Raw genomic sequence first — 121,896 nt, 5'->3', positions numbered from 1 at the left:
ATTGAGATTATCTAAAAAGAAAAAAAAAAAGGTATCACATACCAAAATGCTACACCATTTTTTCTTCTCGACCCCTTCACCCACCTCTGACGCAGTAACGATGCATTAGCGCACATTTGCACTTAATCAGCGTCTGATTACCCGAGTGCCACACGCACGCAGGTTCACCACACGCCAGCCCTTTGATATTTTTTTTTTGCGGTGAGCGAGGTTCTGCACTTCTTGTTTGCATGCTCGTAACCCCCTCCCCCGTGCGTGGGTGGCTTGTGTGTTTGCGTGAGTGGTCCGCACAGGAGGTGGAGGTTTGTAAATGAGTCAGAGGACTCACTTTTGCTCAGGGATGTTGTGCATGATAGGTTTATGTGCAGGTGTAAGGATTGAGAAGCTTATCTGTTGTGGATCTGTGGATCTGGAAGTTCTTCTGGAAGGACTAGAGTCTGTGTTTGGCTCCAGCTGTGAGATGCAGCTGTAGGTCTGGGGCTTGGCGTGTCAGAAGATCTTTAAGCGAGTCAACCCGGCGTGTGCCAGACCGTGGCGCTTAATCACACTGTGTTATTACACACTCAAAATGCTGACTCTCTGTCCTGATCAGACACCTGGGACTCACAGCGGAGAATAGGAAATAACTCACACTCTACCAGGAGAATAAAAGTCTGCCCAGACTGCATGTCTGTGTTATGTAACTGAGTCTAACCCATCTGATAACTGGCCTGTGTGTGCAACGAGAGACCTCGTAAGAGTCTAGCCTCGCAAAGTTAGTCACCGTTTGTGAGTCCGAGCATGAAGTGGACCGTTTGTTCTGTCTGTCAGTAAAGCCAACAATAGCCACAGCAGGGGAGATGCAGATGCTGACAAAAACATCGACAGTTGAATTTATTATAATAGCATTTACTCACTTTGCATGACTGATTCATGCTGCATCATGGGTTGGTCAGCAAATTACTCTTATCAAACAAGAAATGACCATTTCCTTTGGATGCAATTGACCAAAACTAAAAGAACTTAGTGTGAAGAAGATCTTAGTGTGACACACAAGTTTCTGATGCTAAAGAGGATGCTTTCTGAGACACTTAAGAGACTTTCAAGTGGGACATTTTGTCATCAGTCAAGAGTAGCTGAACTGCTTCGAGCGTCATCATTCAAAAATTTTGAAAACTCGCTTCTTTTTCACCTCCAGCATGTCTGCAAATCTTTCTCTTCTGCTTTCTCTACTGCTCCACTCCGCTCCTCTCCTCTCTCCCCGGAGATAAGGACGACTCATATTTCCTGTCAAGGACAGCCGATACAGAACCGTGGGTGAGGCCGGTGATTCAAAAACCACATCAAACCTCCGGTGCCGGTCACTCCGCGGCCCGGCGGAGGGAGGTCGCCCTACATCTGCAGCGGTTGTTTCTCTGTGTTCCCGATACAGCTGTGGCCTCGGCGTTAGCCTCACTTTCTCTGTGGCCAAAGAAACATGAAAGGAACATGAAAGGGCAACGCTACCAGACTGCAGCAATTACAACAAAGTGAGTGCATTAATGACCAGCAGATGAGTCACAAAGTAACAGGACTCCCAACAGGGATCCGAAACAGCGCAGAGACAACGGAGCAGGTGGGGGACATTTGGAATTCAAGCTGTTTTGGAAATACGACAGAAAGGCTTTGACTTTCCCCTGCCAATTGTGTAAACTCACAGCTTATTTCCGAGCTTCCAGGAGGCTCGGGTTGCACACAGTCATGTCAATAATTAGCACATCGTTTTTGAGGAATTGCATCACTGTTTTTTGTTGTTTTTACGTAGAAGAATTACAAACAAGTTGATTACGCCTGACAGTTTTGTTTACTTGGAAAATTTAAGACACTTTCATGTGAAGACCAGAGAGTGGGCTTCCTAGCTGCTGTAATTCTTATGAACAATAAAATTCAATCTGACATGTGATTCCCACATGTCCACTGGACCCAAGATGACCACTGCCTGACTGCACATTTGGAGACAAACAATTTTGGGGGAAAAGTTTTTCCTTCACACAATCGAAGTGATTATCCGGCATTTACATGCAATGTGGCATTCATCTAATGGTAGTCACCGTGCAATGAGAGTGTGTGTTAACTTGTGTATAAACTCATCAGAGATTAAATCTGACAAATATTTAGGATTTTCCTGCAAAATGGTTTCCTTACTTACTTACTTGTCTCACTTTTAAATGATGGACAAGAAATTACTTTGCGAATCCAAGTGCTAAACACTGTAATGATAAACCAAAACTGTGCATACACAGATGAGGCATAACATTATGACCACCTTCCTGATATTGTGTAGGTCTCCCTTGTGCCTCCAAAACAGTTGTGAATGGACATGGACACGGGCCTTCTGAGGGTGTCCTGTGGTGTCTGGTAACAGAATGTTGTTAGTGGGGGCCTTTGGGTCGTATGGGTTGAGGGGAGGGGACTCTGTGGATCATCCCACACATACTTGATCAGTTTGGGATCTAGTGAATTTGGAGGCCAGGTCAACACCTTGTGCTGTTCTTCATGTTTTTTTAAGTGTTCCTAAAGCATTTGTGTATGTGTGCCTGTGTCAGGCTGCATCCTGCTGGGGATGGGTGCTGCCATCAAAGAGTGTCATTGCTATGGGGTGGGGGTGCCTGGTCTGGTCAAGGTGGGTGAAACATGTCTAAGTAACATCCTCATGAATGAATGCCAGGTCCAAAAGTTTCCCAGCAGAACACTGAATTGTCACAAGACAGTCAATGTTATTACTCCTGTCATAATGTTATACCTGATCAATGCATTTGTGTTGTACAAAAACTGAATTAAAGGAAAGTTTTTGTAGAGTTTCCTATTTAACCTCAAACTTCCCACCAGTCTCCTAGAACTGAAGAAGCTATTCGGATGAGTGGTGAAACGTCTTCTCAAAAAAGTCCAGTTGCCTTTTTTGAACCTTTTTTGGATATACCATGACCTGGACGACTGAGAACCTTCACAGACAGATCAAAGGCACAAATATGTTAAGCATTGCTACTTTTTGTTTTTTTGGTTGCATTGGACACAAAACCTGCCACATTACCAAATGTGGTAAGGATTGCATTGACACTCATGTCTTCATCTTTGTTGCTTTCACTAGGGTATACTTTTTAGGTAAGTATACTTTCACTCTTATGTGCAGCATTCCTAGCTGCTGTAATTCTCATGCAAAGATGCACATTAGACCAGAAAGTGCTCAACGCCCAATGGCATCCACTTTGCAGTGTGTGGTCAGTTAACTTGAGGTCAACTCCAGACCACGCACCCAAGATGGCTGCACCTAGATTCCAAAACAACACATTTTTAGGGAAAAATCTTCCCCCCGGGGTGCTTCAATCAAAGAGGCTCCCTGGCATTCAGACTTAATTACTTCATTGTTCAGCCTTGGTTAAAGGATTCGAATCAAGAAAGAAGAATGTCAATGCAATGATAAACCAGAACTAGGCGTATAATGTGTCAGTGTTTTCTGAAAGATCTTGTCTTGTTCAGATACGTTTCCTTGGAAGTGGGCTCTACCAGGAGATGCCTGATGAAAGAGAAAGCCATACTTCTACTGTAATCGCTTTCATCGTAATGTAATATCTTAGCCTAAGAATGCAAGGAGTCGCATGCAGTTGACTACTGACCCTCAGGGCATAGGCTTTCTGAATAAGAACAGTTAAAAAAACAACAAGCTATGCTAAACATATCAATCTCGGCCTCGCTTAAATGAGATCCCCTTGTGCCTTGTAAAGTATCACAAGATATTTATGACAGCCGTTTTGATTGGGTTTTGAATCCGTGCCAAACAAGTGCCTTTGCGAGGTGTTTGAAATTTAAATGAAAGGGTTCAGACCCCGCTTGGGACGTCACAGAAGTCCCTCCTGACAGCCTTTAAAATTACCCAGAAGAAGTGGAAACAAAACAAAGCCTCAACAATGCCTTGGTGGTCTAATATTTGAGAAATGTTGTCAGTCAGGGATCAAAATGCTTTTTCCTCCAGCCCCCGAACCCACAAAGTTGTTCTTTCTTCCAAATAAGCATGTGCCTACTGGATCCTTTGTTGCCTGCAAAAGCAAAACTTCCTCAGTGGTGGTGGTGGTCATCTGGTTTTCTCTGCGGGCACTAAACAGGTTCCGTGTGGGGACAGTACATTCTCTGGTAATCTAAAACCAGTCGTACTCCCAGGATCGCTTCCACGGAGCAGGAAAGGAGGATGCAGAAACCATATCTTCTTCATCTAGCACGGTGAGGAATGCAAAAGAAAGCACGGCCTGGGAAGAGGGAGAGCGAAGGGGGGCGTTTGGAGAGCATGCATATAAATGAAGCGGCGAGCTACAGTACGCGACCATTCCCGGTCACATACGTACGTTTGGTGACATGTGACACCGTCCTCTATCGTCCTTGGAAAGCCCCCTTTTGGAAAAACAAACCCGCTGGTGTAATGAGAGGACTGTTGATACTTACAAATGTAATTACTTACATAATAAACTTTTCATATTTACTCTAAAGGCGGTTTACTTATGGGACTTCAGGCCAGATCTTAATCAGTGACAGAGGGACGCGAGCCTGCAGACCTAGGATAACAATCAAAAACACAACAGGAGCGACCTCTCAGTGTAAACCAACAGGGTCATCTTGTTGCCAGACGCGAAATCCAGAGCCCCTGGCAGGAAATCCACCGTGTGCTGTTGACATCGCAACTCATCCGTGGCAGACAAGGAATAACACTTTCGGAGAGGAAGAGAGGAAAAGCAAAAAAAAAAAAAAAGATGGAGTCCAAGAAAGACAGGGTGCTGTCACCGGAAAACACGGCTTTTAGCCTGATAATAAATCTTTCGTACAATGAACGAGAATGCATTTAGAAAACAGAGATTACACATGGTGAAAAATATGCGACGGCTGCAAGACATGCAGGAGAAATGCAATGTGCAAATTCATGCATCACTACTATGAGGACTATTCAGTTTATCCCTTAAATTACAATAAAATGGCAGTTTTGTTTCTCACACAAGTTTTAATGGACTCAAACAGTAAAAAAAAAAAAAAATTAAAAATAAATACTGAAGACATCGTAATTGGTCTCGTTTGAAATGTCCCCGAGCACCTAGAGGATTTGAGGCTTTCTTCGTTCTCCATGGCTTAGCTGCACACCACAGAACTAGGGTTAACATCCATAATAAAGAGTAAAATGAACCCGCGGTTCGTCTTTGGGGGGCAGTGAGGTATGGTGGCTCGGAGAATCTGGACTTGAGCACAGCTGGTTTCAGGTTCAAGCGCGAAGCGGGGCTGCGTTAACGAGAAAGTCAGTTACCATTTGATCAACGCGCGACGGGGAAAACAGGAATTACTGTAAATTTACAACCCGAGGCGCAATACGGGCCGTTGTTAATGGACGTGCCCTCGCGCCAGATTCAGTGCTGTGGAGAGATGTGGCTGGACCGACGACTCCTTTCGATTCTTTTCCTGGACCTTGTTGATCTTGGCTGGATGTCAGTTTCTGATGCTGGCTAGACACTGGGAGAGCAGACTCGGGGTGCTTCCTTCTCCTTCTCACACACATTTGGATGGGAAATGTGTGTTGGCGGCGTGACAAAAGTTAGTAACAGAAATCTGACCCAGTGTGGAAAAAAAACATTTTTGGAAGAATCAGCCAGAGCTCTAAACGCAATATAGTAATCATAAACTTTTATTCTGAATATACCTTATTTGCACATGAATAAACACATTTTCCTCCCCAGGATTATAAACAGTGTTCTTTTTTTTTCCTTTTTGTTGAGAACAACATTGGTTTTTGTACAGTTTTTTTACATCGATTCTGGAGAATCAAGTTCCACTAAAGTGTAACCATATTAAAGCACAATCGAGGGAGACTGACAAAGAAGCCCGCCCAGACCCTCCCAAAGAGCCAAGTCTGGTGGAAGCCTCCGTCAAGAGCCTGCCAGAAAACCAAAGGCAGAGAAGTTTGACTGACAGGCCTGCCAATCATCTGCCAAAGAGTGGCAGCAAGGTAAGACACACACACACAAGAAAAAAAATACACACACACACATTTAGCAATCCTCAAGATTCCACAAATTAAAAAAAAAGAAAGGCCAACCCAAACGATCCATACAGAGAGCACCAGCAGAATCAAAAACACTTCATATCACATCGAGAGTATATAATTCCTGAGGTGACAGCATCTGATTTTAGCACTTAAGAGTAGAGAGTGGAACATCTGGACGATGGTGGAGCTCGCGTTCTTTCTCCGGTGTTTTCTGTGCAGTTCTGAAAGGATAAATTTTTTGGTTGTTCTGCTTGGTTTCCGCTCATCGACTTGAAAGACCATGCCAGCATTTTAGCTAAATCACTACAGTTTATGTATTCGTTACTGCTAGGGGTTGTACCAACTAGTTGACTAGTCGACTAGTCGCCGATCACGTGACAATACGGACGCAACTGAGAAGACAGGTGAGGAGCCCAGTGGGTCGTTGCAGCAAACTAGCAGCAGTTCATAAAGTGTGTGGAATTAAAGGGGAACTACTGTTTTTTACAACCTGGACCTTATTTCTGGCATAAAACACTATTGTTTACTCACCCATATAACTTTTGTGTAATTTGTAGTCCGTCGGGAGATATTTAGATCTGCATATATCCATATAGTGGGAGTGACTGGGGCACCGAAACGCAGCCTCTAAATAACGCATTATCTGCCGCGAAACTCGCTCATTTCACCAAAACTTTGTTATTGTACGCTTATCATCATCCGGGGGCCTGTAGATTGACCTAAAGACCCCTGATGATGTCTCCTGACCTGGATGATGTAATCTCTGAGCACCACACGCATCCACAACGATCGGCTTGTTTACCTGTAATTTGCTACTGCTAGTTTTTTGCAACATGGCTGAAAGTTTTTTCCGATTCTGAGGTTGTGGACGAACCATAGTAGTTCGATAACAAAATATTAGTGAAATGAACGAGTTTCGCGGCAGATAATGCATTATTTAGAGGCTGCGTTTCGGTGCCCCAGTCACTCCCACTGTATGGATATACGCAGATCTAAATATCTCCCGAAGGACTACAAATTACACAAAAGTTATATGGGTGAGTAAATGACCGTATTTTATGCCAGAAATAAGGTCCAGGTTGTAAGAAAAAGTAGTTCCCCTTTAAGTAAGTCAGACAACAAATGTACTACTGCAATGCACATTTATCTGAAAAGGCATCCACTAACTAGTAGAGGAGCGGTCCAAATCCTCCCAGCGGTAGTCACTTAACAACTTCAACAATTTGCTGATGAATTTTATTGTCTAAAGTTATTAGATCTTTAGCTGCTAAACACGGAAAATGCTTCGGAGATATACCGCTTTTCTTTATTCTGGTTTCCAAGTACAAAATTGAATAAGATGCCTTTTCAAATTTGCTTTAGTTTTTTGTCTCACCACAGTGATAGGTACCTCTAGCCTCTTCTGATTATTATTATTCCTTTGGCACGTCAATCCAAATAAATGGAAAGGGATGGCTGCCTGAAAGGTGTGTCACTTTTGAGCATGCCAACAATGGAGTGAACCAACAGAGATGCTGTCAAGATTAACCAATCGGCATCAAGCAGTTCTTCAGGGTCACTCATAAGTACCTACGCAGGAGTGAGTACTTTTTGTCTCCACTCTAAAACAGCCGTTAAACAGTCGAATCGTTGTGACATGCACAAACACGTTGGCCGCCCTAAAACAGGCCGCAAGATTTTTGCAGTGTTTGCGAACTTGCAATAGTTGTGAAATAGATGTGTAGGCGAAGCAAGTATTGTGGAAAGTATTGGAGAAATTAAGAATTTGACACGGCGATGGTGCCAGAAGATGCCGAAAGATATTCATATTCATTTCTAGGAGGACATGAATGTACATGCCAAATTCCAGGTCAGTCAATCCAGGGAAACACTAAGTAACGAACTGGATGAAAGTCATCCACTGGAGACCGAACGGCAAACCATCTGATACTTAGAGATACTTAGAGATATTTCAGTTTACACACCAAGTCGTGGACCAATTGACTAAACACGGGTCAAATAAATCTGTCGCAATCGTGGTTTGTAGTAAATTAGCTAAATCACTGGCATGGTTGTTAAGTGTTAATGACTCACGTGTGCTTTGAGTCAATCAAACATAGTGAATAGTTCATTCAAGAATCAAACCGGCCAAATCGGGTTCCCTTTCCAGAGCCGACTCAGGGCAGAGCCAAATGCTGTCTCCCCAAGTGAACGGCAGGATTTTCGCTGATGATACCGCGAACAAATGCCTGACACCCAGAATATTACGCTTCCCAACATTACACACTAAAGCAGGAGCACAACGTATAGGTTTCTCTTTTTTGTGTAAATTATCATCCTTTACCATGCAGCACAGGGAAACAATTGACTTACATCTTGCCTTCGTAACATTGCATAAATGTTATATTACGATTATAGGTTTCTCCACAAGAGAATAAGAGTTGTACTGTGTATGGCACTTGATATTCTTGAGTGTTAGTAAATTAGGAGCATAAATACCATTGTTAGTTTCACCACATTATATTTGTTGGACGGTTATAGATAAACATTGAGAGTTAAAAAGTACTTACTAACCATGGCGGTTTTGGTTTAACCGAGGCAGTGGAGCTTTTTGACCAAAGATGCCTGATGAGTCAGCAATTCCTTGATCTGACACGGAGGAATGCTATTATACAAGAACTGTCAGTGTTCGGTGTAATTATTCAGCTAAAAGAATAATTCAGAGGAGGGTGATGACAAATTTTAGTGGGGATGGCTTAATTATGCGGTTTTATCTTCCCAGACGGAATTAAGCAATCTCCTGCAGACATCTGTCACAAAATTTACACTTACGAAAAGATGCATGTCTTACTGGTTCATGCAGCATTCCAAAAGTTTCCTTAGTGTTTTGAATGCCAGAGACAGATGATGGTTGGAACTGTTTAAATGAGACATGCGCAACATATTAACAACATCTACCATAAGTTGGAGCGATATTTGGATAGAACCACGGAGCGTACCCCAGAAGTATCACTAGCAGTGTTTGCACATCTTCATATGAATCATTTTACCCCGTGACCGTCAGTTCTTAACAGGAACCAACAGACTCCAAAATAAAGTTCAACCTGTGTGATCACTCATCGACAAGCGGTGCCAAACAGACCGTTAATTGCAGCTGGTTTAAGTAAAAATTATATTTTTACTTAATGGTTTAAAACGTGCATTTGAAAGTCATTAATTCCTTCTTTGTCAGATTATATTCTATTTATCCTCAAGACTGTGTGAAGACATAAATTAATCGTAAAAACAAGGTAAGCCGTTTCCCAAACCTGCACCTTTTTGTCCTGTAAGAGGTTTTGAATTCTTTGATGCGTAGCTGCTTTACAGTTAAGAGTCCAGTTTTGGTCCTGTAATATTTGTATTCATTATTTTGGCAGATTTTTTTACGTGGTTTGACTGAAAAAAAAATCAAAATCTAGATGACACTATTGCATTAAAATCCTCTACGGTAGCATCGGCACATTTGCTTGACTACTTAGGTAGGTTTGTATATATACGTAACTTACGTGAAAAGAAGGCACACAAAAAAGAAAAGCCAAAAGGATCATAAGCACAGACTGACTGCTGTTGTATAGTGATTTTCATTTGGTGACAGAGATCGACAAATAACAGCTGCACTTTGAACTGCAGTGCAGATAGTAGTCATTTAATTTGAAAAGTGACAACAGTGAATACAAATGTATCATTTTCTTTTTTCTCGACCAAAATGTCACACAGATTCCTCCTGCAACCCTTGTTTCTTTCGTCGTGGCAATAAAACAAACAGCAGTCCCCAACACTTAGTTCAAATAAAGAAAAAACAGTAAAATAATTAAATAATGCGTTTCTTCTTTCCACTTTCCGGCAGCTACAGTCTAAAAAAGGGTTTGTCAAACAGTCCACATGGCACTAGAGATTTCGTCCACGGAGCACGCACAGGACGCCCACCATGTTTAACCCTAATTGGATTAATTGTGCGCTAAATGGCAACGAAGTTTTTTTTTATTTTTTTTTTAAACCGGAGCAATCCAACACCAACGCAGAAAAACCCAGATTCATGTACCGCTCCCGATCGGGACGTTGGGCGACGAGCTACAAAGTTAAAATCCGTTCACTCAGAAGCAAGCGCTCTGTGGTGGCAGTTAAAATGGTTGGCTTTTGTGCATAAACATGACAATGAACATGGTTTCCACACTGCAAATACAGTATCTACATGAACAAACAGCAGAGCGAAGAAGTGAAGACGATGCCGTGTAAATGCCAGTGTGAAGAGGGTTCCGGGGACCTAAAAATCGGACTGAGATGACATGATCACCGGCAATTTAGCTGAGGCAAACGGAGGACTTGTGATGGAACAGTTTGGCATCTCTTTGCTGAAATCTTAGCCAAACTCCCAACCCAAAAACAATAAATACCTAATAACTAACCACTGCAAATCCATTCCAAATAAAGTATACTCTTGCGACTAGCCAAGGACTGACATTGACATCGTCAATAAACAGCAAGCCCCCCCCATCGTAATTTAATTCCCTCTGATACTGTAAGGCAGTCCAATCTCTTTCATCAGTGACATCAAGCCAGAGATAAAGTTCAGAAGTCGCCAATCAAAACGAATGTCTGAATTCCTCTAATCTCAGCTGGCGGGACGAAGGATAGTCATAGGTCTTTCTCATCATTTAAATCGATATCGCGTTTCATTCGCCACTTTGTGAAATCACTTTGAGAACCCCCTGAAAATAAAAGGTATCAAAGAAGAAACTGGCAGAATGAGGGGCTCACATGTTGATATTTTTTTTGTTTGTTCGTTAGAAGCACTCCTCGTTGGGGGGAGGGCATTCATCGTTTTGGTGGCAGCGCTGAACGCTGGTTGACATGTCGGAGGTGCGGAGGGAGGGAGGTTAAGGGTGCGATCGGGTCGCTCAGAGGTCATGACGGGACGGCGTGGTGTCTGGAGTCGGTCACAACCCAGAGCAGCACCAGCTGAACGGCCACCGTGAGCCAGAGCGAGGGACTCAGGCCGGACCCCCTGCCACAGTCGGGCTTATCCTCCTGGAGCCAAGCGGGAAGAAGGAAAAGAAGTCATGTTACCATTTAAAACAATCAGTGCTCTTCATCTGGCCATTTGCTAAACTCCTCCCCCAAACAGTAATTATCTAAACAAAACTTAGAGACCAATTTCAAGCTGTATGAGGCAGTTTTAGTAAGAGCTTCACAATAACTACAGAGGTTTGTAGTTACTGGCCTTTCTAAAACAATTAAGTATAAGAATCTGATTATTATGTCTGCACAGCAGATCAGGATAGCTCCTTATAGATATATGCATGTTTCATATATAGTGCAAAATATTAAAAAGTTACATTGAAGTTGTTCTAATAAAAAAAAAGCCAAAAACAAGCAATGGCGTGCTATCTTAATCTTGAGCTGAAATGACTGTGATTGCCAATACCATGCTAAACTTCAAATCCTTAACACTGTGCAAAGCTTTTAGTTTTAGTTGAGATTGATTTATCAGATGGCCAGACTGTATGTCAGTTTTCTAAATCATGTTCTGGATCTTTAAGGAAGTTTAAATGAAGGGAATTGTGAAGGCTGCCAAACAACGTACATAATCTTGTGTTGAACTTAGAAGTCCATTATAGGGGAATTACCGTTTTTTACAACTTGGACCTTATTTCTGGCATAAAACACAATCATTTACTCACCTATATACCTTTGGTGTCATTTGGAGTCGTATATTTAGATCTGCATATATCCATATAGTGGGAGTGACTGGGGCACCGAAATGCAACCTCTAAATAACGTGTTATCTGCCGCGAAACTCGTTCATTTCACAAATATTTTATTATGATACGCTAGTGCGATTCCCCGTTGAGTCCGGAGTTACCTGTCATCATCATCTGTGGTCTGTAGATTGACCTACTAACCCCTGACCTGGATGATGTCATCTCTGAGCGCCGCACGGGGTGTGCGCAACTTGTTTACCTGTGATTTGCTACTGCTAGTTTTTTGCAACATGGCTGAATATTATTCCGATTATGAGGTTGTGGACGACGACTTTGTTTATGATGGACGTCCTAACCGTTTTGAGCCAGAGTATACGGATGAGGAGCTCGTTGAAAGGAGGGTGCAGAGGCAGAGAGAGGAACAGCTGGCCAAAGAACAACAAACCACTGCAAGTCCGTGAAAGATAACAGGTAACTCCGGACTCAACGGGAATAGCACTAGTGTATCATAACAAAATATTGGTGAAATGAACGAGTTTCGAGGCAAATAATGCGTTATTTAGAGGCTGCATTTCGGTGCCCCAGTCACTCCCACTATATAGATATACGCAGATGTAAATATCTGACGAACGACTCCAAATGACACCAAAGTTATATGGGTGAGTAAACGATAAAGTCTAAAGTAAGTGTAAAATGAAAAGGGAAACAGGTATTTCCACAACATTAATCCTTTCCAACTAAGCTCATGGACCGTGGTTCATTCATGTGTGACAAAAATGGACATTTTACAGAATGTAATTAGCGAATATGTTCTTCACTAAAAGGTGCAACATATCTGTTATTGTTTAAAATATCTAGTGTTGGTCATTTAAGCTGGCGACCTTTGATTTTGCAGACTGTATCATGGTCTAAATCCCTCTAGTCCATTTAACATATAACATACATAACAGGCCAGAAGAAAGCTTAACAGAGGTAGCAATGTAGCAGCACTAACTAATTATTATTATTAGTGCACCTTATTGTTTATTCCAACTGTATGTAATAGTGTATATTTACTTCTATTTCTGTTTCTTGTAGGTTTGTACATATGCAAATCTTTTTTATTTTTTATATGTGCAACTGAACTCCTGTGACCCAGCAATTTCCCTTGTGGATCAATAAAGTCTATCTAAGTCTAAGCCTAAGGGGAGTGAGGCTTAGCAAACGAATTGGAACTGTATGAGAATAACACGGGTGGTCGGAAAATATGAAAAAGCTTCAAAATGACTTTTTTATATTTGACTGGAAAACTTTGAGCCACTGTCTATGACCAAAACTGATCCCATGCTCTCTGCATGCTTAGCATTTGGAGGTGCAATGGAAAGAATGTCTTGCCTTGATGTTTATTTTTTATTTTATTTTTTTTTTAGCAAAGGGGGAAAAACATCCCACAAAAAATCTGGATGCAAATGAGAAGTGAGTGGTCTGTTTTGACTAGCGTCTGGATGCATCAGCGATCAGCGGGGACGCTGGCGTCGGCGGGCCGGAGATGGACAATGATAGATGGGGAAAGATACAGAGAGCACGGCTTGGAGTTCAAAGTCAGGTGAGACGAAGGAAACGTTGACGAGAGACAGAAAGAGACTGGGAGGTAAGTTTGAGGGGGGGCGGTGAAGTCAGACGCTGGTAGAATATAAGAGAGAGTGACAGGTGAGGAGGATGAGTGTGGGAAAACACTGGAAAAGTAGTGGAAAACAGAAGGGGAGGTAAGGTGAGGGAAATAAACAGAGGATAGAAACATCACAGGGATTGGGGAGAAAAAAAAAAGAGTTACAAGCCAAAGACTGTTAGATTGAGCATTAGATAATGACAAAATGTTAATGAGAGAAAGAGCTAGCGTTATGGGACTGACCCGAGACAGCACATGAACAGTGGCAGCAGTAACATGAGCAGAGAAGAAGCCAATGGGGAGCCTGCGCTCCTTCGGCACATGGCCTCATCCTAACCATCAACAGCCAATCACAAGGCAGGAGACGGATAAAACAAAGAGAGAGAAAGAAAGAAAGAGAATCATGCAGCAAAAGATCCACACGGTTAGCAAGTTAGAAAGCAAACATGAGCAGAAGAGGCAGAAAAATTCAGGTTAAGCAGACAAAATACTACAAGACAGATGCGGGTCCCCTGAGGGACGAGTGCGTGGGCGTCTGCATGTGAGTGTGTGCGAGACGGCGCAGGCATACGAGTTCATTCTTAAGACCGAATCTCTGACACTCGGAAAAAGACTATAGAGTGAAAACAAACAGGGCGTTCGAGCAGAGGGGTTTCACACGCAAAGACTCATAAAAATGTTTGTTTGGCTTAGATAGTCATAAGTTGAGTAACAACCCGACTGTTTATCTTTGCATGGGAAACCTACGCGGCTTTTGAGGGATTTCAAGAAAAAAAAAAAAGGGAGAGAAATGACATGTGCTGTGTAAAGATATTAGTGATGGAAAGGTGTCATGAGTAGGATTTCTTTACTGATATATGTTTCCATATCGAGAGAGAGCAGCTTAAAGGGGAACTACCGTTTGTTAAAACTTGGACCTTATTTCTGGCATAAAATACGATCGTTTACTCACCCATATAACTTGTGTAATTTGCATTCCTTCAGAAAATAATTAGATCAGCGTATATCCATATAGTGGGAGTGAGACGCAGCCTCTTAATAACGCATTATCTGCCGCGAAACTCGTTCATTTCGCCAATTCATTTCACTTCCAAAAAACTAGCAGTAGCAAATAACAGGTAAACAAGTCAAGCCGTGGTTGCGCATGCCGGGGTCTGTAGGTCAATCTACAGACCCTGGTGATGATAACAGGTAGCTCCGGAATCAACGGGGAATAGCACCAGCGTACGATAATAAAATATTGGCGAAATTAACGAGTTTCGCGGCAGATAATGCGTTATTTAGAGGCTGCGTCTCGGTGCCCCATTCACTCCCACTATATGGATATATGCTGATCTAATTATCTCCTGAAGGAGTGCATATAACACAGAAGTTATATGGGTGAGTAAAGGATCGTATTTTATGTTAGAAATAAGGTTCAGGTTGTAAAAAACTGTAGTTCCCCTTTAAGGATTTTGGACTTTAGCCAGCAACCAGAAGGAACTAGATTTTAAACTAGAAACTGTTCATTGTTCCCTAATTTGCTGCTGCCTCTGATTTTCCAAATGTTTAATCTGAAATATGCATATAATACAGCCAAATATATTTTAAATCCTCATTTCTGACCTACTTGACCCACTCAGTCCGATAACACTGCAGGTCTGCGGGTTCTAGCATCTTCCCGCTAATTGTTTTCTCGCAAGCGCCCACAATTTCCTGCCTTGGATCGCATTGTGCGCCGGTTCCAGCAGCATCAGGCAGCTGTCTTAGCGAAATTACAAACTCATGGTACGCAACCTGGCCAGCACTAAATGATACACAGACAAGATGAGGAGAGTATCTGGTGAACGTAGCGGAGCATCTAGCAGCCAAGGAGCTGAACATTCCCCTCGGGGAGAGGGAGTATTCGGCTCCTGTTGTCCAGGTGCAAAATAAAGTACAAGCCTCCAAATTTCAAACTGTTCTCCGGTAGGTTTGACGAAAGCCACTTACCTTTTCGTTATTGTCAAAGCAAACCGCGGGCCCTTTTCTGTAGCGAGGATTGAGGGCCGTTTCACATGGGTCGGGCCCATCAGCTGAAGGGAGTAAAGTCAGGAACATGACACAACTTCTGGCACTGATTCTGCATTAGTATTAGCTGCAGCAAATTTCATTTTCAGAAGATGTAAAAACGTTGATTGCTAAGTGTCCAGATCTCGCCTCGGAACAGATTTCGAGCGCATTGCTCAATACCTCAGTGATGTGGCAGTCAGTTTTCGAAGCACCGTGTTTTCCAAGAGGCTTTATCTGTGATTGACCGCAGCCATGTGTGTTTGAGAGAACATCGTAGATTTGTTTGTAAGCTATTCGGCAGTCTTGTCCCACACGACCATCTGCCACACAGATTCAGCATCCCGAGCCAGTTTGCAAATGTCAACTGCGGCGGAAATGCTCGCTCATTGTTGCGGCTGCGGGATCTGGAAATGAGTGGAATAGCGAGAATTACGGGCGTCGGTAAACAACTCTTTTTACACAGAAGCCCAGAGAAGAGAACATTGTGTCGTTCACCGCAAGCGCCCTTTTAAAGCGCGAGCAATCTGCTAATCCGCGATTATCTCGTAAGAGGACAAACTTTCAGAACATCTGCTGGCTGAATCAAACGCGCCCGTTGCTGTGTCAGGTAGAAAAAAAAAAGGATACATTTCTGTTCGTCCTGTATTAACGGCTTTGCGTCACATGATGTGCAGGTGCCTTTTGCATCAGATATGATGAAGACCAGGTTCGTCTTGGGCAGCTTTTCAGCATGGTAGAGCCTGGAGGGGGGAGCAGACACACAAGAGACCCGAGAGCAGTTGTTGACACACGGGCTTCAGGCCAGGAAAGATACAGTTTCACTGAAACATGCTCACAAGAGATGAATATTTAACCAGAAAGCAGTGAAAAGAAGGCAAATTCTAGTGTACTTATACCTTACCGAAGTAGACGGTTATTGTTGCAACATACACCAACCAGGCATAACATTATGACCACAGACAGGAGAAGCAAATAACATTGACCATCTTGTGACAATTCAATGTTCTTCTGGGAAACGTTTGGACCTGACATTCATTGGTGTGGATGTTGCTTAGATATGTACCACCCACCTAGACCAGACCAGGCATCCCCACCCCATAGCAATGACACAGGCACACACACACAAAAACGCTTTAGAAACAACTAAAAAAAAAACATGAAAAACAGTGTTGACCTGGCCTCCAAATTCACTAGATCCCAAACTGATCACGTATCTGTGGGATGATCCAATACTAATAGGACACCACAGGATACCCTCAGAAGGCCCACGTCTATTCTCTGATGAGTCACAACTGTTTTGGAGGCACAAGGGAGACCTACACAACATTAGGAAGGTGGTCATAATGTTACGCCTAATCGGTGTACACAACCACTCTTTTATCTTTAACACAACCTCAAGCGGCAAAGCACAATGTAAAAAAAAAACACTGTGCGTCCCCCCCAACTGCTTTTTATTCCTGAGGGGGCATAAACCTGTCGTGCCACCCCGCTGTCCCCCGAGGACTTTACTGAAACCCACATGTCGCCGGTGCACAAATGATTTTCTCTGCTTTTTTTATGGCGGTCGTTAAAAAGAAACGTGTGTGCGGCTAATGTGCAGGAACGCCGCGCGGCATGCGGGCAGGCACTCCATTAGGCGGCACGAGGGGGCCTTAAACCGGCCTCGTACACACACACACACACACACCCACATCCGTGCACGAACACGCCAAGACGGTGGTCCGGGCTAGTGGCTTGACTTCACCTTTATGGTATGCGAGTTTTTACAACCTTCTCTTAGTGCCATCGCTGGGGACTTCATTTGTGTGTCAAGGATGCAAACTTATCGCGGCAACTCAAACTTTACTACACTCTCTCTGTTGCGCATAAATGCCTGCCGTTTCAGCCGGCGCCGGCGCCGGCTTGCGGACGGCTTTTACCTGGAGCAGTTCTCACAGTCGACCGAGCCTCTAAAAGACAGGTTGTTGGTCTCAAAGAAGTACTGAGTCTGCTCTGTGATGCACACATCCTTGTCCTCCTTGTCCGACACTTGATCATCCATTTCAGCTGTGGAAGGACGTGCAAGCAGATTCAGGTCAAACTATATCAACATTCACTTAAAGAAAATAACACAAAATTAACACTTAGCAATGTAAAATGTAATCGTTTCTTTTTTGAGTGTCTGCAGCTGTTTCACACTCCACCGTGTTATCACGCTAGTGGCTTTGTAGCATGCAGTGGATTATTATCATCATCATTATTTATTTTTTTTTTATAGAAGCTGCCTGCTGTTGTTGGAAACTTGCTTAATGAAAGAGTCAGACAAATTGCAGGGTGTAAAACCAACGCACTGATGAGCTAAAAGACGCTAAAATGGTAATTACATAGTACAGCAGAGAGGGGAACTGCAGAGTCAGGCGATTTATCACAAAGAGGCTACTCTACACACAGTTAATGGATTCAGGGGACATATAGAAAAATGCATTTACTTTTTGGGAAGCACACATCAATTTCCTGGAGACTAACCTAAGCATAGCACGACTGCAAAGTTCCTAACCTCAACCCTGACCTTAGCATTACCCTAAATTTAACCAGTGACCCACACACGAAATGGGTGTTTCCCTAATTGGTCAATTTTGTCCTAACCAGCTGTCCTAAGTTAACCGGTCTAGAGTCGAGTGCGTGTCCCCAAAAGTTTGCAAATGGTTTTCCACGATTGGATTTGCTTTGTGACGATCACAAGAGTGAAAGAATGACCACCTTGGAGATGTATGTCTACAACAGCCAGTGAAGCTGCAGATTACTTTGATCTTTGTCTACGTACTACGTCCATTATGATGTTGTAGCAAAGTTGATCTTCGACCTACAAAATTTTCTTATTCTATAAGATGTTCATGTGAGATTTTGTCATAATTAATGTACGAACTGTTGTGGCCAAAACGTCTTGGCTGAGCACACAGTGACATTTGACCATCAGATTGGAGCGAGTTCATCCTCGCGTCCAAGTCCAGATTTGTGCCAAATCTGAAGAAATTCCCACAAGGCAAAGCTGAGATATCACCCTGCCAAGGACTGGACGTACCAACCCAAAAAACATAATGCCTTTGGTCACGGTTTAACGCTGACACATGCACAAAAAAAAATGTAAAAAATAAACACAAGGCTTTCTTTTCATAGAGGCTGTGCCAGTTTTTCTGGATAATGAATTCACTTGTCACGTAGTAGTTTGGCGGCAGCAGAAATGTCAAGAGACAGACATGTCAGAACTCGGGTAAATTACACCCAAACTACGTCCATATGGTCAAAAGGGATTAAAGTTAAAAGGAACATCTTCATCACGTCATCAAGGCTGTAATTTTGCCTTGTTTTGAAGCTGTATTCTTCTAATGCCACATTTGTCTCCGCGCAAGATATACACAAACACAGCTCCATGTCCGGATGGTCTGGTTCACATGTGCAACGTTGGAAAATCCCCCAAAGTTGAACTCTTCTACAAATAATATTCTTACTCACTTCATAATTCAGCTGTGTGGTGACTATTGTACGTACGTTGAAGCCTGAAAATAGTGTTTAATATCTTTTAAGGCCCTTTCAAAATGGCTAAAAATGAACATTTATTGCAATTTAACCTCCATTAGGAAGACATTTGAGCTGTGCAGAAAGGGGTAAATGTGCAGAAGTGGGATTAAAACCTCAAATTTTATTTCAAATTAATGGAAGCTCACCTGCGTCCAGGAAATTGGGGAATGTGATGCTGACCATCAACTGTTGCAGTATTGACCTAAGGAGCAAGAACAAATCCCAACGATGAAAAATGTCCGGATCCATTGGAACGTAACGCGGCATAAATCATAGGCGTAAACGCTAATGCAAAACCAAACTAAACTCGCAACATGTGTGTGACTTAAAGGCCGCATTGTATCCGAGTGAATATTTAATAAATTAAAAGGAAAAAAAAAAAGAAAGCCTTAATGCACGCTTTGATACTGCTGTGAATGTATTTTATTGGACGTACTGTAAAACAAGCTGTTAATGACATCAACGCGGAGACGTTGAGCATAAATCGAGGGAAGATTCTGTGGAATGCCGACTGTCTTGGGAACAATTCAGCTATTAAACAGATGCTATTCTTTGCGTCCATTTGGAGGAACGAATCCTTGCATGCTTTCCATTAGATGCCGGGTTTAAGGACTTACAAGGCTGTCTTTTATTTTTTGCTCATAGTCATTTGAAGAAAAAAAAACACAAGATGACACTCGTACTAAAAAATGGACTCACCAGGCTGCAGCTGTCGCCCACCATCCTAAATTCAAAATGTCTGCGATGGTCGGCTAGGAGGGACGTAAAAAACATGTGAATTAATACGAGAAAATCTTTAATAAATACTTGTAAATAAATAAATCAATGCCAGTTGGACCATTGGTCTGTGTTTTTTAAACAATTGCTGCTCTTTGTCCAGTCCCGCCAGGCGCAAAGACCAAAAGGTCCAGCCAGCGAGTTTCTACTTCTTCCCCTTTCCGAGGAAATTAGAGCACAATCCTCTTCAACAGATGTGAAGATAAATATGTACACAAAAACCCGGCGAGACAACAAAGTAGCACACGGTTCGAATAAAAGGCCCGACATGTTGCTTTGATTATGCCTAGCATGCGAGGGCCTTGTTTTGGTGAATCAGTGCTGTAGTCTTTCTCCTTAGCTGATGCGGGGTTGAGTCATCAGGGATCTTAACTGACCGTGTTTGAGACATCACTAACTGTAGACGGTGTCTTTGATCAGGACATATCTGCAGCTTTCATCTCACCTTCGCCACTCAGGCATGGAGTACACATTCAAACCCAAGCCGGGAAATTGCATGGTTGTGTGTGTTGTGTTTGTGTTTCCATCTGTAAGAGGATTTCTGAAAACACCTCTGAATGCTTTTATCGTCTTTAGTAGGTATCGGCTTGTTATTGGTTACGGGTGCCAGTAATTTCAGCATCAAGGGAAAAGTTTCAGCGCAAAGACATTTTGCATCATTTCTCTGTAAAGTGACGAAAAACAGCGCCTGGTCTGCATCACTTTCTGCGTTAGCTAAGACCACCTAATCCTGTTACTGTTGCTGCAACTCCCACTCTAACGCTTTCACCATACCCTCCTGCTTCCCTTCTCATCTGCTCTATCCAGATTTACGGCTCCCCGGCGAGAGACGGTCTGCGGCCGTTTGGAAGTGTGCGAGCGAGCAGGTACGAGCGCAAGTGGCATGCATGCATGCATGCGGGGGGAATGTGTGCGCGCGGATATCAAAAGGTGTGAACATGTAAGTATGCGGGTTGTTGTTTCTGGCTTGTGTGACTCACCACGTAGACGGATCGCAGGCCTGCAGCCGCCTTGCTCTCTTTCACGGGGTCGCAGAGCGACTGGTAGTCGTAGGTGCTCTTGGAGGTGAACAGCGACGAGTTGACCAGGTTTTTCATGAGGACGGGGTCGATAACGCCGAAGAAACGGCCGATCTGAAGGCAGGAGGGAGAAGGAGGTGACTTTATTTTTTCAAAGCGCTTTTGTGGCATGGTTTAGAAGAGGTTTTAGTAGAGGAATCCAAACAATATCAAGGTATAAATAATAGAGAACAAGCCTGACAGCTCAACTTTACAGGGGAAATGATTTCAGTGCACCATGGAGTGAGCAAAAAACCTTCAAAATGCACATTGCAGATGCAAGTGATTTCCTCAATATTTCTCATTTACAGAGCGCTAAAACATTTTCTTATACCGTCCAACCCCCGATGGTTAATTCTACATACAGCATGCGCGCAAAGCAGCATGTATACATGTGCAGTAAATGTTCCCACACGCTGTAAATCACCCACAAACCAGGATGATAGGCTTCAGTATAATCTGATTAACGCAGTCCACCAGGGCGGCCGTAAATTTCCACTTAGAGGAAATCTCAGCATCTCAGAGGTGTGACACGACTGCGAGCATGGAAGTGTTTAAGTATCCAGAAGGAGCGTGTACAGTAAGTAATCTGTGTGTGCTGAAGAGTTGTGCGCGAGCGTGCGTGTGTGTATGCGCTTTAGGAAACTATCCTTTTCCTTCCACTTTGCAAGGTCACCGTTAACAAGCCATCCTCCACGTATCCATTCCTCTTTAGTCTAACAGCCAAAGGATATATAAATCGTACAGCGTATAAGGTAAAGGGAGCCTTCTCTTCTTTCCCTGTGCAATAACACAATAATGAATTAACAGTCACAGCCCTGTTGGCTTGCAGGCTCCCCGAGGATCTTTTTGGAGAACGAAAAGGAATGAACTGGAGGGAGGACATAAAGAGGGAAAGAAGGCGAGAAGCTTATAGAGAGAGGGTGAGGGAGGGAGAGAAAAACCTTGCTCCTGTAGGAAATATGATTGAGGGCATGGAGCCTTTTCCAAACAAGGTTCCTGGGTTTTAGTGCTGCTGCCAAACTTCAGAGGGCAACTGATTTATCCAGCGCACACCCAGCCCTGATTGGGAAGGAGCTGAGGCCCGTATGAAAAAACATTTACTCGGGCGACAGCGGGGGCCCGGTGTTAGCGCTCAGCTCAGGACAATGAGGAGGTAGAAATGTGCACGCTTTCTGTATTTGGGTTTCGGTGGTGTGCGTAATGATGATTGTAAATGATTGTCGGTTGGGCTGTATTGATATTTGTGAAGGGTGAAGTAAGACTGATTGAAGAATGCCAACCGGACGGCCAAACCATAATCATTTGAAGTTTGGTTTATAGTTCCTTTGTCAAATCTATGCCGATCCTACACCGATCAGGAATAACATTATGACCACCTTCCTAATATTGTGTAGGTCTCCCTTGTCCCTCTAAAACACTCATCAGAGAACGGACATGGGCCTTCTGAGGGTGTCCCGTGGTGTCTGGTAACAGGATATTGTTAGTGGAGGCCTCTGTGGATCATCCCACAAATACTTGATCAGTTTGGGATCTGGTGAATTTGGAGGCCAGGTCAACACCTTGTGCTGTTGTTTCTTAGTTGTTCCTGAAGAATTTTTGTCAGGCTGCACCCTGCTGGGGATGGTTGCTGCCATTAAGGAGTTTCATTGCTATGAAGTCGGGGTCTGGTCTGGTCTAGCTGGGTGCTACATGTCTAAGTAACATCCACACAAATGGACAAACAAAACAATAGCAAGTGGAACTGAGTGGATGATGTTGGAGTTGGAGTTAATTTGACTCAGTTCACTGCAATTCAGAAAAGAGACAACACGTTGGAGGAGACGGCGCGTACGACCTTTGAACTGACTGAAGTAGAAAGCCGTTCAATTCTCTCTGCTCGCCCAGTCCCTGACAGACGTGGACCACAGTTGAAGTGAGAAGTTCCATATCTGGGCGAGGCGCCGATCAGGTTACAGGGTAGAAGATTTAATGCAGAGGTTTAAATTAAGCCGCGGGTTTATTTATTTAAGGCCAAGCTGGGTCTTGTTTAGAATATGAAGAATGTCATGCGCATTAATCAAAAGCGTATTAGTCCCTTAAGGTAACGGAATCATTCCTTAAAAGCAAGAAGGCGTTGTGAATGTGCGGAGGTTTGAGAAGAACGAAGAGCAATAACTTTTTAATTGTATCTCGTAATTGTAGTTCACTTCAGCCGTAATTGAGATGGATCGGCTGTCGTCATGTGAACTATATATGGAACGTTGTGATTACACAACAGCAAAATGAATGCAGTGATGAAGACAGCGTGAATAAGTGGTGCAGACAAGCCCTATAAGAAGCCAATGCTTGGAGCGTGGGATCATTAATTCTTCTGTCAAAAAAATCTTTTTCTTTTACTCGCAAGAAAATTATCTAAAATTATCTTTTTTTTTTTGTTTTTTTCTGGCTTAAGAAACCAGTCACAAGAAAATCTCAAGTGACATCCCTGGCTACTAATACGGTATCATTAAATTGTCACCCCATATTAAATAAAAAAAAAAAAAAAAAAGTAATTTCCCTCCCAAAGAAAACATAATTTGTGCATGATGTCAAGGCAAACATAACTACCATCCATGCCAGCTCTGATCTTAAAATGAATGTGGGATAAATTTGTAATGAGGCGTCCTTCATAAGGAAGTTATTAGTCATGACTAATGATTAGTGTTCTGTTATTAAATCGTTAAAGAATGAGTCAGAGAACCATTCTCATCGAAAAAAAAAGTGTTAGTGAGTAATTTATTAATCATTAGCAACAACTAAGCTATTTATAAAAGCTTATATAGCATGTTTGAAGATATTTTTTATTTTTCTGACAACCTAGAATACAGTTTATCTGCCTCGTTTGCGAAGGAGAAGAAAATCCCCACCTGAGTTATGTATTCTTCCCGATTGGACATCACCAGGAAGCCACCGTCATCCAGAATGACACAGTCTATGTACTGGAAACACGCAGAGATGATTAAACTGGTGTTGCATGGTCACGATTGAGAAAAAAAAAATGCGAAGTTAAACCTCTTACCGCACTGTTTCTCTCACAGCCGCAGATCTCGTCATTGCACTGAGAACAGAACGGAGCGCATGAAAAGTTACGGCATGAATCAAGTGTGAGTCTGTGAGTGTACAGATAGGATCTACTCACATTCATCCTGTATGTGGTGTTAATGAAGCTTGTCATCCACGCACTGATGTCCAACTTCACACCGACCACTGGGGGGGGGACACACACACAAAAACCAGACATCCTAGATCATATCGGACCTTTGTGTCAACTTTACACTCTGAACTTCAAAAATGCAAACTTGGCTAAAGATCACAGGGGACCGGACAGCTTGATGTGTGGTTTGTGTACGCGGTGTTTGTGTGTATGTGTCAGAGAGAGAGGGGAAAAAATGGACAAACGATGAGTAGCGGCCATTAAGGAAGAGGCTGTGAGTGTGTCTACAGGAATGGAAGTATACGGACATGCTTTGAGGTTGCAAATGTAGGTGTGTAAATAAGATGCATGGCCGTAAGTGTGTTTACGTGGAGGTGGCCGGGTAGAAGACACAAGTTGAGGAATTGTGTGTGTGCAAAATGTGTGTGTGTGTGTCCTCACCAGCTGGTTTGAGTACGGCGTCGTCAACCTTGAGGTTTACTGCTCGGCTCACCAGGACTGAGTCGTCGCTCGCTGCAAGAACGACAAAGGAAACACTGTGTGGACAACGCACACACGCGCGCACTTCACTTTTATTTCAAGGCTATTAAGATATTATGGGCTTGTGTCCACCTGTTAACGTGACATTCTCCTTAAATCACCTCGATAATATCCACTCAGTTGCCAGTTTATTAAGAATACCTAGCTAAAACCAATGCTGGCAAATTAGCAGCTCTGCAATAAATCTCGGCGAACGCTACAATCGATGATTTCGGTGGCTGGAGTTAGTCGTATTGTTGAATTGCTGTACTGTGTTACACTTACATTTGAAGCTCTTAAACTGACAATATGTGCAACACAGTGGGTGTTACTCACAAATGTTTTCTTTAGCAAGGTAGGGCGTCGGAGTGAAGATGTACAGATCATTGTCCAGACTTCGCTTGTAGAAACTTGACTCGTACGTCTCGGCTTCTTCTTTCCAGGACAGTCCAGCACTGGCAAATACACATAAGATACACGCAATCACAAACACAGTTATAATCCATAGACCCATCTCCAAATGTCATTTTCTTTCTACCATTCTCTTGAGAATAACTTAGATAGTTTATATAAGTTAATTTCAGTGTCATGTGCTGATCTGTCGTAATCTCTTTTAAGGGATACCTCAAGGATTTGTGTTGGGCCCATTGTACTTTCTCTTTAAAAGCTTCCACTCGGTAAAGTCCCTCATTAATATGATTTTAACATGCCGTTCTTATGCAGACGACACACTGACATAGCTACGTTTATGCCTCTCGAGATGATTTTGACAAATTTTAAGACGCACACACTCATAAACTACGTCTCTTTTGATTCCTGCCATACTTTCAAATCGTTTATGACATGTAAAACACCACTGTTTGCCACTATGAGATACAAGAACTACTGATCATTATGCTGTCATTGAGAGGAGGGGTGCAAGCCCCGAAGACAAAGCTCTTAAATTACTAGCTTAAGGTAAAGCTTTGGAGCTCAACCTCAATGCTGAGACGTTTAGTCGTCTAGAGAGAGACTGGAGTATAATAAAAGGAACTAGCTGAAGTGGTCTGAGGAAATGATCTGGATCCAACTTGAATGCTTCTCTGCATAACTTGCTGAAGGTACTATATATCCAGTCTGGCCTGGGAAAATCTTGCAAGTCCCCAAGAGAAGTAGCTGGGGGTATAAAAATAATGCCAACATTACCCATGCCGTTACTTATAGAACATAAAGCACTACATGGGTAAGCTGCAGCTCTCTTCGCAGACTGCATCATTATTCTTTAGCAGATAATCCCAAATACATAATCTACTCCTTCCCATGCTCCTAAATCAGCCCCGCTCCTCCATCATTTGACAGATACCTCTTGGGGTAGACTCGCGTGATCCCTCCGTCAGTGGCAACAAATCTGGCCAAGACACCGTGCCTGACGAGAGGAGAAAATAAAGCTATAAAACATGTGGTTACAAAAATCTGGAATGTGCTCTGTGCCCGCTTGACATTTACAGGTGATGCGGAAATACCTGAACCATCTGCATTCAATTCCACTTCCACTTCATTACCAGATATCGGTGCTTCACTTACTGCAGCTCGTTTTCTTTCCAAATCTTGATCAGATCTGAGGTGATACCGGCGTCCAGGAGCAATCGGTTCACTAGCTCCACGTTACCTAAAACGCAAAGTATCACATGAGTAACCAAAAACAAATGACTAACGCTGTGGTGTAGGCGGCAGGTTGGCACAGGTGTAAAAACAAAAAAACTCCTTGCAGACATCCGACATGACCACATGACAAACATAACAGGTGATAAAAGCCGCTCGCCCACTTTTTTGTGCATACCCGCCGCTTTGAACCCTCCCGACGACCTGCTTCAGTCCATTAACATCGAGGCTCGTCGATACACCCCCACCACCTCCTCTAACCTTTATGACACGCCACACACATCAGAGAAAACAGCTGGTCTAACACTTTATTTCCCTCCTTCTCCACCTTCCTCACCCCCGTGCGGTGGTTTTCATTAGGGATTTTTTATTGAAGGCAGCCCAGGAATTCCTAATGTACTTCAACTTCTTCGCCACTGCAGTGGCTTAACCAAGTAAAGCGTGTAACGACGCTCGAGCCGCCAACAGTCCACATGGGCCATTCTCCTCTGTCTCCCTCTGTGCTCTCCATGGACTCCATTAAACTAGCAGCTAATAACGGTGAACGTAATATGTCAATTGAGTGAAAAGTTTTATTGGCGTGATCATGTTGACATGTTTGAAGTGAGTTCTTAAACCAACATATTATACCATGGAACACATTAAAGGAGCGATTTCATGAATACCGGGGGACCCTTTGTCTTACTCAAAAACAACAAAAAAAAAAACGAGTGATTCATATCAATGGGTGCATGAATGCAAGAAATTGCAACGATGTTAATGCGTCGGTCAGATGTTGGGGAGAATGTCCACCGGCCCCTGATTTGTGTTTTATTGCTCCGCTCGCGCTCTTGGCTTGACGTGTCCTGCTCTTTCTCACAAACACACAGTAATTGGATGAGGTCGAGCGGCTATAGGTGGGGTGTGGAAGGCATATTACCAGCCAATATTGTGTGTGTGTGTGTGTGTGTGTGTGCGAGCGTGCATGCGTGTGTCACATCTAAGCCGACGTGCCTCACACATGTGCAGTCAGCCGTGTGATGGTCAGACTTTTAGAGTTAGCATCAAATGGGTAACACGAACACAGGGGTTCCACATTACAAAGCTTTGCCTGGTCATGCACACCAAACCATCCAGCCAGACCTGCATTTCACTGGAAAGAGAGAGACCTCTGGGAATAGCTTTTGGTTGGCACTCTTCCATTAAACGTTCAATGTGCACCTTAATGTTAAGCCAGATGGCTCGGACTTATTCATATAAACATACCATAGTAGATACTGTGGCGGCTTTTTGAGATGCAAATAGGAATCCTTTTGTAGACATCAGAGGGTGCTTTAAATACATTTTAATACAATGCAAAGTATAAAAGCTTGCACAGTTTTGTGATACTTACACATGGGGTTGTTCGGAGTCTTTGTGTCGATGTAATCATTAAACTCCATGAGGAACTCTGTGTTGTTTGTCTTGTCGTCAGGTGGTTTCAAGTCCTTACAGTAAACCCTGCAAGGAACAAAACAACCGTATAGTCACGCTGGGTCAAAGCAGTCACGTTAAATGTAAAAAAAAAAAGGTCAAACATGTTACCTTACCTCGGTGCAATAAATGTGTAGCCGTATTCATCGAACTTGTCCGCGATCAGGGTCTCGGAAACTGGCGATAAACATAAAGCGTTATTAGTTTTCCTGTTAAGTTATGAGAATTACTGTATGCAGATGAGTGGCGCGCCGCTGAGTGCAACACCTGTTAAATATTTAACCGCGCGCCATTAAGACAGAGCCCCTACGGCGACCTTTTCATCTCTTGAAGGTCTGAGCAGAAAGACATTTAGTACATATAACACGGCCCTGAATATGCTGAAGGTAATGCAAGGCCACTCTGTTAAACGAGGGGTAGATATTCATAAAAATAAAGTAGGAAAGTAAAGAAAACTGAGGCTACATTTACCGTACAGCTAATAAAACTCACAGACGGAATACGGTCTTGCAAAAACAGATTAAAACCAGGTATTAATAAGAAGAACCAAGCACACTTGGCTAGACGTGCTGGGTAACAGGACTGACAAGGCTCGAGAACAGGAGGAGAGAGATGAGAAAAGTGAAGAAAAAAATACTTGCCATCTTTCCCTGGAGTGGAAAAAATCCCAGCAGAGAGAAAGTGAGCGAACGAGAGAATCGTCCCCCGGGGAGGTAAAGACGAGAGGGAAAAGAGAGAGTAGGGGGGGAGGAAAAAAGAAAAAGACAGGGTAAAACCACAGGGGTCAAAGGTGACAATATTTTATTCACAGAGCGAGTCCTGAATAGAAATATTGCATTCCCGAACAAAAGGTTTTAGGCCTTTGGATGTAAATGGAGACAGTGCACAAAAAGAGAGGCTTAAAGTGCGGTTAGAAGGTTTTACGGTTCTGCTTGAGATGTGTTTTTAGCATTAGTATTAGCATTCTTTTGGTGATACAGTAAATCTGTGGACTGCACTGCTGAGATGGACTAGGGAATATTAACCGCAGCTCATAACCTGAAAGCTCCTCTGACATTCTCCAAAGCACATCGTGTCGACTGCTGATTATAACGTAGGGCGAAATTTCTCATGACGACATGGCTACCCCCGCGTCCTCTTCGGTGGTCAGGCTTGGCGAAATAATTGCACACATGTGGTTTTCCCCTTTGATATCTGGTCACTGCTCGCTAATCCAACAAAGTATCTAGTAATGATGGATAGCAGGGCGATTCGGGGAGTGACGAGTGAATCTATTTTCTGCACTCCCGCGTGCCTTTCTACGCTGACGATGACAGCGCTGTGAACTCATTCGAAGCGCAACAAGAATTTATTCAAAATAAGAACCGATTTCAACATCAATCAGTCTCGCACACGGAAACACGCAAGGCAAGAACCTGCACCGACTTAACAAATGCATGACAAATAGATGTGGGAATTGGGGCATGATATGTTCTCAACTTGAGTTATTAAAATGACATTTGCAGTTTATTCGCTCGCTGAGTGAGAATAAAACAGACACAAGTGCGGCTTTGGTTTCAGATAAACCACAGAGCTCGACAATGTTCTGCGGCGATTTGGGAGTCGGCGCCCACAAACAAGACTTCAAAACTGATGACAAAGCACACAGAAGGACAGACAGAAGAGACGAGGCTTAGTGTGTTAAGACAGATCCTGCCTTTCATTAGAGGTTATTTAACAAGCTCGTAAAACTCAAAGTGAGTCAAAAAAGAGAAAACTGAAGAAAACAAAGACAACTTTTGGGTACAGACTCACAGCTTTCTCCTTTATGGCTTCACCTTTAAATAATGCAAACATCCTGTCCTCTGTTCTCCTTGCTACAGTGCCAAAACCACATCTGAGGGCCGTTGGAACAGGTGGGGGGTTAAACACATACATGCATTCACAGACACACACACACACACACACCGTCTGCGACGCATTGCATGCGAAACGCTGGTTCTGAGAGCAAACGCCGGCTTGATTCGGTGTAGCAGAGCTGTCACTACTAATCAGAAGCCAGTAAATGAAAAAACACAGCTAACGAGAAATACTAAATGCTTCTGTGTTTGTGGGTCCGCAGCACCACACAGGTCGAACTGACGTTACATCCAAAGTCTGCTGAGACAGGGTTGGCGATGAGGTACAGAACAGGAGGATAATACTTGCCCAAAAATGCTGCAGGGGGTCCGACACACCAGGAATGGTCAAGAGTTGAGGAGGGCAGGAGAACATATAAAAAAAAAACAGAGGAGAGGAAAAGGGGCATTTGGAAAAGAGAGCAGGAAAGGAAATGAGCCAACAGGGTTACACAATATTTTATTCAGCAAAGAATAAGAATATTGTTTACAAAAGTAGGAAACACTTAAAGTTCAAGTAAGCAACTGTTGGAAAATATAAGAGATGTTTTCAAGTGAGACGAGCTCAGTGACGCGTGAGCCAAAATCCTAAATTTTGTTACGTTGATGTTCACAGTTCTGAAACAGCAGTGGATAACAATCCATTGTTTTGAGACAGCAGCTGTTTGTACAACAATCGTCAATAATAATCAGTGTCTTTATTTACATTTATAGAGAAATTTCTGTCACTGCTGTGTATGGATACTTCTAAAATTGAAGTTATAAATTAATCTTCGTACGGGTCTTTATAAAAAATAAAAGTAAACAAAAAAAATGAACATCAGGGTGGAGATAATTTTCTATCATGTTACGTGATGTTCATGGTTCTGAAACAACAGTAGAGAGAATTCCATTGATTTGAGACTGCAGCGTCACCACTGATGTAGCCTACATCTAGAGTGTGGAGCTGTGATCTGATCACAAGGAGTCACTTGAGTCGAATGTGGAGATGCATTTTAATACCAGAAGTTTGTCTAAAGCTCAGGCATGTGGAGCGAAGTTGCTCTGTTTTGTCAATAATGATCAATGTCTTTATTCACATTTACTTACAGAGAATTTTCTGTCACTGGTGCATATGGATGCCTCTAAAATTCAAGTTCTAAACTAATCTTCGTAAAAAAAAAAAAAAAAAATTACATCAGGGTGGAGATAAATTTCTATCATGTTACATTGATGTTCATGGTTCTGAAACAACAGTAGTTTGAATTCCATTGTTTTGAGACCAAAGCTATTTGTACAACATTCTACTGCGCTGCCACTAATGTAGCCTACATGCTATTTACATCTAGAGCATGGAACTGCGATCTGATCACAAGGGGTCACTTCAGACGAATACCACAGGTGAACACATTTGCCTAAAGTTGGTCACTTGTGATCTGATCACCAAAGATCCCTGTTTACACAAGGTCTGAACAGGTCTGGTTAATGGAAAGGTATGCAAAGTAGCCACATGGAGCTAAGTTTCGTCAATAATGATCAATGGCTTTATTCACGTTTACTTACGGAGAATTTTCAGTCACAGGAGCATATGGACAGTTCCAAAATTAAAGTTATAAATTAATCTTCATCAAGGTCTTTTTTAAAAGTAATAACATCTGGGTGGACTTTCAAATTACAGTGATCTTTGTGGTTCTGAAACAGCAGTAAGATAACAATCCATAAAGATAACTTTCTATCATGTTACAGTGGTGTTCGTGGTTCTGAAACAACAGCAGATGGAATTCCATTGTTTTGAGACAGCAGCTGTTTGTACAACATTCTGCTGCTGATATAGCCTACATGTTATTTACATCTAGAGCATGGAAGTGTGATCTGATCACAAGGGGTCGCTTCAGATGAATCCAAATATGCATTTTAAAACCAGATGTGAACATCAGCCCAAAGCTGGCCACTTGTTATCCGATCACTACAAATGATTTACTTCTGCTCCCTTTGAGGATTTTAAACATCAATGTTTCTTCCTTTAATTTAATATTTTTTATGAAATATAGTTGCTCTTGCAGCCAAGACCCCAATCTCAGATCCGCTCAAGGAACATTTTCTGTTCAGTGTAATAGATCACCTGCATCAAGTAAGCTTCCAATTCCTACCATGTGATATTTTTCAGAAATACAAAGCACTCAATGGCTTCCTTAAGGGCAGGAAATTAGTCTCAAATTGTGTGGCATGTTTTGTTAATAATATAACGGACACAAAAAGCAGCTCCACTAATACCCTTCAGAGACGGACTCTAACCAGTAGAGACAGACTCTAACCAGTGACGGCTCCATCTTAACCCCCGCAAACACACGCAATAAAGCGGTCCTTTGAGTAACACTATGAGTCAATGACATCTTTTACTAGCTGGAGCAGACAGACATCAGGCGACGATGCCACACATATGGACCCTCTGATCATGTGCATGCTATCCAATAGCGCTGAACACACAAACACCCACGAGTAGACGTAGACTGAGGTACTTAGCCGTCAACGAGCTGATGAGTACCACAGTGTATGCGTGAAAGGGGACACTGGAGCCACTCGTCCACGCTGTCTGGTGACAAAAACTCTAAACAGCACCACAACTGAGGGGGCTGTCAATGCGACAAAAGTGGCCATGGCATTCAGGGGCGGTGTAAATGTATATGTGTGTGTGTGTGTGTGTGTGTGTGTGTGCATATAAGTGATGGATAGGAACCATGCGCTGAGGCAGAAGTGTTTCTCAGCCCCTTACATGGACAGCAATAATGTCAACATTAGCAATCATTTTCCATCCAGCTCCATTTGTATAGCGTCTGTGTAGATGAAAGTAGATGTTAAAAAAAAAAAAAACGAGTGGAAAAACTGAAAGGACTGATTGAGAGCAGTACTTACATTTTGCTTGGGTGATTGTGTCGCCAATTGTGGCGCGGATGTAATGCATGCTGTACTCGGGGAGGACCAGAGCCAGGCTGAAAGAGAACAAACAACAGAAACCGAATTTTGTTCTGAGAAAAAAAATAAGCACAAACCCAAAGGTCAATGAGAAACATGTTGCTTCACTTCAACAAACATCATCTTGGGGCCATATGATGGAGATATTTGCACAAAACAAAGAACTTAAGTGGGAGCCAAATAATACAAACAAAGTCAGCGCAGTTATTCAGGTATTGCAGAGATGGCAATGGAAGAATGCAGACCAAAGAGAAACTTGAAGCCAAAATGTCAGGTCTGGAAAGGTGCATTTGGAAACATGCAATGATGGGCTTGCAAACATCCCATATTAAAGTGTTCAGCATCTACATTTACATGGAAAATGTTTCTTCAACCCAAGATTCCAACGTATCTGTTTACATGGATGCAGAAAAAAAATATTCATTTACACCCTAACCCCAAAACATTAATCAGAGGATAACGTTTTAGGGATTTACAATGTCAAATGCGATGTAAATATAACACAGGAAGAATGAGAAGAAGGTTTTTCTCAACATGAATTAATTCATTGTTGAGCTGATCGCATCGATGCCAGCTTCATTCATCTTTTCAAACAGGTTATTCACAAACTCCATGTTTCCGTCTCTCCTTGAAACTTGTCACGTCAATTAATGTTTACCCCATATGGGACAAACACGCGCAGAAAGAATGTATACCGATCTGGCATAACATTATGACTGGCTGACAGGTGAAGTAAATAACACAATACAATGTTCTGCTGGGAAACGTTTAGACATGTAGCACGCACCTAGACCAGACCAGGCACCCCCCCACCCCATAGCAATGACACTCTTTGATGGGAGCAGCCATCCCCAGCAGGGTGCAGCCTGACACAGGCACAAAAAAGCTTTAGGAACAACTAAAACAACACGAAGAACAACACAAGATGTTGACCTGGCCACCAAATTCACTAGATCCCAAACTGATCAAGTATCTGTGGGATGGTCCACAGAGGCCCCTCCCCCTCAACCCATAGGATCCAAAGGTCCCCAATAACAACATCCCGTTACCAGACACCACAGGACACCCTCAGAAGGCCCATGTCCATTCTCTCATGAGTCACAACTGTTTTGGAGGCACAAGGGGGACCTACACAATATTAAGAAGGTGGTCATAATGTTATGCCCGATCGGTGTATATATTCCAACAAGAGAGAAACTATAAGATCGAGCATTTACATGTTTAAAACACCCCTCTCAGTCAGACTGAAGACTCCTTCAGGCCAGTTTGTACCAAACGAGATATTTTTTATTCTGATTGATTCTGATCATTAGTGGAACAATAGCGTCCATGCAAACGTGTGATAATGCAAAACATCTGGACTTCTTCTACTTATGGAGCGAGGTTTGTAAAGAGCACAATCTACACACAGTGCTTAAAATGTATTCAAAATCTTTTTTTTCTTTTCTTTTTTACCTGTAGTCTGTCCCCTTCACTGGTGCGAAGGTGTACGTCCTCGTACCTTGGTCCATGTAGCGCTATGACAGCAAGAGTGATGTTAGTACAGTCTGAACGAATCATTGTCATGATATTGAGCAAGTAGATTTACCTCATCCTGAGATTTCAGCAGTGTAGATATGGTGTAATTCCCTGTTTGACCATCAATCATTTGTTTTCTTATCTGTCGACCAAATAACACAAAATAAATAAATGACACTGTACTGAGGAGTCACACTACTACTGGTTCTGATATGAGATCATGGAGTGTAGGGGAATCTATTCTCCAAACCTCCACTTTGATGTCGTTCTCTAGCTCTGCATCCAGGAAGTCCAGCGTTACAGGCTCATTAAACTTGGCAGTCTGCGCAGAAATTAGTCATTATTACTGTAATTGATTATTTCTGGGCCACGAGTACAAAGCAGGACAAATCTGACAGGTAAACACCAGTCATTGATCTATTATTTCCACAGAAAATAAGCTGATCCTTTGTAGCCTCGAAGGGAAAAGTAATTATGGGCTAATTTGTCCGTTAACTACGACATTGCGAATGTTGTAATCACATGTGACCGATCTGTGCGCGCGTAGTTTACAACAAAAGCACATATCTCAAAAGGTCAATGAGAAACACATTGCCTCGCTTCAACAAACATCGTCCTGGAGCCACATGATTGATATTTACGAGAAAAAAAAAGAAAACAGAGAATCTAAAAGTCAGCCAAATTATACAAACAAAGCCATAGCATTAATTCAGGCGTAGCAGAGATGGAAGAGTGCTAACCAACTCATGGCTAAAGTGTCTGTTGCAGGACGTGCAAAGGTGCATTTTGCAAAAACCCTGCATTTACGTAAAAGGAAATTGGTTGCATCAGACAGATAAGTCTGTTAATGTCCAGGAATGTCATGTTTTTCTTACCAAAAGAATGTTCAATCAGTCTCAAGGAGCGACTAATAGAGATGGGTTTTGTGGCTCGATGAAGGGAGCCGGATCTTGCGGCTCCGTCTCTTTCAAAGAGCCGTTCGAAAGACTGGCTCATTTTGATATTTACTTATTTTTAAGATATTTTTATCTGATCTTATTTTATCCTCGAAAAAAAGCACTGTGATAGGGTAAGATTCAGCTCGCAACTCGGTTTCTGATGTTTCTTTTAAAGAGCTGGTCAATGGATTCGGTTCGTTCGTGTACGTCACAACTCTAGCAACTTATGGATTATTAGCAAAATTGCCAGTTATTTAGGGGTGACATCAGTTGTGAAAATCAAAATAAGGTACTCCACAGAAAAAAAATGGATTGTTCTAAATTATAGCTGAGTGATGCGGCCTACCGGTGGCTGAAGATTAGGGTGGAGCAACACGTATCCGTTGGGATCAATTGCAAAGTAGTAGCCGTTTGGTCCAAACTAGAAGGAATACATAGGAGAGAGAAATGTGTCTTTGAGGAAGTGGAAACTCCTACATCCACACTAGTATCTGAGCATTTTTATTTGTTTGTGCGCCGTGTGTGTGTGCTCTTACAGTAAAACGAGGAGTCAGCCTCTTGATATCTTCCAGGGAGACATCAATAGCCATAACCCCCAAGATGAGCTGGTTTTGAGACTTCTAAGGGAAACACGTAGGAAGGGAAACAAGAAGAAAGAGTCAGTGTACGAGCCTCTTACGAGACCTGTCCCTCTGAGCTTTCGGAACCATTCCAAGGAAATCTGGACAGTTTCATTCCCAAAAGCTTCAGTGCGCCGCGGTGAGTCACTGACAAGGCATTTCCAGGCTCCTTTTCAGTCACAGTAGAGGTAACTTTAAGTGCCTCGAGGTGGACATGTAAACTCATCTTGAAGCACTTAGCTACCGGATCGTTTCTCACTCGGATCTCCAGGTTTTGATCTCATTTTGATTCCTGCTTTAGGACATCTCAAACGATCCGCCGGTGGAGAGTTCTGACGCGCTGCGGCATCAACAGAGGATGCACGGAAAGAGCCACAAGAAAGAAGAGGACTGTTTATGTTGAGTGTTTGTTTTATGGCCCGGTCAACAATACAGCGTTTTCCAGAACCACAGAATTAAATTTAAACAGAGAGTATCAGTCACACAGTAAGTTTAGACAGTAAGAGTTAATCTGGAAGTAAATACTTACAATAAGTGTGCCAGGAAGATTTATTTTGAATTAGATTGCATTAAACGAGCAACACGAGTGTCCAAGAAGTTGTTACCTTAGAGGCTTTGCCGGTCTTGTTGAAGACGGGCAGAGTCCCAGTGATCACCAGGCCAAGCTCCTGGAGGATCAAACATACAAAATGCTGTAATTAGGAAATTCCATGTGAGCACAGTTCATCTGATTAATAAATAACAATAAATCACAAAGCATCACCGGAAAAAATCAGACACTGAAATATAAGCCAGGGCCAGTAACAAAAGACAGAGATGTTTCTTGTGCCGTCGAGGTCAATGCTGTTACAAAAGCTGACAGCGTCTGACAGAACCCAAACCATTTGGCTCACGCTATCAGTCTGCTTTCTTATCTACCCTGTCGCCTAAAAGCAAATCTCGAAAAGGAGGACCAAATCCATCCTTTCGCAAACACTCCTGGCACACCGAATATGACATGACGGCAGATGTTGAGAATAAACGGCCCGAGCATTATCTGAAAATCTTCAGGAAAACATTAAACAGATTTCTTGCAGAGCTCCAAAATTGAAAGTGTCACTTGTTCTTTATTTTTTTTTTATTCTCTCAAATTTATGTGAACTGGTGTGCAACGCGTGTCAGTTTCCAACGTACCAGTGCGTCCATGTAGACGTTGGTCCACTGCACCTGCTTTGCTCTCTTGTCGGCTTTAACCATCGGCCTGCCCAGAACATCCAGGTACTCCTGGCAACAAGTGAGAGGGAGAGGAAGGCTTTATTTTGCAACCTGCGCATCCGCCGTTCAGCCACAAGAGGGCAGAACACACAAGTGGATAAGTGGGCCGGGGAGGCAGCAGACATGCTGTACAGTGTTGCTTGAGTGAATGTGTGTTTACCTGAGTGTTTAGCCTAATGGCGCCTATTGATGGGATCTCATAGTAGTAGCCTGAGACAGAGAAATATATATAGATCAGAAACATGATGTCAGTTTATCTATAGATATCTGTATATTGGATGCTTTTCTTGTAAAAATATCCACCCAGTGTGTCGTGATATACCTTTATTCTCGCAGGCCATCCACTGTATCGGTGCTTTATCGTAGTTGTGCTGACCTACTGAAAATGTAAAGATGCGTACCTGCAAGGGGCACAAGGTGGAATAATCTTTATGTGCAAAACAAAAAAAAATAATAATAATAACGGAAAGAATTGTAAACTGCTCCGTGAATGTTTAAACTCCTACCGCCTGCTTTGGGTTGTACTTCTTAAAGATCTCCTCTGCCCTCTCCTCACCTCCATCGGTGAAGAGCATAATGATCTTGTTACAGTTTGCCCTCGATACATTCGTCTAGTAGGACAATGAAGCAATGGTTAAACCAAAAGAAAGCAAATCTTTATACAAAAGGAACAAAAAAAGAAATCTGCAATGCCTAAAAACAACCAGAAGAGGTCGCCACACGCTCTCTTTTCAACACAGGGACTGAGCTGCAGGTGTGTTCCATCATTATGCTCCTAATTGAATATACATGCTAAATTGAGTTGATTCCACCAGAGTTTCACCAAGCTCGCCCCTCGCCGCCGCTTTACCTGCGCGAGCTGCTCGAAGGCCAGCTCGAAGCCGCCTTTGTAGTTGGTGATACCCTTTGCGGTGATGTTCTGCACGGCATCCTTTAGGATCCGCTTGTTCCTCACGTTGGCCTGCACCAGGTTCTGAAAGCACGAGGCGTACGAGGCCTTCTCGTTGAACTGGAGGGGAACAGGGAAGGAGGGATGACGGGAAGCGGAGGGAAGGCACTTGCACATATTTTTCTGTTAAATATGTGGCCTTTTTTTTTTTTTTATTTGTCCCTTCGTTGCAGAGTCATGCAGTGTCCCTTAAACATTTAGGATAGACTAAAATTAATAAACAGATTAAAGTGATTCCATTTTTAACTAAAACACAATCAATCTACTTTAAAAACAAAAAAAGAATTAACTGTTAAATGAAATCAGTTTTAATCAAATCTGCACAGACCGAAGGGAGCTATAGGAGCAGAAGGAAGGATTGGAAGGAGAGCAGGTAGGGATGTGAAAACAGTGGCAAAAGGAGGTAAAAAAACAAAACAAAAAAAGAACATAGAGCTTGATTATGAAAGGATTAATGGGTTAAATTACATTTACACAGCCCAACATGTGAAGCATCTTCAGGTTAATAATGGTGAATCCTTAATGTGGAGGAACAGATGGAACCCAGTCAATTCATGCACAAACACACATACACCAAGGCACCCACACACAAATGTAATCATGCACACACTGCATCTATGGAGGGCCGGGAACATGGGCTCATTAATACCCAACATCTGTTTTTGGCCGTGACTGCACCTCTGCAATCACGGTCCTGTTCAAAACACTCGCACGGACAAAAAACACACGCTCAAATATGTGCAAACACACGAGAGGTGCACAGGTATTGAGTTCTCAGTGCAGGATTTTGCCAAATAATGTAATGCCAAATGAAATATGAACAAAACAGCGACTAGGAAGTAATGCTATGTCGAAATGATTGGCAGATTAAATGAGTTGTCAAAGCAACAGTGAGTGGAAACTGGGCAAATTACCCCAAAGATTTTGGGTGCATCAGTTTAATCAGTAACTAGATTAAAGTGGTGCATAATCATTCATTCATCTTCTGTAACCGCTTGCACTGTGAAGGGTCGCGGGGAGGCTGGAGCCTATCCCAGCTGTCATCGGGCGAGAGACGGTGTACACCCTGGACAGGTCGCCAGTCTACCGCTGTGGTGGATAATCTTTTAAGCAAAAACGATATAAGACGCTAAGGAGCGCAAAAGAACGGCTCATGCTTTGCCAGAAGTTTCAGGGGCGCATCCTGCCAAGACATTCGTCCTCTAAAGACACACTCCTACACGCAGACTGATATCAATCCTAGTGAGTTGGAACTTCACTCGGCTTACAACACACATCTCGGAATATCACAAACGCGGACATAAAAAGCTCAGCACAATGCCATACTATTCTGAGTGGGCGTGTTCCATGTAAATTATATCCAGTCGTTCATTGCCACCAACCTTGTCGTCTATAAACAACTCTTCTTAGCGCATACACATTAATATGAACATAGAGTGTAGACTAATACTAAGAATATTACGTATAAATATGGTGTAACTTGTGTTGTGGTGACAAACTACACATAGTAGGGGGTGGACAAACAGCATGAGTGGGCCATAGAGATTGATGTAGCAATACCAAGTGATAGAAACATCATGGAGAAGGAACACGAGAAACTTAAGAAATAGGGCTGATAGGGCTGAAACAAGGACTAGGAAAGATGTGGAAGTTGAGTGCACTTGGGGCCGTGCCCCCCAAATTTGGAGAGCTGCTCAAGCAGATTGCAGGATCAACATGTGAGATGCCTGTCCAGAAGACAGGACTACTTGCCTTTTTCTTCTCTCCATGTCCCTTCAAGGGCTCCATAGGAAACTCGGGTGTCTATGAAAGTCTAACTTGCAGATCTATTCCTTGAAAATATCTTCAGAATCTAAAATAAATCTAAAATAAATACATGGAACATAACATTATGACCACCTTCCTAATATTGTGTAGGTCTCCCTTGTGTCTCCGTTGTGACTCATCAGAGAATGGACATGGGCCTTCTGAAGGTGTCCTGTGGTGTCTGGCAACACAATGTTGCCTATGGGTTGAGGGGAGGGGCCTCTGGTGAATTTGGAGGCCAGGACAACACATTGTGCTGTTTTTCATGTTTTTGAGCTGAGTTGATCCTAAACCGTTTTTGTGTGTGTGCCGGTATCATTGCTATGGGGTGGGGGTGCCTAGTCTGGTCTGGGTGGGTGGTACATGTCTGAGTAACATCCACACCAATGCCAGGTCCAAAAGTTTCCCAGACGAACATTGTATTGTCACAAGATGGTCAATGTTATTTACTTCCCTGTTGGTGGTGCCTGATTGGTGTATATTCACTCTATAAACAAAATGTATTAGTTTAGTAAGTGTATTCCCCATTAAAACAGAAAGCCAAGTGACGCACACACATGGATCAGAGCTAAAAGAAGGTCTTTGTGCTTACATTACACTATTTTATTATAAAAGGCCATAACTTCAAAAAGCTTCAAAATGCTTCTGGACGCTCTACAAACTGAGCCGGATCCTATCAATATACTTATTACATCAGCGTCCGATTTCATTAACTTCAAAGGCTGGTTCACTTAGCCGATTTGAAAGCTACAAACAGAAAAAAAACAACAGCCCGCAAACCACGGCTTTATTAAAGGAAGTGAAAGGAAATGGAATAAATTGGATGAAGGACAAAGAGGAGGTGAATGAAGATGAAGGAGATCTAGACGGGACAGTCTCATCTCAAGTGCATTATGTGTCCTGTGCTAAGGATTCATGTAACCTGAGCAATACAGTTAGCTGAGATGTTTGCAGGCGGACAGACGCCACCTGCATGCTGAAGGAATGTAAAATGTCATAAATACGGATGATTCATGCCCGCTTTAAATATGAGACAAAATATACGGAAATAAGTGGAAAACAAAAAGGGTTAAACATAAGACGGAGGCAAACTTTCAACATCTGTGAGGAGATTTGCTCTCCTTGTTTGTGGTTAGCTTAGCTTAGCACGCTTCGCCATATCGAGACCTGCTTCTGTTTAAAATGTATTATTTTCTTAGTTCAATCCATGGAATGGCAGTTTTATGGGATCTAATTCTTTAGAAAGGTCTTGGGCAATGGATGCTTCCTGCATCTGCGCACAAAGTTTGACATGTTGTACTCAGTTGTGCTCATAGCATAGCATTTCCTTGTTGACAGCAATTCCATAATGCACAAACATTCATTCATTCATCTTCTGTAACCGCTTGTCCTGTGAAGAGTCGCGAGGGGGCCCGTCTCTCGCCCAGCCTGGACAGGTCGCCAGTCTTTCGCAGGGCTCACATGAACCTTCTTGCTATGAGGCATCAGTGCTAACCACCACGCCACTGTGTCGCCCTTAAAGGGGAACTACTGTTTTTTAAAACCTGGACCTCATTTCTGGCATAAAATACGGTCGTTTACTCACCCATATAACTTTTGTGTAATTTGTAGTTCTTCTGTTATGGTTTGTCCACAACCTCAGAATCAGAAAAATATTCAGCCATGTTGCAAAAAACTAGCAGCACGCGGCGCTCAGTGATGACATCATCCAGGTCAGAAGACATCATCCGGGGTCTGTAGGTCAATCTACAACTCCGGACTCAACGGGGAATAGCACTAGCGTACAATAACGAAATATTGGTGAAATGAACAAGTTCCGCGGCAGATAATGCGTTATTTACAGGCTGCGTTTCGGTGCCCCATTCACTCCCACTATATGGATATACGCAGATCTAAATATCTCCCGAAGGAGTACAAATTACACAAAAGTTATATGGGTGAGTAAACAATCGTATTTTATGCCAGAAATAAGGTCCAGGTTGTAAAAAACAGTAGTTCCCCTTTAATGCACTAACAAAAACAAGAAAAGACAGAGAACGTCATCCTGTTCTGTACATTCTGCGTTCTTTAGATCAGTTACCTTTAACCACGGTCACTGAGCGACAAACAGAAACTAGTGTTTGACGGGTTGCCTAGCAACAGCATAAAGAGGACAATCCCAGGACACCCACTTAAGGCTCAAAATCAAGTTAGAGTGATGCTCTTTGCCTTTCAGTCCTAACTGCATTAACTCTGATTGCCTTCGATAGATCTTTGAGACTACTCACAAATTCCCTCAAGCGAGCAAAACAACCCCTTACAACCGTGTTATTTTTCTTCCCGCTAAAAGCATCGCTAGGACACACAAAAAAAGCTCTAACTCACCAGGAGCTTTAAATGGATTAATTTTTTCTTCAATCTTCAGGTCAATAAAACTTGTGACGCCTGACATCCCGGTAGAATTTCAATATGGCAGGCAAGGCCTATTCCATTACACGACACTGATTCAAAGTGTGGCTCATAAATGCAGCGCATCATTATTCGTCAAACTTATCTTGTGGCATTTCAGGGCTTGCCCAAGCGGCGTCATGCGCTTGCTCTATTAGGCACGCATACTTGGATTCGGCTCTGGAACGACGGAGAAGCTTCTCTCACACAAGATCCAACATAAACACACAGGCGTGCACGCATATTATAAATATATATATACACACACGGACAGTTTAAGTTAGAGAAATGAGCACACAAGCATGCATGCATCCATGCACATATGCAGCCACAATAAAAGATCCAACCATGTGTGATGTATTAAGTCGCCGAAAAGGTCACTGCCATGTTTAAACCAATGACTCAAACCGGGCTAAAGCTACACAAACAGTCAAGCCACAAACATGTCCACATTAACATTCATTGTCAAGTATACAGAAACACTAAGAATTTTCTGGGAAGACTGAGAATGAGATCCTGGTACCAGCTGTATAAATACTCACATAAACTACGTTCACGTAGTCGTCATCGGAAAGGGTCTCCAGCATCTTGCTGACGGACGTTTTGATGAGTTTGAGGGTAAGACCTGACACGCTTCCACTCCTGCAGTGTGGAAACAAAGTCAGTTGTATGAAATTGACTTCATCCTCTAGTTTGTTAAAAATCGACAACTCTTTTTGTAATGGCGAAAGGCTCTGCACCTCTGCTCCTTTACTGTATTATTTTTACCGGCTAAAATGTTGAGATCTCCTCTTTTATATTATTATTTAACTGTCTTACATTTGTTTTTATTTTCTCAAGAGTGTGTTTTTGTTATGTGCAACTGAGCTACTGTGACTAAGCAATGTCCCTTGTGCATCAATAAAGTGTAAGTCTTAATGTAATCATGCGGGACTTTCACATATAAACAGATGTCTGTTACATTCGAGCACTTGCCAAAAAAGTTCACACAATGCTAATTAAGCTAATGGGCATCAGATAAATCTGTACTGGGCATTAGTATTCGCAGGAGAACGTACTGTACTGTATGTTTAACGTGAACTAACAATGATTCTTTGGAAGAGCTGAAGCAGAGAGCAATTATTGCGAGATAGCTGCATTTGTGGTTACAAATGTAACTAGGGTTCTATGAATATCTGAAAGTGCGAAAGAACAAAACTGAATCTAGGAAGAGATCAAGAACCGTTTCTGAAGGTCAACATAAAAAGGAAAACTGTGGTCCAATATAATAAAGCGATCAATGGCGAGGGCAAACACGGATTACCATTGGTATGGTTTTTCCTCACAGAGAACAGCGAAAGACGAGAAGGGACTGAGACTGTAGGCACGTCCCGTAGGTACGTCAACATGCATGTGTCAACAGTGTTTATGTAATTACTCTGAGTGACAGAAGGGGTAGAGGGGGCATTTTCAGATCTAACTTGACTGATATTTGACCATACAAGCTTTTGAGTCATGTGAGTGTCGTCTCTCACTGCTCCGTTTTGAAAACCTCCTGAAACAAAGCTGGCCTCTTGGAGGAGGGGACGTTTGCTCTTAAGCTACTGGTTATTCTTTGCTGAAGGCCAGTCCGATCACATGTCGCATTTACAGACTGCTCCACCACTAATAGGAGGGAGGATCTGGCTGTCAACAAGCAGCACGTGAAGCAGACTTGGAGGTCGGCTTATTTACATAAATTAAATCTATCAGGGGTATCAAATGTTTGGCCTAATTAAATCTCCCTTTATTCAGTCTTCTCTGTGAAATCAAAATCATGTTTTCCTTCCTGGGCCTTGAATCTGATCAAAGACTGATCTGTTGTCATATCACATATTGCTCCAGGATCCTCTCTGAACATTTCAGCTCTTCTTTTTAAAGGCATAAAAGAAATAACTGGACTGTGGTGATGATGATCTCGGCCAGCACACTGACTGCTTTCTGTTTGTCAGTGTCACATGTGAGCACAGCGCAGCAGCGCCCAGCGGGATGAGGCCAGTCAGAGAGTTAGCATCAGGGCCTTCTGGCGCGAAAAAGAAAATAAAGTCTGACTGTAATGGATGAATCACGAGGTCGTCACTCACGCATCCACCAGGATCAGCATGTCCTTAGGTGACGCCGCCCCCTGAATGTACCTGGTGAGTAATAAAAGAGACACATGTCATGGGTTTTGAGCACATAAAGACATATACAGTGCATGTGCAGAAGTGGAAACACACAAACAAAGAACTATCTTATTTAAAACTAATTTCCACATAACACAACGACTGAGCAATTTAATCATTTTGATACTCTCATCACATTCATCTTTCGTTGAGCAGTTAAACAAACATCACTTGCTATCATCTGCATGAGAACTCAATCAAAAAATTTTAATTACCTCTCTGCTGTCATTTCCTTAACAAACACACAGTTGTGTGTCTTTGTTTGGAGTTTGAGTGCCCCGTGGCCAACGGGTGTCTCAAAGCTAAGGAAATTTAATAACATGCAGACCGTATTGGTGGCCCCCAGCCAGATTTGATCATTTTCTAGGAGGCTAATGAACCTTTTGTATTGCTTCCCTCTGATCTGCGGTGGCTCAATCAACATAAAACTCTGATCTGTTTGTTTTGAGAGGGTTCGGCTTTGGCCAGGAAAATGCTTTTGATTGTGTCAGACTGTGTGTGTGTGTGTACAGATGCTTTTATGCGTAATGAGTTTATGCAACATGCAAGGCTAGTTTTTGTTTTCAGTTACAAAGGACGGGCTGAATGTGCTGTGTGCCTGCACAAAACGGCACTCACCACGGCCGCCTGCGAACGTCGTAGAGGTCAATCTTGTTGGCCGTATTGCGCGAGTCGATCCAAGGGGACGCTGGGTAAAAATACAGAAAAAGACAAGTGTGTTTACTTGGGTTTTTGCAACAACTCGCATATGATAGTTTGACAATATCCTCATGTGTGCGCAGCTTCAGCCAGGATCCAATTACTTTAGCTTTGTTTAGCATAAAGACCAGAAGCAGGGACAAAGAGTCAGCCTGTCTCTCTCTAAAGTTCTAATATAATGTCTAACTTTTCCTCTGTGTGTCTTCGTTTAATCGATCACACTAATTAAAGTATAAGAAAAACAGCTAGTGGTTTTACTTGATCAGGCTTCCTCTAGTCAGCCAGAAAATCAGTAAAGACTCTTTATGAATGCAGCACTGAGATTAGAGTAGTAGATGTTTTATATCCTTTTACAGAAAGCATGTGTTTGATATTCCCTAACTCTACCTGTATCCACTGTTTTAAATATAAGGGGCAGTTCAAAACTAATCTAAGTTGGTAATGATGGCCATGTAAGATTTTTAAAACTAGCATCCTTGCAATTAAATGTGGAGTAAGTCCAGAGAAAGACATACAGTATTTTGAATTGCTTCAAACTGTGGACACACATTGCCCAGGCAAAGGCACATAACAACAGAAGGTGATAAACAGTGCAGCAAGTAATGTAACAAGGTAGATGGTTAGCAAACTGGTGCTACAGTTGTTGCTGCAAAGCTCTGGTACATCAACTCCGAACAACGATACTCACGACTTTCCTGTTGCCCTTTGGCTGAAAAAGTGTTCGTGTTGCAGGGGTGGTTACAACCACCTGACACCGAACGATAGTTTCATTTTTCATTTTCATTTCATCTTCTATACTCGCTTAGTCCTGTTAAGGGTCGCGGGGGTCTGCTGGAGCCTATCCCAGCTGTCATCGGGCGAGAGGCAGTTGTCCGAACGATAGTGTAGAACACAATATGATGCGATATATAAAGATATGATATGATATGATATAATACAATGAGGTATGACACAGTATGATCTAATAAGGTACAGTATGACACCATAGATTTTGACACGATACGACCAATACAATACAATGCGATATGATGCGATCAATATGATACGATACGTACATACGATACATGCAAAGTGATCAGTACAATACAATACGACACAACGCGATCAATACGATATGATACAATATGATACAATCAATACGATACAATCAATATGATACAATACAATACGATGCGATATGATACGATATGAACAATACAATATGATCAATATGATGCGATATGATACGATACGATGCGATATGATGCAATACGATCAATACAATATGATACGATACGATGCATTGTGATACAATACGATCAATACGATATGATGCGATACGATCAATTCGATGCGATATAATACGATACGATGCAATATGATACGACAGGATCAATACCATACGATAGGATATGATATGTTTCTCAAAAAAAGGATTCATGACCTTTATCAGCCCAGTCAGGCTTGTTTCTTAGATGCATCAGTGCGCAATATAATGGACTGGCCCTATGGTGGAAATTTTGTGTCCCCAAGACTGACCAGTCAGAAGGCTGTTGGTATGAACCCCTTGGCCACTGGGCTGCTCACCTGGGTAATATCGAGCCAATCCGGTGGCAGAACCAAACACCTGCCAGAGGAGTGAAGGGTCGTCCTCTTTGTTTTTCCGGAAAACATCCTCCAAGGCCTCCGTCCAGTTCAGTTCATTCAAAATGATGGTAGCTGGGGCACACAAACACAGACACAGAAAGAATGAATGAGTCATATTTGTGTGGAAGTATAAAAATCACAAAAATCACACAAGCGCAAAATGTCAGGGCCATTTACTCTGAAAAAGCAATCCTGGAAAAAAAAAATAAACCATGCTCAGAAAGTCTCCAACACACATATACACAGATTTGGAAGTATTAAGCTACTGACATTGACGGCTGAAAGGAAGCCTCCTCACAGAAATTGAAACTGGCGTCAATCTGCCATGATGAGATATTTCGATTTTTTTTTTTTTTTTTTTTTTTTTTACAGTTCTTCTCTCAAAACACACAGCACATTTTGAGACAGCAGAAAGTGATCAAAAGAGAGGAGAAAGGGCAGAAGGGAATGTTGGAGGTAAAGCAAAAATGATTAAATTTGATATTATGGAATAAGACAAAATCATCTTCTGGGTATGGGGTGGACAGACATACAGTAAACGTTTTGTTTACCTGTTTGTCTGCTGAAGCTCTTACTGGCCTTAATACTCCTAAAATCTCGTTTGATCCAAAAAGGCAGCACTCTGCCTGGGAGAGTAGGCTGCATGTCAAAATGAGGCTCTGTGTGACTCATACTTTCACATGGTACACAGAGGTACAATAAAAAAAGAAACATCAGGACAAGACAAGGGACAACCAGGAAATCCAGGTCAGATGCGACAGATAACAAAGGGCCGTGGAATAAAAGATAATTATATTGACAAACTCAGGAAAAGCAGATTTTCAGCTATTACGCAGACAGGTCCGAAGGCTGACCACATACAAACTGTGAGAGTAGCAAGAACTCAGATTCATCCTACTAATGATTACATTCAGACATTTCCTGCAGCAAGGGGCAGCATACATACATTTTCATGGTGCAAATTAACCAGGATGTACAGCTACAGTATGTAGGCCATAGTAAAAGCCAACTCCGGGAAGTTGAAGTTGTACGTTAGCAAAGAATTTTCGTCACATTACCTGAATGTAATGTGATCAACACGTGCTTTTGATGATGCAAGGTAAAAATGTTAATGGATCTCAAAAAGTTATCGCAACTAATCGAGAGGGGAACATGAATGCCTGTAGAGTGGCAGACACTGTAGACATAATTCATCACAATCTACTGTTTAGTGTACGTTCTACATACATGGTGGTATATGGTATATGGTATATGGTATATTGCAGAGGTCTTCAACAGGGGGTCCGCGGAGGTGCTGCAGGGGGTCGTGAATACATTTAAATGTCTTTAAATACACATATACATAAGTAGGGGGTCCCAACTCCTTCTTTTCCATCAGTTTGGGGGTCCTTGGCCTGGAAAACGTTGAAGATCCCTGGTATATGGTGTATCCTAGTAGGTATATCCAAAAAAGCGTTGGAAAAAAGCGGCAACTGGACTTGTCGAGTTTTTGAGAAGATGTTTCACCACTCATCCGAGTAGCTTCTTCAGTTCTAGGGGACTAGTGGGAAGTTTGAAGTTGAGTCCCCTAGAACTGAAGAAGCTACTCAGATGAGTGATGAAACATCTTCTCAAAAACTCGACAACTCCAGCTGCCTTTTTATTAAAAACGCTTTTTTGGACATGCCATGACCTGGATGACAGAGAACCTTCACAGACATCCAAGTAGGTTTGTAGTTTGGCCAGACGAAAGTGTTATTTTGCTTTTTAACTGTTAACATTGCGTAAAAATTGCAATAGTTCAAGCCTGGAAGCCAGACTGGCTCCCCTCGCCTAGAGTAGGTCTGGAGTCACTCCGTTGGGAGCTAATCATGCCCTGGCTGGTATCTGCCAGGTCAATCAAATCACTTGGGACAGAGTAACAGCGACAAAGTCATACATGTCACGGTGCAGTGCAGTGGAGTTGAACTTGTTTTTTATATAAATCTAGATAAGTCGAACTCTGTCCTATAATAAAACCCAGGTGGCATGTTACCACACTCATATTATGATAAGAATTGAGATTGTCTACCCCAGGCCAAAATAAAAAGTAGTGGTGCCATTATGGAAAGAAAGTACTATGGAAAGACATGAAAATGGCATCTATATTTCTGTTTCTGTTTGACCCTCCTACTTACTCCTGTTTTATTCTAGCCCCCGTCCCATGGCTCCTTACTCATTCCCTTCCCCGCCTCTTTTTACCATCCATTTCTACGTTTTGTGGGATAAAGAGAGAGTTTAGGCCGGGCCTTAAATGGCTCCCCGCGGTATTGTGGAGAAAAGTGTGTCCCAATGATAAGTGGTGACAATTTGTTCAGGCCTGATCTCTCTGCTCCCCGAGGACGGTCCTTAATGGATTAGTCCTGCTGGTTTCTGTGACATCGGTAACAAGAAGTCTCAGGGTAACGAGACCTCATACAGGATAGAGCTTTTTATTCCATACTGCTCATAGTGAAGACTGAAATAACAAGGAACGAAGAGTGTATCCTGCTGCAGGAGGTCCATAGTGACCAACCCTTAACATGATTTCTCTGTGTTTTTATGCGTTTCTTTTGTGTAAAATGGGTAAACCCTTTATGAGAATTTTGGATAAAGACACAGGCAACACTGACGCGCCCTTACTAACAATACTTTGGCATTGCAGGGCAGTGTCCTCTAATCTCAAACAAATGCGAGAGTCCCAATTTAAACAGATCCATCTCTGTGGTGATGTGTCTGTCATAATGATAAGAGTAAGAAATGAGAAGTATCACCGCAGCAATGCAAGCTCCGGCCAGCTCCGGCCAGCTCCGGCCAGCTGTATTTGTCAGGCGTGGCATCATGTCCTGAGGGACTATTGGACGTAGGGGGGAGAAGGGCGTCCATGTTTGTGTGTCTGAACAAGAAACACGGATGTTGCCACCATGTCGAAGGAAAAAAGAAAAAGATCTGTCTCGCAGAAAAATAAAAGATGAATAATGAAGCAAAGTCCATGAATTTCTGAGTGTTCCACAAATGGGTTTTTCCGCAGCGAGATTCCGCTTTCACACAAATGAGATTAGAGAAATGACACAACATAATGAGTGGAGAGAGAAAAAAACGAAAGATGGAATGGAAAGAAGTTGCTGGCATGGCTTTTCCTTGAACAGGTACTTTTGGCACTGAGCAGCAGGGATAGCGCATGATGACTTCTGTGTCATCCGGCTGAACTTATTCAGATACTTGATTAAACTGAATTAATTCAGAGAAGTAAAGGTCAAGGATTAATAATGACAGGCATGAACCGAAACATGAGATAAAAGCATCACATGTTTATCAAGTAAAGACGTGGAAACTGAATATTCCCCGTGAGGCATGAAGATGCTTTCAAAAACAAATCAAAACGTGAATCTGGCAGTGACTGACGAGGGTGATGGCCGTGGGAGGTGACGACGGAGAGAGGTGGTGGTGGTGATGATGGCGGGGGGAGCTGCGCGGTGCCATGCCAAGCAGTGCCCTGTGGTGTTCCCTGTCATCAGCTGGCTGGTGGCTGAAACCGCCTGTGCATTTGAAAGTAATTACATGGTGGGGGCTGAAGTGGTGAGAACCTGCAATCATCATATCAGAAAGGGGCCCGCAGCTCGATGGTACTTCGCCAGTCGCTGCTGATCCTGAACGCATCCCTTTGCAGGCATTCACACAGAATGGATATCCACTTCAGCCGACTACACACCTTAAAGATTATTATGTTTTTGGCACCGAACGTCGCAGAGAAACACATATTTAACAATTTAAGCGACTGCACAATCAGCGAGTATCTACAGGTGCCAAGCGACACAGCACTACTCCATGCAGTCAGTGTGTTTTGCACTTGCAGGATTACCCTGCCATGTAAACTGCAATAACATAAAAAGGTGAATTTGGATAAAAACCTTGGAGAGGTGTGAGCAACAAGTGCAGGATTTTCTGCACAACGAGCTTCAGATGAATTGTGCTTCTGCTGCCCACCGCACTGGTATACTGTGCTTCCCATTTTCAGCTGTTTTCAGAAAAATATTTTCCTCCCACTGCACGTTGCTGAGACTTTGAATTGCAGCTGCAAAACTGTGTGGGATAATCTTAATGACGGCGGCAACCCGATCTGACCCTTAGCAAAAAGTAGTATACTTGAAGTTCATTTTATTAAGTATGCTTGAGTATAAGTATAGCTAGTATACTGCAGACCATGCACTTGTAGTGTACTAGAAAGTATACTAATTTAATACTTCTCAGACTAAATTGGAACATTTTTAAGTTTATAAAAGTATACTTAAGGTATACTTTAGAAGGTCATTTTAAGTTTACAAAAGCACACTTTCAAGTATACAACAAGTACACTCATCTATATACTACTAGTGTACTAGATATATACTTCTAGTCTACATTTTAGAAATGGTCCAATTTAGTCCGAAGAAGTATTAAATTAGTATACTTTCTAGTACACTACAAGTACATGGTCTGTAGTATACTTGCTATAGTTATACTCAAGCGTACTTAATAGAATAAACTTCAAGTATACTACTTTTTGCTAAGGGGAGTCATGCATTGAGTGATTTGTGAACAAACCGTTGAACTTGACTTTGAAATACTCACTTCAACTTAATGTATTTAGCAGTAGAATCTCATTTATATGCCCCCCAAAATAAAAATGATTTATTGCAGTCTTTTCAAAATATTAAAACACAGATGGATAACACCTTTCTGGATTATCCCAACTCCATACAACCAACCTTATCTGAAGACCTGTGGTGCTATGTTCATGTAGATGTTACTTAGACATGTAGCACCACCCTAGACCAGACCAGGCATCCCCAACCCATAGCAATGACACTCCTTGATGGCAGCAGCTGTCCCCAGCAGGATGCAGCCGGTTAAGAACTCAAAAAACATGAAAAACACCACAAGGTGTTGACCTGGCCTCCAAATTCACTAAATCCCAAACTGATCAAGTATCTGTGGGATGCACCGGAACAAGCCTGATCCACAAAGGCCCCTCCCCTTAACCCACAGGACCCACAGAGGACGGAGGTGGATTGGGCGAACCTTTGCGGGGCTGCCCCTAATCTCCAGAACAGCCTACTGTTTCATTTAACTAACCTTGACTTCTTTATTCTGATCTTAATATTGACTTGTCACTTGAAAAGAAACCAATGAAAGAATGACAATGCATTCAGTAGGTGTGCATGAATAGATAGGAGTGCATGTGAAAACCCAAAGTGATATGAGGGTGTAGAGACATGCAACACACTCACAGCTGCCTGGGGAAACAGATAAAGATATGGACATGGGAACACACATGCTTGGCTGCTATATTTACTCCTGAAGGATGAAATGTGTCTGGAGGTCATGAGGGTGAAGAAAGCTCTTTTGGTAATCTCCGCTGCTGCGAGGACGGCCGTCTCCTTCTTAGAAGTCTCACGGAAAGGTGAAGGGAGACGGTGAAATGAGATTCTCGCTCGCGCGGAGGGGAATGCGAATGTGAATCGCAATCAGCTGATTATTACATCATGGGATGGGATCCAACTTGTCGCAAGGACGCTGCTTGCAAATGCAATGACTGCGGGACGAGGAGGGAGACGGAAGGTAGGGACGGGATGGAGATACCACAGAGTTTGGCTGCTATAAATGAAACAGGACGCGTATCAAGTGGCACAAGAGTGCAAAAGGAAGAAGGAAATCAGTTTATATGCTGCGAGCTTTGCCAAAGGGAGCGTGACTACAACGCGAACACACACACGGCGTCACAGTATCTCAGCGCGTCACCGAGTGTGTGTGTCTTGGGCTGACAGGTGCCACACAGAGTTGATGCAAACGGGCATCAGACGAGACTCGGATCTCCTGCCAAGGCCGCCAAGCTCTCCTCTCATCTCCTCTCATCGCATCCACGCCGGCCTGCCTAATGAGCGAGAAGACATGCATACGCAGCCATGAGATCCTCATAGAGTGCGGCGGCGGGAGCATGTGATGTGACACACACACATGTCGACTCAGACACCCCAAGTGTTTCCTCTCTCTCTCTCTCTCTCAAGACAAACTCAAACACAAACCGATTCATTCCTGGTAAACACGATAATGAATCCCAGTCTGACCACCTACACTGGATCAGCAGGGAGAATGGATTCCAATCAGCAGGACTAATGCGGGGGAGAAAGACAGTGGCACATTTGTCTCCACACGGCGCACTATGAATATGCTTAAATAAGGTGCAGCGAGGGACAAGAGGGTGGGAAGAGAGGATGGAGTGATAAATGACAGGGTGAAAGGGTGCGGAAGAAGAGATTAAGGTGGTGAGGAAGGTTGAAAAAGAACAAACGGGACTAAAAAAAAAAAGTCGAGAAGACGCAGACGAAAGGAGAAGGAGTGATCTGGAAAGTCAAACGAGGCGGGTGATACATCTCACCTTGAGAATTAGTAAAAGCCACAAGGACACCAGCCTTGTCTAGACAAAGTCCCCTAATCAAGTTACCAATCCTTCCTCAGTACGTACAACAAGACAGAACACCAGGGCGTGTCTAAGTGTCCGTGTGTCTCCTCCTACACACACACACACACACTGGCGATACACGTTGCCACGGCAACGCCGAGAGTGCTGGCCATCCGGAGAGGCAAGTGATGTGGCAGCCTGTCCTTGGAGAGAGACAGAGAGAGAGAGAGGAAGAGGACAGCAACGCCGCCTGCACAGCTTCACTACTGCGCCAACTGGAACTCCACCCAGACCCCACCCTCCACCGACTACACTCCAGAGCTGGAAGAGAGGCAGAAGAACTCCTTAACACAGTGTGTGTGCACAGCGAGGAAGTTCAAAAGTACGCCAAGCAAGACTTTTAATTCAGGGACAAGAACCTTTTTATTCAGGGACAAGGCCGACCGAGCCTCCTGTGCTTACCTATGAAGGTGTGTCTAACCTCCCCTTTTTGGATTCGTCTCAGTTCTCGCCCTACCTCTTCCCAAAACTCTCTTTTATTTGCTTCTTCTTCCTTATCTGTTACAGGAACCATGGGTTTATCTGACTCTCAAGATCACCTTCCATCTCTGCATTCAACCTCCTCGGGATCAATTATCAATTTGCCTTGCGTCCTGTCAGTTAACAATCTGGCTGGATTTAAGGTACTTTGTACAAACAACGTACACTCAACCAGAAAGATAGTTGCACTTTAGCTTTGCTTTAGGAGTAGCAGAAGCATATTTGTCTCATATCGTTGGTTTTACACATTTGTAATTGTATAAAATGGACAAAATTCACGGAAACTTTTGCTGTTATGTATTTTTTCTAAATGGACACAGCTAGGTTAGCGGTATCCAGTCTATATGCTAAGCTAAGGAGGCTGTAGTTTCATATTTACAGTAAAGCCGTGGTAGTCTTGGCAACAAAGGGTTGTTGGTGTCCCTTTAGGTACTTATCCATGTACAAAAAACCAACACAGAGGATAAGACACACTCATGTGCAATCCTCCAACAGGCCAACAGCTTGTCACCCCTAGGTGATGACGCTAAGCGCAAGGGAAAGGTTAGCTTGAAATGCAATGACCGCAGCAGAGTTCACCACAAGAAGCGTGGAAAAAGAAAGAAAAAGCATGAACAAGAAAGAAGCACTCCACTACGAAGAAGTGCTTTCTCCAGTCTTGTACCCCGCCAGGCCAACGCTAAAGGATCAACGGCGGGAAGATGTGCATCTGCAAATCTCTGTTTAGCACCGGCGTAGTACATGCTACGCAAAATCATCAACCTCGCGATTAGCAGACAGAAGAAAGAAAGACAGACACAAGGGGAGTTTTATATTACAGAAAAATGACAAACAACAGACTGATGAATCACACTGAGAACAACCCCCTCCTACGACGCCCCAACCCGCCCCCGCCTTTTCATCATTCTAACTGCCGCTTGTAAAAATAACCGAGTGCATTTGGCCATTTGGCAATGACAAAAATGTCTGCACAGTCAGAGCCCTCGGAGGCCCGCCAAGTCTGCGCATTTATAGTCCAACTTATGTGGAGTGGCTCGCTGTGTGAGGGCGCTGGAGTGACTGAGTCCTCTGCATTTAGCGGAGCCACCGCGAAGACCATTACTGAAATTGATATTGAGTGCGCAACCATATCTGGATGTCGGGAAACGGTTTTAGCCGTTTTAATGTCAGCGGCATGTAGTTAAATTAAGTGTGTGACGTGAAATTATCTTAGTCAGCAAGTGTCATGTTAAGCAGTGGGGTGTAGTGTTACTATAAAAGGTTTGGGCTCACACGGCATATATTTGGATCAATCGACACTTCTTAACACTAATTATGTGACTTTTATCATGAAATTTCTCATCACAGGATTCCCGTCATGTTGTCTTGTGTTTCCAGACATGGCTGCATCTTTATATTTGTGTGTGCCAGGGTGTCCTTGAATAGTGCTCATCAGTGTCCTAGAATAAGACACTAATATCCCCTAGGATATGTCTGTGTGTGCATGGGTACAGTCATACGCCGGTCTCCTTAGCATTCCAGCTTGTTTTACTCACTGCCATTTTCTAATCGCTTGTAAAAAGACAGCTCCACACACACACACACTCCCCTTTTGAGACAACACAATCAAAAGTTGGGCGTTGACGGTAATTTTACAGTAATGTCCATTCGCACATTTGACTCTGTGAGGTCATAATGGATAAAACTTAAATTACATGGCTCCTGATGACTCAGCTTTGTCTCAGAGAGTTTAAGACTGACCACATTCTGTAATGGCATACTTTATTATACCAGATTTAATTACTGGAAGCAGAGTCTGGTTTAATTGCCGGCCTGTCCGATGTGTTTTCCTGCTTTGTGAACAATGGATGATGAAGGAGACAGAAATGGACGATCATCCCTCTGAAGTTATACCTGTGTGTGATTAACTTAAGATCAGACTCATGTATGAGACGTGTAATTATAAGATAAAGACGCAATAAGGGGAAAGTATGGATTGAAGTCGCTACGCGCTGCATATATTTCTTTATTCTTTTGCAACAACAGGTGCAATGCAGGACAACACATGCTGAAGCTTGTTTAAGTGAAAGGAAGGAGGAGGTTTTTGACTCTGTGCAGTGTCAAAACAGGTAGAAGTGCATCGGCAAAGACCAGCATAGAACCAACCCTCTGACATGGAGCCTTAAGTAGGAAGGAAGGATTTTTTTATACTCTGCATAGTGTCAAAACTACAAAAGGTAGGCATGCATCCGCAAAGAGCAGCAAAGTCACTGCGCAGTCAAAGGAAGGAGGGAAGGAAAGAATAAAGGAGGGAAGGAAGGAAGGAAATTATAATATAATGTAAGGAAGGAAGGAAACAAAAGTATAATGAAAGAAAAAGAAAGAAAGAATGGCCAAAAGTATAATGGAAGAAACGAAGGAAGGAAGAAAGGAAGGATGGAAGGAAACAACAGTATAAAGAAAGAACACACATGTATAAAGGAAGGAAAGAAGGAAGGAAGGAAGGAAATGAAAATATAATGGAAGGAGCAAAAGGAAGAAAGGAAACAAACGTATTATGGGAGGCAAGGAGGAAGAAAGGAAGGAAACACATGTATGACGGAAGGAAGGAAGGAAACACAAGTACAATGGAAGGAAGGAAGGAAGGAAGGAAGGAAGGAAGGAAGGAAGGAAACACAAGTATGACGGAAGGAAGGAAGGAAGGAAGAAAGGAAGGAAACACAAGTATGACGGAAGGAAGGAAGGAAGGAAGGAAGGAAGGAAGGAAACACAAGTACAATGGAAGGAAGGAAGGAAGGATGGAAGGAAGGATGGAAGGATGGAAGGAAGGACGGAAGGAAGGAAAAATATAATGGAAGGAAGGAAGGAAGGAAGGAAACACAAGTACAATGGAAGGAAGGAAGGAAGGAAAGAAGGAAGGAAGGAAAAACAAGTATAATGGAAGGAAGGAAGGAAGGAAGTATAATGGAAGGAAGGAAACAAAAGTATAATGGAAGGAAGGAAGGAGGGAAGGAAGGAAGGAAACAAGTATAATGGAAGGCAAGGGGGAAGGAAGGAAGGAAAAACAAGTATGACGGAAGGAAGGAAAGAAGGAAGGAAAGACGGAAGGAAGGAAGGAAACACAAGTACAATGGAAGGAAGGAAGGAAGGAAGGAAGGAAACACAAGTACAGTGGAAGGAAGGAAGGAAGGAAGGAAGGAAGGAAGGAAGGAAACACAAGTACAATGGAAGGAAGGAAGGAAGGAAGGAAGGAAGGAAACACAAGTACAATGGAAGGAAGGAAGTAAGGAAGGAAGGAAGGAAGGAAGGAAGGAAACGCAAGTACAATGGAAGGAAAGAAGGATGGAAGGGAGGATGGAAGGAAGGAAGGAAGGAAGGAAAAATATAATGGAAGGCAGGAAGGAAGGAAGGAAACACAAGTACAATGGAAGGAAGGAAGTAAGGAAAGAAGGAAGGAAGGAAAAACAAGTATAATGGAAGGAATGAAGGAAGGAAAGAAGGAAGGAAGGAAAAACAAGTATAATGGAAGGAAGGAAGGAAGGAAACAAAAGTATAATGGAAGGAAGGAAGGAAGGAAGGAAACAAAAGTATAATGGAAGGAAGGAAGGAAGGAAACACAAGTATAATGGAAGGAAGGAAGGAAGGAAGGAAGGAAGGAAGGAAGGACCCAATCACCTAATTTAATCAAAACCCATCTAAGAGTCGTTGACAAATTTCTGTTTGGAATAACTGAATGATTATGTGGTGCGTCCATAATAAACACTGAAAACTATAATACTGAGAAAAACACTACTCCATGAACACACCAGAAAAGCACAAGCGCTGATATTCTGTGCAAGTGCCCAGAGAGGTCGTTGGGGCCAGATACGGACGTGAGCGAAAGGAGCAGCTGGTGACCGGGGTAAAGAGGGGGCTAGAGCGCGCTGACCACTGGGTAGTTGGCATTTGGGTTATATATAGACTAGAATGGTGCAGAACTCTCTACACTGCAGCCAGCGCTGGAAGGCTGAGCCCCACATCATGGGAGCTGCTCTGTAGATAGTGGACATAGTGATGACAGGAACAGAGAGAGACGGAAAGCAGGGTGGGCGCTGGTGCTTAGGCTTTCAACTTACAGCCTTCGTATATATCAGTAGGGATGTGGACGGCCGTGGTGTTGTAGGAGACGGGCCGCTTGAAGTCGGGGTCCGTGTGGAAGTCATCCGGAACGTACCGGTTCTTCTTTTCCGTCTGGTTAAGCTGCAGAAGAGAGTAAAAAAAAAGAAAGATAAATGCAGACATCTAGATAGAGAGAGGAGGAGACAGAGGGGAGAGGGCCTGTCAGTCAAATCCAGAGTGACGTTAGTGTGCTGTGGGTGTGTAGTCCTTTCCCAGTGGGACCGTGGAGAGGAATTAGACGCTGATCTCATGTTCATCAGAGCAGACAGATGACGTTTGAGGCCAGGGGAGGCATTCAGTGTCTCACGCATACTCATTTGTCATTTGTTAGCGTGGGGGCCCAAAACATTGCTCCGGTCTTAAGCATATATATATATATTAATAAATATAAAAGGACCCCTTATTATACACATATCAACATGTACGCCAACTTCTTTTCACAAACCAAAAGGTGAAGACTGAAGGAGCAGGTGGATGATTCTAACAGCCTACCAATAAAACCCTACTTCAGGTTTGTTGCCATGGTAATAATCTCTGCAGGGCTGCGTATTTGTTTGTTTTCGTGGCTGATCGAGGTGCAATTGTGTGCAGCTTTGGCCTAGTGTGTAGAGGAGCTGGCTAGGAAAAGCAGGGGCAGTGTTTCCAGTCACTGGGTGTGCAATTTACTAATGTGTGGGAAAAAAAGCAAAAAATAAAAAACATGTCACGGCCATAAAGACTCTGACTTCCACTCTACTTACGTCATCTTTGGCATTGTAGTAAACTATTTTGTCGCCCTGCAAAGAGAACAAAAGAGAAACAGGAAATGAGGAATGAGTGACAAAATAAAAGACATACACAACTATGAGGAGTGACTTAAAATGAGGCAAGTATTGCACGGCTCCCTTTTGGATTGTTTGTTTGGTTGCGCCTGTTCAACGCACCCCAAACCCCTGGAGCCGTATACTTTTACATCCTTACAGCAGAGTAAGATGTCAAATCGCAGGATATCAGCAGTAAAAAAAAAAAAAAACATCCATCATGTCATGTTTAGCCACTCTTTAAATGCATAAAGTATAAATGGGTGGTAAATGATAGTAAACTAATATAATATTTACCTATATTATTGATTATGTACTATGCGGATATAATGTGCATTTATAGGCAGAAACCCACTTAAAAATGCAATGTGCAAATTGTCAATTGTCAAGTATGTTTAGTGGCTACAATGGAAAAGGTTTATCATCAGAGGAGGTATTTATTAGTAGCAGTACCATTAGTAGCTGTAGTTATTTTTCTGCATATGCTAGAAGAGGAAAGAGCAGCAGGTGTCACCAAAAGCATTTGTGTTCCCAAAAGACATATAGAGCTTTTAAAGTTAAATTCATCCCGCTATAGATATCATTTGCACTTTCCATACAGTGTAGTGGTCTGTGTTTGAAGTAAGGGGTGTTGTTTTGCTCTTACACCAATTTAAAACTGAGAGCTATTTTAAAGGGGAACTACCGTTTTTTACAACCTGGACCTTATTTCTGGCATAAAATACCATTGTTTACCTACCCATATAACTTTGGTGTCATTTTTAATCCTTCTGAGAATATTTAGCTCCAGCGGGGCGCCACGTATATCCATATAGTGGGAGTGACTGGGGCACCGAAACGCAGCCTCTAAATAAATAATCTGCCGCGAAACTCGTTCATTTCACCAATATTTAGTTATGATACGCTAGTGCTGTTCCCCGTTGAGTCCGGGGTTACCTGTTATCATCATCCGGGGTCTGTAGATTGACCTACTAACCTCTGACCGGGATGATGTCATCTCTGAGCGCTGCGTGCACCCCGCATGACTTGTTTACCTGTAATTTGCTACTGCTAGTTTTTTGCAACATGGCTGAATATTTTTCAGATTCTGAGGTTGTGGATGATGACTTTGTTTATGATGGACGTCCTTACTGTTTTGAGCCATAGTATACGGATGAGGAGCTCGTTGAAAGGAGGATGTGGAGGCAGAGAGAGGAACAGCTGGCCAAAGAACAACAAACGTCTGTGAATAGATAACAGGTAACTCCAGACTCTAAGGGGAATAGCACTAGCGTATCATAACAAAATATTGGTGAAATGAACGAGTTTCACGGCAGATAATGCGTTATTTAGAGGCTGCGTTTCGGTGCCCCACTCACTTCCACTATATGGATATACGTGGCGCTCCACTGGAGCTAAATATTTTCAGAAGGATTAAAAATGACACCAAAGTTATATGGGTGAGTAAACGATCATATTTTATGCCAGAAATAAGGTCCAGGTTGTAAAAAATGGTAGTTCCCCTTTAAGGGTACAGAGTAATACGTGGGGGTTACCGGTTAAATACAAATTTCCTGAATAACATAGTCGCACAGTTCACCTTTAATAATAGCAATAGTAATAATAGTAACTTATATGTGTGACAAGGCTGTCTGTTAATGAATCCCCACAATAAATGTTAACAATGATTGACATGGCAGGAACCTATGTATTTAAACATTTTATATTTTTATTTATGTTTATATACGTTATCAGTTTCAACATTTAAGACATCACATCTCTGACTTATCTATCTTTCTTGAATGCACTGTATGAATGGATGAATGACCGCAATTTTTCACATTTTTGTTCAATGCTTGACTTTAAAGCCGTCATGGCATTTCACTAAAACATCCGTTTTGCTCGAAGTGAAGCTTCGAGTTGTGTTTTTTTCACTTCTTCGCTGGTAGTGCGCTGCCAGGTGGGTGGTTAGCATGGAAGCTAGCGTGACACGTACTGAAGTGTCTGTCTACGTTGTCCCACAAATGAGACGTACACACGTTTCTTTTACTGTTGTAAAAAAAAAAAAAAAAAAAAAAAAAAAAACACTTCTTCCCACTCGCTGCGAAAATTGTACGTTTTCTTTTGCTTTTCTGCCATGTTTTTATTTAGGAGGTAAAACCCACACTAGCTTCACAACGTAGCCGCGGCCACTTGCATATATCAGTGAAAGGAAAGATTGGTGGCTTGTCTTGCGTGTGATGTTGAACTTTGACACCAGATGAGGTCAGAGTTCATATATACATAAAACATTAAAACAAATCTAATTTTATTTTCAATGATGCCATGTTCAAATCTACATTAATGCAAGTGTTATTGATATAAAAAGAATAGTAACACAATTAAATACATTTTTAGAGGAGCTCCATGGCAAAAAGTGCTATTTTTAGAACATGCCCACGTGCACCGTGTTGGCTGCTAGCGGGGTGCTAACGAGCTAGCTGGGGCTGCTGATGTAAGGGTGCCCCGTAGCCATGGAGCTGGCTCTCCATGCCTACCACCTCCAGAGCAGCACACCTACGAGATCGCAACTGCCCATGACACCGCTACTGATAATTAACTCAAAAACAAGTGATCTAGCCGAGTAAACTGTGGCAAACACTAACATCTGCTCTCTGCTGTTAGATCAGTAGAAGCAAAGTATACTGTATGTGCAAAATGTGTATGTGGAGCACATTTACGTGCAGGCAAGCCACGCACCAAAAAGCTAAGAACAGGAGACTGTGTCATGATGTTTTCTGTCGGGTTACTGCAGACAGTGTGCACCTTGATCACACTAAGGTCACACCATCACACCCTCACGGAAGGTTACTTTGTGCAAAAAGTCAACGTGTGAAAATGAGAGAAAGAGGACGAAGTGAGAAAGAAGGACCAAAAAAATAAACATTTTTATGTCCCTACCTCTGCGCCACTTTGCGGTGGGTGTGGTGCATACTGCCTAATCACTGTGTGTATGATCTGTCTGAGTAATGAGATGCTTGTTTTGCAGTCTGATCTCTGCCAGGTGTGACTGCAGTACATTTCTACATTCGTAAAAACCCTAATGACTCATGCAATATGCCATCCACTCACTGAAAACTTCAACATCATCTGCTCCCACCAGTTTTTCCTCACAGTGTTCCGCCTAGAGAGTTGTAAAAGATGGCCTTTTTGTGTCCTCAAATAAAAGTTGTAAAGCTTTTAGATAAAAATCGATAATATAATACCTTAACTGAGTAGAGAAATACCAAACATTCTGCAGAGCAGCTGGATGCAGCTTTTGTAAACAAGGTTATTACGATACACTTAATGACTGTGTGCGACTCCTGCTGATGCAGTGACAGCTTTTAAGTGTTTGAAATCAGTGGGGAGACATTCATGGTAGACCTGGCCCAGTTAGCAAAGGTGACAGAACACAGATGCATGCGCATGTATACACACTTGATATTTCAAATTGTGTTTTTTAGTAATATCTGTGTAGATATTGACTGTGTGAGCACCGTGTATGGATTTTTTTTTCTTGTTAATGCTGAAGGCACACATGATCCGTGTGCACCTAAGGTACACACAGGTTCGTGTAAGGCTAAGCAGAGTGTCAGACGACATCCTGAGGGAGAAGCAGCACTGCGTGAAGTTACACTTCAGCTGGGCTGACGCACACAGGGCCACCACGTTCTCTTTCAGCAGCAGATCAGTGCATAGTGAGGAGATTTTTTGACAGTCTTGGCTTAAAAATAAATAAATAAGCCAACTACATACCTTAAATAAATTCAAATCAAATACAAAAGCGTAGTACCAGATATTTAAAGTGGCACTCTTGAAGATCTTGCTTTCGTTGTCTTTGGCGACACCTCTGGCAACAGGTGGTAAATGCAGATGTGGTTTTACTTCCAAACAGACCAGGGGTGTCTAACCCAAAATTGGCACGCCAATGGTTCCAGTCTGGCCGAACGAATTTGTAAAGTGTGAAACTTCCAATTACATTAGATGTAGCAAGATCTGCTGGATTGGATAAGGTGCTCACATATCTCCACTGAGCTGCATGAAATGCTTTAATCTCTGTGACCTTGTTAGCCACAAAAGTTCTAAATCTGGAGGTCTCATTTTTGAGGTACTTTAGCACTGAGGTGCTATTAGTCCAAAAGATAGAGTTGGGCAGTGGCGTCTGCAGCTCCCTTCTCCACAATCTTTCCATACGTGCTGCAACTACTGCTGCTGTTAGCTCCAGTCTTGGAATGGTTATTGGTTTTAAGGGAACCACCCTCGACTTTCCCATGATGCGGGTGCTGCACGGCTTTCCAGTGGTGTTGTGCAACAGCAAGTAGGTAGCTGTTCCATAACCCATCTCACTTGCGTCTGCAAAATAATGTACTTGGGCAGATGCTACAGTGCCGAAGTCCACAGGCTTAAAACATCTGTCAACCTTGAAATCCTCCAGTAGGTGGAGCTCCCGAATCCAATTGATCCACTCCTGTGCAATTGGTGTAGGTAAAGCCTTTCCTACACAGATCCTGCTATTTTACTTTGGCTTTTAACACCACTGGTGCCAGCACTCCAAGTAGATCGTAAATGGAACTGACCACAGATAAGATCCCTCTGCGGGTCAAAGGTCGATCTTGGATTGAGTGCATCTGATTGCACACACCATTTCACTCCCAGAACTCTCTCAACAGGAAGCAAATCATGGTCCAGATCCATCTCCTTTATATCTACTGCCCTCTCCTCTTCAGGAATTGCAGCCAACACATTTCGACTGTTGCTTATCCTCTTCTTTAGCTGAAAGCCTCCTCTACATAGAAGCTGTGCAAGATGGTGTCCACCACCTGCTGTTATCCTCCGCACACTTCTTTCGCAGAGCAAAATTTGCACAGCTCGATGATGAAGTTGCCCCAATGTGATGTATACAAATCCTGTACTCCTCCATAGGTTGAGAGAAATCCCTACTCGGCCACCAGAGAAACCTCAGCAGGTCACGGTCTTCAGCTGGCACACACACCTGGAGATATGGCCTCAATATCTGCCATCAAAACGATGGGTTCCTTCCTGAATCTGGTTATGACCCCGATCCAAGAGCTGGTTAGATTGGATCAGATCTTCAACAGGCACCTTTTCAGCATAACCAAAGGAAACTATATTGTGCATAAAGGTGGTGTAATCTGCTTGAAATAAGACATCCTTTTGGAACTTTCTTTTCAGACTCAAGGCCCGTTGCTCTGCTAGCTTGTGGTTATCGGGCACGCACGTATTTAATTTCCATCCCTGCCTCTACAGCAGGGGTTGCACTCTTTTAGTAAAAGTTGCAGACAGCAATGTACCGGAATTGCAAGAAATTTCACTCAATATTTAAAAGGATAATTCGTTAAATGTGAACATTTTCTTAAAGTACGTGCACTTCTTTGCACTAAAACAACTGAACCTGTCATATACAGGTTATTATGTTACTGGTCCGGTCCATTTGAGATCAAATTGGTCTGTATGTGGGCCCCTAAAGTAAAATGAGTTTGACAATCTTGCACTGGACAATATTTCTTCAGTGGTGTTGCCTACATCAGTTACGGTTTTGTTCTATCTTTTCAAACACTCGTTGGAACAACTTGTTGTTGTGCTACCACCACGTTTCTGTCCCTTTCGGCGACTTGTCAACTCATATTTACACCATGTGGAGAAAACATGTGCTGAAAGAATGTATTTATTCCAACCAGAGAGAAAACAATCTCAGAACAAGTGTTTAGATAGTTATTAAACTATAATATTTTCTTATTGCACCAACTGCTGAAGGTTTTACTGCGCCCTTCTCAATCGGATTCAACATTCCTTCCGATCAGACTCATCTGTTCTGATTGAGGAAGTTAAATGAGGCATTTTTATTGATTATTAGCTGAATACTAATGTCCATGTTGAACACTAGCTTAACCCATCCTCTCTCAAGTCTCAAGATTACCGCTGGGGAATGAAATGAGTGAGTAAATCTAAGAACTTTCTCAAAATTTTAATTAATCTTTTCTGTGACTTTACAGACATATTCATTTGAATAAAAATCTTTAACATCCCCTCTTTAAGTCTTAAATTAGAGTTTAAGAAGTGACTTTGGCGAACACATCGCCATCATCAGCAAACAAACTTCTATTTAAAGTGAATTAAATCAAAACAATCCTTTCAGTCAAACACAGAATTTGACCTTCACTCCACACATACAGTTGCAACTGCTGTAAATGTCACGTTCCATTACCAGTTATTAAAGTGTCATTGTGATGCCTATAGATCCACGCATAATCTGCATGTAATTTGCTGTTCAATTTGTCATATTTTGGAAGGGTATACATATCCCTGTTTAATGCCGGAGGTATATTAATATTCATTTGGTTCAGTTATGCAGGAATCCCCATCACATTAACCAGAAATTAATTAAATGTGCTAGCCAAGCGTACTCAGTGAGTAATAATATGGAGAAATCAATCTATCCCCAGAGATGCCTTTTTCCTCCCTGTTTTCATTGCACACACACACACACACACACACAAAAGGCATGCGTAACACTGAATGATGGTGAAACGTTTAATGGAAAAGAATAATTAAGATTTGGCAAACGACGCAGAAGAGTTTTGAAAAGCCAATAGGATAAATGGGGATTTCTTTGAAGCTCTTCCACCACTGCATCAACACAAGATATTATTCGTTAAATGGCTGCAGGGGAAATATTTTTAAACATGTGTCTTGTACAAGGAAAGAGGACAATAGCTTTAACATGGAAAAGTATGAGCAAGCCATGTACAGTATTGCCATGTGGTTTAGGGAATTATCTTCTTGTCAACTCTGGTAAACAATGGTTTATCCCATCTGTTGAATGAACCTGGAGCAGAATAAGGGCACCCTCTACATAACTCCCTCATTCTTTAATAACTGGATTGATATTTGAATGGACTCATGATCTTATACAATCTGTAATTAAATGAGTAAAATAATGGTGTGCTCATATTATTTGCTGTATGTTCCCTTCTAATATATTCTTAATACTATGATTAATGGACAGTATCTGAGTATATGTGTGTGTGTGTTCATCTGTTATGAAAAATAATAAATTTCAATCTTTTACAAAGTCATTACAGCACCGCTGTCATTGTAATTAGATTTGCCATCCAATTATTGCAATCATATTGGATCATGAATAACACATCCCTCGGCCCTTTTCCACATATGGAGTTCACGGCACCGCTTGATCTGCGTGTAACGCGGGCCCGGTGTTAATGAACATATCAGATCCAGCTCCGGCCGCTCGCTCACTCACCTCGCTGTCGTCCCTCCACGTGTGGTCCACCTGAAACTTCTCTGCTTCCATTGCCAGATTCTAAAAGAAAAACGGAGGAGAGTAGAGTTAAGGAGGAATACAATACTCTCATAAAAAAATAAAAAAAATATTAAAAAAAATTCTTTTGGTCACATTTATGTCCACATCATCTCAGTAGCTCTAAAGATCTGCATTTAAGGGGACAATTTAGTGCGATCATCCCTCCTGAGAATAAGCTCCTGTGACCCCGCTCCTCTAGCAGTGTTGCCGTGGAAACCATTCAAGAGTTGAACCCAGCTTGGAAATAAAGGTCCAAAGTTCTGTGAACTTAATGCTACTTTGAGTAGTAGTACCTGGCGGGTTAGTGTACAGCGGTACAGGATGAAATTAATCTTTATTTTACTACAATTAATTGACAGCTACGCTACGTGTCTGCAGCACAGCTAACGGTCACAATAAAGCAGATTTTTCCAGTAAATGTACGCTAACTTTGTCCTTGTTTCTCCCTTACAGTCAAGCACAGAGCAGCTAACACGCTAGGACCGCTTCATGCTTGCTGAAACAAAGGACAGGACGGTCTAAAACAGTGTAGGGCCAGGGTTAAGGGGCGGGCCTTATGTTCTGAACAAATGATCTATGTCACAAATGAGTCAAATGAACGACACGTTTTCACTCTCAGACCACTCATATCAAAGAGGCCGCGTGGATTTTTATCAACTTTTCTGAGGTAGCAGACATGTCACACCCTATACTTCAATGGAAATTTGAAAAACTATGAATAAGTTATAAGAAACCAGCGTGGAAATGGCAAGAACTGCAGTTCCTTGAATGACCACTTGGGGCTGGCTCCAAAAGTGACTCCATCCCCATGGTGTGGGGATGTGTTCAAATACAGAAGAAATAAATATGTCAAAGGTCTGTAGCAAAAAAAAAAAAATGTTTTTGGTCTCTACAGCTTATTTCTCTATTATTAGGTGTGGAATTTTTACATAAATCACGTCTTTAAATAGTTTTATGGTTTAAGTTATGCATAATTAAGGGAGTGATCACTTTTATTGACAGGTGGGTGCCATCTCAGGTTGCTAGCCGTTTGTCTAGATATCGCCTGGCCGTCGCAGCTCCACTCAAGCTTGACCTCTTTATCCATTTCTGAATTAGCCCAGAGTTCCGAGGTGTCTGGCACAACAAAGATGTCCACGGCCAGAGCCGCCACACTGAGCTTCAAATCTGCTCTTTAGAAAACGTTTGGTCTTTCTTTTCATACAGTTTATGTGAGCAAATGCGCTTGAGAAATCTCTATCAGGTGATAAAAATAAATGTAGACCTTTTTTTAGTAGAAAATATGGATAATCCAGAGGTGAAGTCATGGCATCATATAAATTAATATCTGCTAAGGGATGTTGCTGCTGACGCTAGAGCAGCATGTTCAAAGGAAAATACCTCATTTCCTCTCAGCACCTGCAGGTATGAGTTAGGACAAGTGACAATGGTGCACTAAAATTAGACCCCCACCCATTCCGTCTTTTCCCAGCTCTGGTCCTAATGACTAGGTTAATGGGTTTGTAATGGGCCCGGTTTTTAATCTGTACCTGGTCCAGAAACACACTGTACTATTAATTTCCCCGGGGAAATGTCAAATCCAGCCCTCCCCGCTTATGTGTGCGGCACCGGGGGTTTCAAGTCACACAGAAACGGAGGAAATCTGACGGAGGGGGAAAAGGAGTAAATTAATTTATGAAATGAGAGGAGGAAAGGGGGGATAATGTAATGAATTATTGAATTAATTCTGCTGTGAAATTAAACAAGACAGTCGCACGAATCGGAGATGCGGAACAAAGTCTGATTGTGAATCGTTCGCTAGTTGCAGCTTTTGAGCGCAAGATCATGGCCAATAGCATTATAGCCTCACAATAAAAACAAGTATGGATATAATTAACTAATAGCCTAACGGAGAGCACAGAAAATGAGCCAAACCTTAATTTAAACTCAACTACATAACAACCTTGGCAACCTAGGTTAACATAGGTCGCTTTCTAGGGAAGTCATTTTTTCTGGAAAGTAAAACTGACATAATTTAACCATTAGTCCATTTAAAAAAGGACATTTTTACAGCAACAATGCCAAAGTTTCTTCTTCCACTTTCTTTTATAAGAAAAACCCTTCCTGCACTGCATTATCAATTGGCACCGAGGCAACATTTTGATAATGATCTGGCTTCAGATCACTCGTAATGCCTACGCACCGCGCTGCCCCATATTTCACGCTGTGGGTTGACACGCTTGTTGCCTGAAACGCGGTTACCTCAATAGTCTCTCAGTTGTGCCTCATTAGGGGGTTCAGATTTTAGCAGCCGCTTTAAGAGACAATGAGACCTCACAGCCAGCAGAGAAGCAAAGGTGAAGACAATTTCTGGAATAATCCCCTTCAGTTGGCCACCTACCCTTTCATTACTATGCTAGAAATGTCTGACTCTCCATACACCCACACAAAAGCTTCTTTTGTCATTTTTTCTATTTTGATGAATATGGATCTTGATAGCTGGGTCATGGTGGTCTTTTTACTCCACATGTAAAGACACAGAACGCTTTTGCAGATTTAGTTTACGGCGGCCGGCGGCTACCAAGCAGCAGCGTCGACCCTAATGGGAATAAGTCTGTCAGTTTCCTGTCAGGTCCTTATTAAAGAAGAATTGGTTTGCATGTTGCTGCTGCGGTCACAAAACCCAAAGAGGGTCATTTAAGAAGCCGAGAGGTTTGTGTGTGTGTTTCTGAAGTCCGGACAAAAGCAATTTGCAAAGCACGTACACGGATGACTGTGGCTATCGCTCACATTTTTATTTAGTCCTCCTGGTCACATGTTATCAAGCAAATGGGTACTTTATAGTATTAATAAATATGCATAGCTGATCACAATGACCTGTAGTTGCTAATGTTGTATTTGTCGATACAGCTGCATGAATAGGTGCACTGCTGCTGTGAGCACTTAACTATGGTTCCACTGAGGTCGGCTTGTGTTGACACTTTATTTTACAGACAAGTCCCCTGCAGTTACAGGGCAATTAAAGTGACTTGATGCCTCTTGATGGAAACAAGTGAAAGTGTCATTACTACAAGAGACTGCCTAAAACAGACAAGACTTAACTTGAGTTTGCCGGGAAAAAACCCCATCAGATTAGCATGATAATACTGATAATAATCAAGCCATTTCTATGTTAATAATCTTTTACATTCAGGCCCTTTGAAAATAAGTCCACACAAAGCTAATTAAGTCAACAAGCAATGATTGTTTGGGGAGAGGACAACCGTAGAACGGTGACAGAGAAGACTAGAGCAACTTGGGAGTATGGAGCATATAGAGGAGTACACACGGGACGGAACAGTAGTGATATGGCGATAAGAGACCATGTAATGTTAATAAAATTCAGTGAGTCTTAGTAAAGACAAGTGGGAAAACCTTTGGTGGCCAAGTTAAACCATGAAGGCAAGTTCCCCAAACGTTTAGCGGAAGGACACGCAGGCTCCATAGCGAGTGAAGCCTTTTTCAAATAGCAATATCACTAGCGATATCTTCATGTTCTGCTTTTACAAGAGGATTATCTAGAAAACCAGAGCCTTGAACGCCCACTAGCAACTGAGAGTCGAAAAGTTATTAATGTAACCAAGGTTCTACGAATTTACCATCGCTGTCAGTCAGAAGGAAAAAAAACAAAAAACAAAAAGTGTCTGAAGTTCTGGACAAGAAAAGAAAGAAAAGATAAAGCACAGATTAGTGTTGGTGTAGACCCAGATGAAGCGAATGGACTATGTACTCTACATCATACACAGTAATCTGAGTGAATACTTCCAGAACTTCCAGAAAAGCAACCTTTTAAGTAATTCCTCTGCAGGTGGAATGGGATACAGGACCTGCTGACCCTGCCTTTGACTCCTCTCAGCCAACGGTCTAAGTCATTAGGTTAGATTTCCTGCAGCTGCACACACACACATACAGACACCTGCTCACAAACACCTGCACTCCCAAATGCACAGAGGAACAGGCACTCATTAGTGAGGATTTCAGCTGCGGATCAACCGGTCAGAGGGTCAAAGGTCAACAGCTGTTGTAGCCTCACAGTGTGAAGTGCAATACACCTTTAAGCGCTTTAAGCTTTCACACACTGACGTGGACTCATGTACAGTATAATAGGTCGGAAAACCCAGGATGCAACATGATATAAGTAAGTAACCAACAATGCCGTAAGTAATTAGAATAAATAAGCAGGTCAAAATATGGACTTGCTAACTAGCTGGCATAAAAATGTATAACATCAGCAAGCTGCTATAGAATGATTAATGAGAGTATTGCTGAGTTACAGGATGGATAATGAAGATGATCTATGCCTGGTTCATGCTGCGTAACCTCATGGCTGATAAAACGCTCGGCTCGTATGTAGTTAGCTGGTCCTGACGGGAACGCGTCTGTCGAACGTACTCAACGCGTGCATTCATTAAGGTGACCGGAGGTTTCCTGTATAAAAATATAAACGTACACACACTGAAATGACGTGAAAAATATTTAACAAGCTTCAAGTGGCCCCTTCCTGCCAGATCCCTAATTAATCCGCCGCATACACTGTACGCACACAGGCTGCTTCTGTGTTTGTTTTCTGATTGGAGAAAAATGAATCATGTCCCCTGTAATGCCTTAAATCTCCTGCTGATGTCCACAAGATGAAGATCCAAATGGAAAGATTTACGCAGACAGAAATGTGATTTCAAATCCAAACAAAGTGCAAACGTCACACTGTACGCCTGAAACAGAGCCCAAAAATTCTACACCGATCAGCCACAACATTAAAACCACTGGAAAGGAGAAATGAATAACACTGACCATCTTGTGACATTTCAATGTTCTGCTGGGAAACTTTTGGACCTGGCATTCCACCTAGACCAGACCAGGCACCCCCACCCCAAAGCAATGACACTCCTTGATGGCAGCAGCCATCCCCAGCAGGATGCAGCCTGACACAGGCACACACACAGGAACGCTTTAGGAACAAGTCAAAAAACATGAAAAGTAGCACAAGGTGTAGACCTGACCTCCAAATTCACTAGATCCCAAGCTGATCAAGTATCTGTGGGATGATCCACAGAGACCCCTCCCCTCAACCCATAGGACCCAAAGGCCCCCCACTAACAACCAGACACCCATGTCTATTCCCATGTCCATTCTCTGACACAGCTGTTTTGGAGGCACAAGGGAGACCTACACAATAGGAAGGTGGTCATAATGTTAAGCCTGATCGTATGTATGTGCCAGCTGACTGCTGGCTGAAGTGACAACTTAAGCTTTGTATTTTCCCAAACTTTAACACATGTAGCCAGTGGCGTCAAAGGTATGCTGATCCCTCTTTCTTAGAGGATTTATTGTCTGACTTATTACTATTTTACTCAAGTTCACTATATTTAGAGTCTTGCTGGGAGGATAATTGAGCTCTTCAGTGATCAATAACATCTCCACTAAGTTATTGCGCAGGAATGATTGGTCTAATTTGAATAAGTCTTCATTTAAGTACAGGGGAGTTGATGGAGGGGATGGAATGAGGGTAGATTAATTAATGTAAGTCAACTCTTTCTTACACGTGTTTCCCTCAGCAGCGTTTGCCTGTGATCTAAGAAGACTTAAAACATTGTCCTCCGTGATTTCGTACTTTGTAAGTGCCACATAGAGATGTAGCGTGTAAACATCGTTTTTTGTGGAAAGACACACACACACACACACTCCTGGCAGCCTGATTAGAGCATCTAGTCCTGCACACAACCACACCTGCCATCTCACTGATGTGTAGGGAGGCTCCGGAGAGCAGAGGAAACATGAGCATCTGCTGTTGTGACTGGCAGCACTTTAGTCAGATCTATCCTGCTCAGCCTGTGGGGAGCCAGGAGGAGAGGTGAAAAAAATAGAAAAAAGAGAGAGAGACATACATTTGCACGTATTACACACTCACACTGGCACCAGAAGGAAAACAACTGTACGGTAAGTACAAGTTGTCAAGTTAACCCTGTTTACTACAGCTCATGGTGTTTTAGGGAGGAAATAGCCCTCACCAAGTCGGAGCAAAGCGACTTGTTAGAGGCCGGAGCTCGTCTCATGATCCACTGCTGTGCACTGGTTTGACAGCTCATCTCTCCTCCAGCAAGCTCTCTTCCAGCCGACCGTGTTACCCCATGTGCCAGCTGGCTGAAAACAAATCCCAATTACAGCTGTATCCAGCTGCAGTGTTGACGGTTCTGGATTTACTGTACGCTCCGAAATAGTCCGAAACTGAGATTTGGCTTTTTAAAGCCAATTTTTAAGCCCTTCCTTAATGACGTGAAGTGCGATAGAGAGGGGTGTTCTGGCAGGAATAATTCATTCATTCATTCATCTTCTGTAACCGCTTGTCCTGTGAAGGGTCGCGGGGGGAGCCTATCCCACCTGTGAACGGGCGAGAGGCAGGGTACACCTTGGACGGCCAATTTAGAATCACCAATTAACCTAATAAGCATGTCTTTGGACGGTGGGAGGAACCCATGCAGACACAGGGAGAACATGGAAACTCCACACAGAAAGGCCCCAGTCGGCCCATGGATTCGACCCAGAACCTTCTTGCTGTGAGGCATCAGTGCTAACCACCAGGCCACTGTGCCGCCCGGCAACAGAACATTTCACAATTCCAGAGTCAGAGCCTATCACACCTAGTTGCTGTTGTCTACGTTTCAAGTCACAAAGAAAAGGAAAAGCAGTCAGCAGCTAAACTATTCGCCAGTCGCATGAGGCGCAGATGCCACCGTCCACGTCTGAACTGTGACAGAGGGGGGGCAGAGGGATATCTGTAATGAGGCAGACATCAAATGTACACTCCCTCTCTGTATGCATGCCCTGTACGTCGGATAAGTTTCGTGTAGGAACACAGAGATGACAAACACAAAGCTGGAGAGAGAGAGAGAGAGACAGCTGGGCTCACAAAAGCAGCCAGACACACATGAACACAGTCCAGGAAGTGGTGAATAATGAGTCACCGGTAGCTTAATATCACACACACACACACACACACACACACACACAAAAGAGACTCCCAATCCTCTCGCTCTCTCTCTCTCTCTCTCTCTCTCTCTCTCTCTCACTGATTCAACATTTTTTGCAGCTCTATAGATGTCACATATATGTACACAATATTGCATCGAGCCCAACAACACAAAAAATAAAAGAAATGAAACAAATCCACCTTGTGCAAGATTCACACTGAGAAACTAGTACTGCAGTTTGTGTACACTGTAGCATTCCTGCTCGTTTTGTTTACAGAAACCTTTTCTTATCAGATGTTAAAATTTCAACGTGTCTTGCAAAGGTTATGTGGACGAACCATCTGTTTATAGCAACAGATACCCTCACTGCTGCTTGTGTATACGTCGCTGGCTAAGATTGCCATTTTTTAATATGTCTCTGGCGCATGAAAGTAGAGCAGCAAAGCAGCCACGTTGGCTCAAGGCACAGGTGGCCTACGATTTATAGAAAGGCATAACATTGCGACCAATTTCCTAATATTGTGTAGGACTCCCTTGTTCCACCAAAACAGTTGTGCAGGAGCACGTACCCCTCAACAGGGAGCGTGTAGCAGTGGTTCTAGTACCTGGGTCTAGAGCTGGATCACAAACTGCTAACATAGACTCAGTATACAAAAAAAAGGGTCAGGAGGCTTTTGACGTCTGCCTGGAAGCTGTTCTACCAAACTATCATTGCCAGTACCCTCTTCTATGCTGTGGTGTGCAGGGGAAGCAGCACTAAGAAGAAGGGATGATGGGGATGGCTGCTGCCATCAAGATTGTCATTGCCATGGGGTGCCTGGTCTGGTCTAGGTCGGTGCTACATGTCTAAGTAACATCCAGGTCGGACTTTTGTTCTGACTAAACAATTAATTGATTAATTAATCCAGAAATAATCAGTGCGTCAATCAATCGATCAATTTAAAGGGGAATTACCGCGTACATCCATATAGTGGGAGTGACTGGGGCACCGAAACGCAGCCTCTAAATAACACGTTGTCTGCCGCAAAACTCGTTCATTTCACCAATATCTTTTTATGATAAGCTAGTGCTATTCCCCGTTGAGTCCAGAGTTACCTGTTATCATCATCCGGAGTCTGTAGATTGACCTACTAACTTTTGACCTGGATGATGTCATCTCTGTGCGCCATGTGCACCCCGCACAGCTTGTTTACCTGTAATTTGCTGCTGCTAGATTTTTGCAACATGGCTGAATATGTTTTTCCGATTCTGAGGTTGTGGATGAAGACTTTGTTTATGATGGACGTCCTTACCGTTTTGAGCCAGAGTATACGGATGAGGAGCTCGTTGAAAGGAGGATGCGGCGGCAGAGAGAGGAACAGCTGGCCAAAGAACAACAAAACCGATAGATAACAGGTAACTCCAGACTCAACGGGGAATAGCACTAGCGTATCATAACAAAATATTGGTGAAATGAACGAGTTTCGCGGCAGATAATGCGTTATTTAGAGGCTGCGTTTCGGTGCCCCACTCACTCCCACTATATGGATATACGTGGCGCTCCACTGGATCTAAATATCGTCCAAACGACTCCAAATGGCACCAAAGTCATATGGGTGAGTAAACAATCATATTTTATGCCAGAAATAACGTCCAAGTTGTAAAAAACAATAATTCCCCTTTAGCTCAAAGTAGCTGTAGCCACAAATGCTAGGGACACAAACACACCAAAATTTAGATAGGTTTGGGTTTAAAATGATACAGTTTTAGATAGAAATCACAGTATGTCCACGAAGATACAACAAATTAGAAAATAAATTTAACAACGTTAATCTTTCGTATAGTTTTTATTTTATCTTTCCGTGTGTGTTCACTAAATACTCCACAGTCCCATATCTGACTAAGAGCTGCCACAGAAGCGGCAGCTTTTAATCTCTGCCTCGACTTTGCAATTTGACTGAGACTAAAAGAGGCAATATTTCAACATCTCGAGTCTACTTACTATATTAATCACCCCCGCTAAAACCCTAGGCAAGTAAAGTCACTCTTGCCTAGGGTTCCATTAGCATAAATTACCAATAGTACCCCCTTGGCAGGTGACGTGCGGAAAATGAATGCTGTTTATTCAGCAATATTGAGCTGATAAATTCCCCCAGCACTTCAGCGGGGGGCAAATATCATTGCGTAGAGTGGGCTTTCCTCAGAATGCCATAGGAAATAGAATATGATTCATGATAAGACTTGATATTTGACTGCAAGTGGATATGGGGGAATTGTTTCCAGTTTGTTGTTCAACTTAATAAAATAACATTTGAACGAGAAGCCTAACGAACAAGTGTGAGTGTGTGTGCCTACCCTGTGATTAGGGGCTCCAACAGCAGTGTCTAATGACTCACAGCATGTCATCCAGTGGCGGTTTAATAACGCACTTGCAGACACTAGAGATCAGTGACTCCTCTGCAATTACGCACCACTACATAACACAACACTTAAAAGAGCTCTGTTCAAGTGCTCGCGCCCCTGCTCTCATTCTTCTTGGGCACTTTAATGATCACGAGCGCCGCTAGACAAGTCATTTTTGTGTTTAATGCGAGCGTGTGGTAGATGAGGACAGGCGAGGGCACTCGAATGAAAGTTTTCTTGTTTTGCCCGGTGTCGAGCGTAAAAGAGGGTTAAGGGAAGCGAGGGATCTGTTTATGATGGCCACGCTGCTTAGCAACCAGGGTGTCATGGTTACCTCCTGCATCCGTGGTCCATGCAGGACCGAGGAGAGCAAAAAGCTCCCATGCGATGGCAGCACCAGAGACCAAAAAAAACATGTCGTTCATTATCTCCCCACTGCAGCGCGGGCCATCTTTCTCCTCTGCAATTAAGACTCAACTAAAAAAAAAAAATGCCTCTCTCTCTGTGCCAACAGCCCACTCACAATTAAGGAAATTTGGTTTTCATATCGATGGAGAATCACGCTGAGAATTATTTAAACTAACACGAGGGGCCGCGGCTGGAAAACAACTGTTGTTTTTTTTGTTTGTTTCCAAAATGGCCCACCAATTGTGGCTCGGGCTCTGGTGGGCAGCCAAAGCTTTTTGAATCCGCTGCCAAAGTGCTAATGCAATCCCAGGCTTGAAATAACCCTCCCCAATCAATATTCAAATAGCATAGGCCTCAGCTGTCTGCTCTGGAGTCCGGCATCGTCTCTTGCCCTTCTGTTCTTCCTTTCTCTCTCTCTGGACGGTCAGTCTTTTTCCTTGACTTCCCTCGAGAAATGAAAAAAGTATAAAGAAACAAAGAAGCTTTTTCTTTATTCTTCGTTCATTCTCTTTCTCTCTTCATGACATCTCCTCTGTAGGTCAGTCTGCTCTCTTTTGTTGCAGCCGGTCTGTCAAGGGGAAGGTCTTGGCTTGCTGCCATATCCCCCGTGGAAGATGCTTTTATCTACAAGAATCCCTCAAGGTGGGTGCAAAGCATCGTAGGAGTTCCTCAAGGGGACACACAGAGAATAACCTTCCTCTTGTCCCAAACAGTCAGTGGTAGCTCTTCAGTTTTCAGACATCTTGAGGTCTTCCATCAGCTAAAATTGATGCTGGCAACTGGTTGTAATGGTTTCAGTTTTCTTTTTGTGTTGTCTTTTTCCTGTTTTATTGTGTAATCTGTTGCACTCAGGCTCATTTAGGGTACTGTGGGACTATATGGTGCAACCTACGCATGTAGCCATCGTCGTTGCGAGCCACTTATACTTGTGCCTCGTCAGTCCGCTCGTTCCGTAAAAACGCTAGCCGCCGCTGTGTCTTCTTTGCCATTCAGGTTAATTTTAGTTTCTGCTTCCTGCTTCACTTTCAACAATGGCAACTGAAACTTTCGCCAAAATTTCGCCGAAGACGAGTCGTACGAATGTTTATACTTCCTCGGTTAACGTTTCCTCTATGTGTTCCATCTTTATTGATCCAAAACAGTCAATTCGAAAATTGCAGAGATGGGGAAGCAGCCAGAAATACTAAAGCGGAAACATGCTACTACCAAGCGGACCAATCACAGCTCTTGTGGTGTGCATCGCCGCAACACGTAGCTACATATCTGGTGAGGTGCACGTCAGCTACGGCGCTAGGGTTTTTTGTGCTGTGCAAAATGTTCCATTAATCAGCTCAATGTCTTTCATTTCAGTTACTTTTGATAGATTTTATTTTTAATTTGATGCATAAACCATGTCATAATTGTCTTGAGATTTGCAAAACAATAGGTTTAAGGAAGACTAGTTGTTGACTAGTTCTGCTGCTTCTGGTGGCGACAAGTGCCGATAGCTCAATCTATTAGAGTAGCTTTCTCTCATTCTAAGGCAAGTCCACCTTTAAAATTTAATTAGACCTCAAAACATCGTTTCCAAGCACTTTGATAATTTCTCATCTTTTCAGGACTGGTAACTGTGGCATTCTGTTTCCCTACCACCGCTAAATATTCCCCCTATTAATGATAAATGTGGAGATCTCTGGGCTCGGTGTCTCTGTGGGAAGAGAAATGACCTATTCCACTGGGGGAACTTAACCTCAGGCTCCATCAGGGAGTATTGGTTAAGAGGCACGATTCAATAATTGATGAGTACAGAGTCAGAGGTGGCCTGAATATCAGCGAGAAGCTATCTGCTGTCAAAGCAGGCCTAAAAAAAGAAGCGCCGGGGTCAGTGTAATGAACAAATGGACCAAAGGGGGAGGCGGCGGTGGTGTGCGATCTGTGCGACGTGTGAGTTCATTCACAATTAATCAACAAGTCACACCTATGCTGTAGCTCGCAGTTATGCAAGACCAGTAATGATGGGAGCCAATTAGAGCGTATACTGTGCACGAGAGGAGGCTCTGAGTCACAGACAAAGAGACACTTTTCTAATTAGTCAGTGAACCATGGACTAAAGGCTCCAAATTTGTTGGTGAACTCTGAAACTCCAGGTTCTGACGATGCATAAATGCTACGATTTACTGTCGACAGCCTGGTATGTACTGGCAGCATGGCTACGGTGGAATCAGCTCAACCATGTCTATATTCTGCGATTTACGTTAGATGCTTGAATTGTTCACGCCAAATAAAAAGCAGGGATATTTCTCCACTACTATGAAGAACGTAACCATAATGTTTAATCATTGCTAAAACTCTTGCAGGAAAACACTCCAGCATCCGAATAAAGGAACCATCACTAGTTAGGGTTAGGGTTAGGGTTGGGGTCAGTAGCTACTGTTTGTTGGATAACAATGGATATACAGATCACTGAATCACTACGACACTGAATTTTCTTTTAAAACATGATGATTCAATGGTGTGTACTGTTGTTTTTCCAATGATTTGTGTTAAAGCGTGTAATGGACATGTATATCCGGGTAGATTTGGTGACACCTGTAGTCACCGGAGTTAATATAAAGTTACTTTTGTCCCAGCATTCAGGTGTTCACAGAGCAAGCTGTTGTTTTAATAAAGAAGTTGAGCAATAATTGTCCTTTTTCCATAATTGCATGAACAGCAGGCCATAGTCAAAAGAATTTGCAGATCTTCATCTAAAAGTTCACTGTGGTTGCTCATTCTCCTTCCATTACTTTCTGCAATGCTTTTTCTGGGTCCCTGTGTCTCCGGGTACTCCGGCGTCCCCCCACCGTCCAAAGACATGCTCATTAGGTTCACTGGTGGTTCTAAATTGGACGTAGGTGTGAATGGGAATGGTTATCTGTCTCTCTGTGTTAGCCCTGTGATAGACTGGAGACCTGTCCAGGGTGTACCCCGCCTCTCGCCCAGTGACAGCTGGGATAGACTCCAGTCCCAAGCAGTTACAAAAATGAGTGCTTAAGAGCATTTGCTATGCTACAGACACCCAGTACATAATAATGCAAATATATAAATACTGCAACGCTTTCCTGCCAAGCTCTCAGTCACCGATGACAAACTCCCCAACTAATTTCTTCTTTATGTTTAAGACGCATCTGTCCCCGAGTACTCCACACCCCTCATCCCTATTATCCCACATTTAAGTATTTCAAAAAGGCATCCTCCCAAAGAGAGGTGGAAACCCTAACAACGTCCTGTTTTAAATGATTTCCAGCTTTCATCGATTATTGAGAATCACTTGGGAAGATAATGACTCTGTAAGTTAGTAAAATGTGTTAGCTCAAACATGTTTTGCTACTAAAGAGAAAAAGTTCCATTTGGTTAGATATATGCAGGAGGAGATATGTCATGAAGGGAAAGCTGGATGCCTAAAGATAGTGTAGAGTTAACGAAGAGAAACACAGGGCAAGACAAAAATGGGAAAACGAGAACACGGAGTGACAGGTGGAGTTACTGGAAAAAAAAAGTGCCGACGGAAGGACAGAGTTGGGGAAACAAGGGAAATAAAATATCATACGTGACAAGAATGAGAATGAGAGGTGAAAGATGATTTTGGATGTGAATAAAAGCCCAGAAAGGTAAGAAAGATTTGTGTCTGTAAAGATTGTTTCCTCTGTAACCTCCAGAGCTGTATCAGCGGGGAAAATGAGCTACAGCGGCAACCGCCTAAAGAATCTGACTCATCTGCTATATCAAAGAGATCTGGGAGAAAACTCCGGTCCCTCGGCCTCAGTTGCACACATGCACACACATCTGCACGTATCAATACAAAACGGAAATAATCAGCCTCGGTACGCCGCAGCTGACAACAAGACTTTGAACGGGTTTCGATCGAGGCAGAAAGTTTTGCGGTTCTCTCGGCACCGCGGTGGTTTCTCTCCTCTGGGAATAACAGTTTCAGTTAAGGGACAACGCACACTGAATTGAGAATAGTGTGACATAACATGACAGAGGCAATGATTTGCATGTGTGTGAGATTTAGTTTTCAGCTTTCCAAAGCTTTGAGAACATTATCTATGTATGCCTGAGACAGACCGGTGAGAAGTGGGGGGTTAAAAAAAGGACACTCAGACAAACTAGTTAGACAAAGAAAAGTGTGTGTGTGCGTTATTCTGTCGTTAGTAGCATATGAATTCTCCAGTTGTGGCCAAAAACATGCTCAGTGAGGTCACAATGACCTTTGACCTTTCACCACCAAATTGCGTTCAGTTCATCCTTGAGTCAAAGTAAAATTTGAGCCACATTTGAAGAAATTCCCTCTAAGAGCTTCCTGACTTTTGCTTGCCAATGAGAGCATAGACTGTATATAAATATGCATCCATACTTCCTTGCATTGGCCAAACTGATGCTATTTTCCACATTTTAAATTGAATAAGTGAATAAGTTGGGACTTAAAACTTGGTGTATATCTTCACAGTCCTGTTAAGTCGCTTATATACATTGACAGGGTGTACAATAATTGTCTTCTTTTTCAAACTTTGAAACACGCCTCCGCCCGTACGTAGCCACAGCTGCCAACATTTGAGAGACTGCATGTCAAGGGAGCACCGGCGTCAAACGCGGCGATCGAATTAAAAGTGACGGGATAGACCGGATGTCAGATTGACGGACGGCAAATCCAAGCAGGTCCCTGATTAAGTTAATGACAGCGGGCATCATTCTAATGGGAGTGAGCCCGTTGACAATTGCAGGCGCACACACAAACACACACCCACACCCACACACACACACACACACAGCCAGAGGAGACAAGCTGGCCTAGTGTAAACAGAGATGCCACCAGTCACTGAGGTGGTGTCTATGCTGCTTATTTCAAGCACAACACTGACCTGAACTCTTCGGCTACAAGGTGTGGAAATACAGACTTCACTTGGTTTTAACATTACATTAAAAATAGAACATTATCCTTACAATGTGCATTTATTTTGTACTTTTTACTTGTCTCAGTGCTTCTCTCAACAACAGCAACAATAATGGAAACTGGTTTTCCTGTATATTGAAGGTAAAAATAGGTGGAAGTTAATTACTTTTTTTAAAAAAAAACACCCAATTTGTATTAAGCAAAACTTTCAGTAGCAATTTACTTCTATAATTAATGCAAAAACCATAGTGCTCCTAGCTCTGGCTTTTCAATTAGCATAATTTAATGCTATACTTTTTATTTATGACTTGTGATTAAGAATCATGAAGTGAATGGATACGGATTTATTCTAAAATCAAAGACTTAGGCCTGAAAAGGTGAAAAACAATGCACAACAAAATTAATTCAGGAGCAGATTTCCATTTTCTTTCTTTCTTATTATGTTAATCATGTGGTAAACCCTTAAACATGACTTGGGACCAGGTATAAAAAGCAGTAAAAGTTTATTTTCGCTACTTGCAGGGGGTATCTAAGGGAGTATTTTCTTTAAATTTCTGTCGAGAATTTAACACTTTCTATAATTTCTTTATTACTGCACCGTATGTTTTTCCAATTTCTTTATTGTTCCAACACTAAAAAATTAACAAAAAGTTATTTAATTACACAGAAAACTAAGCATTTCACATTTTTACAAGGAGAATGTTTACTTTTGTTGCTTTGAGGAGATTTTTATGTTAAGATTTTATTTCTGTAACCATAAATGTGCTTTATGCAGGACCTTCACATTTAATAACATATTTTTATATTGTTGTCTTAGTGCTTTTAGTTGAGTAAAGGCTCTGAATAATAGACTGTATACAGTATAAAGATGGACGACAGAACTGCACCTCAAAAGTGAAGCCAAAGCAAGTAGAGCTCCCCCTAGTGGCTGGCTGCAGTATAGGTCATAAGCTCCACCCCCTCCATGTTAGTGGATGGGACTTGGGCCAAACTAAAACACTAAAATACACGTCAAATAAATTATTTTTTAAAAACGGCTTCTGTCATTTTAGGTAGTAAATACAATGCTGATGCATATTCAAGTTTCTGTTTTTCTGATATAGAAACAGGATGTGACATCATGATGACTACAAGTTGCCATGCCAACTGCTCCATGAAACGGTCCCGTAGCACCCTGGGAGTGAAGAACAGAGCATAATCCAACATTTCTCGGACCATACTGCGCAGACATTGGCTCCTAACTCGCAAGATGGCATTGCCTGTATCCCTGGGAAACAAGTGTCAGTTTAGCCAGTGCAAGGAAGTGGGGATGCATCGTCCATATTTATATACAGTCTATAGTCTCAATACTTGAGGTAAGTATTCTAAACCCAAAGCTGGGAACACCTGTCAATCGTCCTGTGCCTCATTATTAACATGTAACTTTAGTCAAGTCAAGTCAAGTCAAAGTTTATTTCTAAAGCACATTTAAAAACAAACTCAGTTGAACCAAAGTGCTGTACAAGCAGAACAATATAAATAAATCAACTTTACATACGCAGTAAAAAGGGTAGGTTTGGAAACTTTCATTTTTTGTTGGAAACTTCCTTGTTATGTGCCTGTGCTCTGCATTTGGTAACTTCTAATGAGGCTGTGAGTCAGTTTAATGCCCTCCAATGTTCCAAGCAGAGCAGTGTGAACAAGGGCGAGAGTGCTGCCTGTTGAATCGTGTGTGAGAGGGGCCAAGATCCTAATGGATGGGTGGTCAGCAATGTGCTTCTAGTCCTTTGTACGCTGCCTCACGGGAGGTGTGGCGTACAGTGCAACCACTCTCCCTCTCTTTTCCCCTCATCATCATCATCATCATCATCATCATCTCTCACACACACATCAGACAATTCAATTTCATTCTCTCTCTCAGTCAGGAAACTGCACCCTCTTACATGATCACTTCATCCTGAGTGTAACCAGGCCTTCAAAAAAAGGAATAAGGGATGTACAAAGAGAGAATGAAAGGAAGAAGGATACTGAGGTTGGTAAGTCAAAGAGAGGGATTCGTTACCTCACAGAGAATTAGATTAGTGTAGGTCGGGTCAAGAACATTACAGTCGCTGCAGCCGCCCTTCCCCTTCGTCCATTTCAATTCATAATTCAGCTAAGTGGACCCTGTGACTATTTATGGTCCCTTATATAAATTGACTGCCATAAAGCTGGCTCAATTCTACTTCATTATACCGAATAACGTTTACAGTAGCTGCCCGGCCACCACAGGCCGTGTACTCCTGAATGCTAATGCAGTGGCAAGTGAATATATTTCCTGAGAGGAACAAAGCATTAGCATATGGTGTTTGGCAAAAAAAATAAATAAATAGTTATATCATCCCTGCTTCACTGTTTTCACACTTCCAGCAAAGGACTGCGCAATTAATTTGCAACAGGTGAGACACGCAGCAGATGGTGTTGATAAAATGTAAGAACAGAGCCGGTAGTTTAACGTCTCTATTCCGCCGCCATCGACTCGCTGCTACACGGAAAACACCAAAAACTAATTGTCCCCTCATCCCTTGGCAATTATCGGGATGCAAGAAAAACAAAACGCTCGGCTGGACTGACGGGGTAATCAATGAGGATGTAGCTATGGCAACGGGCTGTCAGGGTTTAATTGGATATTTCTGGTCGTCTCAAGTCGGATTGATTGAGGCTGAGTGCGTCCCGAGATCCTAATTTAGTTGGCCAGATACTTTTAAAGCGAGCAGCAGTGAAAGGTTGCGCGGATCAATTTAGCTTGCTGTTCTTTTTTAGCTACATGTGAACAAGACCAAAGGGCTAGCCTGTCAAATCTGCAGTATCGAACAGTTCTTACAGTAACAATGCTGACATACTGATGTTCAGCAGGTGTTTAATTTAGGAAGTTAGAATGATTTCATAGTCTAATTAGCACTAAACACAATGCGCAACATAGTCTTGTGGAACAAACCAGTGTTTTGACCTGATGGTGGCAGTAGATGTAAAGTTAAGGGGTCACAAAGTTGTGTTTGCCAAACCTAATGGCAAGTGTTGCAACAGTTGTTGAGGTTTTTCACTCAAAGCCACAAATATTAACCTCTTCCAAATCAATAACGCAGATCAGGCATAACATTATGACCACCTTCCTAATATTTTGTAGGTCTCCAAAACATAGACCCATAAACCCATAGGCCTTTGGGTCGTACGGGTTGGCTGCTGCCATCAAGGAGTGTCATTGCTATGGGGTTGGGGTGCCTGGTCTGGTCTGGTCTAGGTGGGTGCTACATGTCTAAGTAACATCCATGCGAATGAATGCCAGGTCCAAAAGTTTCCCAGCAGAACATTTTATTGTCACAACACGGTCAATGTTATTTATCACTTCTCCTGTCAGTGGTTTTAATGTTGTGGCTGATCGGTGTAAATCTTCAACGCCAAATATCTGCTTAAACCTTTCCAGTCCAACCACGATATGTTGTGATGTTTCACTTTGTAAAGACTAACCTGCATGTCACACTGGATTAAAAGTACAACACTAGGATTTATCTTCAGGGGAGCATGAAAGTCTTTACAAATCCATGGCTAACTAACAGCTGTTGAGTTATATTCGCCTTGTTCAAAGTGGTGGACCAACCTCTAGATGCGTCATTACAGCTGAGCTGCTGACCAGCATGGCTTGACGATTTTGTTTTACCTAAAAGTAACTACAGCTACTCTGCGTGGCTTACAGAAACAAGGAAACCTCACATCATCTCCAATGTCTTTGACATGGCCGGTCAGCCGTGCAACAAGAAAAGAGTTCATCCACATGAGGTGAACACACAGTCAGGAACGCTTTACTACAACAAATCAAAGCAGACTAAATGGATTAGGTATGAGGGCAGATGCAGACGTCTGATTACGTTGGATCTGTGCATGGCCTGAAGCCGTGGATGTGTTCCAGTTCCTGTTCTTACGTGAAATGAAGAGAAGCAGATTGTTTCTGTGTGTTTCCTTCGGCTCTGGGTACTGTGCTAGGAAACATACTGGATACAAATGATCGAGAAGTTGTATTCGATGTTATCCTGTCGTCTCAAACTTCACAATCTGTAACTTTTCTAGGGTTTACTGTGACCGCTAATACTCATTGCATCCCAATGGCAAAAAAGGGGAAATATAAGGAAATTCCTGCCTCCACTAAAGTTATTTCCGAGAAGCAGTAGAAGTACACTTACCTTTAGGGCGCGGGAGCGGTTATCCAGCAGTATCTCTATGTTCCCTGCAGCCGTTGCCACCAGTTCCCTCGCATTGTTGGTCTCCACACTGAAGTGAGTTCTGTGTTTGTGATATATCTACGACAATCACAAGATAAAAGTGAGGGTCAGAGAACAGTACAATTTAAGATAGATTATATCATCAGGAGTGATGTGCACAACCTAGGATGGCATCCCAAAAACACTACAACCGGTAAAAGTTAAAATAAAAGTTACCCATTTCATTAACATGGCATTTTGTGAGTGTTGCCACAAAAAAAAAAAATAAAAAAATAAACACAGGGCAAACCAATTCACCAACTAGGTATCCTTTAGAGCTTGGTGGTATCATATTTCCCATTTCCATCTGTTCACCTAAGATTGAGTTTGAAGGTGCTGTGTCTTGTTTCCAACTTTCCAATTCTGCATGACGAATATCTGCAATCTTGACTTTTTGGCGTCTCGAATTTTCTGTCCACAAACAGACTCGCTGTCTCCGAAGTCATGAACGGTGTTCTGCGCGAGTGGTCATCCCCCCTCCATCCCCTTCTTCATCGAACTTCGCTGACCAGAGCTTTAAAAAGAAAGCTACGCGTCCGCTGATTAAATTGCACTGTCAGGTTATGTAACACGACCATTTACTGTGCTATGGAATATGCTCCAGCGAGAGGAATAAGAAACATAAATGCCAAACAGCCAATTATTTAGCAGCCTGAAGGGATTTCATTGTCCGACATTCAAACCACATAACTGAGGCACGTGCGCATATTTGTCTCCAGGCGTCTGATGGATTTTACTTTAGTGCAAAGAGCAGTATTAAAAAGCAATCCTATGGATTTCTGGATTGATAACAAGGTCGACACTGACAACACTGTATACCTTTAACAATATTAGATGACTTTCTGGGTTCAATTTACTTCATTTATATTGTTAAAGGGCATGCATAATTCAACATGCTTTTTACACTCTGTTCAAACAAGGGTGTGACCACAAGATCTGTGACACACATACCTTTTTAACTCTCTTTTCTGACGCTGTGAAGTCGTAACATAACGTCAAACAAAAACACGCTTTGCAATGATTTCAGTGACGCTTTAAAGCTGACTTATTTTATCCTCGAAGGGAGCCAAAGTGCCAGATGCATTATGTCAATCAATGTGGATGTGAAAAGCTTCTTCTTCTTCTTCTCCTTCTTTGTCAGATGTGGGCTTGTGTGTGTGTGTGGGCGTCAAAGCGTGTGCATCCACTATAGCCACCGCGGTGTGGTCGTGACGCTGATCTTATCTGAGCGTGTACATTGTCCTGGCACACTGAAACGATGCAGTGGTATGTTTAATGAGAAGACACTATATATAGACCAGTGACATGCTATGACAGCTGAGGTCGTGCAAGGAGAGTAAGTGGCAGAAAGCATATGCATTAATTGTATTCGATGCTGAATGTGTGCAAGAGATTTTATGTAAAACATGAAAACATATTTTTGCAAAGAAATGTATATCCTTGCTGTTTTCCTTACTTATTTGTTCCAGAACTTTTATTCATTTTACTGAAATAGCACCCTCTACATTAGTTCCTACTGGTACTATTAATTTGAGTTGCATGATGTCCAAAAATGGTTTGTTACCACTTTAGTTTGAGTTCTTTGGGTCCATAAGGACAGTTTAACAAGACAAGCCTCCTTGTCTTAGGGAGGCCAGAAGACCATGTTTTACAGGGACGGTACATCAAAACGTGGACTGTACCAGGAAAACGGGGAAGTCTGGTCACCCTAAAAAAATGCCCCTGTTTTTAATGGTCTGACAACAGCAGAGTGCATGGTTAGTAATTTATGTGTCAACGAGGACAGGACTGCGATTTTAGCTCTTCCATTATTCCACAGCAAGTCGGTATTGTGAACCAAAGTTGCTGTGGGTTCAGAGAGTCTAGTTAAACTTGAGCAACAAAAAGACATAAAGCAAACACTAACTATGCTAACGCCTGTCCTAGCTGCAGTTTGGAAAGAACACAGTGTGTTGTGTGTCTCAATGCTAAGGTTAGCTAGCTAGTTAGTCGAGCTTGCTATCATCCACATTCACAGTAGCCTACGCCAAAACGTCACAGCACAATGGGCCAATGGTATAACTAGCTTGTTTTAAAGGTCGGCTAGTTTAAAAAGGCAGGGGCATTTGGTACCAGAGTTTGCATGCTACATACAAAAAGTAGCACACCCTCTACGTTTCTTTAAGATGCTTGAAATACCTTTAAATGTCAGAAAGAGCCTTGAAGCTCATGTGCCCCTTTATTATCCAGACTACATACACCTAAATACCCAACATCTTCAGTGTCTTCATACTTTATTTGTCATTAAACAGAAAATTTGGTAAGTTTTGGCGGACCTTTAAACAAAAAGCGTCACAAATTTTTTGCTTTCTTAGGAAACTGGTTTACAGATTCGACACTGTGCAGCAACAGTGAGTATGTGTGACAGAGAAGTCTCTTACCTGTATTAGGTTCTGCATGCCACTCGCTGTGTCTGTTAATGTGATCAAATCTTTCTGCATCTGGTCCACCCATTCTTTTATCCTGCAAATACAAAAAAAAAAGAGAAAGAAAATAGCCAGTCATTTGTCAATCAATGGAAAGCTTCTACAGGCATATCAAACTTTTTGAGTTGACTTAATCTAAGCTTTAATTCATGTTATACCGATATGCTAGAATATCTGTATAGTATGTGTTTTTATAGTACAGGGGAAGCATGAAATAATAATGTTTAGCCATTTAGACAAGAGCTATTCATAGCTGTCAGCATGAGAGTGACACATCCTCTGGGGTGTTAACGTTCTACCGATGAGAAAGAGGACAGAACGATGAGCAAGAGATTTATTATGGCTTATTATTATGATTAAGATTTAGCTTTATATAACTTTAACATTGAGTGAGACATATCTGAGATTTCCCTGCTCAAGACAAAAAATAATTTATCAGCCTTTTAAAGCATCAGTGGTGTTCTATGACCTCTGCGTGATGTCCATGTGTGTCCATGGCCAGCTCTAAACACTCATTATCGGCACGTCTAAACTGTTGTAAATCAAATTTATGCCCTGTAACTTAGCCATGAGGATTTTGAGGACGCTGCTTCCTTATATGGAATCCTTGACATTCACTTCAGGTCATGTACTGTATGTGTGTGTGCGCACAAGTGTGAGTGGCGTCTATGAGTGACCATACCCATGATCCCCTTAAACTATCAAAACACCAGAGGAACACTTCATTGTTGGGTAAGAGGACACAACTACACACAGTTGTTTAGATTTATTTCCAAAAAGTACACAATATTCTTACTGCATTTTAGCATAGCTTAGATCCCGGTCACACAAACAGTTTCATTTTGGAAACTATTGTTATGTGTTTCTTTGCCAAGATTTGTATGTCATGACTGTAAAGTTAATACCTAGCTAACGCCAAGCTAACGTTGTCAGCTAGCGTCACATTTGAGAAACAAACTGAAAATGTTTTGCTCAAAAATGTCTTCACGAACCCTCTGTAAACCCTGTAACTAATTAAATTTATATGACGCAAAATAAAAAAGTCACAGTGTTTTTTCAAACTACAAATATAGCTAGTCCAGAAATATAAATGCCAAAATCCAGTCCCAGCTAAGCTAGGCTAGCAGTCTGCTGTCATTGCCTTTTAGCTACTGTTAAAGGTGGTGTCAATCTTAACATTCACGCTCAGGTACAAAGATAATAAGCAGAAGAAATCTCTATTATTTTAAAATGACCAAAATGACTCAACATTGTCGTTGAAGGTTCTCATTAATCTAGTTCATGGCATATCCAAATATGCTTCAGCTCTTTTTAGATATCACTCAACATTGTTTCCTCTAATAATATTTTCCTGTTCATTAATTTAGATGTTTTTCAGTTAAAGCAGAATCCAGGAGTAATATTATCCCTACTGCACCCAGAGCACGTATTTGTCCACCTCTTCCTGATCAACTTAACAGCTACATTATCTGAACTCTCCAAAAACAATACACTGTAAGTACACTTACTATACTTGCCCAAGTGCTACAGGCAATAAAAAATACATGACATAATCCATAAAGAAAATTAACCTTTCTCCCCCACAGTGTGAATTAACCTCTTCACCCTTCACACTGCTGAGGGGCCTTTGACACATGAACCCTGTCTGTGTTGTCTGATTTAAAAAATACAGTGTAATGTGAGCAGGGATAGCAGACACTGGAAATGTGGGGCGTAGCAGTCACATTTAGCCGTTTGAGAGACAGCTGCTGGAGGCTGGAAGCAGATCTACAGTAGACATAAGGTCAGCATATTTTTACATACACTCAAAAGCCCACATGCAAATACTGTATGCCATATTATCTTGTTTGCACGTATGGTAAACCTAAACTTCCACAAGTGGCTTCTAACAAAGTGGGTTTATGTTATAGAGTCATGTATTTTACGTCTGCATGAACTCCAAAAATCAACTCCAGGGTCAAGATAAGGTTCACCGACAACAGTAAGCAGGTGTATACTGGGGCTGTTATGCATGTGACTTTTATAAATTACCCCAGTCGGCAAGAAGGGAGGGGCGTAGCAACAGGTGTCTAATGGGAAAACCATGAGTGTGGTGAGGTGTATAGAGTTTAGTTTTCGTTATGTGCTGACACTGCATTTACACTGTTGAGCCATATTCATTGTTTAAATCAATATTATATATTATTTAATTGTTTGAAGAATTATATTTACTGCATTCCCTTACTTTTGTCCACCATAACTTGCTCATCAATTCTACTGTAAGTGTGTAAGTGTTGCAGAATGATGAAGTCATGTTTATCATTTTTGCGCAAAATATGTGATGAATGCAGCTCTCTTGTGGTAAAGCTGTGATGTGCTGCTGATGTTTTCAGAAATGGTGGAGGTCAATGGTAGGATAATATATCGCAAATAAGTCATATAGTTTTCTTAGAAATTTGGTAATGTGTCTTTTATTATGCCTCTACGTACATTTCCTGCCTTCCTACATACTAACAAGCTAACAAGTTCCATTTGTCATGTTTCCTGACATTTTCAGAAATGATGGAGGTGAATGGTAAGTTAATATATTTCAGCAAGGACATACAGTTTTCTTATAAATTATTTAATTTGGCTTTTATTATGCTTTTGCATTTATTGCATTCCTACATAACAACAAGCTCACAATTTCCACTTAAAAGGCATAATTCCTGACAATTTTCACAAATGGTGGAGGTCAATGGTATGTTGATACATTGTGATTTATTGTATTTTTAACAATTTTATAAAATGTTGATAGTCTCAACAACCTAATCCTTTTATTATGGTCGTATTATGGTCATTACCGGGTCGTTGCCAAACTGTTAGCTTTCGTGGCTTGTAGACACCAACAGTTGCTTAACAGCACCTAGTTGTGAACACAACTTCTCATGTGGTTTAACCACAAGCCCACAAATTCTATTTAAAGGCAGCAATAGAACTTTCCCCTGCATTTTGACTTGTTGTAGTAGGGAAATCATTATTAACATTAATGGTGTCCCAGTAAGCCATGATATTGAACCAGCACGCACAAAAAAGTAGGTCTTCCCCTAAGTGGAATGCAGCCATTGTTAATACACCTGTACTTATCCTACTATGATAATACACAATGTCTACCATGAAAAAAGCTCTGGTTATGACCGAGCCGCCATTTATCCTACGATTGCGGAGCTTCTTTGCATAACCCTAATGAAGAGATGGCAGTTAACAATAAAAATGATCCAGGGAATGTACCCAAGCACAGCAGTTGAGATTAAAAGTGATTAGTACCCTCACTTATCTGCAGCACCTCGCATGAAGTCAGCTTTTTGCATACTAAAGCTGAGTGCTAATGGCTCATACTACTTATTTTGAAATCTCTCTGATCTTGGTTTAATAAAATCTCCTGGGTAACAACTAAAAGACTAAACAGTGTTTTGATTAGCCATTTCCACAAATAACCACCTTCCTCTTATCAGTAAAGTAAGGTCCCTGCATAACACCAGGATGTGTTGCTTCCTCTTAAGTGATGAAAGTCTTGACTGTATGGTTTACAAGAAAGCAGACTACATGCTCTGTGTTTTAACAAAGAAATGTGCTGGAAATCTGGTTGGAAACTTGGAGCAGGACATGGAAAATTCGATAGCATCAGTATCTCTCTTGATCTTTCTGGCTTTTTCCCTGGGGAACTTTGACAGGGGGGGTGACATGGAAAGGAAGGAAGCATCCAACATGGCTGGTGAGCTACAGCGGTTGGAGACCGCAGGGCTAGGAATGAGAAGAACCATGTGAAACTCAGCCAAGTGTGAGACCTGCTGGCATTGCAGGCCTCTTTTCTCTCGCTCTCGTCTCACTGACTCATTAATATCACCCACTTATGAAGCAGACTGTTTTATGACAGGCAGTTGTTGAAGCCCCTCTTTTTTTCAACTTCTTTTGTATTTTTTGCCTATCGTGATTAGTCACACTTTCATTTGCTTGTTTTTGCTCAATCTCAAACTTTTGGAATAACAACAGTGTAAAAAATGTTACCATAGTTGTCTATCTAGACTAGGATCTTTTTTGGTCATAATCTGTCTGGCACAGTCCGCGCATTTTCCACAAGTTCAGTTAACTTACATTTACACAGTAATTTAAGATTTATTGGTGGGAAATGAAGGATGCAGTGTTTGAAGGATTTTTGGAAGTTCTTGAGAAAACATCGATTGTTTTGAGCTCTGAAGCTTTAATTTAAATGTTTTGTGCTTCTTGTGTGTCCTCAAAACATGTGCAATATCAAATTGCTGTACCTCCATGGTACAGGTGGTTTTCTCTTATGGGAGTGGCTACAGCAAAAGCAAGATCAGAATGGTGCATGAGCACTATTGGAACATTTGCAGCAGTGGAAACTACCTAACTTCATTTAGTCATGTACTGTACTCAGGTATAGTTTTGAGTATTTCAGTCTTGTGCTACTTAAGATTTCCACTGCACCATATTCCCGCTCTTCTACATTTTATTTTACATCATTAGATTCTTTTCAAGATGAAGATTTTACACAATTCTGTAAAATACAACAAATCATTTAAGATTTAACCAGTGGTTTCCAAACTTTTTGGCTTCTGACTTTTTAGTTTGTACTCGGGGGTCACATTTCCAGATGTCTTTGGTTTGTTAACAGTTCCACCTAATAGTATTTTCCCTCTAAACGTTCCACATGATTTTCCTTTTAATAAATGTTGATCCAACATCTCACCAGAACTGTATCAGAACTTTTTCCTCTCCCATTAATCGTCTGACAACCGCTCAGATTTATCTTATCTCCCTGTATATAAAACATGTAACATACTATTTAAACAATGATGCTTTAGTGTTAATTATTCGTGTTTGATCATATCATTCAGAGGAACCAAACTAGTACTTTTACTTTAATATTTAAAGAGCATTGTTGTACTATTTGAATACCCTTGAAATACCTGTAATTTTCGCCTAAACCGCTGAAAAAGGCATAACTAAAGTAAATTTAAAGCTGTTCTTGAACCATTTGGTGTACAGGCATGGCTTTGGCCTCTAGAGTCTGTCTACGTGCTACTGGCACTGAGTAATAGGAGCTAAAATACACTAAAAAAAGAAGGATTTTATGTCCGTCTCATTTTTTTTCAATAATGTTTGCCTTCAAAATGACTGTAGTTTAGTGGTGTTGACAGGAAAACACAATGGGACCACAGCTTGAAGTCTTACCTAGTCCCATTTCAAATTTAACAATAACATAACAGTATTTTTTTATTTTACACAGTGTTTTTTTCCTCCTAAGGATAGCACCAGGCGTGGCCAAGAGTGAGTCACAGACATGGTTAATAGTTGTCCATTGGGTCAAGTGAGGTGTCAATCAAAAGCTCAGAGCCATTTTGGTAGCACAGTGTGGCTAATACTTGCAAGCTAACTGAAGTCACGATCAAGAATATTAGGAAAATATTCGCTTTGTGAAATTTTGCTGCAGCAGACATTGTGCCATAGATCGAAGGTTTGGTGTGGACTAACTCTTTTACTGGACAACATTAACTGGACCCTTGGCAACGTAACAGGACCATTTCTGTTGGAGTTTTATCTGCTCTTGGAATACTGTGAGACTCAATAGATGAGTTGTATACAGTTTTTTGTTTGCAACTGGTCCGACATTAGTGTTTACTGAGCTTGCAGTTATGATTATATCCTGAAATGGTGTGCATTATTCTAATCACAAGAAATCAAGCATTCCAACGGTGTATAACATGTGTTGGCACGTACACAGGGAGCTGAGCTAATAGCCCGTTTAGTTAGTCGCGAAAGTTGCCGGGCCATCGGGACAGCAATGGGTTAATCAAAGGATCTGAATACTTCTTTCACATTTGATTCATAGCAAACTGCAGAAGTGTGTTTTTTGGCGTATTAGTTAGGAAGTAGATTATGTATCACTTTGCTCAGCTGTAGTCACTCACAGTATCACCATCACTATGTGTTATCGCATGCTCAAGATTTTCTTGTACTGATCTGGAAAGGAGCCACGGGCTTAAAATGTACACACACACTTTAGGCTTGAAACCGTTTCATGCTTGTAATACATGAGAAGCTCCGATACCGGCCTCACTCAGCACGTTGCGTTTGACAGTGAAATGAGATCTTGTGTACTACCCATCATCCCAGGTTCACTGACTTTAGAGAGCTGGACACACACTTGGTTGGAGTTTAGACAATATGAGAACCCCAAACACTGAAAGGATGACATTAAAATTTCATCAAGTTCTTTCCATGTCCTCACTTGCAGGTATAAACGTGCCAGCGAGTTAAATGGTGTGAAATTAATTGAGGTGCTGGCCAATAGTGTAAATAATGCCACAGATAGTAGCACGGCACAACTTTGCAGAGCAATGCTAAAGAATAAGCAACATGTCAGGAGGTATGTTCTGCTAAATGAGCTGAAGCAGTGACAGTGTCTTAATTTTTAATTTGTGCTTGACCCTTGTGGTTTTAAACACAGTGGATGATAGGGAGATAAAGAAACTCCTCCCCTTCTCCTTTTAGCGTCCATCACTTTAATGACTGGAAGCCAAGCTGCCTCCCTCAGGCCAGCTGTCATGTGTGAGTACACGTGTGTGTGTGTGTGTGTCAAAGTCCGTCTGTAACCAGAGCGCTGGGACTGTCAGAGGTTTGCAGGGGGTTGCCCACGGTCAAAGGTCACCAGGACAGGTGCAGCTCCACTGAAGGAGCTCCTAATGTAATGAGATGGATGAGACTCACTTGTACATTGTCTCTGGGGCTGAAAAATTAAGCCAAAGTGGAAGAGCTAAAAACAGAATGGCAGTTCTTCAAATAGTCGCTTGAGGCTGGCTCCAAAATCAAGTAAATCCCCATAGACACACGCGTTAAAATGGCCAAACAATAAATATGTTTTGTTCTCTACGACAAATTTACCTGTTCAAGACAACTGTACAAGGGGTAAACTTTATACACCAATCAGGCAGAACATTATGACCACCTTCCTAATATTGTGTAGGTCTCCCTTGTGCCTCCAAAACAGTTGTGACTCATCAGAGAATGGACATGGGCCTTCTGAGGGTGTCCTGTGGTGTCTGGTAACAAAATGTTGTTAGTGGGGGGGGGGCTTTGGGTCCTATGGGTTGAGGGGAGGGGCCTCTGTGGATCATCCCGCAGATACTTGATCAGTTCAGGAGCTACTGAATTTGGAGGCCAGGTCAACACCTTGTGCTGTTCTTCATGTGTCCTGTGGTGTCTGGCAACAGAATGTTGTTAGTGGGTTAACCCTAACCCTAACCCTATGGGTTGAGGGGAGGGGCCTCTGTGAGATCGGTTTGGGATCGAGTGAATATGGAGGCCAGGTCAACACCTTGTGCTGTTTTTCATGTTTTCTTTTAGTCGTTCCTAAAGCGTGTTTGTGTGTGTGCCTGTGTCAGGCTGCATCCTGCTGGGGATGGCTGCATCCTGCTGGGGATGGCTGCTGCCATCAAGGAGTGTCATTGCTATCTATGTCTAAGTAACATAAACACGAATGCCAGGTCCAAAGGTTTCCCGGCAGAACATTGAATTGTCACAAGATGGTCAATATTATTTATGTCACCTGTCAGTCGTTTTAATATTGTGGCTGATCAGTGTATCTCACCCGTTTAAATTATTTCAGAACTTAAAAATATGTATTATCTCTCAGCAGAGAGTCAGGCAGAAAGACGCGCTGGTGATGGTGACGGAAATCTTATGGGTAGCGTTACAGAGGGTCCATCCATCTTAATGTACAATATATCAACAATGAACCCACGACTTAGAGTGAGAAAACACTGAATGCAGCAACTATCAATTGAAAGATTAATCCTGAGCTGATCAATATTTTTATAGGATCAATGGATCAGTTGGCTGTGTGTCCATGTAGTGTTTGTACAAACAAATCTAAGGAATTATCAGCTAACTCTGCATTTCCACTTTCCATTTTAACGCCTTTTGGCTTATTGTTTTGGTTTTCCAGCCCAAAGCTGTTTTGCTTTGCTGTCAATGCTCTCATAAAGTTTGTTATCAGCAGCAACAATGGATCTAATTAACCAAATGTACACTGCTCAGCACCAAGTAAACATATTACACATTTTTGCTGCAATTGAAAAGCAATTTTGCTTAAAACTGGCTAGGAGTATAAATAATTTGGTGTAATTATTACGCAAAAATCACAAAAATCTTTGTAATTACTAAAAAACAGAAAAGTAAACAAACAAGAACATGGAAAGGCGAAGAAAACCCCTGTGTTCCAACATCCTGACTCACCATTACAACCTCAAAGAAAACCAAACACGCTCGCTCCGACAGTTCGAAGCACATTGGAGGGGTTAACACGGGGAAATGGACACAATCCCAGAATAGAGAGCATGACTCAGCATGGGAGCGCTGCTGCCTTACTTCTAACCACGTTAACCCCCCCGGCCCGGCTATGTGTGAATGTGGAGGAGGCAGTTTGTGTTCTCCTCACCCTCTGTTTGCACACTTCAAAACCACAGCCCCGTTTAACGCACGTTTAGCCAGACAATAGCACTTGAAGGACGATCAGCTCTGGAAGAATATACGCTTCAACACTCAAAAAGTGGTAAGTATTGAAGGCAAACTATTGGAACTATTCAAGACCGTAACAATTTGAATTCAGTTATTTAAAAGTCAAAATGTTATTACACTGGAAAATTCATGTTATTGTTGATGATAAGGCCATTATTCTCAAAAGAAACCAGATAAGGCAGTATGACAGGCAAAAAAAAAGATAAAAATGTAAGAAAAAAACTATTGACCAAATCTTGAAATGAAAAGCTATATCTCAACCTTGAAAACAGGACAAACCCGAAAGAGAATTATCTCCCATCTTTGCATTTCAGCTTTACATTTTAGCCAGAAAACATAACACTTCTCAGCCAGCATCTACGCAAATAATTTAGGGCTGCAACACCTCGTCAATGTCATTGATTATTAATTAAAAACACAATCAATAGATTAGTTGACTAATCGAAACAATGATCGAGAGATTCATTGACTGACAAAATAATCATTTGTTGCAGCCCTGACACATACAGTATATCAACGCTCTGCTTGTTCGCCGAGTTATATAGCTTCTGGTAACTACCGAGGACATCTGCTGTAAACAGCTATCATCTCCTTTAACAGAGTGACCTGAACATGCACTGTTACTGTGACAAGGCCTGGACACCGACATGGAAGAACTACTGGCAACAAAAGGCGACTGTTGCATTGACTTGTACAGAAAGTTGCACTTGAACGCACCACAAAGGCTGCAGCCAACTGTCAGCTGGTACATTCATTCTGCGCTTACGTGAAAGTAAATAACTCATCATAAAAGCAGGCTGCAGTAGTCTGTATTCGTCATTTTCTCCCCTCAAGCACTAGTTCAGCTGATAACTGAGCTGAACAGCCAATCAGAGAGAGCTCCCCGACAGACCACCGCAGATTCAGCATGTTGAATCTTGGCAATGGCGTGGGACACACTACCAAAACAGACGCCGCAGATTCTTGCCGACGGCCGGAGACTTGCCAAGAGCTGACCGTGGTGCTTGGTTTGTCAAGGCCTTTAGAAAAAGGTTTTGGTGATGCAAAACAGTTCACTTGTTCTCAACCATTAGGATCTTGTGATTGCCCATCTTCCTATCTCAGTTGCACACCACATTTTCACCAAGTAGCGTTAAAATGAAATTATCATCTAGACCAGAGGTCTTCAACAGGGGGTCCGCGACCCCTAGGGGGTCCGCGGAGGTACTGCAGGGGGGTCGCGAAAATGTTTTGATTGATTAGACATTTTTTTATATTCACCTCCACAATTTTTTTTAAACACACATGAAGTTCTTTTTAAATGTTATACAGCTTGGGGATTATGGGGAAAAGAATCAAGGCTCTAACTATTATATAACATATATTTATGGGCGATTTCCTGATAGTAGTGATCATAAACGGCAACAGAGTCAACCATCTTGATGTAAATAAACGATCTATGCTGCTGTGCCATACTATAGGACCGGTTTAATATAAAACACAATTTTATACAATATATATATATAAGTAGGGGGTCCCCGCTCCATCTCTCCATCAGATTGGGGGTCCTTGGCCTGGAAAACGTTGAAGACCCCTGATCTAGACATTACCTGGCTTCCAACTGTCCTTGAATATGACTCTTTAAGACTTTTCAAATTCCAGCTACCTTCAGTCCAAGTTTACATTTTAAAAAAAGCTCAAAGTCTGGCTTTTCCTATGAGGGGTTTGTTATTCAACCTTAAAAGGCTGTTCCCAGATTCCCAGACGGAGTTCGTGCACAGAAGATTGGGAGGACTCTACCTGCAAGCTTTTTTTTGTAGCAGCAGCACATTCAAACTGATTTCTATATCCTTACAAGAAAGAAAACAGCCAGGGAGCTTTAAATAAATACCCTGTAGACTGTATTCTTGTGTTGTGGGCTGTCAAAGTATTGGAACAGCTTGTCATGAAACACTTTTTCACATCTCGCCAGTTAGCAGGCAGGCATTAGCAGCTTGCTAGCAGCCAAGTCTTCTCATCTCAGCTGAAACTCTTGGTATTAATAGTCTAATTTCATGCAGCATGCATGCCACATCCTTAATCGACAAGGGAAGAGAATCAAGTACATCTAGGAAGTAGTTTTTTTTTCCTCCAGGCATGACTTAGCGTCATTTAGCTGCAGGGATTTCAATTAATGCACATATTATTCTATTTATAACTTCCCCCTTGTTCTAACCCAGCAAAAATGTCTGATACCATGTAAACATTATGTGGAAGTCTAGAATATTGATTCAGCGAAGTTGGACGTCATTCTGACTGATCAACTGAAAACTCAACCCTCACACTAGCTCAGAGGCCCGACATGACACAGAAAGCCAAGGCTCAATATCCAATCTCAAGAGTTTCCACTCCGGTGCCCTCTCGCCTTGTAAACATCCTCACGCTTTCCTACTCAGAACCCAGTCTGCAGATCCACATTTGATCTCTTAATTCCATCGAAACTGTCACGGAAGCAAGCACCCGGCGGCAAACGCACACTCCCTTTCGGCCTCGTCGGGTTGCTGGATCATGTTTTCCGGCGCTGGGAGACAGTTTGAAACCTTAAATCCTCCCTTAATAGTAGTAATTTAGACTTCTAATCAGTTCTTAGAGAGAAATGGGGCTGACACGATTACGGGAAGGAGAGGAGATGCTCAAAAAAGATAGGGATGTTTGAGGATGTCAGTACGGATGTAATTGAGCCACTGGGGGATAGCAAATAGGAGCTCTGACTATGAGGCAATGCATCTAATAAGCAGAGAGCTTGACAGAGCGTTGCAGAAGGCAAACAGCTCTTTTTTCTTTCTTTTTGCCTTTCCCTGTTTTCTCCCACTTCCTTTATAAAAGTATCTTTATAGTTTACTTCAGCTCTTTCGCTCTGGTCCATCTTTCCATATCTTCCCTCTTCATTTGATCTCTATTCCCTCTTTTCCTTCCACCTCTGTGACTCTGTGCTTGATGTTGTGTGTAATTTTGTAAATCTGAACAGCATCATCTTGTTTTCCCTCATATCACTGAAAGCTTACATTTCCATCTCATAATCTAATTAATATCCCCCTTTTTGATGTACTGCGTCAGTATTTCAGTTTGAATAAAATCATGATGCTTGGATTGTCCTTCCTTTGTCCACCCCCTCTCCCCCGAGTCTTCCTCTCACATGTATCTCCACAAAGTATAAAAGGAGACAAGTGATGATATCTTCTCCTTTATTGAGGTCAATAACATCATAATTGCAGGCTTTGTAAATGTCTCTCGGCCTCATTATCCTCTATGGCAAGGCGTTATTGATGTTTCTGCCTCTCCTCTATATTTTCCTCTTAGCGAGTGAGGCAGAGCATTTTACCACAGCTCCCCTGCCTAGATCTGAAGAGCTGTGTTTAAGTGAAGCCTTGACAACAGTATTTTCTGCGCTCTATCAAGCACTTATGTTAGGGTCTATTACAGCTGTGAAAGAGCTGACTTGACACTGGATGAGATCATTTTTAAATGACGGGGCGGTGCTGGTGGGCAATCGTGAATCGAAAGAGGCAGGTGCAAGTTACAGGAAGCTGTTACCACCAGGATTGATTCAACGGGTGAACTTATAGCCGAACACAAACAGATTCATGTAGACATGTTATGCTCAGTTTAACTTCTGAGCAACACTGCAGGCAGTTACTGTGTGTGAAGTGTTTATGTTAAAAAGGCCACGTGGGGACCGGTTCAATGCTGTGTTTTAGGGTGACTTATTCAACTGCAGCTAACTATTATATTAATTATGGATTAATCTGCTGATTACTTCGTTACTCAATCAAATGTATGGTTTGTAAAAATTCTGAAAACAGTGAGAAATTACATCCCATATGCTTTATATTGTTTTTATTGCTTTATATTGTTTTTATTGCTTTTATATTGTCTCTTATGTTTGATGTCTTATATTTTAGGTTGTATTTTATGTATAGCACTTTGTGTCAGCCACAGCTGTTTTAAAGGGCTTTATAAATAAAGTTGAGTTGAGTTGAGTTTAAACGATTAACAAAATGATTGCAAGTTTTGCCAGTTGTCCAATTGATGAAACGTTTCTGGTATATTAAAAAATAGCAACTAAAGCTTTCAGATCAAATGTAAAAAGTCCAATATGTCTTAAATTCATACTTATGTAAAGCAAATAAAAGGAAAGGTAGGGGAGGTAGAAGTCTACACTCTGGGAGTTGCAGGTTTTGAGGATTTGGATCATTCAATAAGGCAGACCTTCTTGATTCTTTGGGTGAATGTGGTAAAAGAATATGTCATTCACTGTCTCTCTCAACAGAGACTTTCTTCATCATTCATTCTCTGACACAGCCACCGTTCATAGGTATTCAGTTATATTCACTTCTATTTTGTCTGGCACCACCACGCACCAGTGATATTGATTTGACTAATATACCCATCTGTTCCAGTTTATTCCATATCAGTTTAGTATATTTAGGAAAGAGTGCAATGATCCCTTCACTGATCATCGATTCGTGTCTTTTTATTTCTATTTTTGTGGTGTTTTGTGGAAATTAGCAGATTTAATGAGAGCATTTGCCTCTCCATTTGCAAATGTTCCACCAAACTAAGTTGCCCCCAGCACCATATTGGAAGACAACCATCACTGCATCCTGGGCCTAGCGCCACCCAAGATGAATGTGTTTCAAGTAAACACAAATGTTCTTTCCTAAAAAAAAGAAAAAAAAAAAAAAAAAAAGCTGAAATAGATTAATTTCTTCTTAATACACATCAGTACAAGGAAAGGGACTCTTCACATTCACTCGCTACACTTACTGACTTTGTACGCGATCGTGCTTGGCCCGTATTCTGTCTGAATGCACGTTTAAGCAAAAGACGCTGGAATGTTAACTTAAAGCAGGAGGTAAAATATTAACAGTTTTGAGCTTTAGAAAGCAAAGATGCCACAAATTATTGCAGCTTCCCAAGGCTGAGGACTTGCCAAGTCTCTGTGTTTTTACATCAATTAGACTATGAATACATTTTAAAGTCAAATTACGCTCCATATTGACATTTTAGTCACTTCATTAAAATATATATGCGTTTAAAAGATTAATCATAAGAGAAAGTAATCATTAAATGCAACCCAAACTACACTTTATGGTAAAATGTGAGTGAACATTCACACAGAAGCAAGGAAACAAAATAATTCACATAATTTTGAATTTTATGTCCTGAAAAGTATACTACTAACAATTCTCAGGCCTTTTCGTTATCTGAGTACCGCTCGACAGTCTGTAACTGCCGCAGAGGGCCCCAGGGTCAGGCTTCTTTCCTACCCTTGCCCATGTTTGACCTCACACTCTGGACCACGACTAGCTGGGCCTGACTCGTCGTCCCCCCAGCGCCTCAGTCTGCCTCCTCCACACCCTCCATGTCAAGCGGCATATACGCACTGACAGAACTAACAGCTCCCATTGTATCACCTCTCCCCGCAGGTGTCTGGACGCATTAAATGGGGAGAAAAGGAATTGTTGTGACACCTGCAAGTGTTTGTACTTGCTTCAGAGGAATTTTACTTGCCAGTGAGAGAGTAATACTAGAGAAAAGAGCAGAAGCAGTAACTCAGTTAATAGCATGCATCCTGCGATACGATTTTGCAACAAGTTTTGGAATGAATCATGAGGTCTTTGGTCTACTGTTAGAAATATAGGTCAAGTTTATATCCGGGATAAAGAAAAAAGAATGGTAAAAGAGTTTGTGTGTACAAGCAGTTTAAATAATTGTCAAGTAATGCATTAAACCTGCAAAATCAAACATAAAAAGGTTTGTCAGGAGTCTTACATACAGCACTAGAACTCCACATACAGCAGAACTAGGGTTTCTGCATGCAGAATAATGCACATGTATCTCATTTTTAAATCCTGTCGTTTAAAATTACAAATATAACATTTTTTTTTTAAAATGTTATATTCCACCGCGTTTCCTCTTTCTCTTGCCCAGCCTCACCCCTCCAGCTGCCTTTCTCTCTACTGCACGTCATTTTGAACTGCGCTCACATGACTAAACCGCCACATCGCCGTCACCTTCACACTTTCTGAGCTAACTCCCTAACCCATCCATCCATACATCGGCCCTCGCCTTCAGCTTCAACGCACACAGACAATCTTGGACGAGGCGTATAAATAGAGAGATTTGAAGAAGAAGAAGAATAAAACAACAACCCCTCGGCCAAAAATGGCCAATTAACGTCAATCTAGACGCCTACACAAACAGACGACTGTGAGTGCCGTACTCAGTACTAGTCTGCCTGATGGCTACACACAGTAGTGTCCAGTGTAGTCTGAACACTGGCATTAGCTGCTCTTATGTCTCCATGCAGCTCCATTAAGGGGCTCGAGAGAAGCCATCACGGGCCGTCATGGGTCCACTTTTCTCAGGTTCTCAAAATATAACATGACAAATGGGCTTGTTGTGTCTCACAATAGATATTTTACGCACTTATGTGTGATCAGGAGTGAAGCTGGCATACCGAGTCCTCAACCACAATTCTGAATATTTATAGAAATGTTTAATTTAAAGTCTTAAAGTTATTAGATCACTCTCTATAATGATAATTTGTGTTTCTGATGGTCGCTCTGTCTCCCTGTTGTTTACCACTGAAAGCTACTCTTCTTAACTATTAAATAATTAGGTGGCTTTGTCTTTGTAGCATCCTGCCAAGTTCTGATAAAACGTTATTAACAAGCAGGCAGTGACACATGCTTGATTTACAACACAGCCCATTTACTACACTCCCATTCCTTTATATTTCCGTACACAGATGTGCTTCCCGTACCAAACAGGCTCCCATTCAGACAGCTGTTAGCTATTCCCAAGGTTGCCTGGGCAACAGTGCAATGGAAAAATCTTGGGAATTTCCATGTGGCAAAGGATTGTGAGAGAAATAACACAACTCTGAGGTCCCCTCTCGAGTTTCTCTTCACATACGCTGCAGTGCATGTTTTTCTCTTGAGGAACTTGCAGTGGGAAACTAACCCAGACAATGAAGCAAACTCTGAGGTCACACTTTAGCAAGGAGCGGGGGGGGGGGGGGGGCACAACATTTTGCAAGGCCAATCTACACTCCTCCGGGCTGTATTTAAACCTACGTATATGTCCGAGTCAGGAAACTCAATGCCCCTTCCTCACAGACGGAGGCTTGCCTAAATATAGCAGGAGCTGGGATGAGGTGTATAGGGGAAAAAAACGAGATGTAAATAAATGAGAAAAAGGAGGGAAATGAGTGAGAAAAGAGCAAAGGAAAAATAGCTAGACATATAAAATAAATAAAGCGAGGAGACTAATAGGCAAATGTAATCCATGTGCACAGATTTTGCCCTCCCTTTGCACGAGTTCGTGTAACAGATACAACCCCGTCAGCTGTCTCCTGAAATATACCTGCAAGCACCAACTCCCTTAAGGCCAAAGCATGCAGATCCCCGCCAAGGAAACCCTAGCTGATCATTCCCATCTGCTGCTCCTTACATTTGATTCATCCTCTTCACATCCCCAAGTTAGAACTGACCGCAAATAAAAGTTGAAGGGGAAATTTATCAAATGATTTTGTCTTTTTTTTTTTCTTTACTAGATTCTCAACCCTGTCTGTCTCTACCAAAGCAAGAGTCTGCAGCTCCATGATTCAATCAAGAAACAAAGCCTGGAGGCTTATCCGAGGACTAAAATAAAACAGAATCCATAAAAAAAATAATAATAATAAGTAACAATGTGTTGGGTGACTGCAGCCAGCGTGATTTTTTTTTCCAGGGATACAGGCACATTTTCTGGTTCAGATCTTCTAGCAGCAGGGATAACGTCAAGCAACAGTCAATGCACAAGCGTTAAGAAGCTGTTTAAACCATGATTCAAGGGATGGGCTGATTAAAGTCGTGGTCATAATCGTTCTCTCTGCACTTGAGTTTTTATCGTTTTTATGGCTGCTGTCGAAGCATCTGGGATCCAGAGGGAGTTTGGACACGAAATATGGTGCATGTGTGCGTCTGGATGTGTGAATTGAGCCATATTCATTCACGGGCTACCATTGGTGCCCAACCCGATCAAATTAATGTGTCTAGACAAACAAAAGGAAAAAATGAAACCTTTATCGAGGCGTAAATTGCACTTAATCGAAGAAAAGTTGTGAAAATTAGCCTAGATGTTTTACCGTCTCACTTGTTTGAAGAAATAAATAAAAGAGTAGATCTGGGACTTATTTGGTCTCTTGCTGAGATTCAAGTGGGAAGATTCATAACAAAATCAAGCCTTAAGCAGCTGGTTAGGGGAAAAGAGAATCGACTTGTGCGACCATCAAAAAAAAGACAAGATAGCTTTGCAAGCCTGCTCACATTCTCAGTTTGTCAGATACGGATGCGGTTCGATCAAAGCCACTAATGTCACAAGATATCGCCCTTTGAAACACTGAGTTAACCACACCTGAGCCTGAATGTAACCAAGTGCAAACTAAACTTAAACCAAAAGTCAAATGAAACTCCCAAAAACTCCTAGGTACATAGGTAAAAGTACTGTGACGATCTCCTATTTACAAGCGCCAATAGTAGATAGCTTTGCCAAAATGCCACTGCCTAAATCTAGCCAAGTAGTTTTGGTGCCTAAATCAAAGTCTAAACTTCTAGAAAACTAAAATTAAGACTAAAAGTCAACAAAATCATGGCCCCAAATGGGACATGATTGAAAATGCTGCGAAACCTCCGTTGTTGCTGTATCGAAGTGGATCTGTCGCCCCGGGAATGAGAACACAGTGGGCATGCATCGACCGATTACCTTATTTGTTTTAACCATACAGAAATCAGAGTGTAAAAGCATTCATTTGTGGTTTTAACAGTAACTATTTCTAGGTACGGCCTTCGAGTCTCATCTTAGTGCGAGCATTTAAAACCGGAAGTCGCGGAAACTTCCGGTTTTAAGACAGCTCTGCAAATATCCCTCGCTAAAACCACATTTTGTGCACTTTGTGAGGAAACATGCATGTATCCCAAAACTTCATCGGGTCGTCAATGTCTTGCCTTCCCCTCTAAATCTGGATTTCGTTTCCTTTCAGAAATATTATTTACTCAAGAACCCTGCTACACCAGTGTTTCTTTACAAGCTCCTTCTTGCCTCACAACTGTCCGTGCTGCTTTCTGCTCAGATGAAGTACCTCCTCACATTATGCCCACTGATCGCCAGAGACGAGGCCGCAGACACGAGCAGCGTGGCTCTTTAGCTGGTTGAGCATGAAATCAATTTAAAAAAAAAAAAGCAAGCGAGAGAGCAGGGGGTGACAGAAGCTGCGGGAAAGAGAGGATGGAGATGAAATATATCTGAAATCCAGAAGACGCATATATGTTTTGGACGAGGCCGTCAAATTAAGCAAAACGCACTGGTGGCGCTAATATTTGGACATTTCATGTGCAGAATTTATGCAGCCAAGTATCCACACATGCACATGGGAGCTCAAGACGTCCGAGCGGTCTCAGTTTGTCTCGCTCGTGTTGTCTCTTTTCCTCTTCGTCTGTATCTTTTCCTCTTTATCTCCCCTGATCTCTCGGCGTGCTAGACGGCGCCGAGATCTCTGGGGCATGGTCTGTGACATCAGACTTTGCATTTCAGATTCGATGATGTTAATCATCCGCCTTCGGGCAGCAAAGAGGAGAGGAGAGAGGAGAGAGGAGAGGGAGGGAGACGAAAGGGACACACGGGGAGCCGGACGGAAGGAAGATGGACAGGGAGAGAACGAGACGGAAACAGGGGGAGCGATGAGAAAGAGAGTGAGAAGGCGCGGAGGAGGAGGAGGAAGAGGAAGAGGAGGAGAGGGGGGGCATGAGATCTGAAACAGACAGATGCTGGAATGTGATTTTAGTGACCAAAGAAGGAAAGAAAGAAATGTCATTTTTTAGTCATAGAAGCTTGAGCTCCTCATGACTTTGACCCTAAGACCTTTGCCATATTTTGGAGTTTCCCAGAAGAAGAAGAAGAAGAAACACGCCGGGTCACTCTCTCCATCCTCGCCCTTCTTGTTTTTCTTCCTCTCTCTGTGACTTTCACCTTGAGGAGTCAATGTGAAGCCTGTCACTCAAAATCAGCATCACTACAACCAACACCAACTCTGGCTGCTCACGGTAAAAAAAACAAAGAATTAAAGGAGCTGATGCCTGGTTTTGCAGGACCGTGCAATGAATGATACTATATATTCTACTATATGAACCGACTTCTCCTAAATCAAACAAAGACAGCCCCGCCATTGAACGTGGTCCTGCAGTTCGTCAAGCCTGTGTGAATATCATGCACACAACCCACAGATCAATCCACTTAGTGCCCATGAAATATAGGGAGTGGGCAGGCCACTCTGCTAGTCTGACATCATTGTAGTCGGCCATTAGGCTAAGTGCCATCACGGCTCACCGCGTCTCCGAGACCATACACTCGGGCCAAACCCCGTCGTCCCGACTCCCTCAGAACCATCTGGAATCTCTAAGACCTGTTGATTAAAGTGCGAGGCGCAGCATATGAGCGAGCCTGCACACCTACACGCCGCAGTTTAATTTGGGAACTGTACTCATGTGACCACGGGGTGGATCATCTGTTGCATCTATTAATGTTGCACTGCAAATATAGAGTTGCAGATATCCAGGCAGAGGGAGCGGTATTTCTAACTTTATCACACGGGTCCCGGCTCAGAGCTGAAGGCCAGGCTGCTCAGACTGTTTGCAATGAATAATAGAGCAAAGCTGACCTACTGGTCCACATATTGAAAAGAAGAAGTAATTATGAATTCACATGAAGGGGGGGGGGGGGGGGGGGGGTTTATGCAACTCGAGAACCGGCCAGGAGATGAGTCTTGAGCAAAATGAGAAATGCTAGTTTGAGTGCACCATTATTCCACTTTTTCAGGAATCAGTTAAACATCTATCCATCACAAGTTCACAAAAACCAAAGACAGACACTTTAAATAACCCAGAACCAAAAACTTTCAAACATGTACTCATATTTTCATCTCTTTTTCACAACTGATCCAGAGGAGGGCGTGTCCTACCTCCCAGTAATCTCCCTACTAACAGCTTCAGCTTTCAAGTCTCAACTTTCTTGTACTGTAAAATAAATCATCACAAATGTTTGGGGACGTGCTTGAGAAAAAAAAAAAGTTCTGCAGTTGAGGTCTCACTCTAACCTCCTGGGATGATTCATGTGACAGCCAGACACATGTGACGCTGCTGCTGCTGCTGCTGCTGCAGGCTGGCAATAAATGGACAGTGAGCTTTAAATATCACGTTTCACAGGGTAAAAATGCATCCGGAGTAATGTGCAACCATCATCACTTGGCAAAAAAGAAAAAATAGGCGAAAGTGCGTCTGCTCCGGCTGAGAGGATTTCCCAGCAACTGAACCGCGTTCCAACTTAAAACTGAATGCAAACAAATGTTTATTGTAACAAAAAACCTGATAGTGGGAAATAAAACTCTGTTTTAGAAGGGTGTTTTTTCTTCTGCACTCACACGAGACTTTCAAAAGCCAACAGGCTGTTCTTGGAGCTGTACTTACATCTGCGATGTTGGGAATTGTCCGGTCGACACAGACGAAATGCTTGTCAACAGTAAGAGAAGACAGACTGAGTAATCCATTGTGTTGTGTTTCTATTTCCCCCCTAAAAAAAAAAATAATAATAACAGGGTCCAGACCGGGGAGGGGAGGAGGGGGGGTGGAGAAGATGCACAAAAAATTGTCCACAAATCCACAGCGCCGTGCGTACTTCTCGAGCAAAAACGCCTCACACCGCCATCGGTGCGCGTTTGGGAACAAATCTCATCTGGTATCTGATGTGTGTGTGAGTGTGTCCCCCCTCCCTCCTTCCCTTCCTCCCACCAGTGGAGTTGAGGAGTGTTCTTTTTTAGGTTCTGCTGGAGTGTGTGTGTGCGCGTGTGTGTGTGTGTGACTGTTAAGTGAGTGTCTCAAACTGCGATAGGCTATTAGAGCAGATCTACAGCGTGTGTCAAAAAAGAAAAAAAAAAAAAAAAAAGGAGAAAAGGGGAGGGCGCATTTAGATCTCAAGCTTGGACGGCGTAGCGGTGCCACTCCGCACACTGCAAAAAAACATCTCAGCTGTCAGTCAGTCAGCAGCGACGTTCCTACTGTGAGGAAAGTGTCTTAAATTGAATCTAATATTCTTATAAATTAATGCACGAGTTGTAAATGCTTTACAGGAAATCTTAATCCACATTTTTGATTATTTCAACTGAATTTTGCGCAATTATGTCTGTAAAAAAATACTGACTAACGTATAAAAAGTCAGTCTATTTACAACATTTACCCGGGTTTTGCCTTTTAAACATGACTAAAAATCACACTAGAAGAAACAGCGTGGACCCTTTGGCAGTGCGGGTCGACATTTTTTACAGTGTGCGTTTTGATGTTTGTGTTCCTGACGCACAAATGGGTTTCCGGACGCTCTCCCCTACACCGCCGCACGCAGCGACTATTACGCACGGCTCTCTCGCCGTGGGAGTGGTGTCACCAAAAGCACAGGACAAACACCGCCTCGGCACCTCTCAGCGACGCTCAGTCACCTTCCTGTCTGCTCTCGACAGTTCTCACTCAAACTGAGGTGCAGGTTCCCCCATTGTCAGACGATTACCATAAATCTGTTTATCCTTATCTTTCTTTTTCTGGCTTTTCTAACTTTGACCTTCTAGAGATGACTTTTATTTATAAACCAGAAGAAGCCAGGTGATATGTCTTGTGTGCATGTGTCCGGTCACATGTGTCCCTGGGAGCATTTCGGACCCCCAGCCTGACTGCAGTCCATGTCAGATTGAGCCAAGCATCTAATAAAGGGTCTCTGCTTTATTATGTATATCATTGTAAGGCATCACTTAATTTTGTAGAGCGTTGGCTCTGCTTATGCAGAAATGTGATAATGAATTCAGCTAGCTCCAAGGGCCGAGGCAAACTTAACATGAAGCCGGGACAATCAGCGAGGTAAATACCAGAAGAATATAATGTACTCGCTAATTTCTTTTTGGAATCACTCAGTTATTATGCAAGGCCAAAGTTATTTAGAATTTTCGCATGCTCTTGTATTGATGTACGCGTGTGTCTGCCACCGAGGGTCACAGCAGACGAACGAGGCAAAGTGTTGCCCACTTGCCATTATGTGATTCACACGAATAGATTTACTGTGCAAATAGCTGTCCACGTTCCCCTTCTCGGGTTTCACTATAACTCATAAAAGCGGCTCCTCCGGGACCTTTTGCCGGGCAGGGCTCGGAGGTGGGGGAAGAGGCGAGTGTATTCACAGAGCAACAGTGAGGAGGAGGAGGAGGAGGAGGAGAGGAAAAGGTGAGGCAAGGTAGTTTGTAATATGAAGATACACAAGAAAAGAATGAAATGATTAAATCTTTAAATATTGAAGATATTTTCTAGAAAGGGGCCCCGTGTGTTCCCACAAACAAACAAAACACCAATCCCCCCTCATGCTGCTCCTTTCCTAAAACAAGCCAGCAAATGCAACACTCTCTCAAACAGGATTATGTGGGATTTTCACGGGGATTAGTGCCGTCTCACAAAAGCCTCTCAAAAAAAAAACAGCAAATTCAGTTTGACTAAACACTTCCCATTTCCATACACGCTGAGATTACTGACACACGTTTCATCCCTAAAGCCGCTACGCTCAATATTTTTATGTCAACAGTGGATCTAATGACAATATTCTGATAGTGTCTTTTAGCTGATTGTTTTGGTTTCGGTCGGTGGTTTCGTTTACTCTCACGGCTCTCGTTAGCATGCAGCTAATTTCAGAGTGAAAGCTAATTAATGTGCGCTACACCAGACCTAGCTTGTACCTAGCTAACAAACAAACACACATTAAGCAGCTAAAAGGCCATGACACACAAGATAAGTTATTTGACGAAAGTAAGCAAACGATAAAGTCAAGAGGACATCTGAGCATTCAAAGACACAAGTATTTGACTGAACTGTAGCATAATCTAGGAGATGCCAGTTTCTCATTTGTAGCTCACTTTAGATCAAGCTAGCTTCCTAGCTTCCTAGCTTCCGGTTTTTGCTTTTGAACGGCAAATGCAGACTACTGCCACCTGCTGGCATGGAGAGGTATTTATTTCCGTGCAGGTACAGAAAGTATGTGCCAGCAGGGCACTGGCTGTAGTCTTCACGGTGTGTTCAAGTGAAACTTTTTGGTCCATGAGGCAGCGTCACAGTTGGCCTTCGTTCCCGGTAGCACTTTGACTACGATTTGCCGCGTCTGGACCTCAAGTGATAGACATCTCAAGATATAAGGGTCAACAACATAGCTTGCAAACTCTTTTTGTAGCTAATTTACAGATCAGTAAATGCAGCAGTATGTAGGTTTTCTGTTCTTTTAATTAGTTTCTTAGACAGGGACATAGCTCACCTGTAGATGGTGCCCATATATTCAGCAATTGTGAAAATGTTTAACAAAACTGGAACAAAAAACACGGACACATACACAGATGAATGTGCATTTGAGAGTCTGCCTCTAGTAAAGATTGGATCTCAGTTATGTAGTTCAGTGCACTTTTATTTTAACCTGTTGACCACTAAAGTACAGTTTGCATTGATTTCTGTTGCTCTTTTCTGGAAATGTGACCTGAAGTGTGTGTGTGTGTGTGTGTAACAGAGAGTGACAGGGCATGTGTGTTTCTGAGTGAATTAGGAATGTGTGTGCGTGTGTGTGTGTTTGCCTGGCGGGCAGCAGGTGTGGCCTCTATCATCAGTTCCCGACCCCACCCACCTGTCCAGGGAATCGCCCGGCTGCCGTCGCCTAGCAACTCAATTGCTGTCTCCACGCCGACTCCTCACAACTGAGCCACAAGGCTGTTGTTTTCCCAACCAGTGAGCGCACATCTTACGTGTGTGTGTGTGTGTGTGTGTGTGTGTGTTTATGGATGAATCAGTCTCTGAAAAAAGTATAACCACGTACAATAAAATCCAATGAATAATCAACAGCTCTTAATATTAATATGAGAGCAGAGTAGAGGAAGCAGTGCCTCATAAGATTTAATTTTCTCCCAAAAAAAAAAAAGAGAAGCTCATTAAAAAATGTTTTCAGGGCAAAAGCAAAGTTACATTTTATTAGAAATGCACCTATGGCTGTTTTCCACATGAAAGCACGTTAAAGTCAAGTAATTTTACTTTTCCTAATGCTGACACACATGGAAAAAAATGCTAGTCGTAAGCATACAGAGAGCAGTCCGAGCTGCATGACATGATACAATATGATGAAGCATCTGTCAAGTGTGACTCCTGTCGGAAAAGTTAAAATGTCACTGTCACATCCTGTCAGTATTCTGCTATACAAACAACTTCATGTATATACTGCTGAGCCTCTGCTCGAGGAGCAAATACTAATATATATATATATATATATATATATATATATATATATACCGTACACCCCCTCACCCCATCCTACATCCCCCACAGGCTGCCAAACGCAATCAATTCATTAATTCTACAGGCGAGCGTGTTGCCGTGGCAACAAATGATTTCCAAGTTTAAAGTTTAATCGCCGTCTCCCCCGCACAGTGTCTTCCTGGCAAAGATGACGGGACATGTGTTTTATCTCCGCATAAGCCGACGCGGTCGTCTTCGTCGTCAGCTCCAACTGTTAAGGAGGAAAGATGGAGCACGAGGGAAAACGGAGAAGGATTTGGATGCAATTAGAGCTGGAGCGGAGTGTCTTTTGCTGAAATCCTTCGTCCAACTTTAATGTTTTTTTTGGGAAGTGGGCCTATTTGCCTTCTTCTCTTTCTACTAAATATGAAGCTACAACCAGGTGCCATTTGGCTTAATTATGCTTATTTTACTGAGTTTATGGTGCTGCTAGGCGGAGGTTTCTACCTTCAGACAGAGCCATAGACTGCATAACATTTGATGTAGTTTCCAGGCCTGAAAACCTAGCCATCCATATGTATAAATATGTATAAATATGGACGGCAGAACAGTTCCTCAAAAGCGAAGCCAAAGCAAGTAGAGCTCCCCCTGGTGACTGGTTGCAGTATAGGTCATAAGCTCCACCCCCTCCATGTTAGCGGATGGGAGTTGGGCCAAACTAAAACACTAAAATACACTTTAAATTATTTTCTTTTAATGATGGTTTCTGTCATTTTAGGCAGTTAATATAATGTTGATGCATGTTCAAATGTCAGGTTTTTTGGATAAGTTTTGTTTTAGTTTGTTATTTGACGCTATACAAACAGGATGTGACACAATGGCGATCACCAGTTGCCATGCCAACTGCTCTGTAAAGCGGTCCAATGGGAGTTGTAAAAAACGTGGCTCGACTCTTGGCATACTCTGGCTCCAAACTCACAAGATGGCGTTGCCCGTATCCCTGGGAAAGTAGTGACAGTTTGGCCAATGCAAGGAAGTGAGGATGCATATTTATATACAGTCTATGTTTTGAACCTGCACTCTTTCAAATGGCAATGGCAATGAAGTCAACAGAGACTTGCAGCAATGTGGCAACAAGAGATCATGTAATGTTGAAATTCAGTGAGTTATAGCTATAAAACATTTTGTGAAATGAAGAAGAGGAGTAGAAAGTTGAACAACACAATTGAGACAATGACTAAGGGGTGCCACTGACATATACTGAGCTCCCCAAATATTTACCACAAGGAAACACACCTTTGTTTCTGACCATCAAATTCACCATGCTGATAGTGGGTGATAACAGCAAGAAGAACTAGCTCTGTCAAGACACTAGCAATATCTTCATGTATGTACTTCTTCCACTCTGAAGCATTTTGGTTACAACATAAACTAGAGGGTTACCTAGGTGACCAGAGCCTGGCATATCGACTGTTGGCAGACGATGATATGCTTTATATGTGGTTGGGGCTTAAAAGAGAATGACACTAGCTCTTTTTTGATTTATTGTATCAAGCAGAAAAAAATCCCTGATGAGTTTTAGTCACTAGTTTCATTACTTTACCTTCTATAAAATAAGGTAACATTTAGAAATTATAGAAAAGGTATAATTTATAGAGGCGCATGTCAGGTTAGACGATTAGCAATGCGTATTCATGGCGTCTTATTGATTCAAATAGCTCTGTCCTTGTTTGTGGATGTTGTCCTTGTTTTGTTTGACCCTTCCACAGTGTGTTGTTAGCCCCTGAAATTTTAAAATTGTAAAAAATATTCTATTTATTTGTCGTACTAAAATGCACTTGAAGCTAATTTATTTCTTGAAAATACATTTAGTTGGAAGCCCTTTTTTGGCTAGTCAAAGTATATCACAGATGCACCACTCTGACCTCGCTAGCTAGCTAGCGTAAGCTGATAGCTGATAGCTCAGTAGTTGCTATGCTATCTTCCTCCCTAGCTCCACCTTTTGTTAACATATGGCTCCAAAACACCAAGATACACAAGGCATCAAATCGTCCACAAACCAATGTGCGCAGTTATGGGTACATCTACTTTTAACACCGTCGATGTTGTTGCCTCCGGATTTTCTGAAGCTATGTTGAACACATGCTAGCTTTTAATTTATTCATTCTAGTGAAGAAATACCAAGTTTTTTACTTCGCAAGTCATTATGAGCAGTCCGTTAGCTTTGCTTTGCTCAAAGAACAAGAACAAGATGACAGAAATATGTTAATTAGCGCACTTTAAAGATGTTATATTTAGCTTTTCATACATTTATGTATACATTAGGTTAGTGATTTGTTCCTGCTTCTTGCTTGTACTATGCTAAGCTAACCAGTTTCAAGCAATAGCCTTTTAAATCTTAGAGACATGAGAGTGGTAGCTCACACTATTCTTTTAAAACTACATTATTTCCACTTCCTTTAAGTCTATGTGTGTGCAAATTCATATTCTGTTGGACAACCTCCTTTTTACCTCGATTCTTTATCAGTAATGACGCACAACTTTTGTAGGTCATCAGGGGAAAAAAAAAAGTAGTACATCTGTTTTCTTGTACCACAGTCTCCTCCTTGGTGACGGTCGGTGTGGTTACACCTTGTTGACTCAGTAAAAGAGAAGTGATGGCGAGTGTGTGTGATATGATGTCTCACTCGGGACAAGGGCAGCCTCGGTCCCCTCTGTGCACTGACTGATCACATTACTATTAGTGAAAACTATTCTGTCAGGAGGAGAAGTTACGGCCCAGCGAAGGAGGGCCACGGGGTGAAACAGGCATCCAGTGATGGGAAGCTGTCTTCCAGGGGCATCCGAGGTGATTGGATATGAAGGGTCTGAGCTGTCCTTTTCTATATTTTTTTCTTTTTTACTTAAAAATATCTGTATTCACTCTTACTAAACTGAAATTGTCGTTTGAAAAAAAATAATTCGAAATGAATTTATTGTGACAAGGCTCATGTAACCACACTACGCAACGTCATTCATAACAGGTGGCTCTGATAAATGTTTTATCCGACTATTTTTGTCACACATGCTTTCTGCCTTCATGCACTCCGGTCATGATTTACAGCGTCATCTTCTGATATTTGCCAGGCTCTCTTTTTAATTCCCATTCATGCTCCCAGAAGGGAGCGTTATCTAATAATAAGGTTCTGCCATAAGTCACAACAACATCCTCATCCTCATCTGTGTATCACCATACAGGGACTTTTATGGAAGTCACATTTGGAGCATGAAAGCTAATTTAGCATTGCGGGAAACAGATTCTGGTCGTTGACTACCAGACTACCAGGTACCCCTGTAATTGTGTTAGGATTTTAAACGGTTTGGTACATGACGTTTATCACCAGTGAGTGCAAACAGCTTTTCTGTTCTAAAAATTACCAACTTTAACTCAAGACCCTACATGCTTGCTGCTCAGGGAGGCCGTACAAATAGACACAGGGAAGCTTTAAGTGCTAATGTTAGCCTGCTAACATGCCCGCTGTGATAATGCTAATAAGTAGATGTTTAGCAGGAAAAGACATGTTTCCCATGTTCATTGTTTGTTTTTGGTGATTTAGTATGAATGCATTCTCCAAGTATCAGCACCACATAGAGAAAAGGCTCTATGAACAAATCAAAGTATTGGAAAAATGTAAATTCTGACCCGAGAAATTAATGCTTGAACCAGGTTTTATGTCAATCATTTTGAGTGTCATGATATTTCATGATTATGAGGCGATCCAATGACTTTTCAGATATTTCACACGTTGAGTGTGGAAATTTTGACGTGCTGGTCGCCAAAGAGGAAAAGCCAATTTACCAATTTTCATAGCAATCCATCAACTAATTATTTAGATATTTCCGTCTGGACTAGAGTGGAAGCTGGAAATGATCATGTTCCTCATCTAGCATCCTCTCCTCTGACCTCGGATAGGCGGATACATCCGGCGACATTGCCTGACATGATGTCGCCAGATTTCTGTCGTTTTGATCCACCTCACCGCTCGCTGAATCACAGACGCAGGACGACGGCGACGCGTTTCTAGGCCTGACGCGGGCCACATCTTTGAAGGCAAAAGTGGGGAACAAACACGTCTTTAGAAGTGAAGGATCTGAGAGATCCATCAGAAACAGAGAGGGTGAAAACAGAGAGGCAGTTACAGAGAGGATGCATGGAGAGGGAGAATATGAAAGACAACAGGGAACATGAAACGAGAGGGGGAGACGTAAAGGGAATAATGGAGACAGCAGAGTGGGATCTTTGATGAAGCTGTGAACAGTTTCAGCAAGAAAAGTTAATGTCCTTCAGTGTTCTACATTCTTCTCTTACAAACACACCTGGAAAGAAACGAGAACAGAATGATAGTAAGTGTACTGAGATGTTTCATCAGGTAGTGTATGGATAAACTCATAAGTTGTGTGAATATGCAACAAACTGCCATCTTGTTGTATTGTTTCAGACTTTTTTTAAAAACAAAAAAACTACTAGATGTGTAATTCTTTTATCTGTTTGCTAAATATGAAACTGCAGCCAGCGGTATGTTAGCTTAGCTTATCTTAGCATAAAGACAGACGGACGTTAGCAAGCTTTAGAGGTAGGTGGGCATTTTTCAATCTTTAACCAGAGCCAGGATCTATTTTTAACTCTTATTATTGTATATCTACGTAACAGTTTATTGTTGACCAGATGTAATGCTAAAGCCAGCCGTCATTTACCTTAGCTTAGCTTAGCTTAGTTTAGCTTAGCATAAAGACAAGATTACAGTTGTCTTCTCTGTGGGTAGACAGACTTTTTTAACCTTTAAACAGAGTAGGGGTAATTTAAAATTATTATTATAACTATGTATATACATTTACATCAATATTGACCAAAAATGATGCTACAGCCACCATTTTATTTTACATTAGCTTTGCTTAGCATTTAGTCAGTTGTCAGCTGTGAAGTTAGACAGATTTTCTTTTCTTTACCTTCAAACTGAGTCAGGTTTCTTTTTATTTATTATTATTACTATGTATACATGATATATATGTACGTGATGCTACTGCCAGCGGTCTGCTATCTTAGTCTAGCTTAGCATAAAGGCAGGAGGTGGGAGAACTTTAGACTTCGAGGCATATTCTTTTAACCTTCAAACAGAGCCAGATTTATTTTTATTTATTACTTTTACTGCATAGCTTTATAGTTTATTGTTGACCACATATGAAGCTACTGCAGAAGTTAGCCGCCATAACTCTTTGAATCTCAGCTAGCTATCAGACTTACTGAATGCAGTCTACTGTAGCTTGCAGCAGGAGCTCAGCGCACTTCTATATTTAAAATGACAGTAAAGTTGAGACTCGCTGCAGCCCACTGAGCCCCATACAGAGATCACAGCCGTTTATGGTGTCTGCAACAGGTGTCCGTACAAAGATTACAATTACACCAGATCATCAGCCATGATGAAGAGTCCCTGTGTTACTCACCGTCAGGCCTCATGTGACAGATCAGCATCTGTTCATCAACATTTAAGAGCAGGCAAAGGGAACCATCTGAAGGAACTAAACAGCACAAGTCTATTCTGAAATGGTGACATTGGACCCGTGTTCCAGCCTTTTGTAAAGAATGAGGAGCTTCTTCATTGTGGTTTAGGCTTGTGTGCACCAGGGATCACACGATGAACACATCGCTTGACGCTTATAAACACTTAGGAATGCAAAAGAATCAAGTAAATGCAAAATACTTACCACTAATGCTGATTTGGACGCTTGAAGAAAGCCGATTTTGTCTATGAGACGTTTAATAGAATTAATAGAATTAATGCAAGTAAGTTCCAGGATGGTAATAAATTACAAGTCTGTGAATGATGGCGTACAGACGTGAATGTTGTACCCAGACCGAGGTGCTGAGGTGTGTTTATGAATTCGCAACTCATTTTTATTTTGTGACAGACTCAGCAGGCAGAAGCAGGTGGTTTTTGCAGCTGCAGAGTCAACATTCAGCAGGTGCTGACCCACAGACTGTCGGTAAACACACACACACACAGCCTGACAGGAACTCACGCCCTCTCTGAAAATAAAAACGCATCAGCTGAGGAAAATACATTCAGTGAAAGTGGATTATTTTTTGGAACTCAGAAGGGGGAAATACTTTAGGTCAAAGGACCAAAGAAAATCCATTAGCAAGAAGCAATGTTAACCTAGAAAATTAGTTTCTCACGCCCCCTGTTGGCAGAATCATAGAAATGCTGGCATTCAAGTTTAGACCCAAAGTGTTCTCACTGGTTTTCAATGGGCACTTAAGCGCCAACTGAACATTTAGCTTTCAAAAGCAAATGAACAATATGTGAAATATTTTTAAATATTTAATCATGATGTTGCAGTATCCACATAAATAGAAAAATAAAGATTGCTGAGTGCTAAAAACATAAACTTTCAGTGCACCAGAATGTGTTTCCAGTGTACCACACATAGAATTATCAGTAGTAGTACTGCTAATCCAGAAATTCCTCATTTGCATGCGTACAGGGGATTCAAACAAACATCGGATGACATCGGATTCCTCTTTGTGTGTCTCTTAAAGATCCTTATTGCTTGACACATTTGAAAACTGTAAGCTAGACACACAGAGATCTATGATAAATTCATAAGCGCTGTGCAAGCCAACACGCTTAAAAGCTCCTAGTCGTCAAAATAAAAGTCAACTTTGAAGATGTGAGCAGGGGACAGAAAAGTACACAGCTGCTCTTTTTAATAATTAATTCTTGGCGTGCCAGTGATCTTGCTATGAGTCAGACGAACTCACTTCTGTTACAGCTGTTTTATAATTAAAAAAAAAAATTGTCAATGGTATTAAGAGTCTAGTTTTCAATCCAAGATCTAGAAAGAAATCAAGAAGCCGAATGTGAATTTACACTCTTCTTGGTTATTTCTATGGCTAAGAGCAGAAAAATGGACATAGGATCTCATTCTTTTGAAGATCAGCAATGGGTTCGTATCACTTCTGGCCTCCTGCAGCTCAAGGAAAGAAGAGGAAAGGCAGAGAAGAGGCCACCCGCGAGAAAGGAAAGCATTAGTGGTGTTGGTGATGACTGAATGATTTGGAGAATGTGTTTTTGAGTTGTTGTGTGGTGCAGCAAATGAGCGTTTCCAGCACTTTCCAATCCATTAGGAAATTCAGATCCACTAAATGATGAATGAGCTGAATAAAACGCGATGGTGTTAACTTACTGGCTCTTTCCCGCTAACAGAAGCCGGTCTTTTAAAATATGTGATTGGGCTCTTTCGTGGAGGACATGAGTATGTTGGACGTGAAAATATGTCAAATTACTGAGTGAATGGTGGATTTCACTTTGCGGCGTCACCTTCAGGGTTGTGGATTCACACTGTCATGACTTACACTGTGAAACATGACTAATCCTGGGATTTTTCCCACTATGACTAGTCATAATTTCTGCAGAGGGGAAAAAAGACAAACTGAAAGCATCTAAGCAGTAGGAACGGCAGCAGGAAAATACAGCCAGAATTTCAAATGGAAATTTTACAAACATGAGCATTTGGTCGTGTCTTAAATGGATAATGTACCAACAAATGTTAGTATAAAAGCTCCACATGCACAACTGGTGCTGATTTAGTTTCACCGTGCAGCTTTGCTAAGAGCCGCCACAGAAGGACGCATCAACAGGCCCCATCTGCACACTCCCACACAGCCTTGAGGACACCTGTGTGGGTGTACCATGGTGGAGCAGGATGTTGCCATGGACTACACCGATCAGGCAAAACATTAGGACCACGTTCCTAACATTGTGTAGATCTCTCCTGTGCCTCCAAAACAGTTGTGGCTCATCAGGGAATAGACATGGGCCTTCTGAGGGTGTCCTGAGGTGTCCGGCAACAGAATGTTATTAAGCTTTGGGTCCCATGGGTTGAGGGGATCATCCCACAGATACTTGATCTGTTTGGGATCTAGTGACCAGGTCAACATCTTGTGCTGCTATTTTTTGAGTTGTTCCTAAACCGTTTTGGGAGATTGCTGCTGCCATCAAGGAGTGTCATTGCTATGGGGTGGGGGTGCCTGGTCTGGTCTAGGTGGACGGTATATATCTAAGTAACATCTACACAAATGCCAGGTCCAAAAGTTTCCCAGCAGAACTCTGAATTGTCACAAGATGGTCAATGTTATTTACTTCTCCTGGTCATAATGTTGTGACTGATCGGTGTTACTTGATTACTGGCTAAAATTAAAGCCTCATGGCGACATCTTGTGGCCATATTCTGTTACTTCAGAAGATTTCCCAGAGGGAACCCTACAATTTCAAATTAAACCAGTCAAACTGTTAGAGAAGCAGTCCTAGGACCAAAGGGTTCACTGATTTGAGTTGCACAGTTTGAAATTAATGGCTGCAGTGCTCTTGAGCAAGGCACCTAAACTTGTCTCAAACTTGTCTTTGTGTATGTGTTTTAATGGATGAGTAAAACGCAAAGACGAACAAGATCCCTCTTCTTCTACCATCAACAAGTAAGGCAATGGACAATAACAATGCTTCATTTGTACTGATATTTAATATTTAGACATGGGGCAACAGCCATTTTTACAGCACATTTTGCATAATTTATCAATACCTCCTGTATACAATCACAAAACCATGACAGTAGATTATTTTTTTTCCAGTTTACTTACAAGTGAAAAACCAGACAGGTTTTACAAGCAATAATCTTTGTACAGTCAGCATACATCGTCAATAATTATAATAGGTTTTTCTTCGTAATTCCCCCAGCCCTCCCTCCCCTCTATAGCATTTTTGTTCTATATCTTTCTCTACCTCACTCTTGTTGTTGTTTTTTTTTTCTTTAATAATATCTGGACACAAAAATAGTATGAACCACCAACGAAACATGCAACATCCAGTGTGAGCACATTTAAAACTCTCCTGCAACTACTCGAGTTGTTAAGATAGACTTCTGTGTTAGACTCTGGTGGACCGTTAGTGTTTGGTGTAAAGGGTCGGGTAAATCTGGGCTCCCTACAGACAGACTCCTCTCTCTGTCTTATCTCGCTGTACAGTGACCAAGTCCATGATCACACCCTTTATTTATTTATTTTTATTTTTTAGTTGTCTGCTAAAAGACCTATTGCTCCCCAAACCCCCAGTATAAAAAACTATGTATTTACAAGGTTGGAAATAGAGAGATGGCATCTGTGTGTGTGTGTGTGTGTGTGTGTAATTCACTGCGTGTTACGAGAGAGTTGGTATTTTAAGACAGACAACACTTAAAAGAAGAGATATGCATTAGAGCCGATGACATGCATGGACCTGGAGATGCTGCACACACAAGCACGCGGATATAAAATTAAGAAAAAGACACGTTTTCGGGTCAGACGTCCACCGATCACAACGTTTTTGGTAGTTTCTCAAACACACACACACATCGGGGGAAAACTCAAAAAGGGGTGTGCATACGTAAAACGGATAGGAACGACGTTTTTTTTCTTGATTCGTAGCTACGTGGTGTTTTAGCGTGTTCGTGCACAAGGGCGGAAAAAAGTTGATTCTCTGAGTTTGAGGCCCTCTAAACGCTGTAAACAAGCACTAGGCGGTGTATAAAAACAAAACTTCACCTATTTTTTATTTATTTTTTACCCCCTCCCCCCGTACACCTGATATGCACTGTAAACAAATATAACACAACGGTATGAAACAAGTTTTACAAGCGATAAATAAAGATGCAAAGATACAAAAACTGCACGTTAAATCAAATCGTATTGGAGCCGTTTGTGGAGGACGTGAAAAGACAGCAGTGCAAAAACTGAATGTTTCCCACAAAGTGTCGCGATTTCTGGCAAGTCAAGATACTTCCTTTATACAGTAGATGTTGCATAGAAGTCACTCGGATATTTTTTACTGCTAAGTTTAGCTGAAAATGTCGAATGAACCAGCTGAACTGTGTCTTGACTGCTATAAAAGACACATTTATCATAGTGGGCATGTTTAAAGATGCAATATAGAGGGTGTGAAGGGATGTCAAGACAATTCAGATATGATTAAATAAAAAAATTTAAAAAAGCAGGACAAGACATCAACATGATGCGACATGCGTAGCAGGTTTAGGATGATAATAGTGCTTTTATATAGTTTCTGGCACGTTTATCTTTTTGCTCCCGATGTTGCCATCGCTTTATTCTCCCTCTCTACTTCCGCACCTTATAATTTTTTTTACGCAGCAGGACGTCCGTGTTACATTCTAAGCGGGGGGAGAAAAAAAAAAGTGCAAAACACCACAAAAAGCGTTTGTCGAGTCGACTGGACTCGCCGATTGGTACAAGACTCGCAGTGTGCTCGGATCTCACGAAGAAAAAACAGGAAATCTCGTACGGTAAAGCGTCTCACATTCTAAGGGGCGTCGGGGGGGATAAATAAAATGCCACAATCATCAAGACTCGATTGTCCGTGATAAAGATTTCTATATATCTATTTATATATGTTAATTCGTTAATGACACTTCACTATATACAACCTTAGAGGTGTGGTTTTTTTTGTGCAGAACATGTGGCACTGCAAATAGATAGACTCATGCGCACAATATATATTTATATATATATATATAGTGTCCAATTTGATATATATTAATATTTCTGATTTATCAAACAATAATCATTTGATAGAACTTGAAAAGGGAAGGGGACAACATACTTATTCTTTTCTTGGAATGATAGGTAGTGTGTTATAAAATATACTTCCTTCCCGGGATAGATTAAATAATCGAGGAGAAGACAAAATGATAGGACTCTAGCCTAAATATCGTAATACAAAAATAAATAAGAGGTCTCTGTAGTGGAGTCTTT

At 42.1% G+C, this 121,896-nt stretch overlaps 1 protein-coding gene across 1 annotated transcript; it reads right to left on the bottom strand.

The window, feature by feature from the left end:
- Positions 1–9,682: 9,682 nt before the first annotated feature.
- On the bottom strand, positions 9,683–107,676 carry LOC311508597 (voltage-dependent calcium channel subunit alpha-2/delta-1-like). Its single transcript, XM_084573428.1, has 38 exons — positions 107,232–107,676; positions 87,103–87,184; positions 84,605–84,721; positions 65,661–65,720; positions 58,319–58,354; positions 57,536–57,659; positions 46,403–46,534; positions 44,756–44,825; positions 44,057–44,107; positions 42,497–42,596; positions 37,623–37,781; positions 37,279–37,383; positions 37,095–37,173; positions 36,933–36,982; positions 36,692–36,781; positions 36,124–36,186; positions 35,435–35,518; positions 35,245–35,319; positions 34,211–34,282; positions 34,031–34,102; positions 33,898–33,959; positions 32,379–32,459; positions 27,730–27,822; positions 27,534–27,640; positions 26,084–26,168; positions 25,863–25,925; positions 24,857–24,975; positions 24,443–24,514; positions 23,987–24,054; positions 23,867–23,905; positions 23,715–23,786; positions 20,749–20,901; positions 19,691–19,743; positions 19,138–19,193; positions 17,353–17,479; positions 16,061–16,173; positions 15,374–15,456; positions 9,683–11,080 (listed from the first exon to the last, which is right to left on the bottom strand). Exons 1-38 carry the CDS (start codon positions 107,309–107,311, stop codon positions 10,958–10,960), a joined length of 3,270 nt encoding a protein of 1,089 aa, XP_084429554.1. The 5' UTR covers positions 107,312–107,676; the 3' UTR covers positions 9,683–10,957.
- Positions 107,677–121,896: the final 14,220 nt, after the last annotated feature.

Source organism: Chelon labrosus, assembly GCF_963514085.1.
Source record: "Chelon labrosus genome assembly, chromosome: 23".
Classification (NCBI taxonomy): domain Eukaryota; kingdom Metazoa; phylum Chordata; class Actinopteri; order Mugiliformes; family Mugilidae; genus Chelon; species Chelon labrosus.
This window is presented reverse-complemented; position numbering and strand designations above follow the sequence as displayed.

Coding starts and splice junctions, on each gene's coding strand:
- LOC311508597 (XM_084573428.1), bottom strand. CDS start 107,311: ATGGATTACTCAGTCTGTCTTCTCTTACTGTTGACAAGCATTTCGTCT. Junction 37,174..37,278: donor AGTACAACCCAAAGCAGGCG/GTAGGAGTTTAA, acceptor TGCCCCTTGCAG/GTACGCATCTTTACATTTTC. Junction 32,460..33,897: donor GTGAAGGGGACAGACTACAG/GTAAAAAAGAAA, acceptor GTTCTCTTTCAG/CCTGGCTCTGGTCCTCCCCG.